At 52.2% G+C, this 134,583-nt stretch overlaps 10 protein-coding genes and 1 long non-coding RNA gene across 23 annotated transcripts; 7 read left to right on the forward strand and 4 right to left on the reverse strand.

The window, feature by feature from the left end:
- Positions 1-10,157: 10,157 nt before the first annotated feature.
- LETM2 (leucine zipper and EF-hand containing transmembrane protein 2) lies at positions 10,158-18,285 on the reverse strand. Its single transcript, XM_075736458.1, has 11 exons — positions 18,162-18,285; positions 17,641-17,878; positions 16,416-16,872; positions 16,132-16,275; positions 15,659-15,793; positions 15,004-15,207; positions 13,699-13,818; positions 12,965-13,075; positions 12,735-12,821; positions 11,912-11,986; positions 10,158-11,269 (listed from the first exon to the last, which is right to left on the reverse strand). Exons 2-11 carry the CDS (start codon positions 17,691-17,693, stop codon positions 11,219-11,221), a joined length of 1,437 nt encoding a protein of 478 aa, XP_075592573.1. The 5' UTR covers positions 17,694-17,878; positions 18,162-18,285; the 3' UTR covers positions 10,158-11,218.
- A 4,240-nt stretch (positions 18,286-22,525) lies between these two features.
- NSD3 (nuclear receptor binding SET domain protein 3) lies at positions 22,526-67,384 on the forward strand. 6 transcript variants are annotated; one of them, XM_075736459.1, is made up of 24 exons: positions 22,526-22,875; positions 31,434-32,161; positions 35,729-35,797; positions 36,252-36,411; positions 36,841-36,995; positions 37,797-38,300; positions 39,108-39,234; positions 43,133-43,233; positions 45,674-45,719; positions 46,299-46,429; positions 46,970-47,098; positions 47,788-47,914; positions 48,339-48,536; positions 49,105-49,275; positions 53,512-53,661; positions 55,982-56,138; positions 56,710-56,912; positions 57,377-57,489; positions 58,307-58,576; positions 59,309-59,425; positions 59,821-59,962; positions 60,545-60,651; positions 61,010-61,214; positions 62,641-67,384. In XM_075736459.1, exons 2-24 carry the CDS (start codon positions 31,478-31,480, stop codon positions 62,880-62,882), a joined length of 4,308 nt encoding a protein of 1,435 aa, XP_075592574.1. In that variant the 5' UTR covers positions 22,526-22,875; positions 31,434-31,477; the 3' UTR covers positions 62,883-67,384. The 6 variants fall into 6 exon arrangements, 4 of the variants coding, with proteins under 4 accessions (XP_075592574.1, XP_075592576.1, XP_075592577.1 ...); XR_012832559.1 differs by having other exon boundaries at positions 22,527-22,875; positions 56,710-56,739; XM_075736460.1 differs by lacking the exon at positions 22,526-22,875 and adding an exon at positions 23,002-23,270.
- Positions 67,385-68,538: 1,154 nt separating this feature from the next.
- On the forward strand, positions 68,539-75,461 carry PLPP5 (phospholipid phosphatase 5). Of its 4 annotated transcripts, XR_012832564.1 has the most exons (10): positions 68,539-68,660; positions 68,925-69,033; positions 70,475-70,565; positions 70,772-70,835; positions 71,581-71,705; positions 72,095-72,265; positions 72,580-72,875; positions 73,463-73,615; positions 74,070-74,128; positions 75,403-75,461. XR_012832564.1 is itself a non-coding variant. In XM_075736470.1 (7 exons), the coding sequence occupies exons 1-7, from the start codon at positions 68,587-68,589 to the stop codon at positions 72,744-72,746; spliced, it is 801 nt and encodes a 266-aa protein (XP_075592585.1). In that variant the 5' UTR covers positions 68,539-68,586; the 3' UTR covers positions 72,747-73,126. The 4 variants fall into 4 exon arrangements, 1 of the variants encoding a protein (XP_075592585.1); XR_012832563.1 differs by lacking the exons at positions 74,070-74,128; positions 75,403-75,461 and adding an exon at positions 73,692-73,901; XR_012832562.1 differs by lacking the exons at positions 74,070-74,128; positions 75,403-75,461 and having other exon boundaries at positions 73,463-73,901.
- DDHD2 (DDHD domain containing 2) lies at positions 73,916-85,588 on the reverse strand. 2 transcript variants are annotated; one of them, XR_012832561.1, is made up of 19 exons: positions 85,516-85,588; positions 85,011-85,222; positions 83,545-83,735; positions 82,614-82,703; positions 82,124-82,244; positions 81,004-81,093; positions 79,646-79,781; positions 78,820-79,028; positions 78,603-78,673; positions 78,289-78,408; positions 77,989-78,084; positions 77,510-77,638; positions 77,251-77,406; positions 77,068-77,170; positions 76,816-76,980; positions 76,243-76,405; positions 75,886-76,004; positions 74,257-75,509; positions 73,916-74,175 (listed from the first exon to the last, which is right to left on the reverse strand). XR_012832561.1 is itself a non-coding variant. In XM_075736463.1 (18 exons), exons 2-17 carry the CDS (start codon positions 85,213-85,215, stop codon positions 75,914-75,916), a joined length of 2,136 nt encoding a protein of 711 aa, XP_075592578.1. In that variant the 5' UTR covers positions 85,216-85,222; positions 85,516-85,588; the 3' UTR covers positions 73,916-75,509; positions 75,886-75,913. The 2 variants fall into 2 exon arrangements, 1 of the variants encoding a protein (XP_075592578.1); XM_075736463.1 differs by having other exon boundaries at positions 73,916-75,509.
- Positions 85,589-85,806: 218 nt separating this feature from the next.
- On the forward strand, positions 85,807-90,349 carry LOC142598286 (uncharacterized). Its single transcript, XR_012832565.1, has 3 exons — positions 85,807-86,625; positions 88,614-89,923; positions 90,224-90,349. It is a non-coding gene; the product is annotated as an uncharacterized LOC142598286 (long non-coding RNA).
- BAG4 (BAG cochaperone 4) lies at positions 89,161-94,502 on the reverse strand. 2 transcript variants are annotated; one of them, XM_075736468.1, is made up of 4 exons: positions 94,275-94,502; positions 92,075-92,335; positions 91,487-91,726; positions 89,161-90,691 (listed from the first exon to the last, which is right to left on the reverse strand). In XM_075736468.1, exons 1-4 carry the CDS (start codon positions 94,353-94,355, stop codon positions 90,203-90,205), a joined length of 1,071 nt encoding a protein of 356 aa, XP_075592583.1. In that variant the 5' UTR covers positions 94,356-94,502; the 3' UTR covers positions 89,161-90,202. The 2 variants fall into 2 exon arrangements, with proteins under 2 accessions (XP_075592583.1, XP_075592584.1); XM_075736469.1 differs by lacking the exon at positions 94,275-94,502 and adding an exon at positions 92,672-93,539.
- LSM1 (LSM1 homolog, mRNA degradation associated) lies at positions 94,487-97,955 on the forward strand. The gene is made up of 4 exons (XM_075736471.1): positions 94,487-94,632; positions 95,091-95,159; positions 96,074-96,189; positions 97,442-97,955. Exons 1-4 carry the CDS (start codon positions 94,587-94,589, stop codon positions 97,610-97,612), a joined length of 402 nt encoding a protein of 133 aa, XP_075592586.1. The 5' UTR covers positions 94,487-94,586; the 3' UTR covers positions 97,613-97,955.
- Positions 97,956-99,466: 1,511 nt separating this feature from the next.
- Positions 99,467-109,356, forward strand: LOC142598284 (G protein-coupled receptor kinase 5-like). Of its 3 annotated transcripts, none has more exons than XM_075736464.1 (16): positions 99,467-99,655; positions 104,515-104,610; positions 104,731-104,882; positions 105,612-105,692; positions 105,897-105,997; positions 106,073-106,165; positions 106,263-106,326; positions 106,408-106,548; positions 106,628-106,818; positions 106,893-106,930; positions 107,105-107,194; positions 107,287-107,495; positions 107,576-107,713; positions 107,793-107,930; positions 108,027-108,158; positions 108,253-109,356. In XM_075736464.1, exons 1-16 carry the CDS (start codon positions 99,604-99,606, stop codon positions 108,364-108,366), a joined length of 1,830 nt encoding a protein of 609 aa, XP_075592579.1. In that variant the 5' UTR covers positions 99,467-99,603; the 3' UTR covers positions 108,367-109,356. The 3 variants fall into 3 exon arrangements, with proteins under 3 accessions (XP_075592579.1, XP_075592581.1, XP_075592582.1); XM_075736466.1 differs by having other exon boundaries at positions 99,468-99,655; positions 104,731-104,843; positions 105,615-105,692; XM_075736467.1 differs by having other exon boundaries at positions 99,496-99,655; positions 104,736-104,843; positions 105,615-105,692.
- A 2,560-nt stretch (positions 109,357-111,916) lies between these two features.
- Positions 111,917-115,906, forward strand: STAR (steroidogenic acute regulatory protein). Its single transcript, XM_075736504.1, has 7 exons — positions 111,917-112,066; positions 112,684-112,797; positions 113,076-113,203; positions 113,284-113,442; positions 113,993-114,177; positions 114,372-114,465; positions 114,554-115,906. The coding sequence occupies exons 1-7, from the start codon at positions 112,003-112,005 to the stop codon at positions 114,659-114,661; spliced, it is 852 nt and encodes a 283-aa protein (XP_075592619.1). The 5' UTR covers positions 111,917-112,002; the 3' UTR covers positions 114,662-115,906.
- ASH2L (ASH2 like, histone lysine methyltransferase complex subunit) lies at positions 115,405-125,294 on the reverse strand. Its single transcript, XM_075736503.1, has 16 exons — positions 125,127-125,294; positions 124,737-124,806; positions 123,625-123,770; positions 122,776-122,864; positions 122,321-122,415; positions 122,087-122,182; positions 121,749-121,844; positions 121,447-121,522; positions 119,362-119,455; positions 118,809-119,026; positions 118,424-118,591; positions 117,871-118,064; positions 117,368-117,460; positions 116,900-116,998; positions 116,492-116,551; positions 115,405-116,056 (listed from the first exon to the last, which is right to left on the reverse strand). The coding sequence occupies exons 1-16, from the start codon at positions 125,264-125,266 to the stop codon at positions 115,949-115,951; spliced, it is 1,842 nt and encodes a 613-aa protein (XP_075592618.1). The 5' UTR covers positions 125,267-125,294; the 3' UTR covers positions 115,405-115,948.
- A 1,388-nt stretch (positions 125,295-126,682) lies between these two features.
- Positions 126,683-129,529, forward strand: LOC104629223 (nodal homolog). Its single transcript, XM_075736498.1, has 3 exons — positions 126,683-126,938; positions 127,434-128,224; positions 128,326-129,529. Exons 1-3 carry the CDS (start codon positions 126,683-126,685, stop codon positions 128,476-128,478), a joined length of 1,200 nt encoding a protein of 399 aa, XP_075592613.1. The 3' UTR covers positions 128,479-129,529.
- The last annotated feature ends 5,054 nt before the right edge of the window (positions 129,530-134,583 follow it).

Here is a 134,583-nt window from a genome sequence, read left to right on the forward strand (position 1 = left end):
CACCGAGGGACCGGGACCTGCGGATCCCCAGCTGAGGACCCTGCGGAAGGTGCTGCCGTCCCATGGGCTCAGGGTCACACGGCCGGGTTGGGGCAGCCCTCCCCTCCTGATGTAACCGCTGCCGGCTCTGGTTCCGTCTCTCCGCTTTTCCTGCCTTTTTCTCTCCTCCCAGGATGGAGCCGGTGCCAGCCCCAGCCTGTTTGCATTTAAACTTGACCCGCTGCCTCCAGAAACCGCCGGCCCTGGGAAAGGCGTTTCGTTGACCAAGAAGCCCAGGGCTGTTAAAGATGCTGCCGAGGACCCTCAGTCGGGGCATCCTGGGGACATCCTGCACCCCGCGGCCCACCCGAGCTGCTGGGGCATGTGGGATCTGGGCAGGGGTGCTGGGTGGCAACTCACCTGGGGGGGCGAGAGGCTGCCAGCCCCTTTACCGAGCACTTAAATGGTTAAGATGAAACGGCTGCAGCATCATCCGCCTCACTGGCCCTTTTAAAAGCATCTGCTTGTTGCTATTTCCCTGTGTAAATTAAATCGATCAGCTGCGTTCTTCCCCCCCCCCCTCCTAAATTAAGTAGAGCTTTTAATCAAGTGATTTATGTTGAATTCACAGTCCTAGATTAAACTCGCAGCCCAGGCAGCCGGGAGCGGGGGGAGCGGGGCTGGGGGTCTCCATAAATCACCGCTCTCCCTGGGACCGACTTGGCAAGGCGGCGGGGAGAGATGGAGCTCGTGTTTACATCATCAGAAACTGCTGCTATCACAATCTTCTGCTCATTTCCTGGGGTTACCAGGAGGGCAATTAAATATGGTAATAGGCAGAGTGACTCCAGCAGCACTGCTAATGCACGCTGCAGGGCTGGGCACCTACAGCCGGGTGCCCCCTTCGCATGCCCTCGGGGACGCAGCGCCCTGGGGGTGGGCAGTCCCTCCTGCAGAGCCCTGGGGATGCTGCGCTGCCTTTCGAGCCCTGGAGGTCTGCAGGGACCGAGCTGCCCAGATGCTGGTCCTGGAGCAGGGAGACCTGGCTCGTCTCTGCTCTTCCCGGTACGGCATCCTCTTCACGTGGGCAGCTCCAGGAGGTGGAGATACCCCGACGCCGGTGTCGACACCCCGCACTTGCAGAGCCAGCACACAACACCGCACGGAGCAGGACTGCAGCAAGCCCGGGACTCATCCCACCAGCCCTGTGCGGGATGCTCAGGGCTGCACGGGGACCTGCAGGGCCAAAGCCATCCCCCTCGCCCAGCACTGCTGGGTCCCTGCCCAGGGGATGGCGTGTGGCTCCTCTGGCGCTGCCCAGCACTGAGCCCTCCCCGCTGCAATTGAACTTAGGAGGTGGATGGGATGGGGTCCCTCGGGAAATGACCCCAAAGCAATGGGGGATCTGGAGCCGCTGCCTGCGGGAGCCCCCCGAGCGGGTGGCCGGGGGCGTCGGGCATTGGTGGTCGCTGAGCGCTCGGCTCACGACAGCACGTTTGGCTCTCACAGCATCCTTTGTCTTTTCCACTCCTCGCCTTCCTCTTTCTCTCCTTTTAAAGCCCTCCGGCTGTGCAGGACCAAGACAATCTCTTGGCCGGGGCCCAGGACCTGGCTGCTCCGCTCGGCGCTGAGCTGGGCTTTGTCCGGCTGCCAGCCGTGGCAGGAAACCTTCTTTGCGATTCCACCTTGACGCAGGGGTCCCACGGCCCGGCTCCTGGAGCACGGCTCGGTGGGCGTGTGGGGAGCGACCCCCCACCCCCTGCCTGGGGCCATCGCTGCCCCCGGCCGCCCCTCCGCCCCACGCGTCCCACCCAGCTGCGGGGTCAGCTCCCACGTGAGGCAGCGGGACCCAGGGGTCCGGCTCCAGCCCCCCCCCTTGGCCACCCACAGCTGAGCTAAGATGGAGCCAGATGTGCACAGCTGCAGCGGAGGCAACCTGCGAGGGGGCACGTGGCTCACCCCAAGCCCCTCGCTGCGCCCCGGAGCTGCAGCTGTGAGGCAGCCCCCCCCCAGCCCCACAGGCGGGCATGGTGGGCAGAGGGGTGCCAGCAGCGCCGCGCGGCCGATGGTGAGGGAGGTTGAGGCAGCAAAGCCGGGGCAGCTTTCCAGCCGTAAATTGCTTCCTTGCGAGGAAACAACCCTGCTCCCCCCGCTCCAGGAGGTGGGGAGTGGGACACCGCAGGAAGCTCAGCGGGAGCAGGATTGTGGCCACAGCCCCCGGGGAGGGCTGGCAGCAGCCCGCGGCAGCCGTCATCTGCCCGGGGCTCGGCTCCCCAAAACCCCAGGGATGTCCGGGAGCGGATGCCCCTGTGCCCCCGCCTCGCAGGCCCATCCGCAGGGGCAGAGGAGGGCGGGTATGGCAGGGACCCCTCACCCACGGGGATCTGTGCCTCTGCCCGGCGGCTGTCGGTGTCCTGGCACGCGTCCCGGCCCCGTCGCACCGTCCGCTCCAGGCCCTCCCGAGGCGGGAACTTGGCTGGGCTCTCGGCGAGGCTCTCCCCTGCTGCACATCACCGCCCTGACAGCTCGTGCACCAGACCCTGTCAAACGCTGCGGATCGGCTTCATTTCATCCAAACAAAACATCGGTTATGAACCGGGGCAGCCGCAGACAATTCCTGCTCCTGTCCGAGCCCTGCCACTGTGCGGTGGGCTCGGAAGGCATCCTTGCACCCTCCACTCCCCTGCGCGCTGCCTCGCTCCGCGGCTGACCTCACGGCACGGCGCCAGGGCTGGGATGCTCCCAAATCCCGAGCGCAGCCCGCGCCGAGGCCGGTGGCAGCACCGCGGCTGAGCTCCAGCGGCGGGGGAAAGCCCTGCAGCACGGGCAGGGGACGAGCACCCCCCCCCCAGCACCCCTGCGCCGCGGCCGAGGCTCCATCCGGTGCGCCGTGGGGCTGCGAGGACGGGCAGAGGCGGGACAGGACCATCCCTGGCAGACAACCCGGGGATGATGTCGCCTGCGCCCCGTAACGCTCTGTGCAAGGTTTGGCCATCGAGCCCTTGTTCTACATTACTTTAAGCTGGTGTAAGGCTCCGTCTCCTTTGTTACAAATTTATAACAGAGGCAGAAAGCCTGCTAGGAATGCAATGCTCCAATACAGGAGGCTATAAATCTCAGCCTTTGTTGTGCTTGGGCCTCACTAAATCGGTACTTTTCCCTCTGAATATTAATCTACTATAAAAGTGCTGACCAGTGCATCTTTCCCCAACAGCTTTCTGGGGAAGAGGCTGATGCAAGGACCAGGGCTGGCCCTGGCACGGGAGACCTTTCTTGACCAGCATCGAGCAGAAATCCCCCGTCTCCAGGGCAAGGCACTGCCCCCCCGCCCCGGGAACGGCGTCCGCTGGCGGGATGGCGGCAGAGGCGGGTGCCATAAAGCCGGGCTCCGAGCCGGGAGCAGCGATAGCGCGGGGATGCCCGGGGGAAGGATAAAGCGGTGGAGGAGCCGGAGCCGAGGGGAGGGCTGAAAGGGGTTTGGCACCGGCATGGCTGGAAAAGCTCTCCCCACGCCAAAGCACACACGGCCTTGGATCTCTGCAACGTTTAATTTGCCCGATGTTGCAGAACAGAATCCAGTAATTTATGGGGCTCTGCTGGGTTCGTTTCCTCCGCTCACTCAGGGGGGTGTCATGTAGCAAAACTGCTGACTCTGCCCTTTTTGTGCCTATCAGGTACGGGGGGGTCCCGGGAAGGCGCCTGGGGTCCCGGCACGCCGGGCAGAGCCGAGACTCGGGCACGTGCTGCCAGCCCCGCAGGGTCCTGCTGAGGGGCACGGGGGACCAGAGCTCCTCTCCGCAGCTTTGCGGCACAAATCCACCCGGGGAAGGACTTGCCTCTCCCAAACCTGGGACCTGCTGCCTGCTGGGGTGGGGGAGAGGTTGAACCTCATCCCCCCCCAAAAAAAAACCCTGTGGCAGCCAACGACCTGTGAGGGCTGGGGGGAAGCAGCTGGGAGGGTGCGGGGATTTTTTGGTCCGAAAATGGGTTTGTTCAGAGATGTCTCAGTGGCACAAGACTGCTCTGGGTTCGTGAACCTCCGCCCGGCTCCAGTGCCCAGCTCCCCTGGGGAGAAGGGTGGGTTTGCTCACGGTTTGTGCTCGCTTTCAGGATAAACGCTGAAGCCGGCGACTCTGCCGTGCGGCTGGGGGGGGGGGGGGTGTGTCACCATGGCAAAGCCCGGGAAGAGCAAGCCCCAGCTTCCAGATCTTTCTAAATTAAAAACACAGGAGGAAAACGGATGCGAAGCGACCCCTCGCACGCGCGCCAGCGTGGCATGGTCAGGGCAGAGCACGGCCGGGAGGACAGGGCTGCGGGGAGCACCTTCGCTCGCCCTTAGCTCGCCCACGGCCGGGTGGCTGAAGCGCAGCGTCCAGGTGATGCCGCAGGCTCCCCGCCAGCCCCCTCTTCGCTCTCCATCTGCAAAACCTCTCAGCAGAAGAATGTGCTGCTCCCTCTGCGGCAGGCGCAGGCTGGCTCTGCCTTCATCCCGCCCAGGACACCCCGCCAGCCTCCTCCTCTCCCTCTGCATCGAGCAGGAGCATCCCCAGGGAGCTGCCGGGAGCTGGCGCAGGGTCTGTGCCCGGAGGGAGCAGGGAGGGACGGGGACAAGCTGATGGGGGCTGAGCCGAGCGCCAGGGCTGGGTTCCCATTCCCACCATAGCCCTGCGCTGCTTCCTTTGTTAATTACTGTTAATGACCATAAAACCAGCAGAGAACAGCCCTCGTCATGCTCCCGCGCCTCGGCCGGGTAACTCGGAGGTCCTGACACCCCCGGTGAAGCCGCCGGGGCCGCGGAGCTGAGCGGCTCTCCTGGATCTCCAGTTACCCGGAGGAAATACGTTGTGCTGAAGGCCCTCGCTTAAGGACGACGGCGGTGGGTGAGTGTGAGATGGCTGCAGGGCTGGGGGATGCCTGAGCCCAGCAAACGGAGCCATCCGCAGCCAGGAGGCATCTCTCAAGCTACATGGGATGCTCAACAGCTGCTGGACCTTTTGGACAAACCTGCTGCTCCTCTCTGGGCTGGCAAAGCAGCCGCCGCGGGAGCTATTGTCTTATCATTTCACCACAAGCTTCGCGCTGCCAGGAAGAGTTCAGCCAGGTTCAGAAGTTGGAGCAGACGCAGGCCTGGAACACCGGGCGGGAGAACACGACTTTCCTCATTATCCTGTATTATGTGGTATAAGATGTTCTCCAAAGATGTATTTAAGGACTAGTGGAGTGGCAGTCTTTCAAGGGAACATTACCCATTTGCAGGAAATTAAGGGTATTATCTCAGTAATTTTCTGCCTACCTCTTGTACTGAGACCGGAGAAGCCCCTGACAATTTGAAACTCAACTCCAAACTCTCCAAACACCCTGAAAACTTTCCAGGCTGCCAGAATAACACGGCACTTGTCCCTCGGCCAGGCCTGCCATCTCCCCGTGCAGTGCAGAGCCCGGCGCTGGGAGAGGATCCCTCCCCGCGATGGGGATGCAGAGGGGCTCGGGGAGATGCGGGGTCCCCAGGTGCCGGCTGGGGTCTCTCCGGGACTGGTACCCCCTTCCCATGAGCCTGGCAGAGGGGGGACACGTGTCTTTGCCCCTCCGTGGCCAAGGGCTCGCTGGCAGAGCTTGTTCTTCCCCGGGTGACTCCCAACTCCCGTCCGTACCAGGGCAGGAGTAACAGCCCCCCTGGGCACCGGGGCCTGGGGCAGAGAGGTCTGCAGCGCTCGGGAGGGGGAGAAAAGCGTTTGAGTGGCCGCGGGAGGATCTCCCGGTATTGCCGGTCCATCGGCTGCGTGGGGCAGATCACCCTGAGCAGGCTGAGGGCTGGGGTTTGACCTGCAGCACCCCCGGAAAGGAGCACCCCCGGAAAGGAGCACCCCTGAGGGACAAGGCCTGTGCTTCAGAGATGTGCGTGGGGGCAGGTCTGCAGCAGCCCACCCCCAGGGACGGGGGCACCAGCCCGGGGCAGCCCCAGCGTGTTCCCAGGGTGCACGGGCAGGACGGAGCCATTTCTCCCTCTCTGGGGGCAGGAGCACCCAGGCGCAGCCCCACCTTCGCTGGTGACCTGACCCGTGAGCTGTCAGTGATTTGCACGTTGTCACAGCCCCACGCTGCTCCTCGGGACCACCGTGCTCTGAGCAGGACCCCTGGCAGGGGGGTGTCTCCTCTGGCTCCCGGGCTTGGGGGCACCCCAGGATGCCGTGCCCCCCCCGCACCGCTCCCCTGCCATCTGCAAAGCAGGAACAGCTCCAAAAGCAAACCCTGCTCCCCTGCCCACCCCCGGGACCCCCTGGCTCTGCCAGCAGCCCCTGGGGAGGCAGAACCACCCCCGCAGAGCACCCACCCCCAGGGAGCCCTGTGCTGGGTGGGGGCAGGTGGGTCCCTTTAAACCAGAACAGGAGAAGGGCTCCTGCCCTATAGCTGCCCTATAGCCGCCCTATAGCTGCCCTATAGCCTGCAGCCCCTGGAGCAGCCCAGGCACCACCGGTAAGTGCTCCCCAGCTCTGGGGCTGTGCTCTTCTTGTTATTATCATTACTGCTCTCAAGGGAATGGTTTATTTTCTGTGTAACTGAGGCTGTGAAATGGGCCGAGAGGGGGTCTTCTCCCCGCAGCTGCTCACTCCTGCCTCTGCCCGAGCAGCTCAGCTGCAGGCAGCAGGGGTTTTTCTCTGGAGATGTTGCTGATGAGCTGCTGCCGTTAACTCCCGTTCCTGGCTGTTGAGCAGCTCAGTGCACAGCCCTGGCTTCTCCAGGGGGCTGTGGGCACGTGCTGTTGTTCAAAACCCTTGGTCCCGGAGTCAGGTGCTCAGACACCTTGGATAACTCTGCTTTAGTGACTCTCCTCCCTGCAGGTAGGTTAGAAAACAGGACAGCGTTGATTCTACAGCTCCAGAAGCAAGGACAGAAAAATCTCTCCTCCTCTGTGCTCCTGTCTCTCCCCAACAGCCCTTATCGGGGTGCTGCGGCTGGCACTGCCCGGGCACGCAACTGCACACAGCCTTGACACTGCTGCAGTGAAGCAGTAAATATTTGTTCCCACAATCTCTGACCAGGTGGGCTCCTCAGGTTTGCAATGGAGCGTTTGTGCTGCTTCAAAATCAGCTTTTGCAAGCCTGTCCTTGTTGGATTGTTTACCCCGAGAAGCTGATGGCCTGATCCTGCTCAGCTGTTAGTGCTGCTGGCACACCGGTCCGTGTCAGATGCAGCGTTAAGGCAGGGGAAGGATGAGCCCGTTGGTGCTGTGCAAAGGTACCTGCCAGGTTTGCTCCTGCATCGGGCAGGCTTGCTTCCGCGGGCTGCGAGCACAGCAGCGACAGCTTGGTGAGCCGTGAGGAGGGGAGGAAGCACGTCTGCGTGCCGGTGGTGTTTGTAGGGGGGCTCAGCCGGGGCCCTGGCACAGCCCATGGCTCTGGCACCAGCTTCTGGGCAGGCTGCAGGAGCGGTGACCGGGCGGTGATGGCCACGTGTGCGTGGGAACCTTGGGGAACCCATCTCTGCGCCCGTGCCCCACCGCTGCGCTGCCCTTGGGGGGGGCTGTGGAAGGGGCAGGAGCGGTTGGGGAGGTTGGGTGGGAGGCAGCATCTCCCCGCTGCCTGCCCTGCAAAGCGTGGGGCAGCTCTGCAGCACGCACGTCCGAGTGGGTTTGTTTTGCGTTTGTGGGCTGGAGCGGGTCTGGACGCAGCTTTGAAGCTCAGCTGCTGCTGCAGGCGCGGAGAAAACAGAGACCTTTGAAGTCTGCTTGGTGCTGAAAACACTTCATTACGCTGCACTAATGAATGGCTGATTCTGGGAATTCGAAATTCCTCAGCTGTGATGGGTGCCTTCAGACAGGCTCTGTCCAGAGGGCATTTCTGCGTAATGCTCCCTCCTGCGGCTCTTAATTGCCCCTGGAAATAAAAACAATTTCTCAACCCAGCTTTGCCTTCCCGACGCAGACGTTGGCTTGTGCAAGGACCAGACTCTCCACGTGCTGCTCGGTTGTTACAGGGCCGCAGCCAGCCCTTTAAAATGAGAAAGCGCTCGCAATGCGTCGTGTACGCGTGGCTTTTACGTGTTGCTTGGGGAGCCGGAGCTCGAACCCCGCAGGCCTGGTGGCTGGGTGTGAGCTGGGGGCACGTATGGCTGTCGTCCGTCCCCCCTCCGCCACGGGCTCAGGCAGCCCCAGGTTCTGGGGAGCAGCACAACAGCCAGATCCCAGCGCCGTTACCAGCACGACTCGTCTTTTACAGGATGTGAGTGGTTTTAATCCTGGTTGCTGAATGTCACTCGTGTCTGGAGACGGGATGCTGGATTAAATCAGACGGGTTTCATGGACAGCGGTGTTTGCGTCTATTTCTAAAGGCTTGTCCAGCTTTGTGCCTGGACCTGCGGAGCCTCCGCTCCCCACGCTGCGGAGCCCCGGGACGGGGGATGATGCCCCCGGGGGGAGGGCGGGATGCCCCCGGGGGGGGGGAGGATGCCCCCGGGGGGGGGTGGGATGCCCCCGGGGGGGGGGAATGCCCCGGGGGGGGGGGGGATGCCCCCGGGGGTGGGTGGGATGCCCCCGGGGGGGGGGGGGAATGCCCCGGGGGGGGTGGGGATGCCCCGGGGGGGGTGGGATGCCCCGGGCACGGCCAGCGCTGAGCGGCGGGGCAGGGAGCTCCCAAACCAGGCGGTTGAACCCCGAGCAGCCCGTTTTGGAGTGTTTCGGTACCAGAATTGCCTGGTGCTGCTATCTGCCGGTGGGAAGTGGCCGTGCAGGGAGTGCATGGCCGTGGCCAGGACCAGCCTGTCCCACGCGTGCCCGGACACGGCGGGGGGGGGTGTGGGTTCGTGGTGGGCGTGCGGCTCCCGGCAGCGGTGCTGGGTGTGGAGCTGGCAGAGCCCCGGGCAGCCAGGCCCGGCCCGGCCTCGGCGTGGGCACCGCGACAGTGGCTGCCAGCAGAGGTTGGTTCGTGCGACTCGTGTGTAGACCCGTTACTGCGTGGCCCCTTCACCTTGTACTGGGAAAAACACGTCCCTTGGTAATAGTAATGTAAACTATTGGCTGCTGGCAAAGGACAGGAGCTCAGGGCAGTGTGGCAGAGCTGGAAACGTCCTCGCTAGTAAGGGAATTGTATGTACCTGCTGGCGCGGGACAGGGATCGATTCCCTCAGATTGCGTTAGCCTGAGCGAGGCTTTCCCTCGCGCAGAGATGGCTCTGGAGCTGCAGTTCTCTAACAGCGTTTGAACAACTCGAGGTGTCCAACCTTGGCGCTTGGGTTAGTGGTACCTGCTTTTCTACTTCAAGCTACACGCGTAGCTACACACGGCTTACTCTGCCTTCTGAACTGACACAGCAGCTTCAGTGACTTGAAGACAACTTCAGGTCCCAAGTGTCCTGCTTGGCTGGAGCGTCCCAGTCCCCACAGCAACAACTCGTTCAAGCTGTTTTCTTTTGCACTTCAAGAAATGCTGTCCACACCTACATCTTATCAAAATTTTCCTCCTGTCTGTGGCGGTGTTGCTTTGACGCAGTTTAGTGAGCTGGGCTGGCAGTTCACTGCTGTTTGCGTGTTTTAAAACAGGGAGACTTTTCCCTTGCACAACTCTTCCCGCTTACCTTGAATTCAGGAATTCCATCTCGCTATTTCCGTGCTTTAGCCATAACACAGAAATTCGTCGTGTTCTTTTATTTCTGCACACTAATCTCAGTGCGCAACACCGGTGAAATCTCGCACCGAACCACATTTGTACTCAGCTCTTTAGGGGGCAAACACTTTTCTAGACAAAGTGGGCTCTAGCAGACGTTAGGTCACAGTTCTGTTCAAATAACAGTATTATCAAAGGCACAAGGCTTCTGTTAACGTAGACAGGTAGCCAAAGGTGATTCTGTCTGTCAGCAAAGTTACACCTACTAGCAACGTCTATCCGTGCTACACCGAGACAGGAGTGACACTTCAGCAACGAGGGTATTTTATTGAAATAACATTTGTTCTCACTGACTAACCACCAGTTAATAGAAACACTCGGCATTGCATACTGGCTGTACGACCACGACAGGGGTGCAGGTACAGAACGGCGAGCACAGTACAACGGTAGCTGTTTCTGGATTGCAAGTCACATGTTTAAAGTGCCAATAACACCTTGAGATGACTGGCTTTTTTTTTTTTTTTTTGAGTCGGAGTGTTCTAAAGGCTGGCCGACCTCTAGAAAAGACATTTCATTCTACTTAGCACCAAGTCTAACTTTAATTTTACAGTAAATATAAATATACATATTTAAAATCCATAATATGAGTAATTTCTGAGCATTTACATAGGACAAAGTAAAAAAATTAACAAATGCTAAAAACAGCTTTTCAGTATCCTCCTCGAGAGTCTACCAAAAAACCAGTTGACACTGGAGCGCCTGAAGAATCATTTTGTAAAGCATGGTAAGTCTGAGAGCACTTGCTGATGTATAGTTCTGAGCCGGGTAGGGTTTAACCCAGTCCTACATCGGACTTGGGAAATGTCTGTGGGTCCCCACATGACCCAGTGGAATCCTTAAAATGCAAATCTCTGCCTCCTGTGCGGTGCCTGGAGGTGCCAACCTGCTGCAGCGCTGGCTGACAAAGGCTCAGGCAGTGGAATCTGTCCTCTTCACTGCTCTGCTCGTCCAGCAAGTTCTTAGGTCTTTCTGAGCAGTTCAGTTCAGCCACACCACTGAGGAGCGCTGGTCCTGCCTTGGCTGTGGCTATTCTCCTCGGTACAACTGTGACAGCGAAATACAACAGCTACACGGGTCATTCTGCGCACTGGTTATTAGCTAAACCATGCTAACTAGGATCAAGAGCTTGAGCTTGTAAACTCTGGCAGCAGGACAAGCGGCAAGCCCTGGATACGTGGGTATGTTCCTGCAGAGGATTTCAAACTGTAGAACAGGCTTTACTGGACTTCAGCCTAGCTCATCCTGCGCCCGGGCCTTTACGACAATGAAAAGCTGCCCTTCCTAAGGTTTAAGAGCACAAACACCTGATCAGTAACAGCACAGAGAGCAGCATCATTATTAACATATTTACAAGATAAGTTAAATGGGGGGAGTAGGGGATCCAGTACAAATGAGAAGCTGGTGCCACCCAGTCTTAGCCTGGCCTAGCTGCTAACAGAGGGAGAGGCCCCTGAGGGCTACTGACACCTTTTCGTGTAAAGCAGCCTCCTGGAAAACCTCCTGGAAAACCACTCTTTCCTGTTAAGGAGGTGCAGAGATGAAAGCTCTTCTCTCCTGGAGTTAGTCCTTGCTGGCTTCAGGCTAGACTCCGTTGGCACCGGCCTTGCTGCTCTGAGATGCTTCCATTTTAGTCTAGGTGTAAGGGAGAGTTTCAGGTTTTAGATAGTACCAACACAAATGCTTCTTAAAATTCAAAACCTTTTTTGAAGAAGGTATCTTCCCATTTAATCCAGTAAGCTGCTCTGGAGAGTAACAGTTGCCTAAGAATAAAGTTATTTGGGGTAAAGGAACATTCTCCTGTCGATGAAAGTCAGCTTGGACTCCCAAACTCACCTTAAGTGGGCATCCATGATGTATACATAAGCAGCTAAATTGAAATCAAATATTCAGAGAAAGAAAACAGGCAAAAGAAAAGGCAAGTCACTGTAGAAATGTTTTTACAGATACAAAATGGCTCGGAGCACTGCGGTGGTTCTGAGGGAAGGCCAGTCTGTCCTAGTGGTCCAAAGCAGATGATTAAGGAAGAGAATGAGGACAGGACACACTGGTAATTCCCCACGGTGCTCTGCTACCTCCCCCAGTTTGACTGGGGTCCCTCAGCCACATGTGCTACGCCTGTATTTAACAGCCCACGATGCAGTTCTCGTCCACGGTTTCTCCAGTCGTTCCTTGAACCGATCATTCCCAACACCTGTAGCATCAATTTCCAGTTTGTCAATAAGTCGTGTGAAGAACAATCTCCTTTGGAAAGCCTAAGAATTTTGAAAAGCTTACCTCTCGTGGGGGAGGCTTAACTGACACTTCTGAGACTGGCAATTTCTCTGCTGGCTGAGATACAAATTCTTCATTCTTTAAGAAAAAAGCAGCTTTAAGTCACAGAACCCTCTCGGAAAACAAAGCTCTAGTTAGACCCTGTACCCTCCCTTTTTTCTGAATAAGGCTGTTCCCTGCAATGTGTGTTTGTGAAAGCTGTGTGTTGGCATTTCCATTACTTCCCCTACGCAATTTAACAGAGCTATTTGGAAATATTTCTAGCAGTTGACACAATATTCTCCTTTAATTTCTGTTGCTGCTTTTATCAGGTTGGACTAATCTAAGGAATTCACTTCAGTCTTATGCTGAGAACCATATGCTCTGGCTTTCTTCCCCCAGATATTTTGGCTCTTTTTGTTCTGGACAACTCAGCCCCAGTTCACTAGGAGAGCTGAAAATGAGTCGCTTTTAACAGGCTTCTCTGAGCTAAATGTGTCTGGATTGAAATCTCTGTATTTATGCAAATAAAGCAACTTGGAAGCTTGCGAGTGCTCCTCTGCTGGAAGCCAGTAACAGGGTGTTGAACAACCAGCTGCTTCCAGCAACGGGACAAGGCGTGCCACAGCAGATCTCTGTACCCTTTCATTACCTCCTAAGTCAGAGGATGCAACTGTGAGGCACTCGGGCAAAAACACGTACACAACAGAAGAATATACATTGTGCTCTGTGCAATGGTGTCAAACATTGGTCTTTGTCTAGCTTTGGAGAGGTGGTTCACGCGCTCTTCCCAAAGGTTACAGCACTACGCGCTCGTTTTCCCACTTGTAGCCTGCTATTTTCTAACCTTTCTTCCCTGAACAATGGGGGCAGGATCCACCGGGGTCTCTTGATCTTCGGGGACGGATGTCATGATTTCAGCAGTTCCACCTCTCTATGGAAGAACATATAGTTCAGCACAGTTAGAACTTCAGTCCACTTGGAGGATCAAAGAACAAGATTCATGTCATTGTGCTTCATTTTTATAATGTGTAATGGTTAAACTATTAACCTGAAAGTTTCATTCAAACAACTCACCTTATTTTGCGGAACCGGGACAGATTGTGGCTTTACATCTATTAAGTACAAGGCACGGGAAAGCAGGAGCAGAGAAGGTGGAACATTCTCTTTTAAATGCAGATCCAGCCACTGTTAGAAGAAAACAGAAGGAAAAGTTATTTCATATTGGCTCTACGTCAGTAGTTATTTATATAGCACTCTTTGTCCTTAAAGATCTTAAGGCTATCTTCAGTTTGGCTAATATAGTTTTAAGTTACCACAAAGAGAAGAAATAGTTTTGAAGAGTTAAGAATACTGCATGGAATATGCACTAGGGAGGAAGCTTCCAGCTACTAGTGAGGTACCAGCATCACTACTGACAGCCGGCCAACAGTGAAAGCTAAGTACTTTGCATTATCTACAGCTTATCTGAAATGCAGCACCTACAGCGGTGTCTGTAATCTGTTTGAATGCCTATAAAAGACTAGCATTGGCTCTACTACAAGTCTTGGCTACTTTAGAAGCTTAAAACATATTCTGTCCCCCCCACACTTCATCTTGCTTCTATCTGGCTCTGATGTTACTTGGTTTTCTCTTTAGTGTAGGACATCATCTGGACACTTCATGCCTTAAAGCTCAGCTATGCAGGAGAGGATCCATCCAGGAATACTTGCATGAATTCTTGGTGAAACCGTGCCTGCTCTATCTGAACACTGCACACCACTGCCCTAGGAGAAACCCTGTCGAAGGCGGCCAGACCAGAGCGTACTTGCCTGTCTGAGCTGTTCCTTTAGTTGCTCCTCCGAGAGACCCAGTGATCGCATTCCTCTGGCTCTGCATGCACTCTGCAGTTCAGACACACTCAGGCCATGGACTCCTTCCTTGGCAATCATCTGAAATGGAAAGGAACGTTCCTACCTGGGCACAGAGTAACCAAAACCCTGATGTGCCTGATGAGCCCAAAGAAACCTCTGTTTAGGTAAACGTGCATAAAGCCATACAGATAGAAAGATCAGACAGAACTGACTCCGTAGATAATTCATCCTGTCCTTGAAAGCTGACAGTCTTCAGCTACAGAGGATGAAAAACTTCGATCCTGATTATTTTGTTTTTCCCCCCAAGTACTGGGAATTTCACTTTTACACGTGAACCTACAGGTTTGAAGAATTCACACAAAGGCAGGCGACTGTGAGAATTGTCAGCTTTAAAGCTGAACCTGTGGTTAGCTGCATGTGCCGTTCAGAGCTGGTCACCTCTTACTAGCAAGAAGTTTTCCGTTCTTTCCTCTGTGTCGTAATAGGATTCTTTACACCATGTCAAATTACAGTTCCTACACAGTCACAAAATGTAGGCTGGAAGGGACTTCTGGAGGTCCCCAGTCCAACCTCCTGTTCAAAAGAGATTAACTTAAAAGTTTCTTTACATGCCTCAGCCTTTTCCATTTATGCTTTGAGCCTCTCTGCGGATGGGGATTTCACAACCTCTGGACAACCATTGTTTACCCACTCACTGATTTTATTTTTTTTTTTCTTATCAAGTTGGAATTTCCCTTGCTGCAACTTACGACCATTACCTGTTGTCCGTTTACCATGCACCTGTAACTCTGGTTCCACTTTCTAAATAACCCCACTAGGCAGTTGAAAAGCAAGCAGATTCTCCCTTGGCCTTCTCCAGGCTACATAAATCCAGCCAATTCATAAACTAAACTCATACTGAATTGAGTTGGTTAAAATCTGGTGTTTCCATACAATATTTATTCCAGCATCGGAACCTCCCTATTTTACAAGTTAGTATGACTCCAGAATAAAAATATAAGGGTGTTTTAAACAGTGACACACTCATGAGATTCACCAAAGGCAGCAAGGCTGCAGGAAGATGAACTCTCATTCCGTTTTTTTCTGGAATCTCTCCCGGGGAGGGCCTGACTCCCATTGATATTAAAGTTCAATCCGAGGATGGAGTGTGGGCAGTGACACATGCCTTATGTAAAGCAGGCAGTGATTCAGAGGGCAGAACTTGAGATTGCGAAAAGCATGCATTCCACCAAAGCAGTCACATCTGTGCTATTTTAAACTTACTTCATCATCTGCCTTGATAGTTCTGAGTCTCAGCAGAAGTTGAAAGCGGAGCAGATTGTTGGTGCCAATGGGCTGCAGCTCAAGCAATTTGCAAAGAGCTACCAACTGTGGCCGTTCCAAGTGTTCCAGGGTCAGCTCATCCTCAAAGAGCTTGGAGAAACGTACGATCTCCTGGGTGCTGGGCTGATGGCCGGTGTGCCGAATCTAAACAAAGCAGAGGCATCAGGGCCAAAAGCCAAACCTAACCAGAATCAGTTTGTGAATCCTCTTCCCACTCCGAGGAAGAATCCCCTCCTGTTTCTCACACCGGTGTTCCTGTCTCCGGGTGGAAGCAGAATGATGTAGTTAAAAGGCCAAAGTGAAACCATGTTTTTGAGTGACCACTTAAAGGATTTCACAGGGTAAGACTTTCATTCTTGTTCCAGGATGGAAATGCTTGTCTGTGCAGATCGCCCTGACAGATGAGGTCAAAAGCCAGAGTCAGTGGGACATCAGCTGCAAGAGCGCATCCAGTTAACAGTAACGCCTGACAGGACAGTTCCGCGCTGTCAAACCTCTCTGCAACCTCTGTTCAAACCCCATTCTCTGCCCAAAACAGCAGCACTAACGCTGGCATAAGTACTATTGCTGCCATCCCCAGCACAGCCCATTTTACCTGGTGCACATAAGAAGAGAACTGTTTTCCTTGTCCTGTATCTGCTTTGTTCCTTTTGGCCATCTCTGCAATGGTCTCCCGCAGGAACTTTGCTAACTCCAGCTTTGCGTTTAACTTCTTTTTCTGCTTTTCTTCCTTTATTTAGGAAATAAAACGTAATTAGAAATTCCTTGAAAATCAGAAGGGGGGGATTCTGGAAAAGAGATGAAACAAGACTTCAGTACTGAAAGCAAATAGGCTTTGGTTGCTGTAGAAAATTGCTGTGCACTTCCCCCACTGATCCCTGCCTACAGTACGGTCTTCAAATTCTGCCGTCCTGTGTAGGAATAAGCAAGCAACGTCTGACCTAGACGTGTGCGTGACGCTGACACTCATTTACAGCAGCAGGCAGGAAACAACAGTTCTTTATGCAGTTGTACAGACGTTCTAACGAGCTGCAGTACAGAGCCTATGGCTTCACAAAGGACATGTACCTTTTTTGACTCCGTCTCAAACGTCGAGGGCAGCATTTCAGGAAAGAGTTTCAAGAATACAGGTAACAGAAATTCCATGAAGGGGACAATGACAAACACCAGGAAGGGAACCAGCCGGAAGAGATCTGCGCAAGTTCTCAGCAACTGTATGGAGAAGAGCACAGCAGAAATTATTATTCAGCCAGACAAGAGAGAAGCGTGGCAACCGAGCGGTTAAACGTCTTGCATCACAGTAAGCCTCTTAATGCATCGTTTTAGCAAGGTGTTCATGTATATGCACTTACCCTTCGTCTCTCCCTCCTAGTGAGGACCTGACCATGTAAGAGCCTCCACACCATCCTGGCAGCCACCTTAGTGTCGATCCAAAGCAAGTGGAATCCATTGTAATAATGTTTCAGTTCATCCACAATTTTTTGGCGTAAAGACTTTTTTCCCCCGGCAGTCTCTACAACTTGTTTTGCTGGACTTTTAGCAGGCTTGGTACCCTGGTTTACAGTACTTCGGTGGGGCGGAGGTTCGTCTCGGAGGTCCTGACGCAAGAAGGCGGACGTGTGAAACGTTCGCACGGCTTTAGCTGGTGAGTGAGGTAGGCCAGTGACCAACCGTGCGCAGCGCAGCCATGGCTGGTTTTCAGAGTCTCTTACGCAAGTCCGGTTTGAATGAGAATCCACTAGTTGGACAAAAGCAACTGCTGAAGAGTATGGAGGGTTGGAGTGCGCAAGAAGATGGGAGCCTCTGAAACTGGAGAGGTATTTAAGACAGGAATAGTGCATTGAGGCGAAGGTACCTACGTGTTACACACAAATTCGTGTTCTTAGTGCCAAAATTAATCTTGTGAAATTGATCTTGTGGCTGCCTCAGTATCTGAGATTCCCATCCTTCAGCAACAGTTGAAACACTGAAAACTCATCCCTTGTTAACAACTTTTCTCTTGCGGGAGAGTAACCCAAGACCTCAGACTGCCTCTCGGGAGCCCTTCTACCAATTCCATCGGCTAAAACTTGCCAGTCGCGAACAAAATAAAAACCAAAGCCCCTTCTCGTCTCACCGAGCGTTATACAGATCTCTGTATTTCCTGCCCCTTCCCTCCCCCAGCAGCGTCAGCTGGAAAGGACAGGCTGCACACTGGTGAGAGACAAGCGGTTAAATAGCCTGATCTCTTTTATAAGAGAGCTAAGACCTCACAGACTGCTATGCATTACGGCAACTGCTGAAATCCTTTACTATTAGCGAAATCAACCTTTGCTCTTCTCACGTTTAGCCAGGTAATCTTTCGTAGGAGTTTGTGGAAGTACTCTGGTTCAAAGCATTGATATTACACTGGATTTGTGCACTAGCAAACATCGGAACCGCACCAGTCACCTTCAATAAATCGCTAAAGACAACCGTTGTCGTGCCAGGGAGCCTCCTTGCTCCCTTAGGCGTGATTATGCTCGGCCCGTTTCACCTCCAATCCGGTACAGGAACGCTACGGCACCGAGCGCCTGGAAAAATCAACCCCCGTCTTACCTCGACCTGGCTACTGCAAGGAGCATGTTACAGCCGCGGTGCCACGGAGTCATCGGCTCTGGCGGGGCGCGGGCGGCGGGACCCTCATCTCCAACGGCGGGGGCGAGCGGCCGGGGAGCCTCGGGGAGCTGCGGCCCTCTGCCGCGGGGCAAGGCCCAGGCAGGACCCGCCAGGCCTCTGGCACATCACATCAATCGCATCACATCATCACGTTACATCATCGCCTTCCGCCCGCACCCTGGGTGTGAAGGGAAACGTGAGCGCGGGAGGGGGCTGCGGGACGGCTCGCCCCGGGCTGGCAGGGGGACAGGGCCCGCCGGGTGACCAGGCCGCACCGGTGCCAGCACCCGGCGGTTCCGCCGGTCCCGTTACCCCCCATCACCGGGCCGGATCCCGGCGCCCCGGTCCCTCCCACCCCCCCGGGCCGTCCCGAGCCCGCTGTCCCCCCCCAGAGCCGGTCCCGCCGGTCCCGCTGCCCCCGGTGCCCCCGGTGCCCCTGCCCCGCCTCCCCCCCCCCTCACCGCTAGCCCCGCTCCCCGCCAGGGACCCGGCCGCGGCCCGAGTCCTCCCGGGCTGTCCCATCGCTCCCTGCCCGCGGCGCTCTAGCCCGGCGAGCGGCGCTCTATGGTTCCCACTCCATCACGCCATGGCGTTGCGTCATGGCCCCTTTGGCGGGAGCCAATGGGAACGTAGGGTTGCCGCCTTGCCGGAAGCCACCCAATGGGAGCGGGGCGGGGCTTGACCCGAGGTGCCCTCAGGAAGAGCCGCTCATTGGCTGTGAGGGGGGTGGCGGTGACCCGCGAGAAGGCGGGCCTTGCCGGGTGATGTCACGGGACGGTGCGTGACGCCATCGCGAGGCGGTGGGTCTGAGTGTGACGTAAGGGAGAGCGAGGAGGTGGCGCCCTCGGGATCGGCCTGGGGAGACGAGAGCCAGCGACCGGGGCGGCCTCTGGGCCTGAGGCCGGTGGCGGGGCCTGCGGCGGGGCCTTCTCCTCGGCCCGGTGCCCGGGGCAGGCCCCGGGGTGGCAGCGGCCTGGGGACCCGCCCGGGGACCCGCCTTTCTCCCGCTCTTCATGTCACTTCTCGTTAGTTTTGTCGCAGGCCGCCCCAGCGCACTCCCGGGATCGGCAGCGCTCCTGCCCGAGCGGTGATGCCGGAGGAGGTGTGCCAGTGGTGTATCGTCACCTCTGCCTTTTCGTTGTTCATTTAGCACCTGGAGAGCCAGGGAGACACCGGGAGCCATGCACGGAGATGGGCTCCTGGCTGGAAGGGACTCTCCGGTTCTGCTCTCTGCGCCTGCTGCATTCGCTCAAGTCCTGGCGAAATGTAGGAGAGCTTGTTAAGCAGTTACCTCACACGCTGACATCGTTTTGTTGTCGGCCGTGGCAGAAGTTTCCTGGTGTGCTTATGGGGTTTTCAGTAACCTACCGTAGCTAGCCCACGCTGTCCAGCAAAATGTTGACGGTATCCCGTTGTTTGTTTTTATGGAACAAAAATTTACTTTTATGTGAAAAGTTCCCGTTTCAGGGACTGCAGGTTGCATCTGTGTAGAGAGCAGAACATGTTCTGAGCAGCTGCGTGTACAGCTTTGCTTGGAATTAGGTGTCAGGAGGAAGTCTCAAGCCCTGACGTGTTTGACACAAATACTGTGGGTCTGGGATCTGATGAAACACGCCGGCAGCTGGAGAAACGCTCTCGGTAGGTGACAGGAGACTCGGTCTCTTGAAATGTCTTCCGCGTTTGAGAGGCGTGGGGGAAAAATGTTTTATTGCCCGCAATGAAAAAGGTTTGTAACCCTTTGGCAACTTCACTAACAGGTGCCTACACAGATGAACAGTATTTAAAAAAGTAGAAAATAAAATTGGGAAAGATGGGTAAGAAAAAGGACACAAAGCTCCCAAGCTCTGCCACCAGAGCTCTCGGCACATTGCTGTTTTCCATTGGTTGGAAAGCACGCTTCCCATAAAGGGCTGGTCTTCAAGTCCTTTAAATTCTGAAAAAAACTAACCCCACCATTTATCCAAATACTTTTTTAATGTCAAAAACATTTTGGCATTGTTAATACAGCCCATGTAAACAGTACAATTCAGTTCCTGTGTGCTTTGTTCTGCTGAACCATACCCCCCGGGATCACAGAAGAGGGTTTTGTTTTGTTTTTTTTCCCCTTGGAGAGGCTCTTGCTTGAGGAAGTGACAGAATAGGAAACTAAAACTAGACGAGTAGGCAAACACAAACTCCCGTCCTCTGAACCCAGCTCAAGGTGTCCTTTGTTCATCTCACTAGAGGGGGAGCCCTGCGTTACTGTACCAGCGCTCCAGTGTTCCAGACCTTGGGAACGCTGGTTTTGTCTTCAATTGTGAGTTCGTGAGACAGCTTCTAAGATGATGCAGGCCAGAGTCTGTTGAATGTGCTTATTTACCTTCTAGTTTTCATGGTGTTCAGAACTGTGATTTAAACATATTTACATTAGATCTTCCAAGACTTTTTCCTGCATGACCGAGGGCTAGACACTCCTGTTTTTAAAGGAGACTGGTACATGGATGCTCCCTTGCTGTGCTAAGTGCTGGAAAAGTCACTGAAGCGGCGCGGGGCCAGAGCCCCTCCTGTACGCTGCCCGCTTGAAGCCCTGCTAGAGACCTGAAGCTTCTGCGCTGCTGTTCAGAGCCCCCTTAGCAACGCCACCCCTTCTTTTTGGGAACCATGCCGGGCACAGATCGATCGTCCAGGAACAGGCTTCGGTGCTGAACTGTTCTGAAACACGCAGGCAGCATGGTTTGGGGCACGGCTTCTGGAAGCAATTAGTGTGCTGTATTTAAAGGGGAACATTCTTTAGGGAGAACACAGCACCTCTTTGATTGTTCAAGAATATTGTTTTCTCTTACATTCGGCTTCAGGGTTATTGTGAAGCACTCGAGTGTGTGGCGTGTAAGGAATGCTGAGGTCTGTTACTGATGGAGCTGCGGTCGCTCGCTGGCTGGAACCGCGCGCGATGATCTCCTGGAGCTGGAAACGTGGAGTCTGGCGGTGAGGTCGCACGGTTTCCTCAGCACAGGCTGAGGGGCGATCCTCGTGCAGATCGCTAATTACTGTGACTGCGTGTTCTTATGGTAGCGGGTTATATCTTGTAGTCCCTGCACAGGGTGAGCAAAATGGTGTGTTGTGTTTCCCTTATTCCTCATGCTGTGCTCGCCACACATCCAGCCTTCCGCAGGGGCTGAGAAAGGTGAAGCCGCTGTCGCGGCGCTTCCCTCATCTGCGCTCAGCTTTAGCTCTGCTTGCGGTGTCCCAACCAACAGATCATTTCTGGTAAAAATTGTCAGGAGCAGGAAGAAGTAATGCGAAAGACAAGTGAACAAGAGAAAAAATGGAGGAAAAACTGTGATTCCTGTCGGAACGTGCATTAGTTGGCAAAAGGAATCAGAAGAAGAATATATTCTCATCCCTTGACTACCTCAGCTGCAGGAACGTCAGGACCGCCCCCCCCCCCCCCGTAGTAATATTAACCTTAATGTTAATGTTTAATATTAAAGCATTTAGAGTTTACAGAAGGGAGGAGAAGAGAGAGAAAGCCTTTTCTAGGTCACCTCCATTTTTGGTGCCTTATTGTATTGAAGGAGGAGGAGAAACGTTTTTTAAATTCACTTTATTACAGTAATTCCCACCCCCCCCAGACAAGAAAAACGCCTCCTCGTCGTGGGCTCAGAGCCTCTGCTTTCAGGAAATGCTGTGAATTTGGAAATCATTGCTCGGTCTTTGCTCAGTGACTCGCAAAGCTCGTATCTCTTCAACTTCCTCTTTCATGTTGGGTCACGTCTCTCTTTCTACCTAATACTTCTTGGTTTATTACCTGACCTTTTTTTTTTTTTCCCCCCCTTCTGGTAACAGACGTCGTCATCTTATCTTCCCATCTTGTTTACTTTCCATTCTCTTGTGCTTTTCTTGCTTTCCATTTTCCTTTTTTTTTTTTTTCCTTGCACGTTAATGTTTTTGCTGCAGGAAAGATCTATTGTGTGCACTTCAGTTGCGTTTTCTTTCACAAAAGAAAGACTTGAGGGTTGTGGAGGAGGGGAATTAATTGCAAACATCTCAACGCATAATTTTTCAGCCAAAATAGGATTAGAAACTACTGAGGATGACAGCATTTTCTTTCTCAACCCAGCCCAGACGCCAAACCTCAGGAACTAGACCCTGCGAGGCACGTTACCATCTCTCCAGCAGAATTTGTTTTTTTCCCAGGCTTCGTGCCGCCCGGCGGTAATTAAACACGTGCCGTACGTCTCGGCTGTGCCATTCTTGTTTCCTAACGGCGGTGCAAGCGCACGGCATGGTTCGGTGGGGCGGTTCTGGGTCCGTAACACCTCGGCACGTGCCGGGCATCGCAGGAACAAGCGCCCGTGCCCGACGCTGGTCAGTCGCCGGCGTTTTTGTTGCTTAACCGGCAGCCGTCGTCGCACCGGGGCTGCTGGAACCGCCATCCTCTCGCCACGTTCAGTTCGGCGGGCTCACGAGTGGCGCGGTTTGTTGGCAGGTGGTAGGCGCGCTTCACGACGCCTCGTAGCGCTGGGGCGTGCAGAGCAACGGCTCGAGAGCGCAAGGTCCCGGGTCCTGGCGGCCGGATTTCCGTGGCACCGAGGCAGCCAGCGGCGGGTGTCGCTGAGCATGTTGAACGCGGGGTTACTTGGAGCCGATTCCTGCCGCGGCGGCGACCGCCTGGCTCAGCCCCCGCCGGTGCCCCGGGCCCGGCCTGACGGACTACATCTCCCGTCGTGCCTTGCGGCGGGCGCCTCCCGAGAGGCCAATGGGGCGCGGGGGGGCGGTGGCGGCGCGTGCGCGGGCGCCTGCGCGGTGAGCGGCGGCGGCGGCAGCGGCGGCGGCGGGGGGGGGGGGCGGAGGCGGAGGCGGAGGGCGCGCAAGCGGGGCCGGGACCCGGGCAGAGCGGCACGGAGCGCCGCCTTCCCCCGCCGCCAGCGGTCGCCCGCGCCCGCCCGCGCCCCGCCGAGCGCCTCCCCTTGGCCGCACCGGCCGGGAGCGGGCGGTGGGGGGGCGGGCGGCCTCCCGGGGCGGAGCCCGGCGCCAGCGGCGGGGGCGCGGAAATCGAGGCCGGGGCTCCGTCGCGGCCTGCTGCTGCGGGAGGAGGCGGGGAGGCCCGTCGCCGCCGTCGCCCCCGCCGCCGGCCTTTGTCTCCGCTGGGCTGGGTGGACGCGGCGGGGGCAGTTAGAATGGAACAGACTGAAGGTGAGGGCGGCGGGCGGCCGCGCTGGCGGGCGGCGGGGGCGGCCGCGGCGGCGCCGGCCCGCCCGGGCTTAAAGGGGCCGCGGCCGCCATGTTTGCTGCCGCCGCTGCGGCGGCGGCGCGGTCCCCGGGGCCGCCCCCCGCGGAGGGAGGACGGGAGGGGACGGTGGGCCCCGGGCTGTGCCGTCCCGACCCGACCCGACCCTGCGGGCAGAGCCGGGCGGGGAGGCGGCGACCCGCCGTCTCCGTGAGGCGCGGAGCCGGGCCGCAGCGGGCCGGACCGGGCCAGGCAAGGCTCCGTGACGCGCAGCGGGACCCGCTCGCTTGTTCTACCCGGCTGGGTTTCGGGCAGCGGCGGCCCCCAGCGTCTCCTTGTTCCCCGCTCCGGCCGGCGGCAGGTATCTGGGGCGAGCGCCCGGGTTTCGAGGGGGGGGGGTCCGCGGGGAGAGCCGGTCTCGGCAAGGAGAAACCTCCGAGTGGGGAGAACTTGGGGCTGGAGCCTGCCCGCGCTCTTCTGAAACGGTGCAAAGCTGTCCTCGGGACCGAGCCGCGGACTTGTCAACTTCTTCTCAGATAAAAAGGTTTTCAGTGCATACTCTTAAAAACTGCATATAAGTAAAGGATTTGCTGTTTTCTGGATTTTTTCTTTTTTGAGGTACTGCTGCATTGTACTCTGTTTTGGTTTGTGTCTCACTCTGCTCTCTTCTGTCTGTCAGTACAGTCGGCAGTTTTAATACAGGTTTAAGATTTTCGATTTATTTAAAAAAAAATCTTAATGGTAACATAGTTCTATATATAACAGCTAACCCAAAAGACAACGTAAAGTAGTCTGTAATCATAGTTGAAGAAAAAATTGTAGCCTGTTTTGATGACCGTTTAGGTTTTCCAGTGGCTTATTGTAGAGATGCACAGAGAATGTTTTGGCAGTTAGATTTTTATTAAAAAAAAAAAAAAAATTAAGGAACTGCTTGAAAAGATTTTGCTCCAAAAGGTGAGCATGTGTTTTATGAAGTTACAGACTAAGAGTAGAGGGTGATGATCAAAGACCGTGTGTTTTGTTTTGATACAACCAAGTTTTGCATTTTTCAGTTCAGCAAGTTTGCCTGAGTTTGGAGTGGTTCACGTGAGATACATTGCAGTTATAGTTACTACACTGGTTTTGATATGCGAAAGCGTGTCATGACTCTTAGAGCATTTGATATTGCCAAAGATCTGACTTCTGGTTTTATGTGAATATCTACCCATGACTCTTCCCTGAAGAAGAAAAGATTTTCGTCCACATTTCCTATTTGAATCCCAAGGCTGTAAAACCAAATGAGTACTCTAAGCTCGTTATCAAGACAAACTGCTTTCTCTTTTTTATTTTTTTTCTTTTTAGCATTTTCGTTACTGCTGTCCGAGTTGTTTCTTTCCATGTCACCATGGCAAACTTGTTACAAATGGCCTTATCAAAACCATACTAGAGACATGACTATTTCTTCTGACATTTAAAAAAAGACCCAAACCACTTTTAAAAAGGTATACAAGGAAGTAATCAGCCTTGCCACAGTGCTTTAAAGTTTGTCAGGAGGCCTCTGATTCACCGTTAGTGTCTGCCAGAAGAGACTGCTCAGTCCAGCTGAAGTCAGTAGAAATCCACAGGCTACAGTTTTTCTGCTAATGTGCTGTTGAAACACTTAGTATTGTCTTAACGTGTGTAAATCAAACTTGCCATGCATGATTTCTTAAGGACATCCAGAACAAAACAGAAAAAAGCCGACTGTAAATATGGAATGCAGGAATCAATAGGAATAATTATTTTATTTCTGTCTACAGTTCATATAATTTGAACACCATAGGATGCTGTTACAGGTGATAAAGGTGGCCCTCTGGGTGATTTTTGGCATGACAATAGAAAGACTTCTAGTTCTAGTGGGGGGTTCGGTGGCAGGTGTGTACGCTGAACTTCAGCGAAAGCCATGCTTTACGTTTCTCATGGTTCTGGCTGGGCAGTCTTAAAGTTTTGAAAGGAGGAATGAAAACACAGCAGAAGTCTATTGCATCAGTTAAAAATCCCGACCAACCCAGCCTGTTCCAGCCAAACAACTGTCTGTCTGTAAAACGTGTAGCAGTGAACGTCTGCTGAGAGTAGTTGCTGCGTGGGTTAGACCCTTGAGATGACCACTATTAGCGCAGGTTAGGTACAGGCGTATATTGGACTGAAACAGCACAGAAAATGGCAGTAAATGTACGTGTGGTGACTCAGGTGATGATGGGGTGGTAGGACGCAAACAGATCTTTGAATCTCTCAGATTTAGGTCTGTGTGGACAGGAGCTGGGTTGTCATTTGTGCATAAAGATGGCCTAGAACTTCTGCTTTCCAGGCTGTTGATAGAAAGTCCAGCTCAGGGTGACGAGGCAGTGACACTGTTCACTGAACACGTAAGACTGACTCAAATTACTGCTTTTTCAACTCAGTCAGTGAGCCAGTAGGACAGTTTCTGTTTTCACAGCAGACACTTTCCGTCTATGTCAAATGCCTTGCCTCTAACGAGTGCTAACCCAGCTGCTTTAGGCAGGGCCACCCACATGCTGGCTGTCAACAGAAAAGGATAAAATCAGTTCAGAAAGGTTTTGTGGAAACTCAGTTTAAAATACGTGCATGCTACATGTTTTATCAGTAGATGGCTGCGGTGATAGCCAGCCTCAGATTAACAGGCGTGCGTGCTGGTCCGAGCGGGGTTCGTGAGCTGGTAGCAGCGGGCAGAAGGTGCACAGAACCCCCTGGGTCGCAGTCCATTTGCTTCTGGCTGCCTCTGGCTGGGTACAGCCAGTTTCTCTGGGTTTGCATCCAGCAGGCTTTGGAGAGAGTCCTCCCCCTCTTGTGCTTGGAGTTTTTTACCTTGGGCTCCTGTTCGGGGATGACTAGTGGTGGGCGCTTCTGACGCTTAGGAAATTTCTCTTATGCGTTGCAAAGTTACCGTATATTTTCTCACTTTTTTGAGCTCTGCCCGACTGAGCAATAATACAGCGGATAGATGTGTATTGGTGTGTGCTAGAGGTAAGTCCTACCGTGTTGCTGTATTTTGTGCAAACCTACAGAACTCACTCTTTGGGAGAAAGAACTTTTATCAGTAATAAATGGGATCAGCAGTCTTCAGAATTGTTTGATAATCTGTGAAGTCACTTATTGTTTAGTCTACTGCAGCATGGAAGCGATTATTCGAGAACTTCATAAATATCTTGTTTTCTGAGAGTGAAAAACGTGAACCCAGCGGATTCCTAATCTCTCTGAAACTTTCCCATGACAGAGCACTCACCGTTGAAGGTGTACCTTGATTTTTTCAAGTTAGTCTCAGTCAAACTAAGAAGCTCACGACGGGAAGTGAAACAGAAGTATTGATGTAAGAAAGAGCACTGTAAGAGCTATAGTAGGTTGACATACCTTACTTTGTACGGCTTATATTATTTTTTTTTCCTCTGATACTTTGAATTGTGACTGTCCCATGGGCAACATGAAAATATTTGCTCAAACAGTGTCCATGTGTCAAGTCTCGGTGCCTGTAAACAGTCCTGTTTTCCTGCTTGGTCAGAAGATCCCACAGCCGTGGGAAAGGACAAGAACAGAACACTGGCTACTTAGAGATCAAACTCTTTTTCTCTCATTAGGAAGTTCACTTGCAGTTTTGAAGGTATTGTTGGTTTCAAGTTGTTTCCCAGCTGCTATAAAGTATCCATTTCCTGTAAACCTTGAAATAATTTGTTTCTTTATCTGTTGGTTGAGTTCCAATTTCATATCGGCATGGTATCTGTTGTGGGCTGTATTTGGAAGCTAAATCCTGCAGCTTGCAGGAGGCTGATACTGTAATTTAGTAGAGTAATTGCTGTTGTAGTGAGAAGACTTTGTTCTGAAATACTTTTCTGCAAGATCAACGCGTATTGCTGAAAATCGCGTTCACTTGTGGTTTTAGGTAGTGTTCCTCTGCTGAGGAAGGATAGGTATGACTCTGTTGGGCCTGTTGTGGATATTTCAATGACAATGGGGTATTCTTTGCATTAGAGCTTGGGAGTGACTTTTACAAAGTAATCCTTCCTTAGGTTTAAACGTTGAGATTCCTATGTGTTCAGGATTCATTGTTTTGTTCTATTATTTCGGTAGCTCCAGGGGCTGTCCTTTCATTGTAATGCAGCCCTGATGCCACTTCGCTGGGCAACAACTGAGAAATGAACAACTGATGCAGAGTTTTGGAAAGGAAGCAGGGTGGGAAAATCTGGGTGTGTTAGCCGCGATGACAGCGAAAGGCTCAGAAGGAAGAAGCTCTCGATGATGTAAGCTCTGTGGGAGGAGAACAACGTCTTGTGTTTTAAGACTGTTGAGAGTAGCAATTCAGTGAAGCAATATTCCTTGCTTCTGCAGCCTGTATAGGAAGATAATGAGGCTGATGTACAAATTGTCCCACCTGTGAAGCATAGGCTAGCATCAAAGTCTGTTTTACACAGCTGAGCTCCAGAAGGGAATTACTTTTTTAAAAAAAAAGGCAAATCCAAACTATTTTCTTTTACTGGTAACTCTTAAATCCAGTGTAAGTAGAGTGTTTTGAAGTTCACTAATCCACAGCTTGTCACATAAGAAAATAAAGTGCACTGATGGCTTCAGTTAGTACCTGTGGAAGCAAGGGCACAGACAGCTTTAGGAACTGTCACAGTGGGGGACTTGCTGCTGGGAAGAGCGATACAGCGTGGGCAGACTTTGACCTGGAGGGCTGCATGTGGAGGAGATAAGAGGGACCAGACACTGTCATGCAGCTTTTGAATTCTGTTAATACCGTGACTGGATCTCATTAATACCCCTTTGGTGGGATAGTTGTACCAAGGTATCAGCAGAGAACTTCTGTTTCTCAACACTAGCAAAACTGCATTTTTTACTTCAATACCTTATTTCAGCCCTTCTGAGAAAAATAAGCTGTCCTGGTAAGAGCATTCTTTGTCCGTGTACAGGTAAGGGCTTTTGCTGGCTGTGTTGATCAACTATTGCATCTTACTGTAGACCCAGCGGACATGACCGTGACGAGAAGCGTGTGGTGTAGTCACGGCTTGGTGCTCTAGCCTTGTGACAGGGAGTTCTTCCTATTGGGAATGGGGCTGAGGCTCGTAAGCAGCCTTTGTTAAAGCACTTCACAGTCTGTAGATCATCAACTTTTGAATGATGTTTATAGATGGAATTAGAATGGGTGAATATGAATAGCCTAATACACTATGCTATAATCAGCCAGGTATATGCATGTAGCATCCCAGAGAATAAACTGGTATCCCAGTGAAATGCTGCACAAAATAGTTCAGGTTGTATCCCAACTTTTTAAAGTGTGGAAGCTCTTTTAAGGAAAGACTGGAAATTGCCAGTGTAGTAGAAAAAGATCTGTTCTCACTTCAACAAGGTGGGATAGAGTAATGCTTTTTAGGGCGGAAACTTCTTCCTTAGGCTGTTGGGCAATTTCAGTGCTTCTCAGACTGAAATGTTTGGCCGTGATTGTATGAACAGCTCTCTAGTGCTCTGTACACACCCTCACCTGATGATGCGGCTCAATTTTAGAGAAGTCTTTAAGGAAGATTTCAGTGAATTCAACATACCGGCCTGGCAAGAGATCAGAATTTCTCTAACGTCGTCCACAGCGATGTGCCGTTGAACTGCTGCTGGAGGAATGAACTAGACGACTAAATCATGTAGCCCACAGGTCACAGTAGCAGGAGACAGATTTTTTTTTTTCTCCCTGATGCAACAGTTGAGGCACAGGTTCTCAGTCTGTACTTGGTGAGTTGAATGACTAGAAGATGGATGTACGGTTTCAAAGCAGCCTTCTGAATGTAAATATCCGTTGCTGATTTGAAAACGAGGGTTGGTGGAGGCTCTGAATCTGGTGGTGTTGGCAGGATGAGCACTAGTTGTTATGGCAGGGGCAGTGAGGTTTTTTTCCTCTTACGCCTTCAGATACTTGCTCGTTAGAAGAGCTGTACTGTCTAGTGAAATGAGTAGTTTGCCTTGATATTTGACATTGTAAGTAAGGCCAAAGAACCTGTACCTGGGAAAAATGTCTTTTAAACGAATTATCATCCTTTCTCTTCCCCCTCAAGAGAGAAATGAAAAGCGTTAAAATCATTCTACCACATCAGATTGCCATCTTCCAGCAGGACCCAAAACTTACAGTTTCCACTCTTAGACTGATAAGCAGGAAAACATATAGCATAATTATTCAAATGCCATGTGACATTAGCACAGTTATACTCTGCACGAAGCACAGAATGCTGTATAGTTTTTTGTTCCATAGTTTCACTTTCTGCAAATTGATTTTTGCTTTTTATAGTTCTGCTATGACCGCACCAAAGGTTGGGTCCTGGCGTGACATACTTTAACAGATCCCTTATTTAATGTTCTGGTGCTTAGTTCTACTAAACTAAATGGATGGTCTTACTTTCAGAGCATCTGGGTAAAATAAAGTGATTTAATTACTATTAAAAGAAAACAGCAACAAAAACAAAAAAAAAAAAATTGGGAAGTTGAGAGTAACTCTAAAATTTCTTAAACTATTCCTGCTTTGACTCTGTCCGTCCAGCAATGGATGTGTCAGGATGACTGAAGTGCTGTTGCAGGTTCTCAAAATCGGGTTTTTTTAAATATTCAAAAGAAAAAAAAAGGTTTAACTTCATTTTAGTAACAAATAAAAGCAGCCTGGGGTGCAATTTCTTGCTAGTGTGAGAAATCCGTTGTTTGCTTTTCAGTTTGGCAGATGTAAAGTAACAATTAATTGGTCAATAGTACAAATAGTCCCACTTCCTCTTCCTAGAATGGGTGGTGGTTTTGTGTTTTTGACCTTGATAGGCAATCCTGCCTGCTCTGTGTGCTGTCCCTCAGATACGCTGTCCCCTCGACAGTAACGTTTTTGTGTTGGTTTTGTGGCTGATGTGCAGAGCTGCTGGAGAGAAGGCATGGGTTTACAGCCACGAGATTGAAAAGTTACTGCAATTAGTGAATTTTGCTGCGTAGCATTGTGCTATTAAGTTGTTTTCCGAAGTCGCTTAATTACAGTGACAAATGTGCCCCTAGTTGATTGCACGGGCAGTAAAGATGAATACAAACATCGATATAGTCTTGAGTATGAAGTCCACAAAACATAGAGCAAAATTCTGGTCAAGTTCTTGCTTGTTACTGTTATAACTTCAATTTCTTTTTGCAGTCTCAGAGGAGGGAAATATTCTTAGTGTTTTGAAAACTATTAGATAAGGTATTGAGATGCGTTGCATTGGGAGGGTGAGAATTTAATGTGGGCAGGGTTATATGTAGATTCTTATTATGAGAAGTATCTGTGGGATGTGTTAATGTCACTTCAAACCCTGACCAAAAGGGCACAGTAACCCTCCTTTGTGCCTACACAGAGACAGAATAAATAATACAGAGCTCTATTTACTTTGGAAGGGCTAAATTGACCTTGCTTGGAAGCAAACTTGTATTTCTTACGTGACGTTTAGGTCACTGTATATTTCTTGTTGAACATTGAGATTATTTAGGTGAACGCAAAAGCCTTCTCTGAGCCAGCAGTTGAATTTTGGAAATATAACTTTGATTTAGTCTGATTTTGATGTTTTAATATGCAATGGAAAATTGAAAGCGTGTATGACAGCTTTCTCAGCTGTAATCTAATTCTGTGAATAATCTCAGGTTTTGGAGAGCTTTTGATGCTGAGGCTATTTTTTTCTCCCTCAGAACCACGTAGTGTTTAAGCCCCAAGTGTTGAATATTAAAATAAGGCGGGGGGGGAGCAGGGAGTGAGGAGGATAACCCTCCTTACTTAGCTGCTGAGGTGCAAACTGTACACTGGTTTTCTGGTGAGGGAAGAGGTTGGGAAAGCCCATCCAAGGCTGTCCTATCCTAGGTATGAACTGGTTTTCCCAGCAGCTGAGGTGGAATGACCTATTCGCTTTAATTGTGCCATTGTTCAGAAAAGCCCATGGCTTAGGGCTCCTGCTGGCCTAAGGGCTGCTCATCTCTCGAATTTTGGCAAGGAGCTGGGGAGGAAGATGAGAGGTTTCTCTCTTGTTAGAGTGGTTTGTCTTTGGTTTTTCTGGCTTGTTCAGTTTGCAGTGACTATGGTTGTCAAGAGAACTTGGTATCTTCTGTATGCTTGAGGGTCATAGTCTGCTGTCTTACTATTCTGTATTAGAATAACGCTTCCGAGTGCCAAACTAGGAGGGCTATAGAGGGTGATTGGAATTTTAGCACCATTTACTCCATAAACCATGGATTTTAAGCATTTGTAGGTGCTTACAACACTTCTTTGAATGTCTTGGAAAAGAAGAAAGTGGTCATGTAAAAAAGCTGTTGTACAGAAATGTGTAAAGAGCCCTTTTTAAAGATTCAGTAATACCAGTCCACTCTAAATCTGTGAGAGGGTGGCTACTGAATGGGGAGGGAGGAATTGATCTTTAGAGCTGGGTTTTGGTTGGTTTGGTTTTTTCCCCCAGCGATTTGATTTGCTTAATTATTATATTTTGATTTCCACTGACTTCTTATTTCCTTCCCCTGCCTTTAGGCCCTATGAGAAAAAGGGAAAGCTAAGGATGCTGGAGCAGAACAATGGATTTCTCTTTCTCTTTCATGCAAGGGATCATGGGAAACACAATTCAGCAACCACCTCAGCTCATTGACTCAGCCAACATCCGCCAAGAGGATGCCTTTGATGCCAGCAGTGACATTGCTGAAGATGGTGGACAACCGCCATACGAAACTGCCCTGCAGCAAGGCTTTCAGTACCCTACACCCACGACGGAGGACCTTCCACCCATCACCAATGGCTACCCACCAACAATCAATATGTACGAACCTCAAGCCAAATACCAGACGTACAGTCAATATCCCAATGGTTCGGCCAATGGTTTTGGCACAGTCAGAAACTTTAGTCCCCCAGAGTATTACCAAATGGAAAACTCTAACGCGAGGCCACATGAAGTTCTGGAAAAACCTTCCCCTCCACAGCTGCCACCTCCACCACCACCTTCAGTTTCACAAACGGTGATTCCAAAGAAGACTGGCTCACCAGAGATCAAATTAAAAATAACCAAAACTATCCAGAACGGCAGGGAATTGTTTGAGTCCTCTCTGTGTGGGGACCTTTTAAATGAAGTACAAGCGAGTGAGTATGCTAAGGCGAAACATGAAGGGAGAAAAGAGAAAAGGAAAAAAAGTAGCAAGCATGACTCTTCCCGATCGGAAGAGCGCAAGTCGCACAAAATTCCAAAATTAGAACCAGAGGAACAAAATGTAAGTGGAATAATAGTTTCAGCCATCTGTATACCTGATATTGTTGATGGAGTATGAGTCTTCGGCAGTGTTTTTCCTTACTTTTAGTTGTATGTGTACTTAAAGTCATGAGGCTTTATTTACTGGTCAGATGCTCTATATTAGGTTACTAGGAACTGTTATTTCCAGGACAATACAGTTTTGGTGAAAAGACTGCATGTAAAAAAATAAATGTTAGAAAAGGTTATGTAATATTTTAAAATATTACTTAGTGTTTTAGCATGCTCAGAATTTGCTCTGAACACTTTGGACAACATTGAAGATGGAGCTTTTGGCCAGAAGGATACAAGCATGCACCTTCCTAAAATTGCCTCTTGAAATAATGTCGGGTTATTCAGTGGAAAGTCCGGTTACTTGGAGTATTCAGCACTGCAGCTTTTACTTATTTTTTGAAAGATATTCTAAATATCATGATGATGTACAAACCCCAAGAGCTATGTAGCATATGTAGAAGCCAATAGGAATTAGTATTCTACAACAGTAGGCAAATTAGAAATACCAGTTGACTCAGCAATCTTTGGGAAAATTCTGTATTGATGTCTCTTACCGTTACTGTCAAGTTTTGTAATATGGTTGTACATATACAGAGTGTGAGTATATATATGTCTGTGGTGTTTTAACCTGGATCCCAGGAAGCGGAGACACAAATTACTGGTCTTTGGTACTCTCAGCCATTCTTTTTTCTTCAGTTTTATAAGCCACTTCATGACTTCTGTTTCCTGTTCTCTTGCTTATTCCAGCCAACTCTGTGATACTGGTTCCTGTATTTCCCAGTTTGAGGGGAATGGGTAGCAGAGAGGGGCAGCGAGTGTCAGGAACGGGGAAGTTGCCATCTCTGGCCAGGACAGAAATTCCCCAGCTCAGGCTGTTAGAGTATACAGCTGAGTTTCTCTTGCCTGTGACACCTCTTGAGCCAGCCTGCTTTTGGTGGGCTTGGGAGAAGATCCTGCCCTGTAGGGATCAGGATTCTGATCCAGTATAGCAGGTTCATGTGCTTGATTTATTATTGCTACGATTGTTGTTGTTGTTTTTAATAGAAGACATGGTGATTTCACGCACACACCCCTTACCAGGAATATTTACAAGTTTTACAACTGTTATATCTCCTTTCTGGTAAGTGGACCTCTTCGGAGGTCAGGTTGGTGATGCATCAAGATTTTGAGCTTCTACTGTATTTGATTACCATAGTTGACTCTGATGAAGCTCAGTAAGATCTTAATAAACACTGTAATCCAAACGTGAAATGGACTGTCCAATGAAAATACCAGCCATCCGCGACTGCATTTCTACGTCATTTTGTTGATCTCAGAAATGCTGTTTGAAGCCACATTCAGGTGGCTGTAGGGACTGACGTGTCCAGAACCAGGAGGCAGTTCTGATGGGAAGGCAGCGCCTCGAATGGCATTGTACCTGTGTGTGGGATCTGTTCTCATGGTCAGCTCTGCTGAATGCCTCTGCTGCTCCTGTGTTGTTTGTCCACCTGTCCTTTGTTTGCTGCTGTAATCCTACATTTATCCCCCAAGTTTCACTTAAATCAAACCTCAGTGAGTTTGGTTCTTTCAGAGTTCAGCTACACACACAGTCTTTTGTCCAGGCTTTCTGGCCTCTTCTCCAGACGTCTGTCGCCCCCACATCAGGCTGTCCGTTTGGCCTTAGCATTTTGTCCTCCCTCTTACCAGGGACTCCGATTCTACTCTTGCCGCTTCAGCTGTGCCTGTCCCTCTGGTGTTACCTGGTTATCACGAGAACACAATCTTCTGTCTTTTCCAGTGTGCTGTGTTTCCCAGATTGAACTAAAACCTTGCCTATCAAATTCCATGGTCCTAGTCAAGGTGTCATCCAGAATTCACCAGAAATCTTGGTCTTGCTTTTGTCCTCCTTCTAGCTTCCATTTCCCTTTCAGAAGGTGGTGTTGCAATAAAATCTTTCATGTTACTCACCCTTGTTTCAGACAGCAGATCACTCTGACTTGAACAGGATTTTGTGCTAGTGGTTTTCATTATGAATTATCCGATGCAGTCTGTTTCATCCTCCCAACGTTTGGCTTTCTACTACACAATTTCATCTTCACGTACGTCCGTCATGTACGCTTTGGTTGTCTTTAGTATTAATGGTATGAGACTTGTAACTTAGGATCATCTTAATAGGAACAAAGAAAATTTCTGGTACACCTGTGGTTGTTTTACACATTTATACTTGGCGTGGCTATTTGATCTGCAGTTGTTCCCTTGTTCTGACACTGTCAATTCTGTGGAAACTCGCTGACCGTGGGGAGATGTTCACACTTGAAAGGCTGATTTGAAATGAAAATGTTATGAAAACATTGTTGAACTTTAAGCTCTGAATACTTGTTTTAAGAATAAGCTACTCTGCTCATTAGCTGTATTCTGCAAGGAGCTGGAAGTTTGCAATCTGTGTCGTTGGCTTGGCTCTCCTTGCAGAGGTGAAGTTTCCACTAACTCACTGCAGTGAAAGAGGCGGGAGTCATTGCTGCGCTTTCTGCTGTGCCAGGGAGGAGTGATTTCGGCCCAGCAAACATTAATATGATTGGTCTTAAATGATCGTTTTCTACAGAGAGGTCTAAATCAGATACTGACCTTAATTGTTCTAGATGATGTTTACATGTACGTTTCCTAGTGTCTCTGAGCTGAAGCATGCAGTATCGACTAATGTGGGGTCTTCATTTTAAATGGACTAGGTATAATTCGGATTAACAGCATTATTAGTTCCTCGCTGCATGTGCCTGGCTCCTCTTTTTGCTGCTCTTTGAGTCCTTTGACTACTGACTTCTCCTCTGCTGTAGTAAAATGTCTGGTCTCTGTCTCACTAGAGAGCTCACGACCCACCTCTTATCTGCTCACCTGCTGTGTCATCGCACTCCCTGTCGTGGCCACTCCGCCGGTGTGTTAGCGTCTGTGCAGAGGTGATCCCTCTTCTGCCAAAACCTTTTCCTGTCCTACTCTGCCAGAATGGACTGCGCGTGTGCCTCAGCCTGGCTTGTAAACACACCGTAGGCTTTATATTGTTGGCTTTTGATCCTCTAAATATATTTGTCAGCTAAATGCAATTTAACATCAATTTTGAAATTTTTATACTGTATACTTAATGTGATTTTTGTAATGTAGTTTTTGCAAGTAACTGGTATACAGCGAGACTCATCGCATTACTGTGGATATCCTTCATATGTTCTTCTCTGTTTCTTTGAAGTTGTATATTAATTTAGGTGGAAAGTTATTTGGGTTTACTGTCCCTGAGTATATGTTCTTCCATCACCTGTTACAGGAGAACGTTGTTGTATGTAGGTGTGATGGTAATGTAAATAGCGTAGGGGGAAAAAAGGTATTTTTTCGTTGTGATACGGCTATGTTTTGAATTGGACATACGGAGTTGTCATATTTTCTGGGTTCATGGTTGCCTTTGTGAATTATTTTTTCTGCCTGGTTCATTATTATGCTTTTTATTTTACTGTCCCCTTACCTTGTCTGTGTTTGTTTTCCTTTTTTCTCTTCATTGTTCCCCATTTCTTAGAGACCAAATGAGAGGCTTAGCATGCTATCAGAAAGACCAAGAGAAGATACAGTGTTGGAGGAAACCCCGGTTAGTACATAGACTAATTAACACTTTTTGAACTTCTAGTGTGTTACTATTTTTGGACTAATTATTACATGGATCCTTTAATTTGTCAGATAAACCAGTTGCCATTTCTTTGAAACTCTTATTAATCATTACTGTGTCAGAAAATCTCTCGTTGTACTGTATTTATTGCTTTATTTTATCCCAAAAGCAACATTCTTAACTTACAAAGCAGAAACACTTTGGGGTGGTGGTGGAGATTGCTGTTGTATGTCTTGGTTTGTCAGTGACTGTCTAGGGTAAATCCTAGCTGTACGTCATTCCTTCTGTTATGTTTCTAAGAAATGTTTATCTCCTGTTAGATTATCAAACATCAGGGATACGTGAGAGAAAAATAGCAAGTCCCTGTGGATAGCGTGCACATCTCTAAGTGCCCTAAATTGTCTTCTGTGGCTTTAAGCTTGCATTTTCTTTGTAGGTCCAGCAGTTCTTGCCTTCTCTTCCAACACAAGTCACCCATGACATCAAGTTTCAGGTTGGCGATCTGGTTTGGTCCAAGGTGGGAACATACCCGTGGTGGCCTTGCATGGTTTCATGTGATCCACAGCTTGATGTTCATACCAAAATTAATACAAGAGGTAAGGGAGGAAGATCTTTGCCGGAATATATCAAGTGTCTGTAGTTGTTCCTTCATTAAAAATATCTGATCTTTGAATTCCTTTTGCAGGGGGAATTCTGCTTGTGCGTATGCTAAACAGGACTATTCCTGAAATGCATAAATTACTTGTACAGATGAGCCTGTGCAAACTGGGCTTGCGCACAGATGCTCCCCCTTTTCTCAAGTCAATGTATTTACGAGAAGACACTGATAAGCATGAGAGTGTTCAGTGTGGCATGGTATATTTATCTTCCCATGTTAACCTGTTCTAAATCTAGGCCTGTCTTACTTCTAAACTTTAGCTAGGTACTTCCACCTGCAGGAGTTGAGTGGTGTGGAGGAGGAAAGCGTAAGTTAAACCAGCAAAGCGATGTTGCGAAAACTGCTGACTAGAATTTTTCATTTTCAGGTGCCCGTGAATACCATGTTCAGTTTTTTAGCAACCAGCCAGAGAGGGCCTGGGTGCACGAGAAGCGGGTTCGGGAGTACAAAGGACACAAAGAGTATGAGCAATTATTGGCTGAGGCTGCTAAGCAAGCCAGCAACCACTCTGAGAAACAGAAGGTATGATGAATGCTAATTGTGTAGAGAGTTATCTGCAGTGCCTGTGCAAGTGAAACTCTCGTGGGGCAGTTTGAAACTCTGTAGTACTTTACCCTCTAGAGGTTTGTCTGCATTTCACTGGCAGAAGTGTTTTTCACAAAGATAATGAAAATGTTTCCATACTCTTATGACTTCCATGTGAAAAGGCTAATAGTTGAACCTACTTTGTCAGCTCCTCATGATGGCGGTCATCCTGGGCATTGGAGATAATTCTACATCTCTATTGAAATATGAAATAAAAACAGTGCCTGTGTGTTCGGTATTAACTTGTCCTTTGGAAAAGACAGTTTTTAAAGGACACTTTTCCAGCCCCTGATACTAGTGGATAGGTTCTTTTCCATTGTTTTATTGGAAAAGAATTACTTAGTGTGTAGATTGCCTTCTTCAGTCAATATTTATGTTAATCAAAATATTGATGTGGAAGGAAAAGAGTGTTTATAGAAAACCAGGGAGGATTTAAAAAGTAGATAAATTAGGATTAATTCTGTGTCTCATGACAGAATTATGGGCTTGAATACTGCCTGCTCTTGTCTTCAGTGAGGTTGTATCTCAGGGCAGACATTTTTAATTATGATAATCATATGATCCAGCTTGAGTGTCTGCTTGTACTCTGCACTGTCCACCTTTCAAAAAATACCCTGTAAATGGAGAGCAAACGTAAATCTGCTGCCTGAGAGATTTAAAGAACCTCAGGATTGCATTTTAAGTGCTATACCCAGCAAAATCTTCAGTGTAATTAGGTACTTGTCTTTGTTCCTTAAGATTCGCAAACCAAGGCCGCAAAGGGAGCGTGCTCAGTGGGATATTGGTATTGCCCATGCTGAGAAAGCATTGAAAATGACTCGGGAAGAAAGGATAGAACAATACACCTTCATTTATATAGACAAAGAGCCAGAGGAGGTTTTGTCGAAAGCCAAAAAGACTGCTGCTGCTAAATCAGAGACCAAGAAGAACCGACGACCGAAGCCAGCACTGAACCCCCAGCCAGAACATGCCAATGTGGTAGCAGCGTCGCCTTCAAACGCTGAGGTGCGAAGACAAAGCCAACGGAGGCAGTCAAGTGTGGAAGAAGAGGAGCCACCTCCTGTTAAAATCGCGTGGAAAACAGCTGCAGCTAGAAAATCCTTACCAGCTTCAATAACCATGCACAACTTGGATCTTCAAAAATGTAACATGTCTCCAGTTGTTAAAATTGAACAGGTTTTTGCCCTTCAGAATGCTGCTGGGGACGGAAAACTCATCGATCAGTTTGTTTATTCCACTAAGGTATGTACTTTGTGTAGTGACTCTGCTTTTGTTCATAAATGATCCCAAGTCTGTCTTACTGTGGAGCCTAAACCTGTGTCCACCAGGCCTTCAGAATACATGTTCCTTTCATTGGAGAGAGTAAACCTAGCAGAACAGATGTGACAACAGAATCTTTTAGTGCACTGAACTCTTCATTTCAGTGCATCCGACAGTCTGTGGCAGTTACCATTCTGACTGGTGGCAGAGAAGCTCCCTACAGGTGTTTACATATTTGCTCATAACGCATTCAAAATATTAAAGCTGTTTAATGCCAGCATCCTAGTTGAAATAATCCAGAAATTCTCTGTAAATCTTAAAATCAATGGATTTGTGGGAAACAGATGAGATGACAAAACTGTTAATAATGTACTAAAAAGTAATAACTGCGGTTTGTGTAACAGACTTTTAAAATGAGTTCTGCCTCCTAGCTTCCTTCAGGTGCACAGCAGCTTCTCACAGTCAGTGTAAGGAAAAGGTTTAGGACTATTTCTCTGCCTCCTTCTGCCTCTCTACCTGGAGGGTATTTATTTCATCCTAAGCATTAGAGAGAAGGTAATGTTTAGAAAAGTAACTGGATTTTTTTTTTTTTTTCCTTGTGTGTAAGGGGAGATTCAAAGGGATGGAAGGTTCTGCAAGGAAGTAGCTCAGTAGTAGATATTATCATGTGTTTGTGTTGCATTGAAGAGTGTTGATTGTTTGTGTGGTGAGACTTAGGAGCAGATCAGTATGCCTGTTAGCAATGACATGTGCATAAATAGGTTAAGAGAATATTTTTTTCTTTTTAAGGGAGTTGGTAACAAAACAGAAATAAGTGTCAAAGGACAAGAGAAACTTAATTCTTCATCAAATCAAAGAAATGAAAAAGCAGCAGTGCAAAATGCGTCCTCTCCTGAAACAACTTCTGGGTCAACAGGTAGGCAAAACTGCAGAATCCTTGTCTGAACTTCAGCAGCTTAGCATTTAAATTCAAATATCAAACCCAATGTTTTCTCATTAGTTAAAAATTATTATTAACATCTTTCTGTTTACATAATAGCTGTAACAAGCATGGCTGATGTAACACATGATGAGCCCAGATGCTTAAGAAACACAGGATGTCTTTGGGATGGGATTAGCTGGTTTGGCCTCTGAACTTGTAGCGTCTGCAATTTGCAGTGTCTAAGTCAACCTATTAGAAGGATGGATGCCTTGTGGAGAGCAGATGGCGAGTTGTTCTGGAAGACAACATAGTGGATGTGTGTTAGCAGAGTATTGTAATGGCTTTTGGCACCAAATGTAAGATGCAACGCTGGGATCAAAGGAAGAGACTCTGGAAGTGGCATAGTTGAGTGAGGAATGACTCTGAGTCGGGATGGGTGCTTTCCTAGACTTTGTTCTTGAGTTCCTGCATGACCTTTGCAAAGGATAGTGATTTTTTTTTTTTTTTTTAACTACTACAACTAACTCCATCAGCAAAATGAGAGGATGCTTGCCTTCTGAAGGCATTTTAGGGGCCCCATCATAAAGCACTAAGTTTTGAAGTATCGTGTCTGAGGGAGAAGAACCACTGAAGCAAATAATGGATCTTGAGATTGAAAATGGAAAGCCTGGAACAAGCTATTTGAAGCTTAATTTGTAGTAATAATCGGGCTGGGGGCTTTCTAGACTTGGAACAGAAAACCAACTTTTTTGTATATTTTGATTTTTGAGAAATAGCTAATGGGAGTTCTTCCAAAGAGATTGAGTTTTTCCCCACCAGAGAGATTTGTCTGCAGTGTGTCCTCTCCTTCTCCTCAAGAGGACACAGATCCCCTTTTGGTGAAAGGATGGAGGTTCCTGAAAAGAGAGTTTTGAGTCATCCTAAACCAAGAGCTTTTCAAGTTCCTCCAGGCCTTATAGTGACTTCTGGTTTTCAACCACAGATTTTGTACAGGCCATGTGAATCCCCATTAACTCTTGCATGTCTGTTGCTGTGCTTGTAATCACATCCGTGGTATAGGCTCAAACGTACCCAACGTAAAACTTAAGTATGTAAATGTAAATTTTAGGTTGCAGCAGAACACCTTGATATTTTCTCACAGTAGGATGCACAAATGCTCATAATATGAAAGCAAAAAAAAAAAAAAAAAGGAAAACTTAATGACAGTACACATGCTAAAACCCCCTCTTTGCTTGAGGAAAAAAAAAATCTCATAATGTTGCCAAGCGTCACTTCTGCTTTAACTATCTGTCTTTTTTGTTATTTGTCCCATTCCAAACATAAAATAAATGAAATTCCACATCAGAAACCTCAGTGGTCAATGTAGATGGGATCACTGTCCTCTGCAAACAGGCTCCAGTTTCTGCACCTTAGTATAGTTTTTGTGTAGGCTTACTTCTATATGCGCTGTATTATGGCCTGTATTTGGGACTTTACAATCCGGGCTGAGTACTCCGGATGTTCTGGTGCGAGCAGGGTTTCCTCTGCTGCTGTCAACAGTGGTTCTTCTTTCCAGTTTTAGTTGCTGTCGCTACTTCAGTTTTTTGGAACAGTTGCTACTTTAGTTGCCTTGCAACAGGAGAGGTGATCGCTGTTGTGTTTCTCTCACCTGGGAACTAAAGGCTTCACCTTCACAATGGCTCTTCAGACGTAGGGGGGGTGAGAATTCTGAGCCTCTCTTTTTTCATTTTCTTAGGTTTTTTGGATACGTAAAACTCCACCTGGTAACACCCTATAGAGTGCATGAGCTTTACTTCAGTATACACTCCAAACACTTTCAAAGCCATTTCCAAAGTCCAGACAGTTATTGGTCCCCTCTCATGGAACATAACTGCGAAGTCCTTTTTTCAAATTTAAGGTCACCGGAACTTCAGAATACCTTTACGGTAAAGTATTTTACAGAATGACTCTGGGAGTCTGTATTAATTACCTGCAGTTAGATATACAGAGTTCCATAATGCCGGGATAATAATTCTGTAACTTAAAATCTGATAATAAGAGAACAACTATGAGAATTCAGAGTGCCTCTGGTCTCCACATACAGCTGAAACAGGATTGACCTGACCTGACCTGGCCAGTAGTGAGGTAGATTGCTGGTCTGAAATGTGTGCTGAAACTCTGGATGAAAATATGCATGAAGACGGGATAAGAGCATTGTGGAGGTGATGCATGGATCCTTGGAGAGCAGGAAGAGGAAAAAGTGCCATTGCATTGATCAATACTAGATGTGCTGATTTGGGAGTTTCTCCTCTGATACAGGGCTTGCATCTCATTTCCTTTACTACGGTGGGGCAGCGCAGGCAGAAAATACATTATTGGTTAAATGAACTGTTGGTCGCACTTGCTCAAATTTACTTTAAGCTGCTTCAGAGACTTTGGCCAAACAGAACGGTGACAAAAGATGGCCCTAGCTTTAGTGTCGAGATCTGTCGTGTGCGTCTCTCTCTCAGGATGCAGCTCGTTGTTACGTGTGTGCTAACATGGAGGATGTTGAGCTCAGTTACTAATTTCTGAATTATTAATAACTCATTGTTATTATTAATTAGTTAATATGCTATAAAACTTTTTATCCCTTGAAGAAAAACAATTATTTTCCCCTCAGAAATACAGTTACTGTAAAACGACAACTTTTTCAACTGGAAAGTTTGGTTTCTGAGATACTCCTGAGCCATGCAACCTTGATAAAAATGCTCATCCAATTAATCATGATGAATCTTTTTTTTTTTTTTTCTGGAGTCCTTGTGCAAGGCTTTCTTTCAGCATCTGATTAAAGCCTGCCTCTCTCTCTAGATATTTTATCTCCTACCAAGAAGACGCAGGTTTACAACTTCTAACAGCGCATCTCTCTGGCACAGTAAGCTAACTTCTGGTCCCAAGAGTTTGCATTTTTGCTTGGAGAAGTACAAAGTATTTTACATTCGTGTTTTCTTTAGGTGAAACACCCAAAACTGAAAAGCAAGAATAATGCTTCACAGCAGATCATTGTAAATCTTCAAATTCCAGTTTTCTGTCAGTACAGCTCTGTGTACTTGGTTTCAAAGGTTGCACGTGGTGTTAAGTGTTGTGTCCGTGTTTCTCAATATGCCCTTTATGGAGGTACTGTAGCCTAGAAAGGTCTTATTTTGCCAAAAACCCAGTAGCTCCTACTTCATCTCTTGAAATGTCATATTAACCTTCATTAATCTGAGTTTCTTTTCCATGGTAATATTTTCAAAAACTTGTTTTTCCCTTTAATTATAATAACAGATCATGATCACTGCTTCTGTTTGTGCTGAGCTTTTCTTCATCTCTGGAAATCTTTCGCTGAGCGTTGAGATTTCGTATTGATGGCACGTGTTATAACGTGGTTCTCGCTTTGAGTTTTTGTGTTGGCCAGTTCTGAGAAGGCTGTGCCCCGCATAGCGGGGCTGCAGAACTGGTGCTCTGAGTGAAAACTCTGAAGCTGTGTTTTGCGTCTTAAATTTCTAACTTGTTTTAGTTCGAGGAGTTGATGGTGGATACCTTCCCATAAACACCAAAGATGGACTGTTTGGTTAAAAATTAACCAAAGTGAAGACTCTGTTTGAGAGGAGTGCTATGAAAATCTCTTTGCCCTAAACTGGATTTTCAGCTTTTTGTTTTGTTCTGTTACTAGTGTCTTTTTCTGAAGCTGATCTCTCTATGGAATCCGAACATGTTGTCTGCAACCACAGCACCAGTTGGCAAATAGCTTGGAACTGAATTTAAAAATAAAACATTCAAAAGAGGAAACAGTCTTGGTTTCGTTACTTTATCTGTCGGTTTGGTGTTGAGCATCTTGTGGGACCTCAGAAATACAAGGAATCATATAATGGAAACCTTTTTCCTTCTTCAGGTTCTGTAGAAAAGAAGCAACAGAGAAGATCGATTCGAACCCGCTCAGAGTCTGAGAAATCCACTGAAGTTGTGCCAAAGAAGAAGATCAAAAAGGAGCAGGTTGGCTTCCTCCATGTAGAGAGTTAAAATATATTGTATTCATAAATGTTGTGGCTTATATTGGTGCCTTTTTATTTTTCTCCATTTTTCCCCATCGGGTTTCGTTTTGGACTATCCTTCATGAAATCCCCTTGTCAATACCATTGCTGTGACTCTGCTACTGGCATCTTCACAGTATCAGTCAGGCTATGGAAAATGGGAACTCAATGATGCAAGACTCCTAATGAACCTGCCATGTTTACTTTGAGATTTCTGTTATGAGCAAAATGATTTTGTTTCAGTAATTTCTATTTGATGGAATTGCCACCAGGTTCCTTCCTTTTGCTCTTGATTTAGCTGCTGGTTTGTATTGAGGTTTTGTTTTTCAAATGAAGTTAGACTGATTAATCTGACCACTTTTGAAAATGGACTTTAAGAATGATTTAACCTAAAGATGAATAGTCAGACTTTTATGTTGGCAGACATCAGCAAAACAGATCTTCTGGGGTATACGTTTTTTTTTTTCCTTAAGTAGATCTAACATGTACAGGGCATTCCTTTAATCTGGATGTCAGACAGACAAATGTTGTTGCTTTAAAAAAAAAATACAAAAAATTCTGCGTGGAAATGCATAGGAAAGTTCAGTGGATGAATATTAATATTAAAAACTGAATACACCTTTTTAACAAGTTTGTCAAAGTTGTTGGTTCTTTTCCTTACATGGTTGATCTTCCCTCTTCAAAGGCCTCTCCACTTCAAACTTGAGAATTTTATCGAAAATGTTTCATAGTATAGCTTTTACCAGTGAGAATTTTTAAAAAGGGACAGTCAGGCTAAAGATTTATATGGGAAGGGGAAAAATTGTTTTTATCTCTTTTATTTTAATTTATTCTTTGCCCTTTACGCTTTGTTTTGCACTTCATTCACTTCAGAGATTGAAAGTGGACCCACATGCTTATTTTTTTTCTCTTTTTTTCCACATTTTTCTTTTGATGCCATAGCATTTATATTTGTGTTCGGCAGTGGAATGCTCTCAAAAGTTTCTTGCTGAAACTTTAAAGCAACTGAAATGTTGGGCATAAGATACCTGACATAGTCCCTTGAGCCTCTTGCCATGAGGTGTTGCAGCCTCCTTATTTTCGAATGCGTTATTTTATGTTTGTAAATGTTTCTTAATTTAACAAAGGTATAAGAACCAACAATAGAACTTCATGGATCCCGGTTAGCTTTGCTTGCTTATATTATCTAGCTAACTAAGACTATGAACATTAAAGTGCTTTTCTCAGGAAAAGTGTATGACTAAAAATTAAACACAGATGCACTGTAATGCGCATAACCTTGAATGTATTAAGTTATATTAAAAAAAAAATCTTACTAACTTCTTACAATTATGCAACAATATTTGTTACCCAAAGTCAAGTTTTCTTGCAACTGATTCCCAAATTAGTCTGCAACAACTTGGTATAAAATTATAACTGGAACGAGTACAATTAATGGGAAAAACAAAATGTTAATGCTACTGTTACAGTGACTAGTGGAGAAATAAAAGTGATTGTTTAGATTTTATATTTGTATTACGAAATGTATCCTATACAAATCCTTCTATTGTATGTTTTTACCTATTGTACAACAAAATAAAATATTTTTTAAAAAAATTATAGAATAATCCTTAAATATTTACTAAATGTGTTTCTACATGCATATGTAACCACATTGTAAAGAAATAACTTGTAATTCTTAACCTTAAAACCAGGATTTTAGGCAACAGCTTTCTCCTATAATTATTATGCAGTCACCAAATTCTCACGTGTTACATGTACGTTGGCAGAACAGTTTCTAAACTTACCCTTCCGCTGTAGGGTGGAGAACTTGAAGCGCTTTTGCAAGGTTGTAAACTTCTCTGCCTCAGTGTGCGCTGGCAGTGAGTTTCCAGCTGTATAGAGCTCTGCAGCGCCGAGTGCGACGTCCCTCTCGCCATCGCTGGGCGCCGTGCAGCACTCTATACAGAGAGGAAGTCTCTTCCCAGAAGCTCGAGTGCATGCTTGGTGGAAGCGCCTTAAACGGCCACGCATGAAGCGTCTCGCTAACCCAAGTGTCGTACCTGTTAAGGGGAACTGGTGCTTACAGAGGTGTGGGGTTTTGTCAAAGCTTCAGGGTTGGCTGCCAAAATGAAGCCCGCTCCTGCCTGCTGGACACGGACAAAGTTTCCCTGAAATCTTCATGCCCAGAGGGAGTGATTGGAAAGGACCTTGCTAGTGAGCGTATGGCTGCCTTGTCTCCTGGTGTTCAGCGTAGGCAGCTAGGATTAAATCCAACAGGACAAGAAGGCTCACACTGAGAAGGGGATGACAGACTACATCTGAGTTCAGAGATGCTAATCGTTTAAACTTAAATGTTTTCTTTTTAATACTAGGGAGAAAAATTCCTCTGGTTTTAACTATGGATTTTCCTATTCAAACAGGTTGAAATGGTTCCACTGACAGCGGTGAAGACAGGACTGCAGAAAGGTGAGTTGCATACGAAAATAAACTTCGTTAAAACTTCCTGGCGCATCGCACCTCGGCGATAGTTTTCATTCTGTGTAAACTGCAGAGGCCTTAATGCTTTCTGGTGATGAACAGGATAGATGCTGATCTTAATTTCTCCTGTGAGGGTTTTCTGGGGATTTTTTTGTTGGTGTTCGTTTGTGAATTGCTTGTTGGAAAGAGTGTTTGTTAATGTGCTGTAAGCACATAAAGTAAGTCCTCCTTCTGCACGTCTTAAAGAAAAGTCTTTGCTGAGCCAGATGATAAAGGTGAATGATGAAGAGATAACCTCCTAAGGGTTTATCCCCAGTTACAGACAATTGAGTAGCTTCCTTCACGATGTCAGCATGTTCACACGTTTGTCAAAAGCCCTTCCTAAGGTGGAGTTCAGTTAATTAGCTTTTCAGGGAAAATTAAACTAGTTTCGAAATTGCAAACTGGAAGTTAAGGCTAGCAAATAAAGAACGGTTTCAGGCGCTCATATTTTTTTTTTTCCTTTATTAATTTTAAGTAAAAAGTTGAGAACATATATTAAAACTAATTTTAGTATGTTGTGTTAAGGTGCCAGCGAGATTTCAGATTCTTGTAAACCTTTAAAGAAAAGGAGTCGTGCCTCAACGGATGTAGAACTGACTAGCTCGGCTTACAGAGATACATCTGACTCTGATTCAAGAGGACTTAATGATTTACAGGTAAAGGCATATTGTGTCTCACGGGGGCTTGTTCATTAAATCATATTGCTAAATATTTGAACACTGTGTTTTCTACAAATTTCGTATCTTTTATTGTCTAAAAAATAAAGCCTTGTCTTTTTCTTTCTGATCCCCTCCATTCTATTGATGTAAAAAAAGATAACAATCTTTCTTTACAAATTTTCCTACTTTTTTGTCTGGTAAAACATCGGTTTACATCACTGACGCAGTTTGCTCTTTGGAAGGGTGTTGGATTCTTTGGGAATTGCGGGTGCTGCTGTATCTTGGTGTAAAACTGAGAGGTCTCTGGAGAAAGTAAGATAGATACCTTTATGGTTTCTTGCTTGCGCAGGTAAAAGATACGTCAAGAAGGCAGCACTTCTTGTATCGTTCCAACAACTTCAGCAACTTTCAAGGACCTTTGTATCTCTTGACTTATCGAATGATCTTTTAATCGGTGGCGACGTAAATACTTTGTCACAATGTTGTTGTCCTTTGGAAGTGTCTTGTTTCAGTGCCTTGGATTTTTCCTCTTTGTAGGGTAGTTTTGGAAAGCGTTCCGACAGCCCATCAGCTACAGCCGATGCTGACGCTTCCGATGTGCAGTCGGTAGACTCTAGCTTATCCAGGAGAGGAACTGGAACAAATAAAAAAGACACTGTTTGTCAGGTAAATGATGGTACTGTAAAGAAATGAATGCTAAAGATGTATCGTCCACTTCTGTTAGTTTGAGCTTGACGGACTCTTCAAATTATGCTACTGTGTTTTAATTGTCTAATAATTGGACATCTTGGACAAAATATCTAAGGCTTTGGGGAGTTTTTGTGCTCTGGAAATGATTCTTAGTCCTCCAGCATGCTAGAAAGCTCAAAAAGAGCTTAGAAAGTGGTATATAATCCACACCTGCTAGCACAAGTAGAAAAAGTAAATGCTATTTTCTGCCTCACTGGAAGATTCCAGATGGCCTTTCAGGATAGGGCAGAGTGAGACTTGTCCAGTATTTTGGAGAGAAAATCCTGGAATCTTCTGGCCAGTTTCCTGGTCGATAGTAAGGGAACAAGCTGCTCTCGCCATGCATGTGGGTGAGAAAATGAGGAGTCCAGGTGGCTCCTGTAGTGCTGCTCCTATCTCTGCCCAGGCTCGCACTGTTAGGAGAGCAAGGCGCATAAAGTGCTGGGATTGTTTTCAGCCCAGAGACTCCACCAGGTCTGCTGTGGGATGTAGGCCAGTTCTCCTGCCTGATCTTAGCTCTGAAGAGATTTCAGCCAGTTTATGTTCTTTGTTAACATCTGGTAGTCGTTTGCATTTAAGTATGTCGGGTGCCCTTTGTTCTCTGACTAGCTGTCTGTTTGTTTAAGATCTGCGAGAGCTCTGGCGAGTCTCTGGTGTCCTGCGAGGGCGAGTGTTGCAGCGTCTTTCATGTGGAGTGTCTCGGCCTGAAGTCAATGCCCGATGAGAAGTTCATCTGCACTGAGTGTAAAAACGGTGAGTGTGTTCCCGTGTCTGAAGAGGGGGAGGGATTTCCACTGTCTGAGGAGCCGTAATCTGGTCAGAGCAAGCTGAGATGGGACACTTCTAGGTTTTGGGAGTGGGTTTGGGTTATTCTGTTACTTTTTTTTCTTAACCTCTGAGGCCAGATTCTCATTTTCCACTTAGCAACTACCTGGTAAGGAAAAAAAAACAAACTAATAAACTGGTTAGGGTTTTACTGAGAATAAGGGACTTTGATGTTAGCAGCAATTATGTAGTTTTTGTGGATTATAGTCACCAACTTACCTGTCTTGAAGGGAAGGAGCCCGTGTTGCTCAAACCAGTGTATCTCTGTTCACTTCAGAATGTTTTTTAACACCATCTGTATCTGAAAGAATTGGCCATTACAGTCAGGCTTCCTTATTCCTTCTTTCACAAGGAGAACATACGTGCTTTTCATGCAAACTTCCTGGCAAAGATGTGAAGCGCTGTTCCGTCAACACGTGCGGTAAATTTTATCACGAGGCCTGTGTTCGCAAGTTTGCCACTGCTCTGTTTGAGTCGCGAGGGTTCCGTTGCCCGCAGCATTGCTGTACTGCCTGCTCCATGGATAAGGATATTCATAAAGCGAGCAAAGGTGAGAACACCCGGATTTGAACAGCGGGAGGAAACGCACGTGCATCATCACAATACCAGTGAATATAACTCTACCCTCTGTAATGCAGCGTACAGCAAGGAACAGGGGTTTCCCTCTTAATGAGGTCATTAATTTAAATATGTCAGGGTCGGGGGGTACTAGCAGCCTGAGACCACTGGATCTGCAACACTTGAGTTGTCTTTTGTGGCTGGGTTTAATGGGAGCTGATGGTTAGTAGTGCAAGGCCAAGGAATGTTTTTTAAAAAAGATGGCTGGTAGTGGCCTTTAGAACAATTATTTCTCAAGAAAAAAAGAACCCTTTTAGAAATTAACCAAAATATTTAAACAAACCAAATAGTCTGTAGAATGATTAAAACCATGTATTTTTTCTTAACCGAGTTTTAAAGTGAAAGTCAAGAGTTAACATTTTTCTAAAGATGTAAATGTCTCTCTTAAATCTAGTACTCTGATTGGAATAAAAACCAGCCTTGCATCTCTATGTGGTGGCTTCTACCATATCCTGACTCCAGGGTGACATGGTGCATTTTTCTGCATTTATATTGAACAGGTCGCATGGTGAGATGTTTCAGATGTCCCATTGCCTATCACTCAGGAGATGGCTGTATTGCAGCAGGAAGCTTGTTTGTGTCATCCCACATTCTCATCTGTAGTAACCATTCCAAAAGGAATCACTCCTCATCAGCTGTAAATGTAGGCTTTTGTTTCGTTTGTGCAAGAGGTGAGCACACTTGTTTTTTTCCCCTGTTTTATAGTTCTTCTGTGGTCACTTGTGCAGTTTAGTGTTAAAATAATGTATTTCATAGAGAAAAACTCCCTTAGGGCTCTCTGGGATTTAAATGCTGCCTGTGATTATTTTTTTTGGTCAACAGTTCTCGTGAGACTTCCACTTGCTATTTTGGTCCGTAATATTTGATATTCAGAAACAGCGATAGGTACTCAGAAGGCCTACTTGTGTTGCCAGTAGGAAAAGTGGATGCCGAGCCCCCAATTCCAGCCGTTGCAAGCTGAGACTGGTTGCTGTGTTGTCATTCACTGTCTGTTAAGCAGAAGGGGATTCTTTCACCACTCACAAACTTAAAACTGTTTACATTTTTAAGGCTAAAAGGTAGGATTTACTCATGAACTAGAAAAATTAATTTTAATTTATAACTACCATCACATTTGAGAACTTTGAAAGAAAAACATTTATAATACCATATAAATAAGTTCCATATGCCAAAGTTCTCTTTTTTTTTTTTCTTTCTTTTTTTTTTCCCCACTTTTACGGCCCTTAAGTCCATAGTGTTCTGCCAGACAGCAGGTTGAAAAGTTTTGGTGCATCAGTTGCTTTAGTCGCACAATGCAAAAATATCATTATTCTCTCAGATTAATCAAAGTGACACATTAGGTGTTTGAATAATAATAATAATAATATGTGTCTTACACAGTATTTCAAAACTTTACATTGGATGTATTCTTTTCAGCAGCTTTTGACAGTCACTAGTAAGGAAGTGAAAATGAGATGAATCCTGAAGTTCCTTGTTTTCACTTTGTTCATTCAGTTGGAACTTTGGTATGGGAAAGATTGCCCTGAATTCAGAAGAGCAGAGCAGTAGTTAAAGATCTTTGAATAGGAAGGGAAAGATGGTACCAGAATAATTTCCTTTCTGCCTCTCTCCTTTCTTCCCATTTCCTCATTTCCAAGTAATTTAGGAGCTGTCACAAAGAATCAAGTTTAAAATAAAATAAAAATCCAGAGGCTCAGGGTGAAACAGTAAGTTTTAGAATGAGCCTTAGAAAAGCTGCTCTGAATGTGTGGAAAGATGTTTACAACATGGGTTAATGTTTCTCCTTTTGTGGGCTTATTTAAACATTTTTGGGGCCACCCCAAAAGAGGATCTGTGTGGTGTGAATCACAGGAGCATTGCATAAATGTACACATGGAAGTTTGACATTGTATGTGTCTTTATGCTCTCTTATTTTAGGTAGCCTTATGTATGTTTTCTGTTTAGTTTTGGGTGATAGTATTATTACATGTACAAATGCACAGTCTGAACAACAAAACCAAACCAGTTGCTGTGCCTTTGAAATAGAGCTAGCAGAAAATGTGATTCTGTTAGCAGAGAGATGCTTTGGGGCATTCTCATCAGCTGCTAGCTCTGAGAAAAGCAGATACCTATCCTTCACCATTATTAATTTAACCAATAATTATGTCCTAAAGCCCAACATAAATATGTGGAAAGAAGGTGATTGTTTTCTAGAGCTAGAGTAGAATCATTAAAACAATTTTTGTGGTAGGTAGAGCGATTCCGTAGTATTTTCAGCACTTTGGTTTTATATTTTTTTCTCTCAGTTGTCCAGAGTCAGTCTTTTACCAGGATCAGATATAGGTTTGTGACAGAAGAGTTTCTGTGGATCTTCCCTGGTTTGAATGTCAGATTAGAAATGTCTCTTGGCAAGGTCCAACGGTCCTTTGGCCTGTCTCTGTAAGTATAATGTGAAGAATTCTGTACAGTAGGATGATGTCAGGATGATCTCTTGTCCTGCTGCTCTGCTCCTGCATGAGGTAGGTCATAGGATCTTAGGATAGATAGTAGGTCATAGGATTAGAGAGCTGTGCAGATGCGAATGTCGTGGATCTCTATTATGAAAGGGGTGTTTGTACTGAGATGTGAATGGAAAGCAATGGCAGCCTTCTGTCATTGGGTTTATCCTAAATGTTTTGGTTTCTACCAATTTCAAAACACTATTATGCTGTGGTATCAAAATACATGGCATGATACAAACCTGCCAAATACATTTCTTTGAAGTTGTACTTTATTAACCCTGTGGCTAGCTACTACAGATGCTCGAACCTGACTTAAGATCCAAATATCATAGAAGAGCCTCCTCTAGTGTATAAATCTGCAGTAGTTTGTTACAGATACATATGAAGGTGAATCTCCTTGGGAATTTTTTCTCCAAGTTTTGGCTGCTTACTCTGTGACACAAAGGTGCAAAATAGAGGCCTCCTCTTGGGTAGAGCCTATTTAAAAGCTTTATGAAAAGGAATCCCTGCTATTTGGCATCCATCTTATGTATATGGCACAGAAATCAGAATTTAGGAGTAGGATTCCAAAACTGAATTACAGGAAGGGAGCCTTGTGCTTGCTGAAGTTGCAGACCTGTGTTTATTTCTAAGAAATAAATGAAGTGTCAAAGGAAATTTTCATGCCTTTTTTCTTTTTTTTTTTTTTTCCCCATTTGACATTGTTTTAGTAATTCTGTTTATACCTGAATCTAGCTTCATCAGAGATGAAACTATAGAAGTCTGTGTTTTCTTCTGGCAATATAAGTAACCTCTGAACCCCAACAGATGGAATTTCCTGTCCTGTATATTCACCGAGTTTTAGTTATGAGAACTTAAAAAGTTACAAACTGCTACCACTGACTGAATCCTCTGTATTTTACAGCAACTATGTACTTGTTCTTCTAGAAAATTTTTGTGGGGTTTGTTTCTACTAGGCATAGCTGGAATCAGGAGCCAGTGTGCTTCACCGAAGAAAGATTGTGCGAGGTTTACATTTAGCAAACTCCCCGGATGGGTTGAATTGAGTCCTGTCTAGTCATATGTGTCAGCGTGAGGGACATAAGGTGAGGACAGCATCTGCGGCAGGAGCAGAGAGTACCTGCCCAGAAAGAAATGGGGAACCGAATGCTTTAGAAATACTTGAGTGTCTGTACGTGAGAACGGTTACTGATTTAGTTTTAGTTGATATCAGAAGGAGAAACTTTGTATTTAGATGCAAAACATTACTGAAGTGAGAAAATGTAGACATGAAGCTATTAAAAAATACAAACTCGCTTATCATGAGGTACTTGGAATACGGTATATTTTAAGACTTCTTATTCACCTTCCTGAAATAGCCTTCATTAAGCACATTATAGTTCACCTAATTGCATGCGTAGGTCATACTTGGTTTCTCCTGAGGACGCGATTTCCAGGTAGGCTGATGCCATTTGCCTGACAGCAGTTTTTTAGGCACCCCAGTTCCAAAGCTTCTCTACAGCACTCAGCTCTGCGTGTGTCCCACAAGGGAAAGAACTGGTGGCTATCTGGGTTGCTCATCTTCCAGGCCTCTTTGGGTCCCAGTTGCTCTGCTCTTCCCATGAATTACTGGCCAAATACTTCTGATCTGTAGCTATGAGGCTCTCGCCTGGGCCACCTGGGTCTTTGGAGCAACGAGGGAAAACTCTTCTTGGTGGAGAAGGACAGAGAAATGCAACCACAGCGTTTGAAATAAAAGCGTGTAGGAGAAGAGAGTACTTGACTGCTCCAAAGTACCTGTGGGAGGGAAGGGTTGGCAGAGCTTTACATAAAAACAAATGACGTAGGGCAGAACTTTCTTCTGTTCTTTCCCCTCTGGTGCCTTGCAGAATCACTGACACCCCTCCCGCCTTGTTTTTTTCCAACACAGCTATAAATGCAAACCACTTTCATAGATAAGATCTTAGAGACAGATTGGTAGTAAGTGGGATGGTGAGTTCGTGTATGCAACGTCTGCTTTTCCGGTTTGTGGCCCCAGCTAACAGCATGACCTTTGATGCAGTGACCGTCATCCCCCAGCTCTTCACGTTAGCTTGTGTTTTTCATTTGGGAGGGAGGGTGGGTCAAGCAGATTTCAAATTGGTTGCTTTTCTTGTGCTTTTCTATAAATACACAAATTAAGGGTAAAAGCACAATTGAAATTCTACTTTAGAAGCAGCTTATTCATCGTCAGTTTTTCCAGTCCAGTTTAATTTAGTCTCTCCAACACATAACCTCTTTCTTAGTGAAGAAACTATCTGTCAGACTTTTTTCTTTTTCTTCCTTTTACCTTTTTTTCATTCATACATATATGCATTAGAGGTGTTCATTTGATTTATTTTATTTTCTCCTTTATGGAATCATGGGTAGTTTCATTGCAACTCATCTCTTTCTGTTTGTTTCGTATAGGGTTGGTAGTGCAGGATCATTCAGACCCCCTGTTCAGTTCATATGCCTATAAGTCCCACTACCTACTGAATGAATCAAATCGTGCTGAGTTGATGAAATTACCTATGATTCCTCCTCCTTCGTCAGCTTCCAAAAAGAAATGTGAGAAAGGTAACCAAAATAGTTTCTTTCTCTTTAATTTACTTTCGCTTTTTTCTATTATTTCTCTCTCTTTAAATCGAGAAATGTCTGCTTGTCAAGCACCACTTACTGCTTTTCAGTAAACTTCACTCATTGATTATTGTGAGCGTGTGTTCATGTTGTTGGCAATTTTTTTTTTTTTTTTTTGTGTTACAAAAGGGCTTAAAATAATTGCTGTCACTAAATTCTCCGTGAAAGAGGTTAAATCATTTCGTATCTGGCCTAGGCTCTTCCAGCTTCAGGGAAGCTATTTACCCAGCAGTGTGAAGAAGGCGGCAAATAGAGCTTGATATTGTTGCAGTTCAGTACTTCCCAGGATGATGTAAACCAGCTTCTTACGTTGATTTTATGTGTGGAAGAAGAGGGGGGATGTTCTGTTTCAGACCTTCTAGGTAGCTCATGCAGAGCCGGAGAGAAGAAAGGGTTTTTCAGGTTGAACGCGGGTGGGTCCTGTGCCATCCAGGGGATGTCCGAAGGGTGAAGGCAGCGAGGTTTCGCCTGCGTGTGTGTCCGTTAGTCCTCGGGCCTCGCGTTCCACCTCCGCTAGCCTGGGAGAGCCGGTGCTCCTCGCTCTCGGAGGCAGTGCTGTGCCTGGGCGGAGGGGCTGTCTGTCCTGCGCAGAACCCCTGCCGCTCCGGGAGAGCCATCGCTTCGTTCCGGTGTGGGTCTGTAGCATCTCAGAACACCTTCTGGGGAGATAACTGTTGTCTGTATAAAATACTCAGGTGTTATATTTTATTCCCCACAGAAATTTGATTTCTCGAGAGTGTTCAGAAACGGTGCCCAATTACCCATTCTAAAGTTAGGTTACTTTGAACGTTGCTAGATCGATGGCTTTCAGTAGTTCCTGTAATTCCTGAAAACAAAAATTATTTTGAGCCCTCTGCTTAGCTTGAGCAATATCTTACTACTGCATCCTGAGAGCAAAGTCTTGGGTTTTGTTTTTTTTTCTTGCTTAGCCCTGAAAGTTTTGTGTTTGATTTTGTTTGATTTTTGCATCTCTTGGCATTTTACCATGTTGGATAATGTTTCAGTAATTTACACTGGGTCTGTATTTCCTCTGAAATAACATTGGGAAAAAAAAATAAATTAAAAGTTCAAATTTTATTCTGGGTTTGGGGAGCTCTGGAAAATCCATATGGTTGGACTTTGCTGGTTTTAGCAGAGGAAATACAGTATTGGTCATGCAACTGATTTGTTTAAGGAATGCTTATTGTGACATGCAACAATGGATTAATGCAATGATATTTTTGAAAGTCTATAGGTGGACAAGATTTTCTGATAAATGGAAGTTATTATTCGCACTTCTTTTGATTATCGTGATTGCTAATTGCTTTAGATACTCTCAAGTCTCTCCCAGATTTTCCATCTGGGACACAAGAACTTGTTAATTTTTGAAAAATTTGCATCTGTAAAAATGTGTATATATATATACTCACGTATATAAAATATTACAATATGTGTAATGTATCAAGTCCTACTGTATGAGCCGCTTTGTTTGCTGAGGGTGGCTTAGAGATGTGCTGTGGCTCTCCACATTTCATGCATCTGCCAAAATATAAGCCAGCCAAAACAACTTCTGTCCAAATAAGCGCAAACTTCAGAAATTAATGTGAACTGCTGCGCTACGATTTCCTTTGTGTGCAGAAGGAACTTTTGGGATGGGGACAACTCGTGTGGTGTCTCATTCTGCATTACCTACTGTGCTCATACTGGTAAACTTTTGTTTTTGTGGAATAAAGACAATTATTACAATTCTTTTCTAATGTCCTTGGTACAGAAAAGCATTGATCAACCTATAGGCTGCAGGGGTTTTAAGGCACACTAACTGATTGCTGGGGGATTCAGTCATAACAGTGTTGATTGAAAAAGTCTTTCTTAAAAATGTGGTTATTTGTCATTGTTTTGGCCGTCACCAAAGAAATAAACCAAAGTTTTGGCCATCAAAGAAAGAAAAGTTCGCAGCGCCGCTTTCAGATGCGGTGCTTCCTTTGGGAACGCTGCTTCTCCTGCCAGCTTACAGCATGCTTAAAAAATACTCAGCTGCTCTTTTGTGTATCTTTGATGCAGTCCAGAGTCACAACTTGCCCGTTAGGTGATTGCACTGCACAGTCTTTTTTAACCAACATTGTTAAGTTTGACTTGATCCCTTTCTTTTGCCATTTTTTTTTTTTTCCAATGGGGCAAGCGAGAATGTAGAATGGATGATTTAAAATGAATGTCAATTGCTATGCCCAGGGGGAAGCAAATCCTTACTTCTATAAACCAAGCAGGGTTTCTTTGTTTAAAGGTGGAAAACTGTTGTGCTGTGAATCCTGCCCAGCTTCCTTTCACCCTGAGTGTCTCAACATAGAAATGCCTGAAGGATGCTGGAATTGCAATGACTGTAAAGCTGGCAAGAAGCTACGTTACAAGCAGATTGTTTGGGTCAAGCTTGGGAATTACAGGCAAGTTCACTATTTTTGGTTTTTAGTGCTTTGGATGTTTTTACTGTACTATAGAATTACAGGAAGATAACTCAAAGCAGCTCAAGTCTTCATAAACAAGAACAAGAAATACGATAATAAATTTACTTTGTGTCAGACATCGATGTCGCCCTTGAAATTAAATTCTCCTGCTTTTTCAGGCAATGATGGATACTTGATTGCACTTGTATTTGCTCTCTAGAGTGTAATAGCAGTACGGAAAACCAGGGACTATCTTATAGACCCAAGATGTCCTAGCCTGTGTTTGCTGTTAGTCACCTGCAGGAATGCACACGTTTTTAGGTGATCTTAGAAATCCACCCTCGTGCCACCTATGTTCTTAAAAAGCTTTTCCAAAATTTGGAGTAAGAGCTTCTCTTGTGTTCTGTGTGGTGCTTCCCAGGTATTGCGAAGGGGACCCTTGACTGCATAAGGAAGGGGTTCATTTCTTTGCGAAAGGAAAACTGGCTTTTATTTCTCAGTCCAGGCAAACTCAGAAGCTGAGGCTATGGTTCAGGGAACTTACATTCTTCTTTTTTTTCCTACTTTCCAGGTGGTGGCCAGCAGAGATCTGCAATCCCAGGTCTGTGCCTCTCAACATACAGGGCCTCAAACATGATATCGGGGACTTCCCAGTATTTTTCTTTGGTTCACATGACTACTATTGGGTACACCAGGGCAGAGTTTTCCCTTATGTTGAAGGAGATAAAAGCTTTGCTGAGGGGCAAACTAGTATTAACAAGACCTTCAAGAAAGGTAAAATCAAACAAAGTTTATAGTGGTTTATGACAAAAATTCCACGTGTTTGTGTCTCCATCACCACTTAACCTGCATGGGAATATTATGTGACTAGTGTTCTGTGTTCACGTAAAATTGCAAACATTATGTAGATCCCTTGACTGCAGATTAAAATATGTTTCTTTAAGTGCCTACTCATTGTGTATTGTTGTGGGCAAGTTCAGTTCTTCCACAAACTGGGAAACGTTAAGACGGAGCTTGGGCTCTGCTGCATGGGATCATTGTTCAGTATCTCAGTACCTACTGAAAAGTACCTGATGCTAGATTCATTATATACTGCAATATCTCATTTTCAGCTTGCGTTTTTGTTTATAGAGTTCTATTCCTAGCTTTTAAAGAAATAAATTTTAATACATACATGTATATATTTGATTAACAGCAGTTGGCGCTAATTGCTTTCTATTTTGAACTCCCTTGCATAGCACTTGAAGAAGCAGCAAAGCGCTTCCAGGAGCTGAAAGCACAAAGAGAAAGCAAAGAGGCATTAGAAATTGAAAGGAATTCAAGGAAACCTCCACCTTATAAACACATCAAAGTGAGTTGGCTTCTTCCTTTTCCTATTTTTTTTTTTTCTGTGCGTGAGCTAGCTTTGTATTTAAACTAATACTTGCAACAATTCAAAGAAATCATTTTGCCATTCTTTTCAAGAACCTTTTTTTCTGTCTTATAGTACCACGAAACATTCTTTTAGCAGAGTATTTGTGAAAGAGAGGTAACAGTTGAAGAACAGTGTTACCTAAGGTGGAATTTTGCTGCTTGTCAGCTCATCTCCAGTGTCTTTAGATACATGCTGGCTATTGCAACTTCCTAACTTTGTTAACGCTGGACTGGTACTAGCAGGAATGCCGACTGCTCATCCTGCTGCAAAGTCTACCTCTTGCCAGCAATTTTGGACACATAGGACTCAGTGTTGTTCCTTTAATGTTTTTAGTTGTAGTTGGAAGAAATCCCAGTGATGTACTTGATAAACTTTGTGTGCTTTGAGTTCCAGAACCAGTAATTTTACTGGGGAGACACTCGTGCTATACTGTCTGGAGTCATGAGTTTTAATGTTCTTCGCTTAAATTACTTACTATTAGTTTCTCTGAACAGTGTGTGTCCCCAGTTGAGTTAGCAGTAGAGTGGCAACCACCATCTGTAAAAGCACATGCATGTGTCAGCTGAATTGCAGGAAGCGTACTTGTTGTGACACACTATCCTTCAAAAGGATCTAGAGGAAAAATAATGACAAAATCATTATTTTCTTGCCTTCTCATGTCAATTGACAACTGGCCTCCAATAAAGCTGTTAAGTCTGTGTTCTTTGTGCATTGTCTTCTTCATTTATTCTTTTTTTTCCCCTCTGTTCCCCAGTCCAACAAGGTAATAGGGAAGGTTCAGATCCAGGTAGCCGATCTGTCAGAAATCCCGCGCTGTAACTGCAAGCCGTCGGATGAGAACCCCTGCGGCCTGGAGTCCGAGTGTCTGAACAGAATGCTGCAGTACGAGTGCCATCCCCAGGTGTGCCCGGCGGGAGAGCGATGTCAGAACCAGTGTTTCACCAAAAGACTCTACCCTGATGCTGAAATCATAAAAACAGATCGACGTGGATGGGGTCTCAGGACAAAAAGGAGCATTAAAAAGGTAGAGTTACAAAGGACAATGGTTGCGATAGCCCTCGTTGGACACTTGGAGTATTGCAGATAGCTGTTTTGAACAGTGTTTTTATCCATCAGCATCTGCTGTCTTGATAAAGTGATGCTCAGAGTGCTGAGTATCGACTCCCTTGTGTCAAGGTATCAAATCGCGTTCCAGCTTTTCTGAATTCCCTTACGTAAAAGTTGGGAGCATGCTGTTGGCCTGGAGGGCTACTTTGAAACGTGGTTCTTAGTGATTTTTTTTTTTTAAGTGTACAATTTTTGTATAACCTGTGTTTCATTAAAACTTCATTACTGCAAATGTTCTGAGTTTATTGACTATTAAAAGTCGTAATAAAAGTGAAGTGTGTAGTGCAAATACTCGCCATTGTAATAGTTCACTTTTTCTTAGGAGTCTATCAATGTTGTCTCGTTGTCCTTTTTAAAAGAAAGCATGAAACTTTAAAGGATTCTAGAGAACTGACAAATACAGCTTATGTAGTGATTCAGAAACAGTGCTTGGCTCTGCTGCCTTTTTATTTTGGGCGGGCTTATTGCTCTGGGCAGCAAATAGTGGTGGACGTATTCATGGCTTGCCTACTAGAGGGTTAAAATTTAAATCTTTTTGTGATGATGAGAGTATGTTTTATAGGAAATGCTTTTTTCTGGGGTGCTTCCCTTTACCATCATAAGAGTAGTAGGCATGGGTTTCTTATTTTTGTTTTCTGTTGATTTTCAGGGTGAATTTGTGAATGAATATGTTGGCGAGCTAATTGACGAAGAAGAGTGCAGATTGCGGATCAAACGTGCACATGAAAACAGAGTAACCAATTTTTATATGTTAACTGTAACAAAGGTAAGTATTATGTCTTGTTCAGTATAAACTGTTTATGGTTGAAACTAGGGGCAAAATGCTGGCAGATTTATTGTTCCTTGTTTGGTGTTACTCTCCTACCACCACCTGGGTGTCAGTAGGAGGAGAACATTGGTGTTTCTCTTTAATGGAGCGGGTGAGGAGATGAAAGAGAAAGCCTGTGTCTCACGTGTGCACTCTGTGCCTGTTTCACTTCTCTAAACACAAGTATTCAGACATTTTTTCATAAAACTAACTCTGCAGGGAAAACTTTCCACTTTTAACTTGTTTAAAATAAGCGTATTTTGTGCTGCCTTAGCCATTAGTAGTCACTTGTCGGCAGGAAACCATTTTTTGTTTGCAAGTACTAAATAATGTCTTTGTCTTTTTATTTGAAGGACCGGATAATAGATGCTGGCCCAAAGGGGAATTATTCTCGTTTTATGAACCATAGTTGTAATCCAAACTGTGAAACACAGAAATGGACAGTGAATGGTGACATTAGAGTTGGACTGTTTGCTCTTTGTGATATTCCTGCAGGTAAAAAGATGGCACTGTTTTGCCGGTATACTTTTGTCTTGAAATGGCTAAGTTCCTAACCTGGCCATGTTTGGTTGGGTTTTTTTCTCTGAAGTTACTTAATACCAGTTTATAGGAACTTCTGTCATTGATTGGAGTGGAGACAAATATTTGAGTTCCAGTGTTAGCAGGGATCTTACAGTTCGAAATAATTTGAAGCCGAAAGCTCCTGCTAAAGTTAACTGCAGGCCTTGCTGCTATGTACGGTTAACTCCGTGCTGTGTAAAAGCTTACCAGAGCCTTGATGCTCTCACCAATATTTGTCTGGTGCGGTATTATCTTTCCATGTTAAAAGTGTTTTACCTGATCTTCATTTGAACTAGGTCTGTGTGGTAGTATAGCTGCTACTTGTGTCTGATCTAGGAGAACTTGCTCCTTTCAAAGTCTATGACATCACTGCACTGTTTCAAGCTTTCCCTTTTAAAACACATTGCTGCTGGATCTCACAGGCTATCAGGAGATAAATGCTAATGAACTGTCATTGTCACAAGCCTGTCTTTCCTCAGTGTCAGTGTGGGTGAATTGCTTTTCTTTAAATTTTAGGAATGGAGTTAACATTTAATTACAATTTGGATTGCCTGGGCAATGGTAGGACCGAATGTCATTGTGGAGCAGAAAACTGCAGTGGTTTCTTAGGAGTGCGTCCAAAGGTACGTGGATGAAAATTGAAGCTTTTCTTCCCAAATCCAGAGAAAGTAGGGCAAAGAGAGGTTTTTCTTTTAACTTTTAACTTTGGTCTATGTGATACTTTCCACCCTTTGAAAGTCTCTAAAGATTTTACAGTTATGCACTGTAGTGCCATTGTGTCTAGGGTGAAGTTAATTTCCCAAATTGTGTTCATTCAGATACATGTGGATGGGCGTTTCTGGCTTTTATAGCTGAAAAACTTTTTTGAGTGGATTTAATTTAAGCGTGGTTCATGCAAATAGCAACCCAAAGTTGATTATAAACCCCTTCCATTAAAATTAATTTAAAGTGACTGTATGCTGTGATCTTTGTAATTGCTAGACAGCATTTGCAACGGCAAATGAAGAGAAGGTGAAGAATGCAAAACTAAAGCAGAAGAAACGGAAAATAAAAACAGAACAGAAGCAGATGCATGAAGACAACTGTTTCCAGTGTGGAGATGGGGGAGAACTAGTCATGTGTGATAAAAAGGACTGTCCCAAAGCATACCACCTCCTATGCCTTAACCTGACTCAACCACCCTTTGGTAAGAACAGTCATGTGGCTTCCTATTCCTCTCTTCCTTCCTGCAACAAGACAGTGTTTGGGCTGAAATGCAGTATTCATTTATATTAAATGCAGCGTATTTGCTTTTGCAATACCACCCATATTTAGAAATAGGTCATGGGGTTCCTAAATGAGAACTGATGGACGGAGAGGCATTGTAATACTTTAATGTTGTTCTTGTTGCATCTATACTGCCATTGCAAGCATGATGTGTAGGGCCCAATTAATCAGTAAATATGCTTAAATTAGCTACTGTATCCTGATGGCACTTACCTTCCGTTTGACTTTTTCCATGTTAAGGCATAGCTTTTTTGTAGCTAGGGCTCAAATTATTTGACAATACATCTTAATCCGATCACAGGATTTTGTAAAAGTCCTTGTGTCTTTAATCTTCCTGATTCCAAAGACTTTGGTGAAAATCATTAGAAGTTCAGATTAGTCAATGATTAAATGAACCAAAAGGCTGCCACAAGTGAAGTTGAATGTCACTTTTCAGTGTATTAGAAATGTGAAGGCAATCCTCAAAATAGCTTATTTGCTGAAGAAGGAATTGATAGCATCTTAGCACTAAGAGCAGCTTGAGTTAGGTTTTTTGTTTGGTTTTTTCTTTGAAGTTCAGGGATTTAGCCTGGCCTCCTTGGAGGTCTGGAGTCCCATCCAGGTGCAATTCTCACTCTTTGACCTGCGGGTCTCGACACACTAAATGTGATGTGTTATGTCCCTGTGAAGGACAGTGCTCTCCATTTCTCAGCAGTAACCAGCCTGGGCACCACAGCGAGAAGCTTTTGAATCCTGTTTTGCTGTGTCCAGTATGAGAGTTCTGCAGTCTGAGAATTGAGCACATGGCCATACATGTCCAAATGGTTCGGGGGGTCTGGGGGGGGGGGTTTTATGCTCAAACATACTTGTACACAACTTGTTCTTTTCTGAGCCATTTCTCGCTTATTTTTCAACACTAATGCATTCAGTCTTCTACGTTAAAGTACGCTGCAGTTGAACTAAAACTCAATTTGGAGATACCTGTCTGAGCAAGCACTGTGTGCAGATCAACGAGAGATGCTCACAAATCAGAAAACTGTACAAAACAAACTCCATCTTGCAAGGACATGCGGTGTCTTGGTGCCAGAGGAGGTTGATCTAACTATTTTAAGCTCTGGTTATGTACACAGCAATGTTTTGAGCCAAGCGAGGCCTAGAAAATGCAAAATGACTAAGAACTGTTCACAGTCAGATTCTTGTAAATGAGAAGCAAAAGTAGTAACTACAGTAAGAGCTGATTTTTCTCAACTTTCTTTGCAATCATGAACAGTTACAACATGGACTAAGGGTTAAAGGTGGGTGCTGTCCCCAAAATGCACTAATTCAGCTTCCTGTCTCTCTCTTCTCCCTTCCCCTCCCGCCCTCAGGAAAGTGGGAATGTCCGTGGCACCAGTGCGACGTCTGTAGCAATCCTGCAGTTTCATTCTGTGAGTTTTGCCCTCATTCCTTCTGTAAAGATCACGAGAAGGGAGCCCTGGTGGCATCAGCGTTGGATGGTCGTCTCTGCTGCTCTGCACATGACCCCAAATCTCCTGTGGCACCCGAGTACTGGAGCAAGATAAAGTGCAAATTGGAAGCACAGAATCCTGTAGAAGAAGCAAAGGAGTGAATTTGGTTAAAAAACAAACCCGGGAGGGGAGAAGAGGAGCAAACAGGCGATGAACTTGAAGAGACTGCTACGACACATTCAGTCTTTGTCATTGGAGCTGTCGTGTGTGAACTGGGACCGGGACCATTTAGTCTTAGCAAGCAGAAGCAGGCAGTGGTGTTTTGGGTTTTATTGTTTGGTCTTTCTTTTACCCTTGAATGTGCTACAGCAGCTCTTACTGTTGGAAACCAGAAACATCTTGGCCTTCAAAGAAAAACGTCAGACCTTTTGACAGTGAAAAGAATATTCTGTTTAAAATATGTTCTTTGAGTGTAGAAAGCAAAGCATAGCAACATATTTATTTATTTAATTTTTAAAGGGTGTTGAAGATCTGGTTTTGATCAGTCAACGTGTCTTTAAAAACAAAATAGCAAAGCCAACGTAACTTTTATGTCTAGTTTATGAAAAGAATAAAGCCTCCCCACTCTGTGTAACATTGAGATGCCATAAAGACAGATGTGGGTTTCAGACCAGGTGACCCTGAAATGCCTCCATTCCAGTACTTGCTTTTAAAGGCATTTTGAGAAGGTAGGTTATAGATCATGTGAACTTAGGAATAGTATTGTAAAGCTTTTCCTGTGAGAAATCAGGTGTATGACTTCTTGGAAGTGCTTGTAACATGAGATCTGGCATTGTTTAAGGAGGGAAGAAATCATGGTTCCTTGCTCGAGAGCTATAATCAATGTTTGCAGTCAGGTGGAAGCTCAGGAGGAGCTTCATTGCACAGCGGTAATTTCTTTATCCCGCTTAATTTGGAAAACCTTCATAGTTAGGAGAGCCTCTCGGCCTCAGGCACATACTGCAGCACACTCGGAACTGAAGGCTTAGTCCTGCCAGTGGGAGCTCTGCCATTGACTTCTATAGATGGAGGATTGCTCTGCGCGTGTGTACGTGTCTTCTGCCAAGTCTGCACTTGGTTCATGGCAGTTATATTAGTGCGATTCTTTATTGCCGCCTTCTCAGACTCCCATTAGCTTCAAAGGAAATTTGAGCACTTAAGGAATCCAACTCATGTGTGCGTTTCTGTTGATTGAATGTTTAGATTTTTGTGCTGAGAGAGATCCTCCAACTTTACTCTTCATTGTTCCTGGAGCTAAGAAAAATCTCAGCACTTCTCCAATGAACAGGGTGTTTTCTGTGCCTGGGTGATGGGCCACATTCACAGCAGCCGACTTGAGCCTCATGAGACAGTTCTCTTTTGGATTTCCTCTCGTAATCAGTAGAGAGGCTCCTTCAGTGAGGCTTTTGAAGTGGCTTAGGTAGGCTCCTGCTCCAGATTTTCTTTTGAAAACCCATCCTTGTGCGAGGAGCCTGGGGGACTAGTTTCCCCAGGCTGGGGTTAGTCTTTGGTGAACCTCCTCCCCTAGCCAACAATCTTACAAAGCACCGTGCGTCTCCTCTTGCCCTGGTAGAGTTAGAGCGTACTTTGGACTTGTGGACTGATACTAGCTAACTTCGTGCTAGCTTTTCACTAATGGGTATTGAAAGTAATCCTGAATGAAAAAAATTCCTATCAAGTGTTGCTGGCATCTGGCTAAATTTAAGCCTTTTAAGAACCTTGTCTCTGGAAAACTGCTTACGTAATCCTGCAGGAACACGGTGACTTCTCAGTTCAAGAAAACAGTAGACTGAAAAAAGTACATGTGGGATTTTAGAGCACGTCTTGCCTCTGGCCGGTGTCCTTCTCGTCCTCAAATTTATGTATGGGGGGGGGAATTTTTGTGTGCAATTGTAAAATTACAAAACACACTACTATCTCTTTAAGCAGCAACTGTGCCGTGTAACTGATCTGGCAGTTCATCTTTGAACGTCTGCAGATGCTTTTCCTACGAACTTGGGGTGTCTTGGGGGGCATTACCGCAGCTATTGGTGGGTCAGTTTGTGGTGCAGAGGGCTAGCGAGATCTATAAAGCACTTCGTCTTGTGGTCCGTACTACAGTGAATGTCTGAAACACTAATCTTGCTTGAAAGCAGTGCTATATTTTGGTATTTTTTACAAAAAAAAAAAATTTACAAAAAGGATTTTATTTTTCTTAACATTTTGTGTGATAAATGTCTCTTTTTAAGCTCTTACTGGGGGTGTTTAACCTTTTCAGAAATTCCAAACACAGCTCTTGCTACAGCGTCTGTGAGGCCTGATGTCTTTATAGTGTTTATTAGGCTTGGTAACGTTCAAAGGATTTTCGGAAGTCCGAGCGTTCTGAACATTGCAGACACGCGGTCGCGTGAGCGCACCTACGTACTACTTCATTCCGTGTCCGTGGTGACTTACCCGACCGGAGGGCGATGGTGTGGCAGCACCAGACGGCCCCGGGAGCGTTTGACGTGGCAGGGGAGCAGCCGGGAACCGCGTGCCGCGCACGGCAGAACCTGTGACGGGTCGCAGGAGGTTTAGAAACTTGTGAAATACTGTGATTTGAGGCCGGCTGCTACTCCTGTGCCATGCCGCTTGGTGTCTTGGTTAACTTTGCTTTCAAACTTCTTACAGGTGCTCCCTTTTTTTCCCACCAAAAAAAAAAGCTTAATAATAGCCAACAGCTGGGCTTGGACTTAAAAGGGAAAATAGGAGATTGGTTTATGAGCTTGAACAACAAAAAGGCTGAACTGGATTTCACGCTATTGGAGAGAAGGTGAATCTTTCAAAAAAACTTTAACATTCTGAGAGAAGCAAATACCTAATTCAAAGTGTCTTGGTAACCGTAGGGGGTTTGTTCTAGATGCCAAACACAACATGTTAAAACACATGTTTTAACCACATCTTTGCAAACTGAATAATGATAATGCAATTCCTTTGTAAGGAAAAGATTAAGAGCTGTTTTGATTAATTGGCATCAGCAGAGGGGGAGTCAGCTGCTGAATTAAATTTGTGTGGTCTCTAAAGTGAGCGAAGCCGTATTGGATAGTTTGGTCGTATCATGCTGACGCCTGGAAGAAATCCACAGAACTGATGGTGATTTCAGCTGAGAACTGAAATCTGCTGGTTTAAGACCATCAGTTGTTCCTTCACCGGAACGTCACACTTTTCCCTTCCTTTCATTTTAAATTTTTGAGATAGCACCACGCTGCTGGCGATCACCTGCCTCGGGCTCCGTCGCCTGCGTGCTGTCTCTAGTGCGGCGCCTGAGCTGCTCCGCAAAGTTCCCGGGATTTTATTGTTTACTGGAGCTTTTACTCTGCAGTTCGCACCTTAGCGCAGCGAAAACGTTCTGCAGACCGTGGCCAAATGGTGCAATGGCTGGTTACTACCGTTTTCTAAATACATGGTGCAAGCATTAGTTATTGTAGCTTTCAGATTATTAGTATAGACTTGTCCTGTCGATAGACTGTTGAAGGCATTTGCAGCTCAGGAAGGAGAACGTAAAAGGTGATTTTTGTGGGCAAATTACCTTCTCTGGTCACCACCATGGTCTTAGAGAATCTGTTAAAATGGAGTACTAGGGCTGGAATGTTTAATTTTGGCCTTTCTTCTAAAAACCTTCTCGTATCTTAATTTCAGGATAGAATGGGAAAGACAGAATTACTAGACGTAATTAACAATGAGCATAAAATCTGTATATATTGAAACTTTACAGAACTATGTGGGTGGGGTGGGGGAGGAGGGCGGGAGGGGGGATGTCCGATGCTGGTACGAAGTAGTCACTTTAACATTGAAACCTCTGCCTCATTGAATTCAGGGTTTAATGTACTTGAAGCTCTGCGGTTCCTTATACAGCTTTTTTTATTTATACATAACTTTTTTTTGTATACTACATTGAAAATGTCTTTGACTTCCCTGAAGTTACTTTCTGCTCCCACTGTACAGTGAATCTATGGCAAACGGGAGAGTTTTTCAAAGCCGCTGTCTCAGACTTGTGTGTGTTCGAGAAGCGTGTTGCATGAGAGACGGCAACCTTGGAGTACTTGCTGTCCCTTTGCTTTCAGTTTTCCATCGACTTTCCCCCGCCATTTATCTTTGTGTAGCAAAAATGTTTGCACTTACGATACACTCCTACACTTTGGATGTATTCACAATGTTGTTCTGAGGAGAATAGAAAAAAAAAAAAAAGGAAAAAAAAAAAGAGGGGAAAAAAAAAAGCTGTTTCCTATTCTATTGTATTCCTGAGTGAGGAGCTCAGGTCCTTATTACCCCTGTGAGGGGCTATCTCACTGCTCTGGAGAGAGGGGAGTTGTTAAGCTGAAACTCTATCTGTGCTTTGCATAGAAGACTTCTGTAATTAATGTGAAATCAAAAAGGGAAAACGCGGATGAATTTGCCAAAGCCATTCACTCACCGTTTCTCGCGTGGTACTAACTGCCCGGGGGTTGCGCGTGGGAGAAGTGAGCCGCCTTTCCCAGCGCTGCCTCTTCCAGCTCCGGGGGACGAGGTGGCTGCGTGGTGGCCGCGAGGTCCTTCACAGCCGGGCGCTGCACCCTCTGAGCAGTTCTTACTCGCTTTTGGGTTATAAACTGGCTGGATGGGGGGGGGGGGGGGACCAAACACGTTTCCTATTCACTGGTCGAGCTGTATCTCATTTCTGGTGTCACTTTTCCTTTTCAAACAAAGCGATGGCGGTGCCACAGAAAACAAGGTGGTAACGAAGCGTTTCGGCTGGCTGGTCGTGAGGTTTGTTCCGCAGAGGGGTGTGCGCATACCGGGGTTCCGGGAGAAAGCTGAACCTCGGGGTTTCCACGCGAGTGATGTTGCACAACACAGATACCTGCAGATTCCGTTTCCATTCCCATGTACTCTTTCTCTGTAAGGATGACCTTTGTAGAGTCGTTATTTCTGTAGACTTTGTTTATCTGTAACAAACTTTGTAGATTCTGTGAAATGTTATTTTAACGAAAATCACTCGAGTCTTTAATAGCAAAGCATCAATATTCACTGAAGTCGGTATCTTAAGAGTTTTTGGAAGTTGACTAGAAGCTCTTGACACTAACGAAGTAGTGTTAAATTTCCCTGGCGATGTTCCACTGGGGCATTACTGTATTATGACTTGATGTTGCCGCATAGACTTTGAGATATACGATATTTTGGGGGTTTTGTTGTTCGGCCTATGTTCTCTTGCATAGTGTGAAACCTGTAAAGCTTGGTTAACCTGTATATAGATAGCTTACTGTCAACTAGTTATAGTGTATCTAGAATTGCCTGTAATATTTTAGCTTCTTACTGAACGTGTGTGATGGTAGAAACATATAATTTTTGTACATTATATTTAATGAGATGTTGCCTTTTTTATTTTACAAATACTTTGGAATTCAGATGTGTTTTTGCTTCCGTGAGGATTAATTTGGAAAGGTTTTTAATGACATTCCACTGATTTGAACTTTTGCTTGAGGTTGACTTCAATAAATCGTTCTGGATGTTCCAACGAGGAAAGGCTTTTCCCTCCGTCTCGCTGGCCGAGGGCAGGAATTCGGTGCCCGGGGGGGGGGGGGGGGGGGGGGTGTCGAGGCAGGGCCCGGGCTGTGCCGCTTCGCGAAACGCCGGGTTTTCCTCTTGCCGCTCCCGGTGCTCGATGCGGGGTGCGGGGGGGGATCGAGGGGACTCCCGGCCGGGGCTTCCTGCTCCCGGGTAAAGCGAAGGGGAGGGAAGGGCCGGGCCGCTGCTCTCCGCTCTCGGCTCCGCTCCGCCCCGGGGAGGCTGCGGTGCCACGTCGGCGGAGCGGGGCGGAGCGGGGCGGCCATGCGGCGGGCGGGCGGCGCGGCGGAGCTGGCGGGGGAGGCGGCGGTGCGGGCCGTGCTGCTGGCCGCCTTCGCGTGAGTGCCCGCAGGCATCGGCTCCGGCTCCGGCTCCCGGGCCCTCCGCGGCGGTGGGGGGTGTCAGCACGGCGCCCGGAGCTGCGGGGACCGGGGGCACCCCCGGGGCGGCTCAGCACCCCCCCTCCGCTCCCCTGCCCCCGCGATGGGAGGGGCAGAGCTCCCGCTCCCCCCGGCCTCTCTCAATGGCAGGTTGTGGGTGCAGGCTGCCCCCCCCCCAAAAAAAAAACCCTCAATTTTTTTTTTTATTTTCCCCCTCTCCAGGGTGATGGAGTTTTTGCCTCCGTTTCAGCGCGTGGTACAGCCTGAAGAGATGTGGCTCTATAGAAACCCGTACGTGGAAGTGGATCACGTACCCACGGTACCTATGTTTGTAAGTTCAGCGCTTTCCTGTATTTGCTTCGTTTTTTCTCTAATTATAAACTGCCCTTTTAAAGCAAAGCCGCTGGCTAAAAGACTTGCCTGTAGTTCTTAATGCACATTACTGAAAGTGCAATGCATCATTGTAAACTAGACAGCATCTGCAGTCGTTTCTGTCATCTTTTCAGGCTTTACACGACATCCAGGCTTGTCCTTGGGATTTTAACTAAGTTTATAAAAACTAGTGGGGACTTTTTGGTGGTGTTCATAATCAATTTACCATCCAGGTGACTAGGGCCATGGAGGACTGTGTCTCTATATGAGGGAACATTTTGCTTGAAAGCAGCTGTTTTCAGCAAAGTTTTATTAACATTTTATTGTGAAAATGTTTTCCCTGGGTCTCTAGGCTCCGTTAAAAGGGTTTAATATAAAACTGTAAGTGTTGGATTTCAAGCAGCCAGTGGTCCGTTGAAGGGGTTGTCTCTTCACCCGAAGCAGGGCTGTTTCGGTGAGATGCTGTGGCTCCAGGTTTGGGCAAAGCATCCGCTTTCTCAGCAAATAGCACTTTTGGTTCTCCGCAAGAGGCAGGCACTAAACATTAAAGGGCAAAGCCTTGGTGTAGCGTTTGGGTTTGGCGGCGTAAAGCATGACGTATACCAGAGTTCAGGTGGTGGCAGACTCCCTGGGAGCCTGTCGGGCGCACCGCGGACTTCCCTGGGGTGAAATCCCACAGCGGCGGTTGCCCATGAGACGTTGCGAATGGTTTTCTCCGAATCAGCAACTCCTGTAATTTTTGCTGATGAGCAGCGCGGGCGCTGCTGACAAAGAGCTAATCCTTGTGCTTGCAGGGATGGGGAGAGGTGAGGTGCTGTGGCTGATGCTGCGAAGGGATAACCGGAGGCAGGAGAGGAGGGAGCTGCAGGCAGGAGTGACGTGAAGCCAGCCAAAGCAGCGCTCTCGTGCCAGAGGTGCTGTTTGAAAGCTTGAGGATGTGCTGGGCTTTTCGGGGGCGGGAGGGGAAGGATCCGCTGCCCTGCTGAGCGTGTGCACGGGGTGGCTAAAGCACGCGAAGGAGTGGGATGCAGAGAGGGATGTTTTAGCGCTCTGCGTTATTTATGCTGCCTGGGTTGGTTTTTTTTCCTCACGCTTTGGTACAGGCAGGGTCCAGCGGCCCACGAACTTGTTCTTGTACGTGTGGTGCTGCCCTTGGATGGCAAACGGGAGGAAGAGCCGTGCTCTGGGGAGCGCAGGGTTAGTCAGGGTTTGCTGCAAACAGCTGGGCTTGGTTTTGCTTTCTGATGGAAACGTAATTGTGTGCGGAGAGGACAGGTTGCTGCTTGGATTTGGGGAAGGAAAACTTATAGTTGTCTTCAGCAATTGCTGTCGTGTTCTGGTGAGAGTGCTGAAATCTGCTTTGCCAACAGACACCTAACAATCTTCTCGTTTCGTGGCAGTTCATCGCATTTCTGTCCCCCTTACTGCTCATTGTCCTGGCAAGGGTGTTCCTGAATGCCGACCGAGAAGACACGCGAGAAGCCTGCCTCGGTGAGCTCCTCCTTATCCCAGAGAGCCGCGGCCCCCCGAGGCGGGGGCTGCGAGCCAGGGGTCCCACAGACGAGCCCTTTGCTATTGTGCCAGGGCTATCAAAGCCGAGCTGTGTGGCTCCAGCTGACCTTCGAGCACTGAACGTGCCTCGAAGCTACACGCTCAGGTGGGGACGATGCTGATGTGACCTCTCTGCTCTCTCCTAGCTGCCAGCCTTGCTCTCGCCCTGAACGGGGTTTTTACAAACGCCCTGAAGCTTGTTGTGGGGAGGTGAGAAACTGGCTCGTCCTACCTGCGCGGGGAGGGGAGGCACGTCTGCGCGGTGGTAGAGCTACAAAAGCAGGAGCGAGGGCCAGAACCTAAAGTTGAACGTACTCAGCCTGGAAAGAATGTGTTTTGTCTAGCTGTAAAGACAATTAAATATTAGAACAAACACTGCTGGGGACCTGCTGTCCCCGGGCATCTTTCAGAGGGGCTTGTTCAGGCCTGCGCCAGGGAGGAGCGCTTTGGCATGCGTACAGGGAGCAGGAGGGATGGTTTCATCTCCTCGAGCCACATGGTCAGGGTGGCAAAAAGTTACCTGTGCCGAGCCACAGCCCGAGAAGTTTGCTCCGGTGTGCCCGCAGCCTGTGCAGCCGGGTGCGTCGAGGCCGCGTGGGAATTTGGTTCTTGTAAGGCATTTGCTCTGCTGGGCTGGATGGGGAGGATCAGCACAGCGCTAATCCCCAGGGTCTGACCCGGGTCCTGCCCGAGCAGCGGTGGGCTGGTGAGGCTGCGCTGCTGCTGCCCGGCTCTCGCCCGCCGAGCGCAGAGCTGGGTGCGATGCTCAGTTTTGCGTTGCTCGCAGCCCGCATCGCGCCGCCTTCCCTTTGCACGGCGGAGGGAGCTGCGCGAGGCGGTTGGCGGCTGCATTCGGACGCGGGTGCTCCGTGGAGGGCTGGGCGCTCGGATATCTCCTGACTCCGTGCTGGGAACGCCATGTGCCCGAGGGCTACGTGCTTTGTTCTCTCCCTAGGCCGAGGCCAGACTTCTTCTATCGATGCTTCCCAGACGGACGAGCGAATGCAGAGCTGGTGTGCACAGGTGACCCTGGCATAGTGACCGAGGGACGCAAAAGCTTCCCCAGCGGACACGCTTCGTGTAAGTTTTCTATGTCCCCTGCAGCCCCAGACAGCGAACTGTGGTGAGCAGAAGCCCGTGGTGGGGGCAGCTTGGGTTTGCTTTCATGCACCCCGCAGTTTTGGCTACATTCCTTGGCTGGTCTGGGGGCCTCAGCTTTCCCTCTGCAAAGCAATGGGATGAAAAACGTCGTCTGAAGCTGGCTGTAACTCCTGGGAGGAGGGACGCTTGCCAAGTACCAACTTCTACGGCTCCTCTCTCACTCTCGAGCTCGTGCTTCCCTTGGCTTGCACAGGCCGGGCAAACATCCCCTTTCAGCCCCTCCGCCGCAGCAGGGAGAGGGTGAAGGTTCGGCTGAGGGCCCGTGGCAGAGCCCGGAGCCGTTTCTGAAGGACACCCTTCTCTTTCAGTCGCCTTCGCTGGTCTCGCCTTCTCTGCCTTCTACATAGCCGGGAAGCTGCGCTGCTTCACTCCCGGCCGGGGCGGCAGGGCTCTGCGGCTCTGCGCCTTCCTCCTCCCGCTCTTCCTCGCCACCCTCGTTGCCGTGTCCCGCACCTGCGACTACAAGCACCACTGGCAAGGTGGGTCGGCGTCTGCCCGCACGCCTGGCTGGGGGCACTCTGAGTGCGGGGGGGGGGTCCGCGGTGCCACAGGGGAGTTCAGAGCCCGTGGTGGCACCTTGTGGTTTTTAATTACTCCTCCGGTGGTAATTTTTTTTGCTGCCTGCAAGGTGATGATGCCTTTCTCTTTGTTTTTGAAATATAGGGCCAAGCTTAGTTTGTAGCTGAGGGTCAAGTCGCTGATGCAGCTCAGCTCTGAACTGCCTGCTGGAGAATTCACCGACGAGGATTGTGAAGGTGAAGGGAAGCTAACTCTGCTCTGGTCTTGCCCGCAGATGTGTTGGTTGGCTCAGCGATGGGCTTCGTGCTTGCGTACCTCTGCTACAGGCAGTATTACCCTCCTCTGATGGACTCCATGTGCCACAAACCGTTTCTGTACAAATCCAAACTGCCAGTGCACCAAGAAAAGCCTGCAGCTTCCAGCTTTCACCTAGATATTTAGCGACGGGCTCCGTCCTGCCGGCACCTTTCCTGCCGCTCCTTGAGCGCCAGGGCAGGGGAGGGCTTTGGGGAGGTCGGTTGTGAGAAGCGGCTCAAATGAGGATGAACCTGAAACCCAGCCGGCGTTCTGGTAAGTTGTCCTGCTCAGGGGCCGATGTCGCTTCGTGTAACTGGATTTTGTAGGCGTCCCTTACTTCGGGACCGCTGCGAAGTGAGCGAGGCGCTCGGCGTGCGAGCCTGAGGGAGCACAGCCCGGGTACGAAAGGTCCTGAAGCAAGAACTGGAAAAGCGTGACAATCTGGTGTGCCCCGTCCAGCGGGCGTTCTTGTGCCCGGTCCCGAAAGCACCGTCAGCCGTCTCCCTTCAACCCAGCCCGGCTGTCCCATGGCGAAGTGCAGGACCTGCTCCTCGCGCTGGGTTTAACTCCGTCTTTTCAATCGCAGCTGAGCTGGTCTGGAGCAATGAGCACGAGGCCGCAGTCTCCAACCGTGGGTTAGCTGGGGAGAGGGAGGCTGGAACTACTGTCGTGGCTATTTGTATTGTGCTAGCCCTGATTTTTTTCTAATTTGCCAAATAAAGGAGTTACTTTTTTTTAAATGAGCTGTGGTACTAAAAACTTGACTTCAAGGATTTGTTTATTGCTGTATCAGCCCTTTCCTTTGGTGTGTCTGCCGCAGTTTCTAGGCGGGTGTTTATTCTGTATCTCTTCCCTTGCAGCTTTAATACAGTTGTAAAGAGATGACAATCAGCAGAAAATGAAATGGTGTCTGAGCATCCCTTCAGAGGTGCTTGTTTCCCTACACCACGGTTGGTTTTCTCAGACAATGGAAGGGTAGAGAAACCCAAGGCACAGCTCTGTGGAGGACTCCTGTAAGTAGTTATTTGTCACTAGTCTCCTCCGTAGACACGTGTGTTCTTGACCAAGTCTATATGTTCCTGCAAACAGCGAAGGTGAGGCTGTAGCAGAGCACGTGTGCCCCTGCCAAGCTCAGGACGTGACAGTAATGAAAATGCCACCCCGTTGTCTTCAGCGTGGGCCACGTAAGCCCTCTGTGACCCTGCAACTTCAACAGAAGTTACAGAAATAGCTTTGCTTTCCCCTAAAATTGTGCACGTGTGGATTCTTCAGCCCCCTCCCCTCCCTCTCCCCCCAGCCATGCACACACCACAGTCATCTACTTATTTATTTTGGCTTTTACTGGAAAAGACATTAAATAACATTTAAAATGTATTTAACTTTTTTTTTTTTAACAAAGTGCACAACTTAAAAAGCTGATCATGAGAGTGCCCCTCGTTAAGACTGTTCCTTTTCCTACTCTTGTAGGAGACGCTTTAGCAATCAGTAGTTCAGGCGCCGACTGAGCAGCATGTTTCTGCAGTCAGGTAAAAGAACAGCTTCTGTTCCTTTTGGAGGGGGGGGGAGATGTAGGCTGCAAACAAAACCTTCCAAATAGTGCAAATAACGTACAACGGAGGACAAACGAACAGGCTGTGGAAAAAAGGCTCCTTACCCCATGCAGGGCAGTAGTCGGTGGGAGGGACAGTGGTTTGGCTTTTCCAGAGGCTGTCACAGCAACGGCCCGACACCTCTCTGAAGCGTCTGCCTCGGCCCCAGCAGCCCGCCTGGTTCTGGTGGCAAGGGGGGGGTCACCGGGGGCTCTCTGGGCCCGTGCCCCTTGGAGCAGAGCTAGCGCACCATGGGCAGCTGCGGGCAGAGCTGCCCGCAGAGCTGGTGTCGTTTCTTCAGTGGGGCCGTTGGGACACGGCGTCCAGACCCTGTGTTTCGTGTATTTAAAACCAAACCCAATGACTGGAGCCTGGCTGGTGTGAGATCCCTGTAGCCACCCTGCAAGCCACCCTGCAGCAGGACGGAAGCGTGGCTCCGTGCCCCTGCGAAGCCCGGGAGGGCTGTCCCTCCCGAGACTGCCCGGATGCTGCTGAGGAGCAGCTGCTTTCCTCTGGTCTAGCTGCAGGTTGATCTGGAGGTGAAGCTTCCCTCCCGCACGGTCGCCGCGGTCCTACCAAGATGGGGGCAGTGCCTCGGGGAAGGATGCCGCGGGCTGGGTGAGGATGCTGAGAAGTCGCTACCGACGTATTACTGCAGGCAGGAGCACCTGGGTCAAGCGGGCAAAAAAGCGCCGCGCTCAGGAGCTGGTTTACGGGCCAATCCTGCCCAGGGGTGCACAAACCATGCAGCAGCAATTCGGGGAGATAAGAAGGGCTGGTAGACGCGTTCCTGCTCGCTTAACAGCAGATGCCTGTGCCCTGGGCTTCACCTCCCAAAGACCACGGTCCTCACGCCTGGTGCTCTGTGTTATGGCAGGGAGAAGTCGGCAATCTCCGCTCGACAAGGCTGCTATAGCTCTCTCCACGGTGCGCGTTTAAGGCTTTTATTCCTCAAGGTCATAAGCTGCGAGTTTCCTCACCGTGCCAGGAGCAGAATCAGGCCCTCGATGTTGGTTCTGAGCCCGGACAGCTAGTCTGCTTCGGTGCTAGAGGAGCTAGTATGATAACTTCTGAGGTGGAGGGTTAAAAGTACGTGTTGCCACAGGGAGTCACGGGGCGAGTGCTGTGTGTGTTTGAGCAGAGGTGTTTTCCCTTGATATTCTTTCCCCCCGCCCCTACCCAAAATGGAGGAAAATCATCCTTATCTCCAGGTAGCAGCAAGTTCTTGGGAAGCAGCATGCGGGACACAGCAGCAGAGGAGAGAGGAAGGCAGAGAGGAAATCTGGACTTTCTTGGTGAGTACTCGGTTGAATTGGATCTAAGAAAGCAAAAGGAGAACGTAGGAATAGCTGCGCTAGGGCAGACCAAAATCCACCTGTCTCTAAGAAACGTTTCACCGGGAACCCTTGGACTAGAGGCCACGTGTCTGGCCGTTCCCTTGGATCGAACTGGTCGTAACCACGCGCAGTGCCTGCTGCCCTTCTCTTCAGCAGCACCAGTTCACTGATCAGCTCTCCTCGTGCCCGACAGCGCCCGTGTGCAGGATAAGCGGAAGGAAGCCAAGCAGGCTGACAGGCCAAAGGGAAAACCCGACACAGCGCTCTAAGGAAGGAATATCGTTCCCTCAAATGGACCGGGTGTACTCTGAGGTGTCCCAGGAAATCTGGAAGGAAGGTGTCGGCAAGGTGACTTACCTCAAGCGGCCAGAACAGCAGAGGTTGGTCAGTGGCTTCCTGGCAAAGGTTGATCCGGGGTAATGCCTTGTGTCTGGTAGATCTCCTTCAGAACCAGCAGAACAGTGTCTTCCGACTCCCTGGAGCAGGAGGACACGGGGATTAGAGGGGGATGGTTCCCTCCGCTCTGTCAGGACAGCTGTGATGGTATCATGTGGGGTAGATGCGGCGCTCAGCGAACGCAGGTGGTGTTGGAGCTACACCGGCCTCCTTCCTCTGTCCCTGCCCACCCGCCACGTCTGCGTTACAGCCAGCAGAATCACATTCTGCTTACGTCAGACGTGAATTTGAAGCTTTGATGGTTATACAGAGGCTCACCAATAGCAGAGATGCCCTTGTAGTGCAAATAAATACTCGTTAAAGCTCTCTATTGGCTTCTCCTGCAGCACGTAGTCTATGCGATTCCCTCCATTCAGCCTCCCCACGTTAATGAGGGCAGCCTCTTCCTTCGCCGCTGCGGGGGCCTCGTCTGGCTTTGCGTCTGAAGGAATAAAGAGGAGCGACGCGCTTCAGGCACCAGAGCCGTGAAGATGCAACAGCATCACCTGCCCTCCCTTCGCCCTCGGTCCTTCCCCCAGGGCTTTCTCTTGGAAAATGTTATTGCAAGGGAGGCTAAAGAAGGGCGGCAGGCTTACAAAGCGGTGTGGGTGTGCGGAGACCCCCAGGTGGCCTCTTCCCCCCCCTTCATCAGGCAGCTAGGGAGGAAGGCCACAGCACGGGAGAGCCAAGCGCATCTGCAGCTCAAAGGCAATCCTTTGGCCGAGCGCGGAGGACGGCGGCAGCGCCTGGGTTTGGCGCCAGGATGGCACCGTGGCTGCAGGGAGCCCGAGCCTGCTGCTCCACGGGCAGGTCGCGATGCTGCATCCGCAGCTCCCCCGCTGCACCACCGACCTGGCTGCTTCTCCGTGCCGACCTCCGCCGCCGTTTCAGTGTCAGCACTCGCCGCCTCCACGGCTGGCAGCGGGGCTCGAGTGAAGGACTGCCAGGCTACCCGGAGGGAGCCCAGCAGGTTGTTCTTCAGGTCCACGCTCATGCGAGTCAGCCCTTCCTTCAGCTCTGAAAGGCAGGACGGGGGGGCGGGCGTCGGGCTGGGGCCGCAGCGGCTGCCCCGGGCTGGGGGAGAGGGACCGTGCTCTGCCTTACCCAGGTGCATTCTCTTCCTGCCCTTGTGATGGGGCAGCAGCATGGGCTCAAACTCCAGGTCTGGGACGATCATGGGCTCAATCCTGTACGCCACTGGGTCGAACTGCACGGAGGAGGGGGACAGTGAGCCCGGGCTCGTGCTCCGCGCATCTCACACAGGAAGGCTCTGGGTCTTATACCTACGGGGTGGAAGATGTTGAAGAAGCCTTTGCAGGTGGGCAGGCTGTAGTTTGGGTTGATCCGCTTCACTCCTCGCACTGTGAGAAACATCCCGATGGGAGACCCAAAAGCAAAGAAGATGGTGGGCTTGTAGTTCAGCTGTGGATAGTTTGCCGAGACCTAGGAGAGAGGGAGATTCGGTTTTTCATGAGACAAACTCCGTGCTGGTGTTACAAGCACCTTGTTGTCACAGTTAGAGCACGGTGTCGAGCTCGGTAGTTACCTGTCCTAAGCCAACATCCCGGTACTGGCAATTCCTGCCGTCGTCTGTGCTGTCCGGGTCACGCTGCAGCGGGGACCCGGGCTCCGCTCCACTCTCCCCGCTGTGCCCGGGACCTGCTGCGCTCTGGTCCTGCAGCAACACAACCAGGACAGCCCCGCTAATGTGGCTCCTGCAGCACCCGCACGCCACAGCCCATCCTACCCACCCGTGAGCGAGCACGGAGGCAGCCAGCTGCCTGGCACCCTGCATCCTCCAGAACCACGGCGGTCTGGGCAGCACCATCCTTCCCCAACCGACCACCTCTAGCTGGCATCGCTAACTGCAGTCTCTACCACCGTTAACAAGTCCCCCAGCTCTGCGATCGCCCGTACAGGCCACGGGATAAAGCGATGCCCGGGTACCAGGCTGATCGTAAGTGGTGGACGCTGGTCCTCAGTGGGGTGTGACCTGGACGAACACAAGCCGTGCAGAAGACAAACCTGCGTCTCCATCTTGGGGCTGATGTAATGAAGTATCTTCATTCTTGGTCCTAAGGGAATTCCCATTTCTTTAAGGTTTTTCTCTGTGCACAAGAACTAGAAAATAAGCAACCCAGATATTAGTACAGGAGCAGAGAGGTGAGGTATTTCTGTTCTCTGTAATTCTGTTCCTGCTGCACTCCTCAGAGACACTCCACGTGCGAGTGACTCAGTACCAGGTAGATGTGCACAAGGTGGGAGGACTGGGAAGAAAAGCAAAGAAGAAACACAAGAGGCAGCAAAAACAGGAGAGCTCCTTACCAGTGCTTGCCTGTCCATTTTCTCCTTCTCAAAAACATCACAATATTCGGACAGCTCCAGCTTCTTCAGGATTTCTTTTACTTCCTCAATACCCCCGGTGCTTGAGGTTGTCCTGGACCCCTGTGAAAAGAGCCATCGGGGATCACGCTTGGCGCTCGCTGATTTTCTCCTGCGCGTTCTGGAGTCTCTTCCCCGCCTTCCCCAATCAGCAGCCGCAGCAGCAGGTCGGTGTGACGCTGCACCGGCACAGCTACCCGTGCAAGCGCTGCAGGAGTTCCCCGCGGGTCCGTGCACCGCCGGAGAGCCCGTACTACCTCTTTGCTGCGCTCATCCTCCTCGGGAGCAGCCTTCTGGTTCGTCAGGAGATCAAACAAAATGAGCGACCCTAAAAACCAGGCGCGGGCAGACAGAGTGTCAGCGTCTCATCAGGGAAAAGCCCCAGGTCACCTCTGTTCTGGGACGACAGAGCAGCGGCCTCCCTGCTCCCACGGTACGGTGACGCTCACGGGACCCGCGGGTGAAGCCCCTTACCCAAGCTGTGCCCCGCAATGGAGACCCCCCCTTTGAAGAGGGGGTTCCTCTGCAGGAAGAGCTGGTACAGGCGGTTCATTTCGGACGCCACCGTGTCCACGATGGTCTGGCAATAGGTGGAGCTGTTGTAAAAGAAAACGTCCAGGATGGTGTCGTTGATGAAGTGACGCAGGCGATTGATGCTCGGCAAAGTGATTCGCTCCAGGTCGCTATGGGGGGAAAAAGAGGAGAGAGGGAATTGCAGTTAGAGGTGCCAGCGAACCCCACCGCGTTTCTAAGGCAAAACCTAAGTTCAGAGAAGGATTGCCACCGTCTCAAAGGACATAATGTTGTAACCCAGCCCCTCGGTTCGTGCCGAGACCGAAGGCAGAGCACGGCCTGTGCTCTCTTACTCTCCAGGCTTTTCCTCCCCAGGAGCCCAACCTGCTCTCTCCCCTTCCTAGGGCACTGCAGAGCAGCGCTGGAGTGCAGAAACCGGGTACTCGGTTTCCAAAGGCCTTTGGCAAGGTGCGGATGTCCGCGGTCCACCCTGATGTTAGCCAGGGAAAGGCAGAAGCCTCTCCTCTCCGGCTGGATGCTGATCGGAGCAGGCGCCTGCTGCCCTTCGCCAAACAGGGCTGCAGAAAGGCGGTGGGGAGGGGGTCTGGCACGGAGGTGGTCTGCGGGACCCCTGCCTACCCCTGCATGCCCACAGCCCTAAACGCTCACAGCTTTCCCTTTGCCTGCAGCGGCCAGCAGAAATAGCAGAGTTTACGCGGGAGGAGGCTGGCTGTGCGCTTTGCCATTCCCGCGGACACCGGAGGAGATGGCTGGTCGGGACACTTACACGTCCACGCCGGTGGAGTGGAGGGAGCTGTGCCAGTTCACAGGTAGGAACTCCACCCGGCCGATCTGCTGCTGCTCCTGGGCTTTCTTGAAGTGCGCTTGCAGCATGCTCAGGGAAACGTTCCTGAAGTCGTTCACTGGAAAAGAGCATGAACTCTTACTGGGAGCCACCGGGGCTACAGGGCAAGCCTGCTGCATCAACAACACTTAATAAGATAAAAGAAAAGATCATTACCAGGGGAAATCCCACCAGGGTCTTTAATCTGCTGCTGCTACCCTAAGACCTTGAATCTTTAACTACAAGATCAGGGGAAGGCTCCATGTCCTTACATGTGCGTTTACTGGATTTTGCTGTCCCATCTGTAACAAGCCGCCTTTCCGCATGGGCAAGGCTTTAACACAGCAGTTAGGATAAGAAAGGTACTTTGAAGAATTTTTTTAAAAAAAAAAAAACCCCAAACATCTATTGCAAAGATGCGTGTGTTAGGGAATGATAAGGGAGGAGGTGAACTTGAAAGTGCTCTGTTCTGAGGGAGAAAGGCTGATTTCCTTCATTTCAAATGGTCAACAGCCTTGAAAATAGTTTCATCAGATGAACATGAAGAAGAATAGACTGCATTAAAGCAGAGGTATATTTTGTAGGAACTAAAGACAGCCTGCTGTGAAAGATCTCAGCTCCCTTGATTTCTACAAGTTAAATCATGTCGGGCTTCCAGGCAGTTTGAGTGATCACCTCTCCTACGGAACCAGAGCACTCTGAGCAAGTAATAACAAACAGGCTGGACCGGAGTTACTTGGTTTAGTGCCCTGACTCCAATACTGATCCACAGGGGATGCTCAGAGGAGTGTGTAAGACCAGCGACACTTTCGCACGCTCTCCTAACCTCCAGGCGTTTGCAGCCTGGGGATTTCCTGAGCCCGAAGCAGCGTCCCCGGTTTGGGTCCGAAACCGCTCCAGAGGCTGCTGGATGGGGTGTCGCCTGTTAGGCTTCACCCAGAGAGATTAACCCGTAGCAATAGACTGAGCAGGTTACTAATTAGTTTAGCAGGTTTAGACAGTTACTTGGAAAATCTGTATCCAATTTGGGAAACTCACTATTTTGAGCAGCAGCAGAACACAGTGATGAAAAGTGGTTGCCCGGACCTTTCCAGATGGTAGGATTTAGTGGGTTAGCGAGCATTGCATTCACGCTCCCCACTGCAGTCAGCAAATTCAACCATGTGCCTTTGCCAACATGAGTGTCGGGATGGTGCGAATGCGCTCTGACAGCGTTTCACGCACTCTGCGCGGATGAGGGTTTACTGGCTCCGCTACAAGCAACGCGCGGGAAGAGCGTGCCGGCCAGGCTCCGCACCTACCGCACTGGACGATGCTCCTGAACCGAATGTCGCACGCAGGGCCGATCCCGTGCACCACGAAAACCAGGTGATCAATTTGCAGCGGCTCTCCTAAGGAGGAGAAAAGAATTCAGAGCGCAGGCCCTGCGGGAGACATCGCTTAATGCGGCACCGACCCGCTCCACAGGAGAGCGGAGCCTCCCGTCCTCACCTCAGCCAGGTAAAAACCTTTGGGTTAGCGCCTGGATTTTGTGCCTACAGGGTAGTGGGATTTCTCACGTTTCTGAACTCTTTGTCCTGCTAAATTCAGCTGCCCACCCTGGGATCGATCCGGATCGACAGGACAGTAGAGGAAGGCGAGGTGGCTCGTCCCCCCCTTCTGCCACCATCCTCACTTCAGCAGGGGTGGCTGGTCCTCGCAGTTCACACCCACCCGGCCGTGGGGCACGTTCAGCGTGGGGGGAGGACGGGACCAGGGGGTCTCGGTCCGGCTGCCCTGTGCCCAGCCTGCCCTGCTGAGCCACCGGCCCCCGCGTAGCTGCATCTCTCAGGCAGGCACCGGGTGGAGTTACGTCTTGTTCTCGGTTTCCCACACGCTTCAGTTTGCATAGGCGCTTCCCTGAAGGCACGCGCGTGGGGAAAGTGAAGGGGTTAGACGGGAATAACGTGCTGGGGACAAGTCCTGAGGCTGGACCGGGCGCTCGGGGACAGCTGGGAGCGGGCAGAGCTGATGCACAGCTTCAGAGACGGGGAGAGCACGTGCCCCAGAAAGTCCCTGGCACGTAGGTAAGTGATAAACCCCTGTGTCCCTCCTAGGGCAAGAAAGTGTCCTCCTTTACGAACGCAGACGCTAAGACCTCAGGGGTGATTTCACGCTCTGCGGTGCTTTCAACAGCTCCGGTCTCGGCGCAGGAGCTGGAAGCACGCTGCCTTCTCCCTGTGTGTCTGCTGCCTCTGCACGTTCATTTACGCTGCTAGGAAGGTTTCTGAAAACCATTCGGTTCCTTTCGGCACAAAATTTTTAGATGCGCCCTTCATTTAAGAGATCAGGGAAGCTTCTGTCGGTCTTTTTTGAGAAAACAGTTTGGAAAAGAGACTCTACAGCTTTGGATGTGTGGAAGGGAGGGAGAAGCGAGCTCACCGTTGGGGATCTCGGCAGCGATGTTTTCTACGCCTCTCTTCACAGTCCGAGGTCGACCTTGTTCCGTAGGAGTTGAGCCCCAGTCATCGGAGGTGGCAACCGGATGGTAGTGCACCATCAGCTTGTAAACAAGAAGAGCCTGTCATTAAGCTGTGCTGCGTGCCGTGGTTAAGCAGGGGAGAAGTTTTGCTACAACAGCTGGTAGGTGATACGGGGCGGCACCAGACCGCGATGTTTAACTGCGCTGGTACGAGCCCTTGGCACAAAGGGAGCGTGTTGGAAAGAAACGTTGGGGTGCGAAGCAGGCGCTCTGCTGGCATTGCCCTCTGCTCTGGCACAGGCAGGCGAGGGCAATGCCGTTTGGACAGAACTGATTTCTCAGCGGACATGGGTAAAAGCAACAGCACAAAGCCAGCACAAGGGCAGGCCCTCAAGGGAACTGACGGGATGTCCTTGCCGGTCAACACAAAGATCACCAGGCCCTCCTCACCTTTGGGTTGTGCAAAATAATGATTTCCCTGCTAGGGGACTCCAGTTTCTTCTTCCACTCATCCAAGGTCACAGCAATCATGTAAGCTTCCTACGGAAAAAAACACCCTCTGTGAGTCACCTGAAGGTATTCGACCGGCTGGACAACCCCCGCCCATTTCACGGTATCTCTTATCAACACGCTTTGCGAAAGAGGCAGAGAAATCGGCCAGGTCAAGCTGGAGGAGCAACAGGGTCACCTGAGCATCACCTGCTAGAGAGTTTCCAAGAAGCCCCTGCTTTAATAGCAGCAGCAGACTTCCCCATCAATTTAGAATTGTATTTTTTTGTTACATCAGAATACATCTATCTATCTATATGTATATATTTATACATCTATCTATATATCTCTACACGTGTGTCTTTCCAAAGAAAGGTCTCCAGCTGTTAGCAGTGCAGACCTCTGAAGTCTCTAACACTACAGAGTGTTCAGTGGGTCCCCGAAACGACGATTCCTCCTTCTTGCATTCACAGCTCCCTTGGTTTGGTCAAACTACGAGCGCAGGGAGGATGAGTCTCACGAGGAGAGTCAAGCTGTGAGCAGACAGGGTCAGGAAAAAAAAAAAAAAAACAGAGCAAAGCTGCTAGAGCCAGGCTGCAAGCAATGCCGGAGCTGCGTGGTGTGCTGAAGGAGAAGGATGCCGACGCGGCTGGACGAGGGCAGGAGGAAGGGGAGGTCGCCCGGCCGTAGCAGGCGGAGGGGGGGAGACGGTGGCAGTGTTTGCGGTTATGTTAATCAGCTGTGAAAACGCCCGCCAAAGCTTCTTTCGAGTTCACGTCCTTGGGTGTGACTGGTGCCAGCGGGAGTTTGGGACATCGGAGGCCAGTATTTGACAACGAGAAGCCAAGGTGCTTCTCGGCAAGATGGATGCTACCAGGAAAGGCGTGTTTACCTCCAGTTCCTCGCTGAAGGTCTCCGAGTAGGGAATATACTTGTTGTCCTTGTCTCCCTTGTAAAACCAGGTGCAGCGACGCACTTCAGATACCTCCTCCTCCCAGTAGACTGCGACGCGCTGCCTCTTCTTCAGATGCACGTCGTACCTGCCCCCCGACGTTGGGACAACCAGGTCTTCTTTGTCTCTCCCTGCACGAACCAAGGCCTGGAATTAATCGCGAGAGGACCAGAAAGGCGCGCTACCGGCAAGCTGTATACCACGCCAGATCACAGGGGTGAGACTGCGTCGTCTTCTGTGGGCAGCACGCACGAGCGTGTGTGTGAGCAACGGCCGCAGACACCAACGGTCTCCGTACCCAAGCACAGAGAACAGCGTTGGCGGGCGTCTTAGGAGAGATGCCCAGAGTCAAACTTCCCCCAGAGGCAGAAGGTAAGACGAAGGCATTAAGCTACCACCGTCTTCCTCTCTAGTTCGGGCGCAGGCTTACGTGGACCCCGCCTGCCTTGCTCAGATGGCAAAACGTGAATTTGTGGCCCTGGGAAGTGCATTGCTTAACGGTGGAGGTGCGGGTCTCTGCGTCTCGAAGCCATTGCCCTCTAAAACGGAGAATTCCCCATAGATCCCAATTGCGGACTTCAAATTCTGGCGGCTGGCTCTGCCCGCTGACCAGGCTGCCGGCCGAGTGCCCTGTGCCTGGCTGTGCTCGGCTCGGCCACGGTGCTGAGGACCGGTGGCACGGCCTCAGATCCGAAGCTTCCCGGGAGAGGGAGGACAGGATAAGCCCTTGGGCAACCGGTGCTCTGCCCGCGGCCCTCGGCAGCGCTTTAGACACGGTCTTGGCAGCGGGTCGCACAGACGGATGATACTCAGCAGCACGAGGGCCCGTCGCAAGCGGTGCCGCTCAGAGCAGACCCCCTGCCTGGGCAGCACCCTCCGGCAGCAGGCAGAGCACCACGCGTCCGCACCGAGAAATCTCCTCAGCGGAATTTCTGCCCTCCTGCTGTCCCGTCCACACCAGAAGGGTGCTTTGCAGTATAATTATATATAATTTAGGGCACATATCAAATGAATAAGGTCAGACCATTCGGTGCATCCAAACAGCTTAGCTATTCCCGTGTTTACGGCTCTAGAGGTAGGCGCATTGCCAAAAAAAAGTCCCAATTTAAAATACCAGGGGGAAAATTCTGCATCCCAGGTGGAAGCTGTGGATACGTTTGGGGAATTTGCCTGGATGGTGTTTCCCTTGAGCACACACCTGGTGCTCTCCCATTGACCCTCACAACCACTCCAGTTCCTTACAGCGACGTTAAGAGCAAGGACTAGGTATTTAAAAATCAAAGGCCAATTTAAAAATAGAAACGACAGGAGCCGAAGGCAACCAGCGTCGCGAAATCCCCCCAGCCCCGGCGAGGCGGATGGTGGGGTTTGGTTTTTTTTTTTTTTTAATCTGCGGTTCCCCTTACCTGCACCGTGAGCCTCCTCCAGCCTCTCCGAGTCCTGCGTGCTGAAGGGGACCCACCGCTCCCTGCAGTCCGGCACCTTGCGGTAAAACCAGTGGGGAACAACCGCTTCGTAGCTGTTGGCGGCGTCCGGCTCCGCAGCTTCGGGGGGGGCGGCGGTTGGGGTAGGAGGGGGGGGCTGCGCCTGTTGCTGCTCCCGAGCAGACATGATGCTCCTGCACACGCGCGACGGGGGGAGACGCGAGTGGGGGGGGTGAATTCAAAAAGCCCTCAGAAACGCGTATTTTGTCTCGAATGGAAAACGTTTCCCCCCCAAAAAAAATCACCGTCTCCCGGGGCCGGCTGCAGCCGCGAATCACACACACACGGACCTGGCGGGCGGCCCCCCCCCCTCCCCTCCTCCTCCCCCCCGGCAGCCCCTTGCGCACACGCGTGTCCGTGGGCGTGCGATCCACCCCCCCCCCCCCTCCACCCCAACCTGGCCGGCTGCCGGCGCGGCCCCCGCTACCCAGGCGGCTCCTCCGGCGGCGCGGCCCGGGCAGCAGCGGCAGGCCCCGGCCCCGGTGACCGCCCAGCCCGGGGCGGTGCTCCCCGCCCGGCCCGCCCCTACCCGGCCCCGCCGCCGCTGCCGTCACCAGGGCGGGCGGGGACAGAGAGGGCCTCTGCCTGCACCCCCTGCCCGCAGTCCTGCCTGCAGCCCCCTGCCCGCAGTCCTGCCCGCAACCCCTACCTGCAACCCCTGCCTGCAGTCCCGCCTGCAGCCCCCTGCCCGCAGTCCTGCCTGCAGCCCCCACCTGCAACCCCTGCCCGCAGCCCTGCCCTTGCCCTGCCTGCAGCTCTCCGGAGGGTTGCGCAGCCCCCGCAGCTGGCAGCGATGCCCACATTAATTAGGACTCCCCAGCCTAAGTCTTGACTTTAGGCTGGTCATTGTCCCTAAGCCGGATGCGGGCGGGCAGGGGTGCGCGGTGCCGGCACAGCATCGCCGGGAAGCACGCGCCTTCGTGCCGGTTGCCTCCCATGCGCGGCGTGGACAAACACTTGAGCATAGGGCGCTCTGCAGCAGAAACCACGAGACGCTGATTTAATGTTTGTCGTTCGGTCGTTTCGTGTCCCTTTTGCCTTAGTGGAGATTGAGAAACTCTCTTCTGATGCTCGTAGAAGCGACGGGCAACCCCGGAACAAGAGTTTGGTTTCTGTAGAGACGAGCCTCGTGATAAATAGAGACGCGCTTTCTAATTTGGGGGTTTGTGATGTGGGTGGATGCCGTAAGATAAACCAGCTGCCAGGAACTGTCATCCCAGTGCTCACCTCCACCGCGGCAGTTACTGGCGAGGAAGATTAAACGGCCAGAAGTGCTAAAATCCTCAGTTTTGCATCCGTAGAGCAAATGGCTGCAAAACCTTGTCCGTGCAGCCTTGCCTGCGCGGGGCCCCCGCCAGCTCGGTGCTGACACAGCTCCTGCCCGCGCCTCTGCCGCAGCGCGTTTCTCCTTTCAGATCGCCGTCCGAGCCGTTGACCCACTTTGGTCCTGCTTTGAAGGAGACAGAAGTCGGGGAGGACGCGGCGGGGAGGATGCGGTTATGCCGGCGGGAGCTTTCTGCGGGCTGCGGTGTGGAAGGTACGCCCCGATCCCTGCTCTCAGTTCGGCTCAGCTTTGGGGGAAACACATAAAACCTGCCCGAGGGATGCAGAAACGTCATACGCGGGGCCACGTCTTCTCGCAGAGCTGTTCAAATAACTGGCCCCGCTGAAACGATGACGTGCCATTTCAGCCCGGTTTTTTTTTAATGTTTTTTCATGTGCTTTTAACCAGAGGTTCACATAACCCTCTGCCAGGGCCTTCCCGCATGCGGGGACTCACGCTCCGGAAGAGGAACTATTGTAAAGGATATTAATAAATACGTTACCTCGACAGGTTCAGCACCAGAGAAGCAGCCCACCTCCCTCCTCCCTCCCAGATTTTGTCCGGCTCGTTTGCCACATACATACTTTCAGTTTTTTCTTATGAACAGATAAATGTTTCATTCCTACGTCTCCGCAGCAGGAAACCTTTGTCCCAGTCCACAGAGCACTGGTGACACAGCAGCCGAGCGTACGCTGTTTTCTCCCCTCCTAGCTGACTGCATTGCAGTGCTACTGAATTTGCAAGGTATCAGGGTTGCTCCGCACTCTTTGCACAGCTAGAACCTACTTTACCTCCTTTCCCTGGCAACGGACAGGGGGGGGAAATGAGTATTAGAGCAAACAGGATGCAATAAACAATACAGTTTTGTTCCTGATGCAATTCTGCTGCCGAAACAAATACAGAAAATAAAGTTTCAGGCAGTGCCGCGGATTCCAGACGAACTGAAGCTGGCTGGTGGCTGCTTCTTTTCGCCTACCTGGAAGCGGTGACTTGCTGCAGCGCTTCTGCTGCTAACACCGCAGCCTCAAAAAGGCAGCAGGGCTGACGCACCGGTGCCCTGTGTGTCTGTTGCCGCCTTACTCAAGCGACAGCAGCAGCAAAGAGCTGTGAAAGCCCATCCGCAGGGGGAGGGAGCCCCACCTGGGGCTGGTGGCCGTTGTGGCCCCGTAGCCGCTCTCGGGGCCGTGGGGCAGGGTTAAGGACGGGCTCTGTAAAGGGGTCGATTCGGCAAACCCGGCTGTTAGGAGGGGTGCGAAGGAGGGCTGCCTCTGGGCAGCTGTAGCAGCTCTCCCTGCTGTAGAAGCCCAACGCGCACCGAGTGACAAGCTGAATGACGTCACTTCGCGGCTGGAGCACGGCTTACACCATCTCCTGCAACAACAGATTTCAGGCTTTGGCTAGATCCTGCACAAAGGGAATCCAAACCTTGATTTCAACAGCCATGCCAACCAAACACAAAAACAAATGTGGTAACAGAAGAAACGAGCTCTTTGGTAACTCCCTAGAGAGCACAAACGCGATGAGACCGCAGCCTGGACTCGGTGCTGAACCTGAAGTGGCCGGAGAGCGGAGCGGGGGGGTCTCTTTGGGTACTTACATTCCTTCTTTACTTTTCCATCTCCTTCGTAGCCTTTTGTAGACAATCCTTGCGGGAAATACTAAAGGATCAGAAGAATAGGACTCTGGAATTGAGTCTGCGCGCAATCCTGTAGCACAAGGACTCGGCTTTCTGCCCCCACCCCAAGCATTTCCTCAGAGTGGTTGATGATGGTTTTTCTTGCCTGTATTCCCTTTCAAAAAAAAAAAAACAACACCTAAATAAAGTTATTACTTTATCAAGCTAATTCAGTGAACCCGCAGCCAGTCTCTTGGGAAAGATTTCAGGACATTAGAGGCAGCATTTAACAAGACTTTCGAGGGTAAGATAAAACACAAGGGGTAGAGACACCACAGTGCTGCTCTTCGTTCCCCTGGGTTTAAAGAGATAGCGAGGCTGGCTGCGTGGAAATCATCCCCACTGTGAGTATTTCCACAAAAGGAAACGAACCCAAAGCACGGATTAATTCCCGGAGACGCTGCTGACACTGCTGCCTTTATCAGAGAAAGAAAAGTGGCATTCACCGAGGCTGGGCCATCGTGTTCTGCATCCAGCACACAGACAGGGCTTCAGGCTGTTTATTGTCATCTGCTCTATCTCCCAGTATCGCCACCGACCCTCAGAAGTCGGGTTTCGTGCCATATCCGAAGGATGGATAGCTCGGCCCGGCTGCTGTCTGCCTGACAAGAGCAGAAGTGGAATAGCAACTGCGCGTTTACCCCCGCCACGACGTTCAGCTTGTTCTTTCCTGGCTCCATCGGCCCCGTGTGATCACAGACACATCCAAGGAGCTGCAAAGACCAGTCCGTGCGCGCAGCCCCGTCTGGGAATGACGTGGGACCTGCCGGGTGCCTTCAGGCCATCGGCCGGCCGGCAGCCCGCAGAGCGCACAGTCAGGGCACGGCCAGCCACGGGCATGCCAAGACCCTTTCCAAACCGTGGCCACCAGCCCTACGGCCACGGCTCCTGGAGCATCAGCACCGCTTGGGACGCGACGGGGGCCACGGTACCCCCCAAACAAGGATGCTCGCTGGTAACTTGCTGCGCTCATCCCTTACCCCCAGCTGCCGAGACAGCCCGGTTGGCATTTTGGTTACGTTACACAACCTTGCCCACAACTTCTTTTTAAAGAAAAGAGACTTTGAGACGTCTTAATTACAAAATAACATTTAAAAGTTGTCAGGGTTTATTATCTCATCACACACAGTAATGATTTGCTTCGCATGTTGTAACCCGGAGGTTAACATGGGCCAAGCTGTTCCCTTCCCCTCCGCGCTGTACAGTGCCATGGGTACGGCCTTTGCAGGGGAATACAAAACTCGCAGTGTGTGGAAGGACGCGACAATTAAAAAGTGGATTTTTACCCAAGTGACCTGGAAAGCGTTTCCAAGCATCCTGCCATTTCGGGTTGCTCTGCTCTGATGTCGTTCCTCTGCTCTGACGTCATTCCTCTGCTCGTTCCCGTCCTTTTCGGTGGCCAAACTGAGGTTTCCCGGCTGCGTTCCCGTGTCCATGGGGGACACCAGGCACCGGCTCTTCGCGACGGAGGAGGAACAGCACGACGTGACATCTGCTTGCATTGATGGGCTGGCAGCGTGGTCCCTTTCTGCAGCACTTCGGTGTAGCTACTTGAGTGCACTAAACCCAAACAAAACCCCACGACGACACACAAGATTTTATGGCGAGGAAGCTGAAGCTGAAAATACAGGCAGTGACCGACAAGCCCAGAGTCTTGGTTTGCGGCTGCACGTCGCAGTGCCGGCGTGACCACGTCTGGCAAGCGTTCCGGCTGTTTAAAGAACTGCTGTGGCTGCAGGAGGCACCTTTAGCTCGGGTCTGGTTTGGGGAACTTTGTACAGCGATTTTCTTCCTGCTGATAGAGAGGATGCAGACCCCCACGGAGACCTCTGCAGCGTAAGTACCTTGGGTGGTGCTGCTTTCCCAAAGCCTGGAACAAGCAAACAATTCGGTTTCCTGCTTCAGATCTCTCTTAGTTTGTCCATTGCCAAGTTGTTTGTTGGGGCTGGGCTTCTGGGTTGGTTTTTTTGGTGGTTTGGTTTCGTTTTGTTTTTTTAACTCGGGGCTTATTGCTATTCCATTGTCAATAGTGCGTAGCAGAAAGAGCTGAGATTTAACAGAACTAAAACTCTTTGGAACCTCAACAACAGGCCGTGTGTTGTGGCTGATGTGCTTTCACAACCCCTTTCTTTCCAGTTTTTCCAGTATGGCCTGAATTCTGTGGACAGACTCTTTCCTGGCCTGCCGAACACTGTCCTGGCCACCGGTCTCGATGGAATCCAGATCCAACAGCAGCTTGGTCAACATCTCCTCCAGAAGCCGGTAGGATTTGTCTGTCTTTTTCCCTACAAATTCATCCACCTCTTGCTCCAGCTGTTCAGCCTCCCCCATTACGTGGAGGATTCTCTGAATCTCTGGTTGGATGGCTACAGAATTCGTTGGTGGGTGCTCACCAGGTTTAAAGCCACCCTCCCGGTTCCGAGACGCGCTGTCGTACATTTGGGGCTGCGCGCTGTACTGCACCTTGGGGTTTGGGGGGGACGGCTTGGCGTTGAGCGGAGTGGCTGGCCTGTGGTCATTCACTGTCCTGCTGTGCTGGTGGTTGACATCGGAGTAGTAGCGGTGTTGGTTCGCGCTTTGCTCGGGTTTGTCGTAAGCAGTATCCTACGGGAGGAAAAAAAAAAAAGAAAAAAAACCAAACCAAACCTTTAAGCGCGTTTCTCTTGAAGGAAAGGGGGGTTTAATCTCTCGTCTCGCACTCAAAAGGCAGGCAGGGCCGAGGGAACTGGGCGGCAGGGGAGGCTGCGGCTGCTCGGAGGAGCGCACGCCTGGGAGGACGGGACAGACCCGGTTAGGCATGACGCTACCGGGGGTCCGGGCACCATTTGCTAAACTATCACACACCATGACGTCATAGCACATCACGTCCCCACAGGCTGGCACCCCGCGTCCTGCCAAGCGGGCTGGTTTCTGCGAGAAGTCCCAAAGAGGGACACGGGACCCACGCTCTGCCGTTAAAGAGCAGATCCCCGGCAAGAGCCACGTGTCTAAAAGAAACAGCGTGAGTCCCCGAACACCCGTTACCCATGGACGGGGTGATGCAACTAGACTGCAGCACGGTCCCGTGGATACACCAGAGAAGATACTTCTCTGCAGGCAGCAGATTTTTAAACTGTTCCCAAATAACAGCAGCCCCCACCCCACACACCCCCGGAGCAGGGCACATGCAGCGCTGCTGGGGACCAAAAACCGTGGATTTGGGTCTCCAGTATGCAAACAGGAGATTTTGCTGGCAGTACTCTGGATCCCCGCTGCTTTGTTTCTACCTACGCTAACGGTGCTCGTGGAAAGGGGCATTCCCAGGGGACGGGACGGTGTTGAGGAAAGCCGTATAACCCAGGGGGTCTGTCCACAGTCAGGACCCGGCACGGGTACGCGCTGCAGAAGCATCGGCTGTACCTTTGAGTCCCACGCGGGAGGGTGGGACGGAGCCCCGCTGCCGGTCCAGGATGGGTGCGAATCGGAGACAAACGGGTTCCCGTGTGCCGAAGCAGCGGGCCACGCGTAACGCGGCTGCGCCCCATAGACGGTGGGGGGAGCCCACGTGTCCTCCGGGAATCTGGGCTGCGGCGGAGGCCCCTGCGGCGTGACCCCTGGATTGTCTCCGTATGGATACTGTGGGATGGGCATTGCCGGGGTCTGCAAGAAGAGGGGGAATAGATATTACCAAGCACCGCTCGCTCCAGACAGCCCTGGGAGCAGCCACGGCGTCAGCCTTGCTGCCCGATTCCTGCTTTCCTAACCCACCAGCGTGGAGTCTCTGACAAACAGGGCACCCACCGGTCTTTATAAGAATAAAACCAGGTGGGATGAGCTGCCCAAGGCACGACAGCTGTCAGGACCCACAGATCCATCGGAGGAGGCACTGTGGGGTTTCCCTCTGCTGCGGCCCCAAGAAAACAACTTCTCGTGCCCCGGGAAGTGCAAGCCAGCATCCACACCGACACCGGGGCTGGAAATTGCCGTGGCCGGTGCCCGGCCTCTTACCTGCGGCGGGGAGTAGCCGGGAACCTGCTGCCTCCTGAGAGAAGACCCTTCGGCGGGACAGTCCGGCGGGGCGTAGCTCCAGGGGGGAACGGGCGACGGGGGCCGGTACATGCCTGTGGATTCGGCAGGGTAGGGGGTCCGCGGGGGCCCGGAGCAGTAGTACCCCCGCGTGTGCGGCAGGCCGGCGTAGTGCGGGGCAGTGCCGGGAACCGGAGGGTACGGGGGGCTGTAGGCTCCGTTTGCGTAGGGAGAATCCATTGCCTGGGGAGGAGGAAAGAGCAGAGGAAAGGTGATGGGGCACGGATGCGGGGCAGAGGGGCTCGGTCCGGTCCAGCAGCAGCCTGGGGAAAGAGGACTGGCCCTTCCTGCAGCGTTTAACCAGGGCGTTCCTTCATCCCCAAGCTAATTTGCCCCAGTTTTAGGTTCTCCTGAGCTAACGTGGCTTTCTGTTGGCCGCTGGCAATAAACGCCTGTCTGCCTCGCGCTTTGGTCCCACCGCCCTCGCAGCGCGCTCGGGGAGACAGGCAGTGTCGGGGGCATCGCAGGGGGACGGATCTGTCCGGAGGGCGGGAAACAAAGGGATACACTAAGCTAAACCTTGCTTTGCTCAGAAATACGCGTACAGTTCCTCACAGCAAGCAGCTCTCCGGAGGTTCAACCACGTCAATGTAGTCACCGACTGGTAGATGAAAAACACTCCGGGAAAGTTCGTTTCCTTTTTCAGTCCGCGAACAGAAATGATGCAAACGGACGAGATCTGCCAGTTCTGGGGCTCGAGGAACAGGGTGTTCAGATCGCCGAGCCGCAGGTCGTGCTGCAGTCGGGTTTGAGAACTTGTCGTACGAAAGGTCCGTACGTCCAGAACGCTTGTGAGAATTTATCTGAATACGTTCCGGTGATCAGTGTACATTGAACGCGAGCGTCCATCTGACCACAGAGGTGACAGTTAAGCGTCAGGATTTCAGGAGCTCAGGGGTGACTCCCTGGAGCTTTGGGCAAAGCGGTTTTTCGCCTGCAAGCCGTTTCACGGAGGAGAGATTGTCTCACCTGCGTGCCGGGATTTATGAAAGAGCCGGCTCAAACCTACACGTCCCACAGGATTAAAACAAACCACAGTTACGTCTGGACAACCTCTCTGGAAAGAGTAAAGCCTTTCTCTTCGCGCAGTATTTGTGCAACGGCCCCTGGAAAAAAACTATTGGGGCAATAAACCCAACAAATTAGAGATCTGGGAAGAGCAAGTCATGGGAGCGGGGCACAGCGGGACCGGCGAGGCTTTTCCCCCCCCTCCGCCGGCTCTTCTCCGCTGCCCCTAAAACGCCGCCGCGCTTGGGGCTGGCGTCTCCAGCGTGCCATGCTGCGCAAGAGGGGGACGTGGTGGGGGTCGGGACCTCGGGCCCCCCGCGTTCACACCGGGGAGAAGGCGGTTCTGCCTGCCGGTGACGGGACAGCCAGCGGGGACCGGGCCACGGCCAGCGGAGATCGGGCCACGTCGTGGCCGGTGATGCCCGGCACTCGCGGTCACCTCGGCACCAAACTGACCCGAGGACGGCGGCGTTTCCCCGGCGATCTCTCCGTTAAAATAACGCGCCCTAGAAATGTCACCTTGGACTGGATACCAAGGTAAAAAACTTTCACCGCGTTTGTCGTTTTACGCGTCTTTATCCCAGCGGGACGGAAGAGCCCGTGGTTAACGCGCACGGGTCCGTTTGGAAGCCAAGGGCCGGGACAAATCTACCCGGGCCGGAGGTGCGGGGTGACATGAAAGAGCCGCCGGGCCCCAGGGCTCGTTGCCGTTGCCGCTGCCCCTGCGGGTCGGGCCGGGCGCGTTCGGGGAGCAGGCAAGGGAGAGCGGGCCGGTGCTGCCGGGCCCCGTCCTGCCGCCGCACCCGGGTGGCGGAACCGGCCGGTCACGTCCTGGGGAGGGAAACTCGGCTGCCCGTTAGCGGGGGGAAGGGACACGGGCCGCAGCGCTGCCCGCCCTGCCTGCACTGCCTGCACTGCCCCCGCGGGCAGCCCGCAACGAGGCGGCGCCCGCCCGGTAAGTGCCCGCACCCCGCGGGGCTCTGCCCCGGCCCCGCTGCAGGCCGAGGGGACGGAGACCGTGGCTGCCCCGGCCCGGCGGGCTCCAGCCCCGGTGGCTCGGCTCAACGGCCGGGAGCGGGGAGGCCGCCTTATTCCGCGCCCCCCGCGCCGTTACCTGCGCCGCCGCCGCCGGCGGGCGGGGGGACCCGGGGGGCCACGGCGGGCCCGGCTCGGCGGCGCGGTCGCGGGGTTCCATGGCCGCCGTCCCGCCCCGTCCCGCCGCCAATGGCCGCCGCCCGCCCCGCAGCCAATCGGCGGCCAGGCTCCGCCGGCGTCGACCAATCGATGGCCGTCCCGCGCGCACGGCTGGCGCGGCTTAAAAGGGCAGAGCCCTGGTGGGCCCCGCCCGGCGGCGGGGCGGTTCCGGGGCGGTGGCGGCGGCACCGGCGCATGGCGGCGCTTCCGCTGGGGGCGGCGCGGCGGCACCATGAACTACATGCCCGGCACGGCCAGCCTCATCCAGGACATCGACAGTGAGTGCGCTGCGGGGCCGGGCCCTGCCCACGGCGGGCGGCTGGGGCCCCCCCTTCCCCCGAGGGCGTCGTCCCCCGTGGGGCGGCCGGTCCCCGTGGGTGCTGTCCCCCGTGGGGGGGTTGGACTCCCATCCTTCCCCAGGGACCCCACACACACACACACCCGTGGGGCGGCCGGACCTCCCGTTCTCTGCGGGTGCTGCTCCCCGTGGGGCGGTGGGACCCCCCCTCTTTCCGCGGGCGAGCTGCCCTCGCCCCACCCCGTGGGTACCGGTCCTGCGTGGGGCTGCTGCCGAAAGCTTCCCCGCTCCCCTTCGCGCTGCTGGGGCAGTTAACCGCTCATCACTGGTTTCCCCCTACTCTACGTTGGGGGGGAGTGTGTGTGTGGGGGGGGGGGGGGGGGCGTTAACACCCACGCGTGACCGTGGCTGACCCTCCCGCTCTCCCCCCTCCCGCAGAGAAGCACCTGGTCCTGCTGCGGGACGGCCGGACGCTCATCGGGTACCTGCGCAGCATCGACCAGTTCGGTACGTCTGCACCGGGGGGGGGGGGGGGGTGATGGTGAAGACTTAGGCCGGGCTTTAGACTGGCTCTAGGGCCAGCGGTGTGCGGGGGGCTGGCGGGAGGAGGAGGAGAAGAACCCGGTGGGTCCCGTTCACCTGAGCCGGGCGATGCTCCCGCACCCGTCGGGGCCGTGTTTTTTTACCGGAGCGTCTCCCTTCCCGAGCAGCGGCTGAACGGTAACGAGGGAGTTGGGATTTGGTGAGGGTTCCCCCCCGTTTCACGGTCCCCGCTGAGCGCAGCGGCTGCACCGCCTGTAGTACCGACCCCGCCGCGTGCCGGTCCTGAGCAGGAGGCGCGTTTCCTTGGCTAAAACCAACACGAGTTTTCAAAGAAATGAGTTTATCTGTGCGCAGAGTGACGTGATTGCAGGTCGCGTTTTTAGAGTGTTTGTGTCGTGGATTAAACCCCACCTGCGTGTCCCGTCCCCCCCCCGCCCCCCAGAATTGATGCGTCACGGAGACGTCTCCCAGAACCAGGTGCTTCCCCCTCCCGCCTGCGTCCAGCGTTGATGCTCTGGAATCCCTTTTTGGGCAGAAATGGTCCGAGACACGCGCGGGTGATGGTTGTGCTCAGGACCGAGTGCCTTGGTCCTTGCCCAGAACCTGCAGCACCAACCTGCAGACCAGTCGTCTTCTCTTCTTTTCCGTCGTCGGCATGTGGTGCTTGGGTGGGCTTCAGCCCCGGTTGTCTGAGCTCGCTGCCCTGCCTGCCCTGCCTGCGGGAGCTGGAGGGCAGAGCCCGCAGTCGCTGCATTTCGGCCGGGGAGACGGTCGGTGCCTTCGGGGATCTGTCGCTGCCTGGCGGGGATGAGATGCTTTTTATAGCTAGAAAACACGGCGAAATGTGGATTATTTCCTCTCTCTCTTGATCACTGCAGCAAACTTGGTGTTGCACCAGACTGTAGAGCGCATCCACGTGGGCAAGAAATATGGGGACATCCCTCGAGGCATCTTTGTCGTGAGAGGCGAGAATGTTGTTCTGCTGGGGGAAATAGTAAGTAAGCGGCTCGTCCTGCCTGTGCTCTGCCTGCGCTCTGCCTGCTCCCAGCCTGGGGCAGCGTTTCCGCCGCGGTCTGGGGCCGAGCTGGTGGCGTTTGTGGTGACGTGACTCCAAGCAGCGCTGCCGAGGTGGACACCGGTGCTAGGTGTCGGTCTGTCTGTCTGTCCGCTGTGAAATGGGGCCGCTGGCCCCTCGGGGGGGGCTGACGTTGGAGCCCCCTCCCCGGGGCCGGTTCAGGCTGAACCATCAGTGTATCCGGGGGCGGGGGGCAGAGGTGCCGTCCCGCAGCTGCAGCCCCTCTGGGACGACGTGAGGGGTAAAGAGCGACGCGTGGGCTGGCGAGCGGAGGGAGATGCGGGGAAGCCCTGGCCCCCCCCTCCCCCGTGCGTGGCATCGCTGGAGGGTGTCGTTAGCGGCTGCCTGTGGGGCTGTCCCCTCCCTGCTGGCTCAGCACCAGGGGACACCATCCGGGATGGGCTCGGAGTCGTTGAGCGCCATCTCACTTCTTCCTCACTTCGTCCCTTTGTGCTGAGCTCAGCCCAGCTGCTCCCCAAGCCCCCTCCCGTGCACCACTGTCCTGGGGGTCCCCGGCTGTCCTGGGAGTCCCTGCCCGCATCCCCACCCATCGGGGTGCCTCCAGCACATCTGGTCTGCATCGCCTCTGCCTTTTTCACGGGACTTCTGGAAGACGTGTGGGCGCGAGGTCACTGCGGTCCGGGGAGAGAGTCCGTCCTGTATGTGCAAATCCGTGACCCAGGGCGGACCCGAGCATTCGCAGGGCCAAATCCCCGGGTTGCCCTCGAGCTCGTAAGCCCAGAGCTTGGGAGGCAGACCCTGCCGCAGCTCGGCTGCTCGCCCCGGGGGCTGTCCTGCTCCGACAGCTTTGGCAAGAGCAATGGAGCGTGCTGCCCGTGGCGCGGCGATGCCCGCTCTCCCCGGGAGCACAGAGCCTGGCTGGGCGCTTGTAGGAAGCACTCGGATGTCACCAAAGCCCAAGCAGACGAGAGGGGTGTGTGTCAGCGTCCCAGTGGAGACGCGGGTGCCGGCCCACCCCAGACCTTTGCCGTCCCCGCTGGCTTTTGGCCCCTCCAGACCGGCGCCGAGATGCGCTCGGCAGAGGCAACGTCGGCCCAGCGCCGAGCTTCCCCGCGGGCAGAGCGGTGCCCGGAGCACCCCGTGAGCAAAGCTGCCCATCTCTGCCGCGGCCGCTGCTTTGCGATGCTGAACGTGCTGTTTTTCTTTGCAGGACCTGGAGAAAGAGAGCGACACGCCTCTGCAGCAGGTCTCCATCGAGGAGATCCTGGAGGAGCAGCGGGTGGAGCAGCAGGCCAAGCAGGAGTCGGAGAAGCTGAAAGTGCAGGCGCTGAAGGAGCGGGGTCTCTCCGTCCCGCGGGCGGACACGCTGGACGAGTACTAGATGTGCTGCCCCTCGGACCTTTCCTCCGCGGCAGAGCGAGGGGTGCTCCGTGACCTGCCCGTGCGTGGGCAGATCTCCGGAAAAGCGGTTTTTATTTTCAGGTTGTTTTTTCTGTGACGCAGGTAACTGTAAAAATGTCATGCCTTTAGTTTCTCCTTGCGGAGAAGGAGGAGAGAGAAGGTTTTCGGCCGCCCTTCGAGGCGGCCAGGAGCGCTGGGGAGCGCGAGCGTTTATGTTCAGGAGGCAAATCGCTTGGTCCTTTGGGTTTGTTTGCTTTTTCCTCCTCACGTGACTCTGGGCGAGAGTTTTCCTTGACGTGTAAATAAATCCGTGATCTCAACAACGATGGTTTTGCCTGTGTTCGGGACCTGGTGCTTTCCCCTCTCTCGGGACAGCCACCCTGTCCCCACCGGCTGCTGCGCAGGGGGGAGACGGGACCCTTAGTCCTGCCAGGGACCCCATCCCTGCCTGGGGTGGGCTTAAGGATGTGGTGAGATCCCTCCCTCCGGCACGGGGAGCAGGACCTGGGTACCCTCCGCACCCCGGGAAGGGCTGCCGGCTCCCCCAGCCCCAGCCAGGCTGCGGCTGCTCCCCAGCACCTGAGCCCACTAATTACCTGCTGACGAAGAGCTGCTGGCCCCGCTGCACCGACAGCATCTCCTCACCTCGGTGCTTTTGAGGAGCTGGCGTGGCTGCGGCAGGTAGGAGAGTCCTTCGTGTCGAGCTTGTCCCGACGCCGTTCGGTGGCGGCGGCGGGCAGGAGCCTTCCTGCGCTGCGGCGGTGGCAGCGGTCGGTCTTGGGTTGGCTTTGGGCAGCTGCCAGGCTCTGGGAGCCTCCTGCGTGCAGGCAGGAAAGAGCAAACCTCAGCGGCGAGCGGAGTGGGTTCTCCCTGTGGAATTTCCCCGGGCAGTGAAACGCTCTTGGGGAAGTGCCTGTGCTGGAGGGGGGGAGGATGAGGAGGGGGGTCCCCGTGAGTGGGTTTTCTCTTCCAAAGTGGCTCGTTTCTTTGCAGGACGAGCCCTGCTCTGCTCGCCGGTGTACGCACCGAGTACAAACGGGTCTGACCGCAGCCTTCCTGGAAAGCAAACAGCCACCATAGCCGGGGCTGGCCCCCCCCTCGCCGGCTGGGCAGCCCAGAAATGGGTTTCCCTGCCCCCTGCGGTGTGGGCTGCTCCGTTCTGGGGAGAAAACGCGTCTTCCCAGTTGTGTTTACTTGTGTAGGCTGGAGTGGGATAGTGTGAGTTTGGTGGTAGAAAAGGCGTAAACAAGGAAATGCAATTTCTTGCTTTAACAAAAAAAAAAAAAAAAAAAAAGGAGATGGTGGTGGCTCCTGCAGCTGGAAAATCTCTGCTGGGAGGAAACGGCTTTTTGGATTTGCTGTTCTGCTGCCCCTCTGTTGGCTTTGGGGGGGCAGCGGGGTGTTTTGGGGTGAGGGGGATTGGGGTGGTGATGCCCGCGGTGGCTGAAGGTGAAGGCAGCCCTGGCAGCGGCTGCCCGGTGGGGTGGGGTGGGGGGGTCCCATCCCCGGGCTCAGCCCTGTGGTGTGGGTGGGACGGGGCTCCCCTCCCTGTCGGTCTGGGGTCTCGTTTCTGGGGGGCTTGTGGGGTGCTGGGAGGAGGAGGAGGAGGAGGAGGAAGGCTGCTGTGCTGCAACCTGCTGCTGGGGGTCCGGGGGCGGTACCCTCCCTCCCCCCTCCATGGGGGTGCAAGGAGCTGGTGCCGCCCGACCCGGGGAGGGGGAGAAGCCCCAAAGTGGGGTGGGCGCTCCCGTGCGGCGGGGCGCGGCGCTGCCCCTTACATAAGCCCGTGACGCCAGGGGGCGGCCCGTGACGTCACGGCGGTGACGCACCCCCGGAGGCGGCCGGTTGCGGCGGGAGGTTCCCGGACCGCCCCGCGCCGCCGGGGCCGGGGCAGCACCGCGCCGGGCATGGTGTGCGGGCGGCGGGGCTGCTCCGCCGCCCGCTGCCCCCCTTCCCCTCCCACGCCGCGCCATGGAGCTGGAGAACATCGTGGCCAACACCGTCCTGCTGAAGGCCCGCGAAGGTACCGCGTGTCCCCGGTCCCGGGCTGCATCCCGCTCCCATCCCGCTCCCCGTTCCCACGCTGCATCCCGGCTCCCCTCCCCACGCACCCTCCTTGTATCCCCCTCCCCACGGCCGTCCTCGGCCCCGGTCACCCCACGCACCCCTCCGTGGGCACCCCGGGACCCCTCCATCCGGGGTGGTGGGTGGCCGGGTGGGCTCATCCCGGTTGGCATCACCGAGCCCCCGGGAGGGGACGGCTGCCCCACCGTCGTACCTGGCGCCCTGGGACACGTCCGTCCGTCTGTCCCACCCACCCTGCAGACCCAGGGACGTGGGGCAGAGAATTTAAAAAGTGATTTAGGTGCCATTTCCCCAAACGGTGCATGTGCCGAGATACCCCGGGCTCAGGTCGGTCGAGAGCCGCTCTGTCCGTTTGTCCGTCCGTCCGTGCCAGCAGGAGCGTCTGGCGTGGACAGGGCTCGCACAAGCAAAACTTCGCTGGTGCCAGGACGGCTCGGTGCAGGCCTGAGCGAAATGGGCGCTGCCAGGAAAAACACGGCCTTGCCGGTGCAGCGGTGGAGCCGCGGTGGTGCTGGTGCCACCGCCCCGGTTTGAGCCCCACCGGCAGCTGGGGTGAAGCCTTGGGGAGGGGGGGGGCAAAAAGCTGTGTGTGTCCGCACCCTTCCAGCACCGGGGCTTGGCACGGGCTCCCGGGGGAGCGCAGGCGCCTTTGTTTGCTTTTCGTTTCCTTTGGAAAACCGGCGTCTTCGTCGGTAAACCTTTGTGACCGAAAAGCAAACGACCCCGAGAGCCACCGGTGCTGGCGCAGCCCCGCGGGCGAGGCGGGAGACAGGGCGGCTCGGGGGTGATCCCATGTTTTTCTGGAAACTCCTGTTTTCTAAAGGTTTCCTTACCCCCATCGCGGTCGCTTCCAGCAGCGCTGGAGACGCTGTGGGGTCGGCTCACGTGCAGGGGCCGGAGAGGTGCCGGTGCCTTCGCTGGGGAGGGAGAGGTTTGGTGTCCGGAGCTTGGGGCAGCCAAACCGATCGCACCGGTGCTCCCTGCTCCCGGGGCTGGACCCTGCCCCTGTCCCGTGGGATCCACGCCGCCTGCCCGCGTGAGCCGAAGGCTCTTTCGAGCCAGAGCTGGAGAAGGCGGTTTTGGCCTCGGGAATGAGGGGGGGCTCTGCCGTCACGGGCGCTAAACGGGTTAATGTCGGTGTGCGACGGCTGCGAGAGGCGCCGGAAGCCGGGAAGCGGAGCGGGACGAGGGCTGGGTCCTGGCCGAGCGGCTGCTTCCCTCCTCGGTGGCGTGGGGAGGACTGGAGCCACCTCAGCGGAAAGCTGAGACCCTGCTGGCCGTAGCTGGGGGGGTCCCCATGTTTGGGGGTCACAGGCCAGCCTTATGCTGGGAGGTGTGGGGGGCTTGCACAGGTCCACCCCGGAGCAGCCATCGCTGCCACCTGTAATTGCGTTCGGCCAAATTCCTCGGTGGCCGGGGCGTGCTGGGGGGACTTGGCCTGGGCAAGCAGCCCCGTGCCCCCGTCGCTTTTGGGGGTGCTGGCAGCAGCGGTCCCATAGCACAGGCATTGCGAGACCCGGCGTTCGGACCTGGCGTGGGTGGGTGCCAGCACCAGGCTGGGCTGCAGGTTCGGGGTCTCCGTTGTTTGAGGGGCTCCCCGAGCTGCTGCCACCCGCTGCGCCCCTGGAAAGGGCATTGCCTTGCTGTGGGACCCCTCGCTTTGGCCTCGTGGCCCTTCCTGCTGCATGTCCAAAAGGTGGGGGGCTGGGGGGGCTGCTCCCCCCCGCCTGGCCCGAGGAGGGCTGCAGGGCTCTCTGGCCGGCCGGACTCCCTGGGCTTGGTGCCCAGCTCTCTGCTGGGGCCACCGGAGCTTTTGAGGGAGAGCTGGTGTCCCCGAGGGCTCCTAAAGCTCAGGGAGCCAGAAGGGCTTGTCCCGCGGAAGTGCCCGGGATAAAATCCCAGGAGCGTGCGGGCGCGGAGGAGGAGATAACAGGCGGAGGTGAGTAAGGTTTTTTATGGCTCACTGGGGCGGGGGCAGCTGGGTCCGCACCTCACGGGGGATCGGTGCCGTCTCGCTGCACACCGGCTGGTGACGGGGCATCTGGGGGGGACACACGCTCCCGCCTAGCCGCGGGGCTTTTGCTGCCGGCAGCTCTGTTGGTGTAACACACCTCCCCACGTGTGCCGTGCCGTTTGGTACGTGGGCTCCTTTCTGCTGAGGAACGGGCTTGTTTTGCTTTCAGCAGCTTTTCTGGTTGCCGCGGTCGGCTCGGCAGCGGCAGCATCCTCACAGGGCTTCCCGGTGCGGTTCACTTGGGGGAAGCAGCGCTGAGGCGAGCGCCGATTTCTCATTTTATCTTTCCTGCTGCGTCCCGCTGCCTGGCAGGCAACTGGCTCTCGCATGTACGGGCAGGGAGAAGGCAGCGGTGGGATCCCCCGGCACAGTTGCCGACCGCTCCCTGCCTGTCCTCTTTGCCGGCTGCCCTGACCCTGCAGCGGATGCCGCGGGAGAAGGGCCAGATGCCTCCAGCACGTCCCTGCCGGTGCTCCGCTCCCAGCACCGAGGGATCCATGCTGGGGGGGGGGGTCCCCTGCCCTCGCTGCAGCCCCACGCCGGGCCGGGAACGGCTGCCGGCCCTTCGTACGGCTCCGCTGGGATCCGGCTCCACCCTGGGAAGCCACGGCCAAGGCGAGGGCAGGGCCGCTTCTGCAGGGGGGCTGTGGGTGGTGGGGGGGACGTGGGCTGGGGTGGTCCTGCCCCGCTGGGCTTGGGGCTCGGTGCCTGCACCTGCCCGTCCCGCAGGTGCTCTGCCTGCATGGACACATGCGCTGCCTGCACGGATGCGCACGCTGCCTGCAGCGGAGATGGCAGCCATGTCTTGTTGTCCGGGCTGGCATGGAAAGCCACCTGGGCTACTGTGGCACGGGGGAGGGGGGTCCCACTTCACAGGTCCAGGGCTGTAGGGTGCAGCCTGATGCTCTGGGATGAGAAGGGGGAGCTGAAACCCCCCGGGAGCAGCCGTGTGCGGCAGGAGCAGACTGAGGAGTTGCCGGGGCTCCCCCTGCCCTGGGGATTTTGTGTCGGCTCAATGCAAGGATTGTATATGATACAATTTCTTTTTCCCCCCTTTACTTTGAGGTCTTTAGGTCTCACACAGGCTCTAGCTCTGTCTCCTGGTGGGACCCACGTCTGCGATTCCCTCGCTGCGTTCTCCTGGTGGGAGAGGTGGTGGTGGGTGTGCTGGGGAGGGAATGGGACGGGTTTTGCTCAGGCTGAGCACCCTGCGAGTGGAGGAGCGGGTCCCACTCCGAGCACCGCTCCCCCTTCACCCAGGGGCCCAGGCGGGAGCTGGGGTGGCCCTGCCACGGGTGGGTTTTGGTGTAGCCTCACCCGGGGATGCACTGGGCTCCGGACATGCCCTGGGGACGCGGTGCTGGTCCCTGCTCGCCCTTGGCTGTGCCGTGTGGACCAGGGAAGGAGGATGCTGCAGCAGAAGCCTGTGTGGAGGCAAAACGCTTCTGGCTTGAGCCTCCCCGTGTGCTCAGCTCCCCTCCTTGCCACCCAGCCCGCAGCGAGCTCCGGCAGAGCCTGGCCGAGAGCACGTCCCCGGGGCTCAGCCAGGGGAGATGCACTGGGGCGCAGGTGACAAGTGTTAATTTATGTTTATTGTTGCAGCAAACAGGTTGAAATTTGGAAGGAGCGCCGTAAAGCATCGGGCGGTGCGGGGTGCCAGGGGCTGATCCCTGCAGAGCCTGTGGAAGAGGCAGGGAGGGAATGGCGTGGGTAGCGTGCCGCTGAGCCGGGCCACGAAACCGCAGCCTCTGAGCATCCCTGCGAGGTGGGGGCTGCCTGGGCCACCCATGTCGGGTGGATCCTGGGGTGGGCCTGGGTCCTTGCCTGGGCATCACCCCCGTGCCAGCTGCCTGGGGGAGTCCAGCCTGGGCACCGTGGGGCAAGGGGAGCGGCTGCTCCTCTTCCTCGGGCGCCGAGTGCTCGGGACCCCGTGCCGCCGGTGTCAGGGTGAGCAGGGTGCCCGGGGACCCACGCCCTCCCGCCGCCGAGCTGCTCCGCTGGCTGGCGCGGGGCTATTCCTGCCGGAGGAAGCGAGTCGATGACGGCAGGAAGCTCTGCCCGGTCCAAACGCCGGCTGTGCCGGAGCCCAGCACCGCAGCGTCCCGCGGGCTCGCCTCGGTGTCACTGGGGCCGGCAGCGGGTGGTGCTGGCCGGCCACCAGCTCAGAGCTGCGCTGATGTCAGGTCCCTGCAGGGATGACTTCACACGCCAAGCATCTGCCCGCGAGCGGCTGCTGCTGTGGGACCATCCCCTCTGCCCCCTCCTCATCCTCGGAGAGTCCCCGGCCCCGAGGAGGCAGAGGCCGGGCTGCTGCAGGACGAACGGCTCGGTGGGGAGATAAGGAAACCAGATGTTTATGGGAGGGAGCGACGCGGGGCCACGGCATTGTTCGGGGAGGAAGCCTGCGCCCGCCGGGCTCGGCCTCCCCCAGCGCCGGGTGCTGCCAAGGGGGATCCCGTTCCTGCCCTGGAGCAGGGGATCCCCACGGGTGTTTGGGGCAGGGGTCCCATCGGGGGTCAGAGCCCCTCTCCAGGACTGAGGGCGTTTTCCCACATGGCTTTAGAGTTGGCCAAAGCCCCGGTGCTGTCGGTGTGCGGGTACGTGTGTGGGTGTTAGGGTTTGGGGGTGGGGGGATACCCCAAACCGGGTGGCTCTGCAGGACTGGGCAGGGGCTCTGCCATCCCGTTCCTCCGTCGCCAGCCGGACCGGGGCCGCGGTGCCTGTCCTGCCGCGGTGCCCGTCCTGCCGACATGACCTCTTCTCTCTCTCCCCCTCGGCTGCAGGAGGTGGCGGCAAGCGGAAAGGCAGGAGCAAGAAGTGGCGGGAGATCCTCCGGTTCCCACACATCAGCCAGTGCAACGAGCTGCGGAAGGGCCTGGGTGAGCCGGGGAGGGCGCTGGGAACCGGCAGAACCGGCTCACGGGTCCCGGCACGGCGCCGGGTTGTGGACACGGCGTGTGCTTGGCACAGTGCGTGGCACGTCCCGCCTTCCCTTGCAGAGCAGGACTACGGCAGCCTGTGCCAGAAGCAGCCCATCGGCCGGCTGCTCTTCCGGCAGTTCTGCGAGACGCGGCCAGAGCTCCTGCGCTGCATCCGCTTCCTGGACGCCGTGGTGAGGGACCCCGCGGGATGCCACCGCGCCGGCTCTGCTCAGGGACGGTGACGTGCAGAGGCATTTTCCCGGGATGGGGCCGGTCGGGGTTTTGCCGAGTCCCGCGGCAGGTTTGCAGCGGGAGCCCCAGGGTAGGGGCTGCGGAGCGGTACCGGGGGGGCTGTGGGGGAGGCAGAGACCACCCCATCCCAGTGCACTGCGGGTTGTGCCGGAGGAAGGGAGCTCTCTGTCCCAGCAAGCTCCAAACGCCGCTGCGGAATCCATCCACGCCTGCCGCCGGGTTTACCCCGGCACATGGGAAACAACGAGCCTCATCAAATGATCCGTGTTTGCCGTTACCGCACGGTTTGTGTCAGCAGCGGGGTCGGCTTTCCGGGGCTGCCCGGGGGGTCGGGGGCCTCGGGGGGAGCAGCCGGAGCCTCTCGGGCGTGCAGAGACCCCACAGCCGTGGGGGCTGCTAATAGGAGACACGTGCCTGTACAGCGGCTGCTGCTTGTGCTGGCTCGTAGAGCTCTCGCAGGACGGTTTTTTTCCCCCCTTTTGAATCACTGCCCCCCTCCCCTACCTGTGGGAGACCCCCTCGGGCTGCCGGCACCACCGTGAGTCCCCGGTGCAGGCAGCTGCCCGTGGCACGGGTGCAGACGGGTCCCTCGCCCCGTGGCCGGGGCAGACGTGCCTGGTTTGGGGAGGCTGGGGGCTCGGTGGGGGCACAGGGCAGAGTTGTGCCCGGTGCCGCCGTCTGCAGCACCCTCCTCTCCCCGGGCATCCCAGGCGGACTATGAGCTCTCCCCGGATGAGAAGCGGAAGGAGATGGGGGAGGAGATCATCCGCCGGTTCCTCAAGCAGGAGGTGAGTCCTGGGGGGGCTTTTCTTCCCTCATGCAACCGGAGCAGGACGGGGTGAGGATGGGATGGGAGCGGGGCAGCGGCGGGGGGCACGGGGAGTCCCTTACTGCCCACAGAGCCACGTCCCTTCTCTCCGGGCACCCACGGGTGGGATGCAGGAGCGATGCACCAGGGGTGTGGGTGTGCATCCATCTGCTCCTCTCGGCAGTCCCCAGATTTCCTGCCCGAGGTTGGCCAGCCCCACGCCAGCCAGTGCCTGCAGGACCTGGAGAAAAGCCCCTGCAAGGACCTCTTCGGCTGCTGCCTGCGGTGAGTGCCCGGCCCGGGGACAGGGGTCCTGGGGGGGCTGCGGGCAACGCTGACCGTCCCCTCTCCCCCCCGCAGCCCCCTGCATGAGTACCTGAGCGGAGACCCCTTTGCTGACTATCGGGACAGCATGTATTTCGACCGGTTCCTGCAGTGGAAGTACCTGGAGAGGTGAGCGGGGGGTCTGGAGGGGTCCAAGGGGTCTTGGGGAGGGGGGGTCCGGGGGGGTGACGGGTCTGACGTGCCCGGGGCTGTGTGTCACACACAGGCAGTCGATCACCAAGGACACATTTCGGCAGTACCGGATCCTGGGCAAGGGCGGTTTTGGAGAGGTACAGCCATGGGGAGAGGAGGGGGGGCGATGGTGGGCTGGTGGGGGCTCACTCCATCGCCATCCCCCCCGCTCCCCCCAGGTGTGCGCCTGCCAGGTGCGGGCCACGGGGAAGATGTATGCCTGCAAGAAGCTGGAGAAGAAGCGGATCAAGAAGCGGAAAGGGGAGGCGATGGCCCTGAACGAGAAGCAGATCCTGGAGAAGGTCAACAGCCGCTTTGTGGTGGGTGTCGCGCTCTCCTGGGGGTTGGGGAGTGGGAGGGGGGCCGGGGCCGGCGCTGACGGCCAGGGCGGGCACGCAGGTGAGCCTGGCGTACGCCTACGAGACGAAGGACGCGCTCTGCCTGGTGCTGACCATCATGAACGGCGGCGACCTCAAGTTCCACATCTACAACATGGGCAATCCCGGCTTCGAGGACGAGCGCGTGGTCTTCTATGCGGCAGAGATCTGCTGCGGGCTCCAGCATCTGCACCAGGAGGGCATCGTCTACCGGTGAGCGGGGCACGGGGCCGGCGGGGCGGCTGGATGGGACCGCTCTGTGCTGAGCCATCCGTCTGTCCCTGCAGGGACCTGAAGCCGGAGAACATCCTGCTGGATGATGATGGTGAGGAGGGAGCTACTGGGTCTGGCTCTGCCCACGCTCTTGGCTTTGGGGATGGGTCTCTGCCTGTGTTTTGGGGATGACGTGCAGGGATTGGGGTGGCCCTTCCCTGGGACACTGCTCTCCGTGCTGGGCACCTTCCCTGGGATGATGCCCTCAACCCCCTCCCTGCCCCAGGCCACATCAGGATCTCCGACCTGGGGCTGGCTATCAAGATCCCCGAGGGCGAGACCATCCGTGGCCGCGTGGGCACCGTCGGCTACATGGGTGAGTGTGGGGGCTGCACTGGCTGGGTGGCCCGGGGGTCCCTGTGCCGCGGCATGCCCGGCCGCTGACGGGTTCAGGGCTGTGCCTCGCAGCCCCGGAGGTGATCAACAACGAGCGCTACACCTTCAGCCCTGACTGGTGGGGCCTGGGCTGCCTGGTATACGAGATGATCGAGGGGCAGTCACCCTTCCGTGCCCGCAAGGAGCGGGTGAAGCGGGAGGAGGTGGAGAAGCGGGTGCAGGAGGACCAGGAACCCTACTCGGACAAGTTCAGCAAGGATGCTCAGGCCATCTGCAAGATGGTGAGCTGGGGGGTGGCTGGTCCCCATGGGGCCAGGGCCGGCTCCATCCCCCTGCCGTGACCTCTGGTCCCCCTCCCCAGCTCCTGGCCAAGGACCCCAAACAGCGCCTGGGCTGCAGGGCCGATGGGGCGGACGAGGTGAAGCGCCATCCCTTCTTCAAGACCATCAACTTCAAGCGCCTGGAGGCCGGAATCATGACACCCTCCTTCGTGCCGGACGTAAGGGACAGGGCAGGGGTGGGCACCCGCTACGGGGGGCAGCCCCAGTCCCCCCACTGAGGCTCTCTGGCTCCCGCAGCCCCGGGCGGTTTATTGTAAGGATGTGCTGGACATCGAGCAGTTCTCAACAGTGAAGGGCGTCAACCTGGACCAAACTGACAACGATTTCTACGCCAAGTTCGCCACCGGCAGCGTCTCCATCCCCTGGCAGAACGAGGTACGGGGGGGCGCGGGTCACCGGGGGGGTCCTGCCCTGCTGCAGCACTGCCGGGGCTGCTTGTGCCTGTCTCCTCGGTGACCCGACCCCCCCCAGATGATTGAGACCGAGTGCTTCAAGGACCTCAACGTGTTTGGACCCAGCGGGAGCCGCTCCCCCGACCTGGACTGGCAGCAGCTGCCCGAGCCCCCCAAGCGGAGCCTTCTGCAGAGGCTCTTTCGACGCCACGTAAGAGACGGGGATTTTGGGGGGGTGAGGGATGCCCTGGGGTCTCCCCGAGAAACCCCTGGCTCACTGTTTGCCATCCGTCTGTCCTTTGCAGCCCGCTGACTACAGCATCGGTGCCACCATCCACCCCCCCCACCTGGCCGCCGTGAACTCACAACCTCCCGCAGCCAACTCCGCCGGCCGAACCACGGCTCCGGCACCGTCCTGACCCCTCTCGCCGTCCCCGGGGGAGCCATGGGGGCCGGGCAGCCCCCAGGAACCCTGTGCCCTCTCAGGGTTGTCTCGGGCCGGGGATGCTCCAGAGGCGCAGCGGGATGCTGACCTGGGCGGGCAGGAGTGATGGAGGGGCACGGGGCAGGAGCAGGGGCTGCCCGACCCCAACCCCGGCAGCTCCCCGGCCCCTTTCCCCCAGCCCCAGGGCGTGTCCAGCCTGTTTTTGGGGGGTCCTGCTGCAGGACACCCCCACCTGCCCCCCCGAGCCACTGCCAGGGGAAGGGGCCAGGGCAGGGACCTATTTTTGCTGCGTTTGAGCTCGTTATCTTATCGCCAGCTCAGTGCGTGACCTCTGCGGGTGCGGGGGGAGGCTGCGGGTTTATCTGTGCTTTCCAAATAGAAACAAAGGCAGCCTTGGAGCGGGGGGTGCCCCTGGCTCCCCGGGTCCCTCCGGCAGTGCTGCGGGGTCCCCACAGTGGGAGGGATGGGGTGTCCCCAACAGAGCCCCCTCCCCGGAGGGGACACAGCCTCCCCACTCTGGCCACCACAATGTGAAATGGGCTCAGAAAAGTGAATTTTCTCCAAAAATTCTGGCTGGGATGGGGGGGAAGGGCTCCCTCCGTCCTCACGGGACCGCTCAGGGAGCCTCGGGGTGCCCCAGCCTTGCCCCGGTGGGGTGCACAAGGGCACAGCGCCTGTGGGGCTGGGGGTGCGAGGGGCAGGCAGCGCGCGTGGGCGTGCAAGGGACAGCGCACGTGGGCGCGCAAAGGGCAGGCACCGTGCATGGGCGTGCAAGGGGAGCACACGCAGGCTGGGGTGGGGCCATGCTGTGGGTGCCCAGGGCCCCCCCGCCTTCGGACCCCGGTGAATCTCTGCCTCCAGCGCCTTTGGTTTACATTCAATCCCGTTTTGTACATTTGTAAACAGTTGTAAATATTTGTACGTTGAGCGCCTGGATGTACATTTTTAAGCTAAAAGCCACAAACAGAGCTGCGTGGTGACTTTGCACGGGGACGTGGTGGGCATTTCATGGGGGTCGGGGGGGCTGTGGGGGCTTTCTTGGCTGTTTTACCTCCCCCGGTGTTTTCTCTCCCTGCTCCTGCCCCCACGGGACACGGGTGGGAGGGTGCTGGGTGCCCATCCTGGGGCAGGGCTGTGCCATCTGCCCGGGTATCCCCTTGCTGGCGTGCTGGATGCGGCCGTGCCCCCCTCCTACCCCCAGCTCAGCAGGGCCCGGCTCAGCATCGCCAGCCGAGGGTCCGACTGGGTCCGAGCTGCGGCCTCATCCTGCCCCACGCGAGTGAGCGGTACCAGAGCACGCGTGTGCTCAGCCGGCCAGACCAGCCATGGTCCCTCCTGCCCCGACGGAGAGCCACCTTCCCGGTGCTCGAGGTGGGTGCTGGGAGCCACACGCCGTCCCCACGGCCATGGCGTGGGACCCCCGGGGCCGTCCAGGGGAGATGCCAAGGTGCCATCAGGAGCTGGTGAGGGTCTGGGGGTGGGGGGGGGGGGGTGTCCCAGTGACACAGACCCTCCTGAGGGTCCCGGGTGCCTTTTTGGCACAGCTTCCCGCGGGGTGTTCACCTTGTGCACCATGGTGCGGTGTGACTGTCCCCTCCCCAGGGGCACAGAGGGGCTTGTGCCCCCCCAGCCCGGAGCCGGAGGGGCGGCTCTGCCCAGGCTGTTTTGGTTCTTCTCCCAAACAACAGCGTGTCCTTGTGCCGAGGCCTTGTGCCCGGAGCGGCTGCTCCGTCTGGGATAACAACGGGCCCGGCTGGTTTGCAGCCAGGGGGTCTCCCTGCCGCCCCGGTCCCCGCTGCTGCATCCCCTGGCTGGGGTGCTCGGGCCACCCCGGCTGCGGGGGGGGGACAGGGGTGACAAACCATGCCGGGGGGGGGGTGTCTCACCCGCTCTCCCCAGGCACCGCGGATTCGTCGGTGCTGGGCATGCGTTCGGCAGGAGCTCTGGGTTGGGAGCTCCCGGCAGCGCTCGGGGAGTTCAGCCCCTCCTGATTTTTCCTCCCCTCTGTGTGCAGACATGTGGGGACCGGGTGGACGAAGTTGGGGGGGGGGAAGCTGCAGCAGGGGCCCGGGGAGCATGTCTGCACAGAGCTGCAGCACCAGTTGGCAAGCGGGAGCGTGGCTGCGGCAGGGATTTCCCAGTAAACATTTGGGAAGGGGATAGCGCAGCTTTGGGCTTCCTCCTGGTCCCACTGGCACCTCCATCTAATTGCCCATCGAGGTGTGATGGAGAACAGCAGCCCGCGCGATGGAGAGGAGCCATCCCGGGGCGCAGGGGGACCGTTCCCGGGTGGCGGGTAGGACCCAAATCATCTCTCGGGGGGTGGGGGGGCTTGGTGGGCAGGCTGGGGGGAGGCGAGGGGCTCCCCGGGGCCGGGCCACCGGCACAGCGAGCGGCTGACCTCCCCCTTGGCCAAGTTGTTGCAACAGCAGGGAGGAAGGTCAGGTTCGCCGCAGGAGGGTGCAGGGGCTGACGTCAAAGGAAGCAGCTGGTGATTCACGGGTTCTTGGGAGCGCTGGTCTCTGGGGCCGTAACTCATCCCAGAAATGTCATTTTATCCTTGAGTGTTATCGCTGCTCTGCCATTGCCCACCGCTCCCAGCCCCGTGGCAGATAAACTGGCCTTTGGTGGAGGGACGGGGCTGTCCCTCGCTCCCAGCCCCAGGCTTGGCGCCTTAATATACTTAATATTCAGCTTTATATATGCTGAAAGACATACATAGAATGAAAAGACCTATATAGACGTGTGGGGCTCTGTGGGCAAAAGGGTGGGCTGCATGCTGTCCAAAACGCTCCTGTCGGTGTGCCGTGCGTAAAGTGTCCTCGGTGTTCCCGGGGCCCACCGGTCCCACGCAGGTTTGTGGGTGCCAGCGGTGCCGGGAGGTCCCGTGCTGCCTGCGGGGGTTTGGTCTTGTGCACCAGGGCTGTAACGTGCCAGCGCAGCGCGGGCTGTGCCGTGGGGTCTGGAGGGGGGGAATGGGCTGCCCCGGTTCTTGTGTCCTCAGCGGAGCTTGAGCTGAGCCTGGCTCCCGTGATTCCGGGATGGTTGTGCTGTGAGATGGTGATGTCCATCATTATCTGTTATTACCTGGTGTTATCTGCCATTATCCATTGTTACCTGTTGGAATTGATTATTATCCGTTATTACCCATGGCTGATGATCAGTGTGGGGCAGCGGAGCCGTGGGGTTTGTCCCTGGGCACTGCGACTGCCTGCAAAGCACCGTGCGAGCCGGGCGGGGAGGCTGTGCCTCTGTCTCCTGCCCTCATCCTGCTGTGGGACCTGCCTGCACCACCCCCCCCCACGGCTGGACCACGGACGGGGCTGGCCGGGCTCCACCGTGTCAGCGCGCTGTACGAGCACGTGCCCGCCTGTGCGTGCATCTGCTCGCCGGACGCGCTGACCCGCAGCCCCCCGGCAGATGCGCAAGGAGCCGGGTCTGGCCTTGGCCCCCGGGGCCCTGCCGTAAGTGATGGCTCTTATCTCCCCGCTGACAAGCCAGCATCCTTCAGCGGGCGTACTTAAGGCCGAGCGCCCAGAGGGCCGGAGCAGAGGAGTCCTCGCTGCAGAGACGCCCGCCCGCAGCCCACAGCTCCGTCTGGACCAGGGAGATGCTGCCCGCCACGTTCAAGCTCTGCGCCGCCATCTCCTACCGGCACCTGCGCAACATGACCGGTGAGGGGACGGGGGGGACGGGGCTGGGGGAGCCCCTCTCCACGGGCTGCCTGTGGTGGGCAGCGCCGGCGGGGCTCGTGGGGTGGGAGGAGGCTGGAGGCTCCGGGGATGCTGTCCCCACCACATGCCACGGTGCTTTCTGGGTTTCGTGCTTTATTGCCTCCACAACCCTTTTCACCACCAGACCTGTTTCTGGGGTCTGGGGGGGGGGGGCTGCGTGCCGCTGCTGCACACGGAAGCGGGGGGGGCTGTAGGTAACGCTCTCGCTGCCTGTGAGGATTTTGTATTCTTGTACTCCATTTCTACGGCCTTTCCTGGGTATCCACATGCTCCTCGGTATTTTTTACGGCTGGCATCTGCTCCCCGCATGCTGCGTTGCCGGACCTGGAGCAAAGCCCAGGTTTGTTTCGGACAGCTTTTGTCCCAGAGCGGTGCAATGGCAGTTGGCTGCTCCCTGCGCCTGTAGGGACTCCAGCGAAGGTGGGAACAGAGACTCGTTCACTATGTCATATGTTTAAACTGGAAAAACAAAAACAAACCCAAAACCAACCCATAACTAGCGAGCCCTTTGCAGTGCAATGCCCGGTGCTGGCGAGTGACGCGCTCTCTGCTCTCAGGTCTGAGAAGACAAGCCGCTGTCGCCATCAGCCAGGAGCTGAGCAAGCTCGCCTGCCGCAGCACGGGACCCAGCACGTGGATTAACCAGGTTCGCAGAAGGAGCTCCTTGCTCAGTAAGTGACCGGCAGACGGGGTCTGGCCCCTCGGGGGGGGGTGGGGTGGTGGCGGCTGTCACGGATCAGGGCTCGGGAGAGCGGTTGGAGGAATCCCCTGTGCTTCTGCTAAACAATCGGCCAAGGCAGGCCAGCAGTGGGAATTGAGTTTATTTCTCCAGCCCATGGGCACGGAGAAGTTTATTTGATGTAGATAAAGCTTATCTGGCGTTACTATGTGTTAGTCAACTGTGCCGTGTTCCTACGCTCACTCCCGCTTTTTGTCTGATCCCGTGCAGGCTCAAGGCTGGAGGAGAAGCCCTTCAGCGAGATGGAAATGTCTTACATCAAGCAAGGAGAGGAAGCTCTCCAGAAATCGCTCAGCATCCTCGGGGACCAGGACGGCTGGAAGACAGAGACAGTGATGGTGGGTGCTCTGCTTGGCAGCAGACTGATGCAGTCCACCTGTAAATATTTGTGATGTTAATTCTGCCTTCCCCTCTCCAGGGTAACGGAGACAAAGTGCTGAGCAAGGTGCTCCCGGACGTGGGCAAGGTGTTCCGACTCGAGGTGGTGGTGGACCAGCCCCTGGACGCGGTGTACAGCGAGCTGGTGGACAACATGGAGCAGATGGGAGACTGGAATCCCAATGTCAAAGAAGTCAAGGTCAGGCACGTCAGACTTGGTCCCACACGTACACGCTGCTCCCAGGGCCGTCACAAAGGCCAAAGCATCGCTTTGTCCGTCACAGCAGGAACGTGCCCGGTTTTCCACCCATTGTTTGGGAACGGAGAAGCCAGACTTTATCTTGTCCGCTTCCTGCTGCAGACGTAGAGCTTGTAATGGCATTGCTGCTGCAGCAGAAGTGACTCTGTACCAGCGTGGCTGCGGAGGGAGGACTTACTCTGTAGGGAACGTGCCAGCACTGTTAAATTTGTATTGTTACTGGAGGAGAAGTAGCACAGTACCCCCATGTGTAGGGAAGAGCGTTTTGTTATTCCACAGCTTGTCTGGAGTAAGAGCCATACCTTCCCTGTTGAGGTATTGAAAACGAATGTTCTGTATTGTGGGATGAAGCACATATTTGCAATTTTTCTCGCTATAAGCATTGAGTTTTTGTAAGAGCATGTACTTGAACATACAGTAATCAAAGCTAGCTTTTAGCCGTATTTGCAGTAAATACCTCAAATTAACATTTTAATTCTAAACTGTCCAGATTCTCCAGAAGATTGGGAAGGACACAGTGATCACCCATGAGAAGGCAGCCGCTACCCCCGGGAACATTGTCGGACCGCGGGACTTTGTGAGCGTCCGCTGCTCTAAGAGACGCGGCTCCACCTGCGTGCTGGCCGGCATGGCCACAAAATACGGAGCTATGCCGGAACAGGAAGGATTTATAAGGTAATCGCCTCTTGCATTCACCTACAGGGTGGTTGCTGCGTCATATTCACATACCAGCTCTCAGTATGGGCTCAGAGTAATTAGGTTTGTCACAGTAGCAGGAACCGCAGTTCACAAAGTGCTTCAGCACGGCTGGAATTTTGAGGTGAAGTCAGACGCTGCTTTCTAACGTGCGCCCTCCCATCCTCTTACAGAGCGGAGAACGGTCCCACGTGTATGATCCTGCGCCCGCTGGCTGGCAGTCCTTCCCAAACCAAGCTCATATGGCTCCTCAGCATTGACCTGAAGGTAAGTTTTGCAGCCAATTTTTCCAAGTAGAAGCAGGGTTTGCGTTCGAGGCAGGTTCCACTCACAGCCCGCGTCTGCTCCTCTCTAGGGCTGGCTGCCGAAGACCATCATCAACCAGGTTCTGTCCCAGACGCAGGTCGACTTCGCCAACCACCTTCGGGAGCGCCTGGCCCAGACCGTGGCCGTGAACTGCTGACCGTGCGTGTAATAATTCATTGTTGGGGGGTAAAGTAGGGAATCTTGTCCTGGGGTAACTCAGGCACAGTCTGACTTCAGGCTGTGCTAATTAGGCAAGGCCTTTAATAGTAGAGACCACTAATTAATACATAGTTTCAATAAATAAATAAGTAAAGCTTCATTTCTTGAAAGAGACTAGTGAGGGAGGGCGCGGGGACCTGACAGCTCCACCAGAAATTCAAAGCAAGTCCTGCATTTGCTCCTCTGAGCATGTGCTGGCCCAGTCAGGCCCTGTGACCTCCTTCACTAATCACTTTCAATAAATAAATAAAGCTTTAATTAGTGGTGTCTGCTATTAAAAGCCTGGGCTAATTAGTTATTAAGGAAGTCCCAGACACTGGGCTGAGAAGGCAGGAGGACCAGCACATGCTTAGTGGGGTAAACACATTTTACTCCCCTCCTTCCCCCAAAACACAAACAGAGCACACATTTACCTAAAAATTTGATTCCCTTCTTGCCCCAGTGAATCAGCTTTAATTTATTTTTCCTGTACAGACACACACAAAGTGTCAAATTATTTATTCATTCAAAGCTCTGCAATGATAACTTGTCAATGCTGTGAGCAGGAGATCTTCAGCTTGAGCGATCTCTAGAGCGTAGCTTCTTTGACTTTAAATCTTATTCATTACAAGTCTCAAGTAAAAAAAACCCAAAAAAATAAAAAACAACAAAAAAACAAACAAAAAACCCCCTGAAAGTAAGAGTTAAAGGCTTTATTTTTTAAACTGGTTTCCAGTTTGTGGGGGGGAAAAAAAATACAGCCCAAATTTCAGTCTCACATGCAGTAGTCTTGTTACAACACAATCCTCCTGGCTGGGAGCTGCTGTTTACAACTGAGCTGAAGTGTCAGTATTGCTTCTGCAAGTGTACGTACAGCAGGACAGTCCAACTACAGCCTGCTCTCGCTGAAGAGCTGACCATTACAACCCAGGTACAGCACATGAGAAGTTATCTCAACACAATACTTGCTTCTTCAGCTAGCTACACTGTAAAGGGTACTGAAGACTCCGAGAGATGCCCACAAATAGCACGATACATACTAGAACTGCATTCACTTAGACGCCAGCGTAGTGGCAGAAAGTGGACTCTTCGGCAGGTAACAAATACACACAGCACCTGCCGTCAAAGGCTTCAGCGTGTTGGCTTGTTGGCTGATTGTTCCGAGTGATGCGTGTTCCTCTAGAATAAAACCCACTTGACTGGATACCCGCTGTCCTTCTCGTTAATGCTGCGCCACCTGCTTCGGTTATGGCTCCCAGGGTGGGCTTCGTCTTCCATCAACTTCTGTCTCTACATGGTAGAGGACATCTGCCAGCGTGTGCTCGACAACAGCTCCCCAGCCCATGTCGCTCATCTGCAAAGGGACAGGCAGACAGTTAGCTCCAGTCCTGAAGCACAGGCTCCAGACAAAGGGTACAGCGGCGTTCCAGGACTGTTTCCCTCCTGAAAACACTGGGGGGGTGGGAAATTCCCAAGTGTTTCCTTAAACAAGAATTCAGCCCTCTTACTGATAAAAGAGGCTAACACAGGCAAGAAGAGGGACTTTATAATGTGTCAGGAGGAACAAGACAGCATTTACTATTTAGTTAAAATGTAGCTAACTTATATGTTAGGCTATATTTTTAAATACAATCCTTTTGGTTACTCTGTCCAAGTACAAAGACTGAAGAGGACAGATACAGGTTTGGTCTAGATCAATTCCCACCACAACAAAATCTCAACCACCTTTTGTTTAAATACTGTGAGGCTATTGCAAAGCAGGGGTTAAAAAGCTTCAGTTATTACTTACCGGGCGGTAAGTGATATCCCTAGGTGGATACTTGAAATATGGCCCAAAGTTTATAGAAACCTGTGAAAGATATACTTGTCATTAGATTAAAAAAAAAAAAAAAAAACCCAGGCAAATTTCTACAGTCTTCATTCTCATCCCCTCCTACTCCTGTGCCTACCCACACCCTGTGCAAGACCCCATGAACAAACATCTTTGGCCTGAAAGGAGAGCGTTCGTTCAACCGCTTGATGAAGTTAAATCACACAAGGGAGTAGCAGAATTGTTCCAGAGTCGCTTCACTAAAACAATTCCTGTCTTTCCTCTTCACGTACTTGACACGCTCCTGGAGTGCCCACATTCTAAAATTATGCATTACTAAAACTACGATGGACTTAGGAATTATCTTTCAGAAGATATGTTACTTACCGTGCAGCCTTTGTACAAAGAAATAGCAGGAAAGTAAACTCCTTCAAAGATGTCTTTAAAGGCAATTCCTTGGCTGGCACCATTCTTAAAGAATATTATCTAAAAAGAAAATGAAGAGGGTTTTTTTTCCCCATTGATGCTAACTTTTACGGCCTTACTTGTGAACTACAAAGTAATCCTCAAGAGGCAGCTTAACCTACGTTCCCCTTTACCTGATGCCACACAATTACTCAAGCGACAGCAGTAACATTACAAGCAAAGGGTGTAGCTGGTTTGTTAAGTTCACATTTATTGTTGCTTTAATAAAAGCATTCTTGTTCTTGAGGAAGAACTAACGATCGGCCTCCCTTTGTGCTCATTAAATGCAAGTGATTAATACATACAATAAGCCAGGCTTCCCACTCTTCTCAGCAGGCTTCCCACTCTTCCTGAAGTTATGCACCCTCCACCTACCAATGCTTGACTTACCTGGCTCCCAGGTGCTTGCTTCAGGCTCTTCTCTGCTTTGTCCACAAAGTCCTTCTCTTCAAAGTACAAGTAGCTTTTGAATTTGATCAAAGCCTGAAATATTAGAAAACAACCACTTCAGAAACAAGCCAGAAAAGCTGTTACCTTTAGTGACGTATTAAAGAACAGCAGACCTACGGGAGCCCTGCTCTGGGGTCAGAGTCCCCATTAAGAATGCTTCACACACCTCAACTATTTGAGAGCCAGGAGGGGAAGAGAAGATGAAACCAGATGTGGGCAATCCAGCCCATGCAGAGTCTTCCCTCACAGAACCTCTGAGTGGTCCTGGATATGTTGTTTTCTCGAGGTCAATGCTTTCGACCTCTCTGCTATGAGCCACAGTGGTACCCAGCAGCAGGATGGAAAGGGGGCACTCAAAGGGGGCAAATGCAAGGCTAGAGCAACCCGTTGTCCACTTGTCCTCCTAGCCAACACTTACTCCGATAACGAACTCCACACCTCACCTTATCTTTGTAAGTGTCAGGCAGTGATTTGGCAGTCTCAGTATCTTCTGGAAGACTGATGTAAAATCCCAGGATATCACCCTGTCCGTAGCCAGATGAGTAGTGTTTCCCTATCGACTGGTGAAACTTTGTTCCCTTTTTGCTGCGCCAGGAGTAACTGAACTTGTCGTATCCCAGAGGCGCCTGGAGGTTCCCTGCAGAAACCAATGTTTCTTCATGAACATACACAGCGGAACAGGAGCATCTCTGTGCATCCCGCTTCAAGCTTTGGAACAGGAATGACATCCAGTTAACAACTAACAACTGCCATTAGTACAAATCCATTGACTACAGAGTTAAGACAAGGCCAAGCATGCAACGGCATAAAGGGTCCACCCATACTGCAGTTCTGCACAGTTTAGATCACCTGCAGAAAGAGCTTCCCCTTAAGAAAAGCAGTGAAGAAGTGGGCAAGCTGAACATGACTTACCCTCCCTAGTCTAAATTACTGGGGAAAGAAATACAGGAACCAGTTGGAATCCACTGCTAAGAAATACTTGGTTAAATTATTTACCCAGGGGCTGTGACCAGCCTAATCTGGCAGCTGTGTCTGGAGGCATCTCATCCATGGATATTTCAAAGTACCACGCTCCTTTCCGCACTCCGTGCGAGGCTCGTACCATCGAATAGCCTTTCTCGCCAATAACGGTCAGTCTGTCATCAGAAATCTTTAACTGAGGAGCTGCGGTAGATGAGAGAAGATACGAGCAGTTCATTTGTGATTTCTAACATGTGGTAATGTCAAAAGGCAAGCGAACACACAGAAGTGGATTTAACATTTGCACCTTTTAAAGAATGATGTCCAAAACGTCAATAACCGGTAGCGTGAGGTTACAGAAGATGGCCCCTCATAAGAAAAGCTGGCTATACAATGTGCATACAATTAGCAAGCTCCGTACCTCGGTCGTGCAGCGCTAGGAGGACACGTTCATACAGGCAGGCTCTGTAGAGGTCCCCAGGAATAGGTTTTCCTGCCCAACAGTCTAGCTCCAGTTTTTCAGGGTCAGGTGCATGGGGGTCAGGCTCAGCCAAGATGTAACGGTATCCATCTTTATTAAAGGGGTGTTCCAAAGGATAACCGTGGGGTGGTAGGCGCTGGGCGGAAAACAACGGGTCGCTGTGAAACACAAAAACGACAGGTTGGCATCTCACGGCAGCTACGGTTCAGTAACAAGTCAGCCCAGGACAACAGCGCTCAGGGGCTGCACACCGCTTTGCTTCCAAAACAGTGGGTGTACAACGAGCATATACTCCTCTCTTTCAAATAATTTCTAGCATGCGACCTGTCTATAACATCACGGGGCTACAGCACGATTCCCCATACACGTACCAAGGGCAGGGACAGACAGGAGGCAGCTTAAGGCATCAGAAGTAGAGCTGTCCCTCAGAGCAGCATACAACGCCTTGCTATAGGTGCTCATCAGTGTGCCACCGCATCATCTTTCCTCTTACCTTCTGGTTTTCTTGGCTGTTCCCGTGGTCCCTCCATCCTGCTGCTTGCGCTTTGCTCCCCGTCCCTTCCCACTGCCTCCTGCAGCAATTCCCCCTAAACACAGAAAACAGGAGTTATTAAACAGCTGATGATCAGAGAGAGCCTGTGAGCATGGAATCTCCATGAACAGTAAAGGGGCAGAAAAAGTCAAATTAAAACCAGTTCATGAGCTCAAGTACCTTCTTCTACAGTCACACTTGAAAACATTATTGAAAATGAGCATAGCAAAATCCAGAACTTTAAGGAAGCTTCTAGTCAAATTCTGAAATATCTAAATTTAGAGTGGAAGCTAAGTGAGATCTAGCAACAAAATGAGCTCAGCTCAAATGTTTAAGGTGACAACTCAGAATCTTTTCTGTCATCAGAAGATCTACAGACAGCAGCATCACGATCTGCTTCAAAAGCATTTTTATTGGCTTTCATGGAGATTCCAGTCACAGTTCAAATTTCTTTCTGCGGAGTAGCAGAAAACCCAACCTAGAGCAAACACTAACTGATTTTAAGCAAAGTCACCATTGCGGTGACACACTACGCTGGAGAAACACTCTGACACCAATAAGCAATAAGCACTTAACATTAGATTTCCATCTATAAAATAAAAATACACCTAAGTTGAGGAAAAATGAAAAGCAATAGAGGTGTTTCTCTTCAGTATTATCAAAATCAGCACTATGACTGAACAGCGTATCATTTCGTATTACAGCACTCAATTATCAGTACACTATTTCGAAAGAGATCACTGTTGATTTATAAGGAAAACTACAGAATTTTTATGTACTGTAGATAAACACCTTTACGAAACACATACTGTGTTGTAACTAAAAATATAGCCAGCTTTTAAATTATCGGCATTCCCCTTACGGCGTAAGGGATTCAAACCGTCGAAGGAATACCATATTCTGCACAAACATGACTTGATCTCAGCTGCACTTGCTAGTTTTAGAGCACATAAATATTTAGGCTCTCCAGCTTGTCGTCACTTGTTTACCTAAACAATCAGAACATCATACCAGTTCACAGATTCAGACTGTTTATTCAGGCATTAAGATTTAAAAACTACAACAGTATCAGGCCAAATCATACAAAGTAAAAACAAACATAAATGAAAATAAAACTTTAAACCAGTCAAGTGGGGCAGAATATGATAATTAAAAGCTTCTAACTGCTACAGATTAAAAAGTGAAATTGTTGTTTTATATTAAAGTATTACTGCAATCACATGAGGGCACGCTTTTGATTTTTAATTGACTTTAGCTTCTAAGCCAATTGAGCAAAAAAGCTTTGCAAACAATAATACTTAAGTTTTAGAAGCTGAAAGGTAAATATTCACCTCCCAAAGAGGCTCCACCTGTAAGAACAGAAGTGGCACCACGTTTGTCAATCTTCCAGAAATTAAAGAAAAAACAACCAGTGCATGAAATAGAGACAATGCTACCTTAGATATCTATAACCCTGTTTGAAAAAGCCCCAAACACCTCCTGTTAGGTAGTATTTGAATGTGTTTAATACGGAACGCTGTAGCCTTGTGCACAAAGAAATCTCATCGGCAGTTAATATTACTGCAGTAAGATTACCGTAAGTAATCCCAGCGCTTTAGGCAAAGTCGTTAGACAGCTGTCATTCCCCAAAAAGCAACAACAGTAAAACACAAGCAGTGATTACAAGGCAGAACAGTACACAGACTTTCCCCAACTACTTTCAAGCCTCAGAGCAAGGGAAATGGGAAATCTAATACAAGTAGATAAACTAAAATCATTATGGAAGAAAATTGAGAGCTCAGCTTTCTTGCAAGCATCGTGATGTAGTTGGCTGCCATGAAGATCAAAGTCGAACCTTTACAAGAAGATAGAATTCATCTATCTGTATAGAAAGGCACGGCAAGACTGGCTGAACGTATTTTGCACATAATAAGCATAACCTCAGTTCACACAACAGGTTTAACTGCAGCATCTCAACTGACATAACCGCACAGATGCCCAACTACAGGGCTGAGAAAATACAGCTTAGTCCCAAATATTCAAAAACCACCCAATTAAAGAACTTGCCATTTAAGCTTCCGCTCGTTGACACAGCGTTGTTCTGTTTCTGGTTATCATATGCGGGACCAATATTGGCAAGATCCTGAAGGAGATAAAAAAAAATCTGATGTATACACTTAGTCAAACTTACGACTCAAAGCCTGAACACGGCGCTTCCAGATGCTGGAGGACTCCAGCACGTCACTTGGCACAACACAGGCTCGCACTGAGACTTGGCTAAGTTTTGCTCATTTGACACCAGCAAAAAAAGCCCCCACCCCTTCCTCCCATCCCCACGGCACGCTTCCCTTCCACCTCTGATTACATACTTGGTCTAGGAGTCCAAACTTGGGGTAATCTTCTTCTGGGTCTTTACTCCCTGGGTCCGGATGCTCTTTCACCAAGAATACATCTCTTTCTTTACACTAAAATAGAGGAGGAGTTTAAGTTACATAGGGTAAGATCATATAAAGTTCATTAACAAGTATTTAAATCATAGTATTTACTATTAATGCATAGTGTGTGTGTGTGTGTGTGTGTGTATATATATATATCAACTACGTAAGAAGCATTAGAATCGTTACCATTTAGCTCTTAAGTCCAGACCTCAGCAAACAACCGTACCATTCCCAGAAAGTCCTCTAGGAATTTAAATCCTAATACTTACCATAGTTTTGACAATATTATTTGGCCAAGTCATTTTCCCAGGTCTCTGTCGTGTTGTCATACACTCCCAGTATTTATCAATAAATGGGATAATATCCTGTAAAATAAAAAATAAAAATTGAGTCTTAACAGTGTGGCTCTGAAAGTCTCGCCGCCACTATTTGTTTGAACTGGCTCTGCACTGAAATCATAGCTTAAGTAAATCCACGATGATTTTTACAATAGCCATACATACCTTATCTTTTGAGAACATAGTTTTTGGGTGCTCATCTTGTGTCCTCGACTGCCACGTTAAGTTGGCCAGAGCACTAAGGCACATTTCCTTGAGATCTTAAAAACAAAAAAAATACCAGAGCTGGAGTTACACTTCACGGGGAAGATCAAACACCCTCATATATACAGCGATTACGAAACATGCAGCATCCCCGTTATCTTGAGTAACGGTAAAACCCTCACAAGTTCTGTCCTAACCCAGCAGCCCTCGCTAAACAGAAGATTTTCACCATCTTAAGTTAGTAGCAAAACAGCAAAACATTTTTAGAAAAAGCCGCACATGCTTGTTGCTGATACGGGATTTTTTTGGGTCATTTTGGGAAAGTTTCAGCAGAGCCCTCCCACTGACTTTAGACAAAGTGAAGCCCCTAGGATTGCCTTGCACAAAACTTCAAGCAAGAGCACTTTTATACTTACTTGCTTGTTTTCTTAAGAAATATGTGTTCCCACTGTGATGGCAAACATTGCAATGGAAACTGTAGTTGGTCATGAAGGGCAGACACGATCTGGAAAAGAGCACACTGATTTGTAAGTTCTGGTGTATGCCTTGCTACACCAGGTTATGAAATTAGTTATTCTTGACTACATCAGGTTAAGAAATTAATTATTCTCTCTCCAAAACCAGAAACATCTTATCTTTTCATCACATTAGTTTTATCAAGGGCACTGAGAAGAAGAGACGAAGCTCTTCAGAAAAAACGAAGCAAGTTAAGTGTCATCATCTTGTTTTAGAGAAGTCCTGAAATTCATTCAGCAAAATAAGAGACAACAATCCAGAAGCTCTGGACAAGGAGCTCCACCCAAGTTAATGAATTAATTTTAACTGGAAGTCTAGAGTACTTTTTAGGGACACAATACAACCAAACATGTTGAGTTTTTAAGAATTCTAAAGTCAGTCCCACATAGGCTCTAGAAAGCGAGCTGAATTTACTTTCCACCGACAGGAAGATTTTATCTTTTGTTGACGCCAGCTGAAAACGTCTGTTGAAGCTCCCCCTGCTTTTCAAACAAGGCTACAGGCCCCTAAGGCGGTACGTCCAAGGGTGGCTCTGACAGTCCTGAGGTCTGGGCGAAGACTTTTTAAAGTTGAAAAGTACAAACATGAACACTTCCCACGGCGTTGGGTAAAGCTTTTGTTATTCACACCACACATGGGTTTCCAAGTGTCCAAGGACCCAGGTCCTGGTCCGTGGGAGTGCACCCTCTAAGCACTTCCATTTTTGCTAACCAAAGTTTCGCGCCCAGCATTAAGCAGAATTTACGTACGTAGTATCGATGCCAAACGTGTCTGCTGTGAACCACTTTGTACAAATTCCACACTGCAGCTCTATCTCTCCAAGCTGCCGTCCGTTCTCTTCATCCACCGAGCCTGCCTGAGCATCCAAAACCTCAGAGTTGTCCCCGGCAGCTTCCTACAACCAGAGCAGATCAAACTTGGACTGCCTTAAAGATTGACTGAATCAGACAGGAAAGAAGTTTTGTGCAGTAACCTGTCAAGACAGGAGAATTTAGAGGGAATTTCCCTCCCCCGCAATAAACAGCCATGCTGTGAGCGAGCTGGAACTATTCTGCAGATTCACTTAGTTAAAACTAGTCAGATGGGCAAGGATTTAATTTCCAAAATAGTTCTTTAAAGATCTAAAACTGGAGCCAGTAGGATGGAAAGTCCTCCTCATCTGAACCACAGGACCGTGTTCAGATTTTGTTTTTTGAATAACTACTTTCTCCCCTTCTATGCCTTTGTCTTACCCCTGACTTAGTAACCTTGGAAAACTGAGGATGCTCATTAGTCCTAACACATCAGGCATTGCTAGCATCTCTTTGTTAAACAGAAACATTTTCTCTTCTGAAAAAAAATTCCACATTTGCACTTTTTCTAGGCCACATACAGCCCGTGGCTACCTTACACCTTCGCATCTCCCCGTTACCTGTGCAAAGGCAATAGATCACTACCAATTAAGAATCCTTTGGGAAATTGTGCTGGTGGTGAGGCGAAGAAAAACCCGAATGGGAGAAGGGAGAGGACTAGCAGCCTGGTGAACAGGTATCCCCAGGAGAAGTCCCAACCTCAGTCTGCCACGGAGAGAAGGACAATTCCCTAGAATTGCCCAGGAGAGAAGGACAACTCCCAGGTCCGGGATCCCCAGCTCTCACAGAACCGCACAGGCTCACACGACGGGCAGCCGTGCCGCAGGGACAGCTTGCGGCGCCTGGCAGCGAGGCCGTGCAGGCAGCACCCTCACCAAGAGGCAGCACCCTCACCAAGAGGCAGCACCCTCAGCTTCGGGCGCTCTCACCTTCTACCTGCCCCAGCTCCGCAGAACCCACCCCGGGCACTGGCCTCCCCCGGAGAGCCCCGGCTGCCCGCAGCCACCTACCAGGGGGTCCTTTCCGCTGGCAGACTCCGTCTCCAGAGCTGTGGCGACATCGACCAGGGCGGCATCCCCCCTGCGAGAGGAGAAACGAGTTCCCGAGAGCGGCCCCCACCCTCGGCCCTACCGTCACGGCGGCACCGGGCCCTCCCGGGCAGCACGGGCCGGGGCACCCCCGTGCGGCTGGGGCAGAAGGACCAACCGGATCCCCGAGGCTTCCCGGGGGCGGGGGCACCCCCGCTCCCCTCACGGTTTCCAAGGTAACGGGGGAGCGCGCCCCCCCCCCCCATAACCCTCACGGTTCCCAGGGCTGCGCGTGCGTGTGTGTGTGTGTGTGGAGGGGGGGGCTTAGGCCTGCGCCGGCGGGCCGGGCACCGCGGGCAGAGAGAGGCGTACCCGGTCTCGGCGTCGGTAGCGCCCGGCTCGGGCGGTGCCGGAGGTTCCGGGGCGGGTGGGTCCGGGGCGGGTTCCGCACCCTCGGCCGCGGGAGCAGTCACCCCAACCGCGGCCGCCGGCGCCGCCGCCGCCGCCGCCATCTTCACCCGCCGCGCCGCTCTCGCGAGAAGGCGCCGCGCGCCACTGGCGGGCCACTCCCCGCTTCAAAGGGCAATGATATCTGGTGGGGCCCACCGCGGGAGGGCGGCGGAGCGGCGCCACCTACCGACGGACTGCGGGAAGGACACGGGGAAGGGGCGGGGGGGGCGGTGGCGTCAGCCTGCTGGGCCGTGACGTCACCCAGCCAGACCCTGGGAGTTTAGGTGCGGGGATAATAAACCGGAGCTGCCCAACGGGGCGGGGGGGTGTCACCGGCAGCCTCAGCCCCCACGGGCTCCTCTCCGTACCCAGAGCCATCCCACCGACACCGGCCCCACACCGGACGGGGGGGGGTCCCGCGTGAAGATTTAGCACGTTTCCCCCCCCCCCGGAAAGGAGGCATGTCACCTCGCCAGCCGCCGCTCTACACAAGCCTCTCGCTGGGAGGGCTGGCGGGGGCGGGGGACCCCCCAGCTCGGCTCCTCACACCGCCGGGGGCCGGGCACAGCTGTGCGGGGACTGTCGCGCAGCCATGTGTGTCCCCACGGCCGCTCTCCCTCGCTCATGGCACAAGGGTTTCACCTGTCGCATCCCTCTGCCTGGCCCAGCACCCCTGCTCACCCGCATCGTGTCCCCCAGGGCTGGTCGCTGGGCCAGGCGTGCCCCCACCCCTACCCCGCACCCCCCCCGCACCCAGCGGTACGAGCCCCGTTGTCCTGTCCCGCACGCTGCGCCCTCGGCGGGGAGGGTCGGTGGGTGCTCAGCACCCTCTCCCCTGGTCCTGCTCCGGACGGCGCTAGGAGAAGGGAAAACCGGGGCGGGGGGGGCAGAACCCCTACCTGGACCGGGCTGGGGAGTGATGGGGACGTTGGCCGCGGGTATCCCAGGTCCTGGTCCCTTCTCCAAGGAGCAGGACAGGATTGCTGAGGGGGGGGTGTGTGCTGTGGCCACCCATCCCCAGGGGTCCGAGATGCCGGGCGGTGCAGGGTGCTGGGGACAGCAGTGTCCCCGCACAGCGAGGGGGTGTCCGCCCCCCCATCCCCGGCAAGGCAGAACCGGAGAGAGCTGGTGGTGGGGACGGGCCCAGGAGGGATGGATGGAGACAAGGACGAGGAGGAGTAGGAGAGATGGAGAGATGAAGATATGGAGGGATGAGGCAGGGATGGATAGAAGGAGAGGGAGGGAGGAACGGGGGAGATGGAAATGGGGAGGGACGGCGGGGGAGAGATGGGGGTCGAGGGGAGGGAGGATGGGGATAGAGACGGAGGGAGGGATGGAGCCGGGGACGGAGGGATGGGAAGAGGGACGGGGACAAGAGGGGAGGGGGCCGGGGCCGCGGGGAGGGGGCTGCCGGGGCGCCCGGGGCGGCGCTCGGGGCTGCTGTACAAATAGGGCGGCTGCGGGCGGCCCCTGCAGCCATGCGGGACCCGCTGCGCTCCGCGCCCGCGCTGGCGCTCTGCGCCCTCACCCTGCTCCGCCTGGGCTGCGCACCCACCCGGGCACCCACCCGGGCACCGGCCCACGCACCCACCCGAGCACCCACTCGGGCACCGACCCACGCACCCACCCGCGCCCCGCCGCGCTGCCCCCCGCTGATGCTGCAGCTGCTCCGCGCCCCTCCTGCCCCGCTCCGCGCCGCCGCCGCCGCCGCTGCCCTCAGCCTCTCCCCGCACGGTGAGTGGGGCCGCGGCCCCGAGCATCCCTGTCCCGGGACCGGCACTGTCCCCGGGACCATCCCTGTCCCCGAGCATCCCTGTCCTGGGGCCGGCACTGTCCCCGGGACCATCCCTGTCCCCGAGCATCCCTGTCCTGGGGCCGGCACTGTCCCCGGGACCATCCCTGTCCCCGAGCATCCCTCCCGCCGGGACCGGCACTGTCCCCGGGACCATCCCTGTCCCCGAGCATCCCTCCCGCCGGGACCGGCACTGTCCCCGGGCGTCCCTGTCCAGGGACTCACACTGTCCCCGAGCATCCCCCTCCCTGGGACCGGCACTGCCCGGTGCTCTTGCTGGCTCTCAGAGCTCGGGGTGGTCTGGCTGCTTTCCCCTGACTCTCGGGCTCCCGCGCCAGGGACCGTGCCCCGGTAGCACGGGAGGGCACCGTTCCTCTCTGGCTCTGGCACTCGGTGGCAAAGCCGGCAGTCCCCTCACCATGCCCCTTGGGTTTCAGGCTCCCTGCAGAATGGCTCCCGCTGGGCGCTCTCCTTCGACATGTCCTCCCTCTCCAGCAGCCAGGAGGTGAGTCTGGCCGAGCTCCGCATCCGCCTGCCCGGCCTCTCCCCAGCCCGCAACGTCTCCCTGGACATCTACCACAGCCGGCGGCAGAGGTGCTGGGGCGGCGGGACCTGTGCCCACCAGCTCTTCCTGGGCACCGTGGCCGGCAGCCCCTCTTCCACCCAAGCCTCCTGGAAAATCTTTGAGGTCACCAGCCTGCTCCGGTCCTGGCTCCACCAAGCCATGGCCCCTGGGCACCGCGGTCTCTCGGGAGGGGAGTGGTGGGAGGCGAGTGGGTCGGCCACCCCGGCCACCGCTGCGATGCACTCGCCCACCTCGAGTGATGCTGGCCCCAGGGAACCAGCCCTGCCCCAGGATGTGACGGACAGAGTCCTGCTGCTCGTCTTCTCCAAGGACAAGTCTCCGGGAGACCACAGCCTCATCAGGACAGCGGAGACGTCCAAGCATGTCATGCGTGACAGCAGCTCCCAGGGCGTGGGGACCCGCCGGCACCGCAGGAATAGGAAGGAGAAGCAAAGGATCAAAGAGAGCGATGCTGCCGCTGCCGTCCCGGGCGAGGAGGGCAGGTCCTTGTGTCGGAGGGTGGACATGATGGTGGATTTCGAGCAGACCGGCTGGGGCAGCTGGATCATCTACCCCAAAAAGTATAATGCCTACCGGTGCGAAGGGCAGTGTCCATCACCCGTGGACGAGACCTTCAAGCCCACCAACCACGCCTACATACAGGTAAGAGGGGGTTGCTGTCTCCACTCCCCCCACGCACCCCCAGACCCACCAGCCTGTGGCAGAGGGTGATGATCCTCTGCCCTTCCCATCTCTCCCCACAGAGTTTGCTGCAGCTCTACAAGCCCAACCAGGTGCCATGCCCCGCCTGCTCCCCGGTCAGGATGAGTCCCCTCTCCATGCTCTACTACGAGAAGGGCGAAATCGTCGTCCGTCACCATGAGGACATGATTATCGAGGAGTGTGGCTGCAACTGAGGCCAGCTCGTCCCTGTGGAAAGGGACACATCTCTGCCCAGAAAGTGTCCCCGAGGACTGGCCGTCCAACCCACGACCAACACGCAGACCAGGGCATCACCGGACACCTGCCACCTCCGAATCCTGCGTGCCCATGGGTTGGCTCTGGCTGTGCCAGGGAGGAGCGGGGTGCCCAGGCATTAGCAGCTCTGCGGCACTGCGTGGCTGCAGTACACGGATGGATCCAGGCTTCGTGCAGGGAAGATGCCAGTGGCAGCACCGAGGTGGTGGGTGCCTGATGGCTGTGTTTAGCCCGGAGCCATGGTGCTGGCCGCTGTGTGCCGGGGCAGCCGAGGGCTGGTGTTGCTCTGCAGGAGCAGAAGCCAGGGTGCAGGGCTGGAGCTGCAGCATCATCGCTCCATGCCACGACACGCTGCCTGTCGCGATGCTCCTTTTGCCCACAATAGCTATTGCCGGTAGCTACGAGCTCTCGGCGGGACGCTGCAGCACCAGTGTCCGGCCACACTGAGCATCGGCACTGTTGGGATTTTCAATCATCCCCAGGGTTCTCTTAAGACTTCTGTCATATTTCTATTAAAACTTATTAAAGCCCAGTGTCCAGAGCCCCTGGATGGCAGCACCGTGTGGGCAGCAGCAGGCAGGGGTTCGTCTCAGCCTGCTCCTTCCCTGAGGCTTCCAGGTTGAGCATGGTCCCAGGAGGGATGGACCCAGGAGGAACTGGCTGGCAGCAGGCAGCAAGGCAGCGACCTGCGTCACATACGTTCCTTGCCCAGGACCATGTAGGGAGTGATGCAAAAGATGGACCTGGTGCTCCCGCATCCCTCTCCAAAGCATCATCCATTCACCAGGAGCCAGAGAGGGTTTGCACGGGCACGAGAGGTGCCCCTGGCAATAATGCAGCCCCGTGATCGGTCTCAGTGGGTCTGGGCCCCCCCCCCAGCCCTCCTACCTGCCCTGAACATCCCAGCTCACTCACTGCTTTCCTCTGTAAAACCACGGCTTTGCTCAAAGCTTTTCCACCACTTGCTGGATGGGGCTCATGGTTATATAATTCATCAATAAATTATATATATTTAAAATGCCTGGTAGATTCTGCTGATTTCCACAGTCCTTTGTTGCTGTAGAATGGTCTCTCAGGGTGTGATTCCCCATCTCTCTGTGCATCTGCTGCACCCAGAGGCTCTCCCTGCCCTGGGAGCTGGCTGCAGCCTGCCCTGAGCTCTCTTCCTGCCCAGCGTTGCCAGTTTTGCCATACGACTTGCCACCAAAACCGGCAAGGCCAGACAATAACACCTGGAGCGGGTAGGCTGCTACTGTAACTTGCTAGAGCAAGGGAGTCCCCTCAAATGGTGCAAATGATGCTCAACAGCTCCGTGAACAGGAAAGTTGGGGCGACATAATAAAGAAGCTGTTCCCACCCTGATGAGGAGTTGCTCAAGAGCAAGTGGGGAAGCACCTGCAGCCTTTGAGAAGGGCTAAGGGGATTTTCCACCTTTATTTACCCCTTGGAGATAAGGGGAAGGGCCATGTTCTCTAACAGAGATGATTTTAAGCCATGTGCAGCAGCCGGTGCAGGTCACCCACCCGAAGGGGTGATGGGGCTGGGAGGGGGATTGCTCCAGCCGCAGACCATCCCCACAGCCTCGAGTGCCCCGGGGATGACCATGCCCCGCTGCGTGCCAGCCCTGAGGGGACGCTCCTCCTTGGGCAGCGAGGCTCAGTCCTGGATTTGGCCGGGCTCACCTTTTTGCAGCCCTGGCCGTGGGTCTGGGCTCCCCCACGCTCACAGCTGCCCCCTCCCACGGCCGTGGACGGGGACATGGCACACGAGTGGGGACCCGCTGCTGGCCCCCCGCTACATGCGGCGGAGGGGACGAGCGGGACCGCAGGCATTAGGGCTGGCAGCGGGTGGCCAGGGTGGCTGTGCAGGACTGGCCGTCCCCATCCCTCCTCTCCTGGGACCAAACAGCCCCGACTCCACATCCCGGCCCAGCCTGATTATCCCCAATCCACATCCCAGCCCGCGGATAAACAAAGCGTGTCTGGTTCCCCCTGCGCAGACCCTCCCCTGGGCCGCTTACATATTCCGACAGCGTTTCACACTGAGACCATCCCGTCATTAGAGGGTCATTTGCAGGAGCTGTCAAGGGTGGGCGAGGGAGGCGTGGGGCTAACCCCTGGCAGGAGGCAGATGTGCACAGAAATCTGGAGATCTGGGCTCTTGATGAAATTAAATTCTTTTTTTTTTTTTTTTCCCCCCTTCCTCTGCAGGTTTGCTACTCCCTCTCAAAAAATTTGTCACAGCAGCAGCGAAGCCAGGAGGTTTCGCTCTCTCCCACGCTCACCGGCTCCTCACCCCCCGGGGACCCCCTCGCCCTCCCCAGCCCCCTGCGTCCCTCAGCCGTGCTGGGAGCTGTATCTCTGCGATCTCTGCCCCTCCATCAAGCCTGTCTGAAATCGAGCAGCGGGTTCAAAAGTTGTCGTGGGGCAGGGGGAGGCAGGCAGCCGTTCCCTGGGAAGACCGGGGTGGAAAAATAAAGGCTGAGATTCCAGGGCTGTAAGGAAAACATCAAAGTGTGGACAGTGACAATAAAGCTGCACGGCCGTGCTTAGGCAAAGTATCTGCTAGCAAGCCTGGCTTTGCAAAGCTCAGGCTGTGAGCGGAGACCTGATCTGAGCAGAGCGTTCTGCTGCCCGGCCCTTCTGCCCCAATACACATCAGCTGGTGACAGAGGGGGCCCAGACACGCAGGACAATAAAGCGGGGGGGGCAGCTCCAGCCTTGCCATGGGGGTCCTGCCCACCTGCAGGCATCGCCTGTCCCCACGCTCGGCACCTTTCCAGTGACCGGCACGACCCTTCAGCATCGCGGGGCCAGAGGGTGCTGGGGCAGGGACACTGCACGGGCGGTGGGACGGCGGGAATGGGACATGGAGGCTTTCACCCTGCTCCTGCTGCACGGGCAGGGAACAGTCCGGCTGGCACACACGGCCAGACCCCGCTCTTGCACTCAGAGATGCTCCTGTGAACCTCGTCCGGGCAGAAGGCACCGGTCTTTGCACTGGTCTTTGCACCAGTCTTTGCACCAGTTTTTGCACCAGTTTCTGCACCAGTTTCTCAGAGGGAGTTCTGCTGCAGAGCAGAGACCCTGCCGCGAGTGCTCAGGCAGTGTGGAGCATCTTGCTGCCCTCCTGGAGGTGTTGGGGGGCTGGCAGGGTCTCTGCTTTGGGAAGGGCTGGCTTGGCTTTAGCACCCTGACACGTTGGGAAGGGAAGGACGGAGCCGTCCCAATACAGGGAAGGTTTTCTGGCAGGGAGAGTGCCCTGACTGTAATGGAAGCGTGCACGCTCCCTCCCCAACGTCAGCAAGAGCAGCGTCCGCTGTGCCGTACGCGCAGGGGCTGCCAGCGATGGCACGGAGCCGCAGCCACCACCTGCCTGCGTGGAGCCGCTGCCCGCACCTCGGAGGAACAGCACACGGTCAGGGAGGGAAGACAGGCATGGTTTACTTTGGCTGCACGAGGAAAGAGTGAGAACAAACAGACCGAAGGGCTTATCAAAGGCCCAGGGTAATATTTGTACAACTGGTGTATTAAGGCACTAGCTGGGTCAGGCAAGTGTTGTCAGTCCCATGACCGGGACGCGGAGCAGGACGCAGGCAGGCTGGGCGTGCTGCTCTGCCCTGCTCGAGACGAAAAGGGGCAGGGACGGAAAATGCAAGGACAAAGCCACCACTTGTCCCTCGGACCTCCCCAGAGCATCCCAGCTGTGCGAGGCAGCCACCCACGGCTGCCTCCCCTCCCCGTCGCTGCAAGGGCAGCCAGGCAGCAGCCTGCGGGCTCAGCCCGGGCGAGAGCAGCTCCTCAAGTTGTCAGTGCAAGTGCCGGGCGAGGAACAAACCCTGCTCGAGCAGGGATCTGCCCTGGAAACACTGAGCTGCTCCTGACATGGCTTAGGCAAGCTGGAAGAGCGCTAGAAACACGAATGAACGCAGGAGAGGGTCCAAACACGCCCGGCTGAAGGATGCGGCTCTGGCTGGGGGTGTACGGGAGGGAAGGACCGGAGCAGGGGATGCTGAGACCGCGCGGTCCCTGGCCACGGACGGAAGGGTTCAAGGCGCGGGCTTGGGACAAATTGCACCAGAGCAGATGCACATGAGTGCCACGGCAATGCATCACGGGTTCACAGCTTTGGCAGTGACTCGCTCTGCCCCCAGTGACCTCGCTGATGTGCCCATGGCCCCAGGGCCCCGCACCGGGAAGCCAGCGGGAGCCCTGACCCTCCCGGACCCCCCCCTCGCACCTGGCCGGGTGCTTCGCAGGGTGCTCGCCCTCTTTCAGAATTATCGGCTATGAATTGCTGTCAGAGGCACCTGGCGCTTTGATGCTCCCTCCAGATCTACATAAGCACGCAGATACCGATGCAAAGCTGTCGCAGGCACGGACAAAATACTTAACACTTAAACACTTGTCCCTCTCGTGTGGGGGTGGGAGGGAGCAGAATTTAAAATCGCTTGCAATAGTTGACACTCACTCCAAAAAACCCCACGCCGTCGCTTTCGTACCAACGCAAGAACCCAACACCACGAGGCTCTCGTTCGCGTCCGGACCACGGCGAGTCAGAAACTCATGGCAAAAAAGGCAGCGAGGCTGAAATTGGCTGGTTTCTCCCCAGAGAGCCGCGGGTGCGCAGCCCTTAGCTGGGGATGGCACCGCTGCGGGGGCACCTCCGGCAGCTCTGCCGCCCGGCTCAGCCGCAGTCACCGGCACCGCATCCCCCACCAAAACGCACCCCGGTAACGCAGCGGGACGCTGCCTGGATAGGAAGCGGGCACAGAGAGCTGTGCAGGCAGCAGCCCTCGGGTCCTGCCCGCAGTTACATCAACACAACCCCTCCAGTTGTAAAGCCACGCTCGAGCAATAATTACAGACACTTTGTTTAGGGCAGAGCAGGAAAACAAGCTTCAGCACTGAGTGCATCGGCTTAATTCTTGCAACCACCACCCCACAAGCCTGTCATGGGTTTTTTAGTCTACCCTAAAGTAATCGGCTTTGGACAAATTAACATCAAGGCGGCACGTTTTCTTAAAAACAACTCTTCTCCTGGTTCTGGAGATTGCTGTGATGCGCGGTGACCAGAGAGCAGGAGGGCTCCAAGGGCGTGTGTATCTGAACCACCGCAGAACGCTGTCAGCAACAGGGCGATCTAGTAGTGCCGTTTCAGCTGAAAATATTCATTCAGCAAGAAAGACAAGTCAGTGGCAGCTGCAGGTCACAGCGCGTGTTCCAGCGGCAACAGCAGCTCCTCTCTGCACACACATCGTAGCAAGACCCAGCACTGGTATGGAGTTGCAAGACTGATAAAGTGACACCCGAGGACAATAAATTTGAATCGGTTCCCATTAAGGTTTCAGAGAAACACTTAATCTTATCTTTAAAAAAATTGCAAGTTTATCTGCAGCAATTGCTTTGTTTCTTCTGTTACTCACTATTAAAGGCTTGCATGGCATAATGCCACAATTGAGCTTAATTAGCAGATATTTAGATGCTATCTGCCAAGGCTGATTTGAACAGACACTTATTGTCTTTTAGGAAGTCTGAGGTTCATCCTCCTTCCTTGAGGTGCCTCAACCACCGACACACAAGCTGCCACCACCACCAGCACCTCTAACACAGCACCGCAGCAGCGTGCTAAGAGGCTGCTCTAATACATACTTGTTAAACTGCACCGAGACTAGAGGCGTAGATACTTCCTCTGGGAGCTCAAGTTGAACACTCCCACAGTAAAATTACTTTTTAAGATGAAAACGTCCCTCTCAGAACCAGACAGACTTAGTTCTAACCCACCAGTTACCTGGTCAATGAAGTCCAAATCCCTGCCCACCAAGTGATGAAAAGGAGACTCAAGCATGAAAGTTTCAAAAAACACAGTAGAAACTGTAGCTGAGCAGTCACTCGCACCGTGGATAAGATGCACTGGTTTTAGAGGCAAGAGCCAGAGGCTCAGGTTTTCCCCGGGAGGAGAGGGCAGCTCGCTTCCCCGCAGTGCTCATCTACAGGAGGCTCCTACCAACCCCGTGAAGCTGCTTCCACCCACAGCCTGCCTGA

The sequence above is a fragment of the Balearica regulorum genome, chromosome 27 (assembly GCF_011004875.1).
Source record: "Balearica regulorum gibbericeps isolate bBalReg1 chromosome 27, bBalReg1.pri, whole genome shotgun sequence".
Classification (NCBI taxonomy): domain Eukaryota; kingdom Metazoa; phylum Chordata; class Aves; order Gruiformes; family Gruidae; genus Balearica; species Balearica regulorum.

Excerpts from the sequence above, each read along its gene's own strand:
- LETM2 (XM_075736458.1), bottom strand. The coding sequence starts at position 17,693 with ATGACTCCGTGGCACCGCGGCTGTAACATGCTCCTTGCAGTAGCCAGG. Across the intron at positions 12,822-12,964 it reads TCCCGGTTCCGCAAAATAAG|AGAGGTGGAACTGCTGAAAT; the intron begins GTGAGTTGTTTG and ends GTTCTTCCATAG. Across the intron at positions 11,987-12,734 it reads CCATTGTTCAGGGAAGAAAG|AATGAAGAATTTGTATCTCA; the intron begins GTTAGAAAATAG and ends TTTTTCTTAAAG.
- NSD3 (XM_075736459.1), top strand. The coding sequence starts at position 31,478 with ATGGATTTCTCTTTCTCTTTCATGCAAGGGATCATGGGAAACACAATT. Across the intron at positions 53,662-55,981 it reads CAAAAAGAAATGTGAGAAAG|GTGGAAAACTGTTGTGCTGT; the intron begins GTAACCAAAATA and ends CTTTGTTTAAAG. Across the intron at positions 58,577-59,308 it reads CAAAAAGGAGCATTAAAAAG|GGTGAATTTGTGAATGAATA; the intron begins GTAGAGTTACAA and ends GTTGATTTTCAG.
- PLPP5 (XM_075736470.1), top strand. The coding sequence starts at position 68,587 with ATGCGGCGGGCGGGCGGCGCGGCGGAGCTGGCGGGGGAGGCGGCGGTG. Across the intron at positions 68,661-68,924 it reads GTGCTGCTGGCCGCCTTCGC|GGTGATGGAGTTTTTGCCTC; the intron begins GTGAGTGCCCGC and ends CCCCCTCTCCAG. Across the intron at positions 70,836-71,580 it reads CTGAAGCTTGTTGTGGGGAG|GCCGAGGCCAGACTTCTTCT; the intron begins GTGAGAAACTGG and ends TTCTCTCCCTAG.
- DDHD2 (XM_075736463.1), bottom strand. The coding sequence starts at position 85,215 with ATGTCTGCTCGGGAGCAGCAACAGGCGCAGCCCCCCCCTCCTACCCCA. Across the intron at positions 76,406-76,815 it reads CGGCACGGAGAAGCAGCCAG|ACGCAAAGCCAGACGAGGCC; the intron begins GTCGGTGGTGCA and ends TTATTCCTTCAG. Across the intron at positions 76,005-76,242 it reads CAAGGGCATCTCTGCTATTG|GGAGTCGGAAGACACTGTTC; the intron begins GTGAGCCTCTGT and ends CTCCTGCTCCAG.
- BAG4 (XM_075736468.1), bottom strand. The coding sequence starts at position 94,355 with ATGGAACCCCGCGACCGCGCCGCCGAGCCGGGCCCGCCGTGGCCCCCC. Across the intron at positions 92,336-94,274 it reads CGCCGGCGGCGGCGGCGCAG|GCAATGGATTCTCCCTACGC; the intron begins GTAACGGCGCGG and ends CCTCCTCCCCAG. Across the intron at positions 91,727-92,074 it reads CCGGCTACTCCCCGCCGCAG|ACCCCGGCAATGCCCATCCC; the intron begins GTAAGAGGCCGG and ends CTCTTCTTGCAG.
- LSM1 (XM_075736471.1), top strand. The coding sequence starts at position 94,587 with ATGAACTACATGCCCGGCACGGCCAGCCTCATCCAGGACATCGACA. Across the intron at positions 94,633-95,090 it reads CCTCATCCAGGACATCGACA|AGAAGCACCTGGTCCTGCTG; the intron begins GTGAGTGCGCTG and ends CCCCTCCCGCAG. Across the intron at positions 95,160-96,073 it reads GCGCAGCATCGACCAGTTCG|CAAACTTGGTGTTGCACCAG; the intron begins GTACGTCTGCAC and ends TGATCACTGCAG.
- LOC142598284 (XM_075736464.1), top strand. The coding sequence starts at position 99,604 with ATGGAGCTGGAGAACATCGTGGCCAACACCGTCCTGCTGAAGGCCCGC. Across the intron at positions 104,611-104,730 it reads CGAGCTGCGGAAGGGCCTGG|AGCAGGACTACGGCAGCCTG; the intron begins GTGAGCCGGGGA and ends CTTCCCTTGCAG. Across the intron at positions 107,195-107,286 it reads GGGCACCGTCGGCTACATGG|CCCCGGAGGTGATCAACAAC; the intron begins GTGAGTGTGGGG and ends TGTGCCTCGCAG.
- STAR (XM_075736504.1), top strand. The coding sequence starts at position 112,003 with ATGCTGCCCGCCACGTTCAAGCTCTGCGCCGCCATCTCCTACCGGCAC. Across the intron at positions 112,067-112,683 it reads GCACCTGCGCAACATGACCG|GTCTGAGAAGACAAGCCGCT; the intron begins GTGAGGGGACGG and ends CTCTGCTCTCAG. Across the intron at positions 114,466-114,553 it reads TCCTCAGCATTGACCTGAAG|GGCTGGCTGCCGAAGACCAT; the intron begins GTAAGTTTTGCA and ends GCTCCTCTCTAG.
- ASH2L (XM_075736503.1), bottom strand. The coding sequence starts at position 125,266 with ATGGCGGCGGCGGCGGCGGCGCCGGCGGCCGCGGTTGGGGTGACTGCT. Across the intron at positions 122,183-122,320 it reads CTATGTTCTCAAAAGATAAG|GATATTATCCCATTTATTGA; the intron begins GTATGTATGGCT and ends TTTATTTTACAG. Across the intron at positions 119,456-121,446 it reads AACGAGCGGAAGCTTAAATG|GGGGAATTGCTGCAGGAGGC; the intron begins GCAAGTTCTTTA and ends TTCTGTGTTTAG.
- LOC104629223 (XM_075736498.1), top strand. The coding sequence starts at position 126,683 with ATGCGGGACCCGCTGCGCTCCGCGCCCGCGCTGGCGCTCTGCGCCCTC. Across the intron at positions 126,939-127,433 it reads CCTCAGCCTCTCCCCGCACG|GCTCCCTGCAGAATGGCTCC; the intron begins GTGAGTGGGGCC and ends CTTGGGTTTCAG. Across the intron at positions 128,225-128,325 it reads CCAACCACGCCTACATACAG|AGTTTGCTGCAGCTCTACAA; the intron begins GTAAGAGGGGGT and ends CTCTCCCCACAG.